General features: G+C 27.9%; 2 protein-coding genes across 5 annotated transcripts; one reads left to right on the plus strand and one right to left on the minus strand.

Annotated features, from left to right (window-relative positions):
* Positions 1 to 11,731: 11,731 nt before the first annotated feature.
* LOC123300147 (cyclin-dependent kinase-like 2) lies at positions 11,732 to 17,042 on the plus strand. Its single transcript, XM_044882644.1, has 6 exons — positions 11,732 to 11,943; positions 11,999 to 12,196; positions 12,272 to 12,563; positions 13,087 to 14,373; positions 14,950 to 15,020; positions 16,867 to 17,042. The coding sequence occupies exons 1-6, from the start codon at positions 11,776 to 11,778 to the stop codon at positions 16,957 to 16,959; spliced, it is 2,109 nt and encodes a 702-aa protein (XP_044738579.1). The 5' UTR covers positions 11,732 to 11,775; the 3' UTR covers positions 16,960 to 17,042.
* Positions 17,043 to 18,684: 1,642 nt separating this feature from the next.
* On the minus strand, positions 18,685 to 115,505 carry LOC123299857 (SH2 domain-containing protein 4A-like). Of its 4 annotated transcripts, XM_044882253.1 has the most exons (7): positions 115,383 to 115,505; positions 86,647 to 86,703; positions 25,866 to 26,701; positions 22,307 to 22,495; positions 22,157 to 22,255; positions 20,151 to 20,348; positions 18,685 to 18,967 (listed from the first exon to the last, which is right to left on the minus strand). In XM_044882253.1, the coding sequence occupies exons 3-7, from the start codon at positions 26,671 to 26,673 to the stop codon at positions 18,843 to 18,845; spliced, it is 1,419 nt and encodes a 472-aa protein (XP_044738188.1). In that variant the 5' UTR covers positions 26,674 to 26,701; positions 86,647 to 86,703; positions 115,383 to 115,505; the 3' UTR covers positions 18,685 to 18,842. The 4 variants fall into 4 exon arrangements, with proteins under 4 accessions (XP_044738188.1, XP_044738184.1, XP_044738185.1 ...); XM_044882249.1 differs by having other exon boundaries at positions 18,695 to 18,967; positions 22,157 to 22,495; XM_044882250.1 differs by lacking the exons at positions 86,647 to 86,703; positions 115,383 to 115,505 and adding an exon at positions 47,386 to 47,405 and having other exon boundaries at positions 18,695 to 18,967; positions 22,157 to 22,495.
* Between the last annotated feature and the right edge of the window lie 16,375 nt (positions 115,506 to 131,880).

Genomic DNA, 131,880 nt, shown 5'->3' on the forward strand with positions numbered 1-131,880 from the left:
CGAGTAATCAATTTTAAATATTTTTAGAAAAGCGATAGACAACACAGTGCTTACCTATTTGAAATTATTGACAAAAGTTAGTGATATCTGAAAGCGTAGTAATAAATGAATAAAGTAAAAAAATCTGCGTCGCAGAAATTTTCGTAATTGGCATCGCATTGTAAAAATTTTTTTGTACCCCAGTGATTGTCTAATATAAGTACAAAAAGGAATAGTAGTTTTGGCACTATCTGTGCGTCAAATACCTGTAGTTCCTGTTTAACATGCTTTCATAGTAGGAGGTAGGTTATTGTATAAATAGTTAATAAAAACTTTGTTTTTTTGTGCTGTTCCTAAAATTATGGATAATTTAATTTGTTAACGAGATTTCAAAAATCAAAATCCCTATTAGAAATTTTTATTGTAATTGTTCTAAATTTGTGGTCAATCGTACTCGAATACATTCAAAAACAAGTGAAAACAAACCATTGGTTGAGTTAATTGTTGAAATACCCTGAATAGAAAATGTTTAACGTGAGTGCTTCAATTATATTTTTATAAATTAGAAGATTTTAAAAACCCAACACAATTATATTTATTTGTTTTTCGATAGTTTTGAAAATATTTGAAATTATTTCCTTAAATTTTTTTCGTTTTTTCGAAAATCTTTCACAAGACCGCTGGTTGCAAGTTACCTGCAAATTTTCAACTGCCTATCTTTTAGAGTTTTGAAGAAAATGGACACAAAATGTTTGCCCTAATTTTAAGTTTATAAGTTAATATTATGAATTTGTTCGTCTGTTTATCTTTCTTTACTTACATGACGTAAAAAACCAACGATTGCGTAATCAACACTGTCTGTATATGGTATTTCAACAATTAACTCAGTCAATTGTTTGTTTTCACTTGTTTATATTTAGTTCTATCTCTAAAAGTTTACAAGATGGGTCTACGGACTCAAAATCTTGACAAAGTTGCGAACTCAACCTAACTTTTTCCCTCTAAACATTTCAGCTTGATATCTTTCTTCGTTTTTGAGTTATCGTGCTAACAGACAGACGGACTTGCGACCGGAAATGGACACTAATTAGGTGATTTTATGAACACTTATACCAAAATTTTGTTCATAGTATCAATATTTTTAAGCGTTACAAACTTGGGGCAAACTTAGTATATCTTGATATATATTTTACATATGTACAGCATACAATAATTTTAGGAAATGGCGTGAGATTGGATAGGTAAAATTTACCAATAATCTTTTGAAATGACCATAACGATTCCGAGATGATAATCGAATAATCACTTGCTTGATTCAGTTGGTATCAAGGGTGGCTGCTCATAAAAGTATTAATTAAATATTTTTTTAGTATAAAGATTTGGCTAAATACTATTTTGCATTTTACGATGTATAAGACACAAAATAATTGATTAATATGCATCGACATTAAAATATGAAAAAAAAGAAATATTTAGCTAATAAAAAATATGTCGCGTGGTAGGTATATCATAACAAAATAATCACGCAACAAGCGCATAATACAGAATATCTCCAAACAATACATTGAATAAAATGAATAAAGTATAATCGAAGCGCATAAAACTCTGATAAACAATATTCATCTATTTCTTTCATCTTCAACAAAACTTCAATATGTCGTACTTTTTCCAAAAATTTTACATTTATAATAATAAAAATGATATAGTTGATTCAATAGTGCCAAAAAAATTTGGTCTTATGAACTAATTTGCTCGCAAGTAAATATTTGATATGAAAACAGGTGTGCTAAAGACTTATTAGACAACTAATAGAATCAGCTCATAATATCCAAAAAGATCAGATCAAAAGCAGTAATGAAGTATGAGAATGTGCTGTTATAAAACCAGTTCCAATTTAGTTCCCAGGCATAAAAAAGAACCAAGGGAACTAGTCAGAGCTTTATAGAAGACTATGCGAGATTATATCAGTGATGCATACAAAAGCAAACATATTTTTAGGGACAAGCTTTTGTTGTACTAAAAAGTAGAAAATAACTTTTCTTATGAGTCATTTATACATGACTATTTGTAAAAGTTTTAGTTGCGTATGTTAAAATTGAGAGCGTCCAGCTTTTAAAAATAGTCATGTTTTGAATGACTCATTAGAAAAATTAATTTCTACTTTTTAGTACAATAAATTTTTTTAAAGGCTTTGTTTACGACTTGCTTTAACAACATATTCCAATGCAAGCAGTTCAGCTCTTGATTAAAATTTAGCTAGCCTGGGCTCCTGATATATGTTGATATTCCTGAATTAACTAAATTTAAATCCTTTTAAAAAATTATATATAAAATAGACTCATTTCATTTTATTAACGAATTTTTCCTCCATAAGCATGAAAAGAGCACACAAGCACTCCCCAGTACTAAATTATCATTTTCATGTTTCTCCTATTATTGTTGTTGTAACCCCTTAGTAGTCCTGTTTGTTTTTCCTGTCTATACTTATAGCTAATAAAAAATTATTAAGTATAATAGCTTCTAGAATTTCTTGTAATTTTGTCTTTTGATGTATTTGACATAAAAAATAACAAGTAATAAAAATTTATGGTTATTTATGAGAAAAAATAAGTTATTAAATAATCTCATGTCTATATGGCTTTATTTTGAAGGGACCTCGCGGTGATTATAAGCACTTACATGTGTGTTATAATGGGAATAACATTACATTATATTAAAATAACTTTACCGATCAGGTTCAGAATAATGGTAGGATGTTTTTTTTATTTTTAACTAACAAGTAACTGATTCTTATTTATCTTTTTCTAACCCTTTATTCGAAAAATTACAAAAAAAAAAAAAAAAAAAACGTTAGCCTAGCAGCTTATTAGACAATGAAAAATAACTTTAGGTTGTAAATTTTGCTTCCTGGAAGATTTTAATATAGAAAATACTCTTAAAAAAATTAAATTTCAACATTTTATCTCTCAAAAATTTAGTTTATTAATTGTGGTAGAAGCGCATATAAACTCTTAATACATAAAATAATTGATATGCTACGTAAGTTCACTGCACTTCCACCATTGCATGGTTTGCTGAACCTTTTAAGATGTTTAGGTATTTCGGTACCAAAACTTAAGTGTTACCAAAAAACTGAAATTATATGCGTCAATTAATGTCAATTAAACACCTTCTGTATAAGTTTCAAGTCGATTCTCTGTCCAGTTCACGATAAATTAATTATTATAAACAGCCCTTTTGTACATGGTGGTATATGAAAAAGTCGTAATAATTGTTGGTTTTTTAGTCAATGCTTTTAAAATGTTACCAGTTAGATAAAAAAACTTTTATCAATATTCCTCAAATTTTAAGCTTTAAAATCATACCAAAATTAAGAACTGTGCATAAAAAAGTAAAACTTTTTTGGAAAAACATTAAATTTGATAGTTAATTTCTAATAAACTGTACAGAGAAACTGGAGTGTTTTTAGCATTCATATTAAAAATATTATAACAATTTAATACGCAATATTTATCTTGAAAATTATGATATTTGAAACTGTAGTTCAACATCCTCCAAAAATTAAAAAATCTTCTATAAAGTTTTCCATTTTATCCTTTTTTTTTTGTTATAAAAACATTTAGAACAAATCCACTAAAAATATAAAATAACAAAATTTTATTTTATTCTTCATAATACTCAAGAAATCTTAACAATCAAATATTATATTGTCACGCAATCCTTCAACTTTAACCTATACAGCGGCTACGATCGAAGTACCGACGAAATTATTTGGTACAAATCGAGATATACTTTCAATAAAACATATAAAATAAAAATTTGAATCAAGCTCCATGCGCCTTAATAAAACAATTAAGATAGTGGAGGGATAGAGTTCAAATTCTAAACATATTCTAAACGATCCTAATTTTTATTTTTACTCAGAATTCTACAACCTTCTGGTAGGCTTACTATTCTGAATTAAACTACGTTTTCATGAAAATCGATGTTAAACTCTTGCCAGTAACATTTTCAATCTCCACACTCCGGCTACCTACCGGTCTTTGTACCTGAATTTTCTATACATTTAGTTTGTATAGTATGTGTTTATGCCAAAATACTGCTGAATTTATGAAATTGACTGAATAGCTAATACCTGGGTACTTACATCTGCTTTTATTTCCACAGGCAACATGCACAGTAAGTTTCAATTTCATTTCTAAAGAAATTGCGTTTCGTCCATTCTAACCACCATGTCCACAAATTTTGTCTCCTAACGCTCTTGCATCCCAAATCCAATTTTCGATTCCCTATTTCAAAAATTATCAATAATTAGGTAATGACTTTTTTTTCAAAATGAAGTAAATAGAATGTACTTATTATTTTATTGTTAAACAAACTAACCAATTTCATTATTAAATAATAGTCCCTTAAAAGAAACAATCGCTCTTATGTTGCCTTCCACTCTTAATCGTGCTCGATTTATAATTTTATTCCATCTGATTCTGCCATTTCTTGTTTATATAAAATGTTTTAGTATAAGAAGATTTGCTTATAACTAATCTATTTGATGTAAATATTGGAACAAAAGTTGCTACAATTTTTCATGTGAAAGAAATTTTCAAAAAAAATTTATTCACAACGTTTAGAATGCGTTGTAAACATACGCTATCTAAAATCCAAATATTTCGATGAAAATTGTCTTAAAAGTAAGTTATCACGACTTCACAACATCTTCTATTTTGTATGCATTATTGAATCCTAGTTCACATGAACTTTTTTTAAATACTGTCCGAGATTAGAATTACCATATTATTTTTTTTTAGAAATTTATGAACAATTTTTTATCCACAAAAAAAGAAATCCTACGCTGATTTTGGGAGAGCCATATTACGAAAACTGAGCAAAGCATTTCTTTGTAAACGAACTTGATGAATCTTTCAATTTTGTCCATGTCTTTGATTTACACCTTGTATAACTGACAGGAGTAACTCATTCATCAAAAATTCATATTACGCATTAATTTTAAGATACCTTGTATTTGCGTGTGACTTAAAAAAATTAAATCGTATAACCTTGTTAAAATATCAAAAAATTTTACTGCCTTGCAAATGGTTTTTTTTTTTTGTTAAGGCCAAGGATTTTTTTATTTTTACTATGACAAAAGTTTATAAAACTTTGTCGATTTGAACTTGAAAATATAATATGAGTTGTATTTGAGTTATTTGATTTTATTAAAATAAATGGAATGAAGTAATTTTGATTTCATGATAAATTCAAATGTTGAAAATAATCATAAATATTAAATGCTATTTATAAATTTTTATAGCTCTTCTTTTTTCAATATCGCAATTTTATTTAAAGGTATTAAAAATCAATGATATCATTGTTAAATATTTTTAAACTAAATCAGTATATGTATAATTAATTCATTGAGATTCAACCAAAAATGTTCTTACGAAAGTCTTGCCTGACACTCGATAAAAAGTGGCTCCTCTCGGGTGGGTTGAATGTCACTCCTGTACCAAACACAATCATAAAAAGACACTAAAAACCATACAAATTTTTCAATTCCGTAATAATTTTACAACATTTTTGGTTCTTTTATTAAAAATGTGTGTCCTTCGCCTGACACTGTCAAAGTCGAAACAAATGATTTTTCCATCTGTTACCTAATTATTTTCTCATTTGAATATTATCCGAAAAGGATATTTACTAATTTAAGGTTTGTGGCTCAATAGAGTCACTAAAATATCGTTTTGACCTAGACCAGTAATTTAAAAATCTGCCCCTTTTAGGATTTAACACAAAAAAGGATGCGTTTCGAAATCATTAAACAGATTTTTTTTAAAAATGCAAATGAAATTTGGTTTATGGTTTAAAAGGTTTAAAACGTTGGTTTATGGTTTATAACCCCAGTTTTTTAATTTAAGGGGTTGAAAATACGCGATTATTTTCCAAGATTGTTTAATTGAAATAGTTATTACCAATTTTAATCATGGTCTATTCAGATATTCAGATATTATCATCTGAGGCAGCACAAATAAACATTGAACATATTCATCCATCTAAACATATAAAAGGCATTGTCCTGAATGACTCCCTGACGGATCAACGCACAGCCAAAACAGCTGGTCTACATTACAGAGCCTGAAACTTGGTGTATGTGTTCTTTGTATGACGTAGGCAACCGATACGAAAGAATTTTCCGAAATTCTACCCCTAATGGGGTGAAAAACGGGGGCAATTTTTTATGGGACAACTTGATTCCTTGATTCAATCTACTTCAATTTTTGCATAAACCAATCGTCCAGCGAAGTGATCGGATAGCCTCTAATCTATGACAAAAGTTAATATGCCCGACGCTTCCACCATAAATGTGGTAGATTATTCAATCGTATATATTTAAACGAGTAATTCTTGTATATATATATATCAACAATCTCGGAAATGGCTCCAACGATTTCCATGAAATTGAGTATACAGGGGTTTTTTGGGGCAAAAAGTCGATCTAGTTGGATTTCATTTTTAAAAAACGTCGTTTTACTTGTGGTTTCAGGAAAAGCTGAAATGTAAACTGCAAAACATGACGCATCCTGACATCTATTGGTACATATCGTAGTTAATGAAATAAAGTATATTACCGGGACATTCAAATTGGTATTTGTGTGTAGACATTTTAAACGGTTCTTGTATTAGTGATAAAATTTGTATCATTTTAACTCAGCCATCCAGGTTCAAAGCCTAAAGCTTATAAAAATAATTGATTTTATGTATAACAATTTTTGTTGTCAACATCATTATTATAATATTTTTGTGTAACAATAAGTAAAAAAACATTACTGATTTGAAAATAATTAAATGTAACAATGGTATGTTAGCATGCAATAATGAAACGTATATGCAATAAAGTATTTGATTTTAAACGAATAATAGGTTTACCTTAATAATATTTAGCTTTTGATATGAAAATTATTATATTCTATATGAGATTGAAATCAATAAGCACATGATCATAGTAAATGCACTGTGGTAAATAGCTTGAATAAACAGGTAAATATAATGTGGCATACAAAAATTTGCTATATTTAAACCAAATTAAAGTTTATGCAACTCAGATTTATGGCTTAAGAGTAGAAGATGGAAATTGATTCTTGGTATCAATATAAGCCACAGTTATTCTTTATTAAGCCTATCGCAATGAATTAATGTTAAAAAATTGCTGCTATATGTTTTTTTAAGTGTTATTTAAAGGGAAATAATGTCAGGAATTTAAAAAAATATAGGTTTTTAGTCTGCCGCACCCTTTAAATTACCGGATCTAAACAGGCATATTTTGTATGTTGATTATTTACCATTCATTTTGGCCTGAGATATCACGCCATGATCATTAAGTTCATCTGTTGGTTAATCAAAATTGATATTTTTATTCATAGTGGAATACGTTCCAGCCAGTTTGCTATTAAAAATATAGCCAGACACATTTTTAATAACTGTTCACTTATTTTTCTCAATGAAGCAAATACCAATTTAGAGCTTATATTTTTCTAATATATAAAGAATTGTGGTTACCTATGTAAAAGGGGGCAGTAAATAGGGGTTCCCCGCTACAAAAGCAATACAAGGGCAGGACGGAATAATTTTTCCATACCGGTATCTATTAGGTACATCAAATTTATCAAAAATAAACTTGAAATAAATTTTACTAAAATTTATCTCCAATAACACCAGTTTTATACGTTATTTTGGATCTCATCCATCAAAAAATAAGCCCCCCGCCCTTCATTTATTTAAATCTAAATATCTAGCCAATCAATGAAGGAGATTTATTGATAAGAAGTTTTGTTGGGTGTATTTCAAACATACAAACATTTCTAGATTAATCTTCCATGATATTTCAATTATTAATATTATATTTGGTTCAAAAAATAGGTTTTTTGCAAACATATCTTAAAAAGTGTAACTCATAACAATAGATAACAAGCATTGGTAAACAAAATTTTTTATAAAGGATATTCGAATTTCAACTGACAATTTCTGAATGATAATTGCATCCTGATTTGAGGGAATTCGTTCTTGTAAATATTTGTTCGTATATTGTTGAACAAATTTCTTGCAATAATACATTAAATTCTACAAAACAATCATGGTATTTTTGCTTTTCCAAGTTTAAAAGGATATTCGTGAACTTTCATGTCTATTAAATTATTATTGATAATTAAATGAGGTATTTTCTAAACAGATATTTCTTCTCTAGGTATTTTTGAAACAGTCGCGAAATTTGTCAAGTACTTACGATTATATCTAATTTATACCAATGATAACTACAAGGTATCCGAAAAACTTACTTCTATTCTCATTTCTGCCTACACTTAAGGACCGAGTGATCTTCTTTAATCAAGCAAATATAAGTTTCATTCACATGTTATGGTGTTAAAACGTCCGGGAAGCTATTTGCACACTTTCACAATTTGTTTCCGTTTGGTAAGCCTAACTTCAATTAGGAAGCTTAGAAAAACATTGAAAATAGACAAGAGGAGAGGCGTCCTTCGGCGCTACAAAGAATTAAATTCTTTGTACTATCATAATATCATATGATATCATATGATGTACATATCATTTAGAGTATGAAGAGACCTTCATACTCTACTTCAATCTACTTTTTGAACGGGTGCTTTTTAATAAATAACAAATTTTCTTCCCTTTTTAATAAATATGAGCCAACTAATATCAAACTTTAAGTGAACAACTTCTAACATGACTATAACAAAACAAAATGTTGTCAAATATCTTTCGATTCTCATTTATCTTATTCATTATTAACCCTCTCTTTTAAAATATAAATTATTACTGACAAACACGTGCATGTCGTATATATATTTTTGGTAAGGTCTTGTCAATAAACAAAACTTTGACTACTAATCTTGTTCTGAATTCCCGAATTTAATTACAATGATTCATTCATTCGACGTTTTTTTGAAAACAGGTTTGTCTTTTTAAAAAAGCAATGTATGTACGTTAAATTTATTATATGCGAAAAATGTCCTGCGGTACAAATAATATCTAAACACGCATTTTCTATGTTTTAGGGGGGTGAATGGCAGATTGAATTGGGTGTAGAGTTGATATAAGAAACAAGGTAGATTGAGATAGAAATATAATTTGTTTAATGAACCTTCCATATTTCATTACTTGCTCAATAATATTTTAACAAAATAATTGTAAATAAAAACCGAGTTGTTTGTTGTAATAAATGTATTGGGTGCAGCCAAATTTGATCGATTCTGACTTTTAAGCTTTGCAATGATCTAAAGTTAATTTATACTTGACAAGACGTCAAAAATTTTAAGAATATTTTCAAAAAATATTCTCTACTGTTTAATAATCAGTAAAATTATTGTTTGTTTAATAACCAGTAAAATTATTGCAAAGACGAATCTCACACTGATTAATTTACATTTATACCAAAGTGATTTTCGATTCCTGTTCACCAATTTATTGAGGCGAACGACAATTCTTCAATGCCCAAAACCTAAGAAATTTGTACCTATACCTAATTGAACTTATTCTGATAAATCTGAAATCATTTATTTTCTCTTCTGCTAAATTCTGCTGAGTTATATCAGCTCTGCGATAAGTTTTTTTCGGCATATAATTTAAGGGCACTTAATTTTCTGGCATTGACACTAATTGAACCAAGAACCATCTCGTGCGTTTCCTATTACTAGATCAGATTAAATATAAATAGAAAATTTCAGAAGCTAAGTTGACACCGTTTCATGTATATTTATGGTGCCTGTTCCTGCGAATTGTTGAATGTTTATTCTATCCATATTCAGCGGAAAATATCAAAGAAAATGCTGGTTATTTCAAAAAATTGTTGTGTCGCTTGGCATAAAAGTAGAACAATGAACGATGAATACATGAATACTTGTTTCTGTGTTTTTTAAGTGTAGACTTATCTTTCGAAGAACTTTTGTATACTGTGGCAAGTTTGGTCTATTGAATTACATCTTTGTGTTTCCATGCGTTAAATAATTCTTAGTAAGCATTATAGTATCTCATGGAAACTCGCCTGACACATTCTGATCCCAAAGGAAACAATCTTTTGAGCGCGTTTTACACATTCTCACAGTATGTTGTTTCCAATTTTTTCCTATTCATGATATGTTGAAATCGTTTCCTGTAAGATTGATTTTTTTTTATACTGTATGTTTAACTAATAATGTCATATATACAGTGTAAGAAGGTTAAGTCACGATTTTGTGTTCGATCTTAATTGCGTCTGTAAGATTGTTTTCATTTTGAGCGTCTTACCTTGTAGAGTGTAGAAAAGAGTGTCCAGTATAAAATATTTGGAATTAAAAATGATCCGCTTTCTATGCCGATACATGTATTTATAGTAAAACGCAACCTATATATTATTTTAAAACAATATACATAATATTGAATACGTATTTATTTAATTGAACAAATAAGCATACCTCTATAATCATAATCATAATAAAATAAACGCAATCATGCATTTTAATAATATCATAAATCACATGCCATTATTTTATAAAATTTACTATATTTTATTTTTATAATGATTTAAAATATATAACATATAATATATTGTATGCATTCGATAAATAAAATGACACGGAAAACTTTAACGAATACAATAGGAAGCAACTAGCAACGAAATTTCTGACTAGTCACTATTCATTCGAATTTATTTTAATATTCGACAGAATAAAGTCAAATGTGAAAAAAAGACGATAAGTTATAAACCATTAACTAAAATTTTTCCATGTTTTTAGTTCAGGTCGGATATTCAAAAAATAAGTTTTCATAAAACTTCTTCACCCTTTGGTGTAGTCTGTTCTCTCGAACTACAGTTTGAAACAACAGGCACAATGTTTTATGAGCACGCGTTTTTAAGATAACAGCAAAAGCGAGATCTAAACCAAATATGACAATCTTTATCTTGCACACGCAACTCTCTTATGTATGCTTAAACTTTTGGTCTCAGGAACTCTTAAGAACTAGTTTTGATCTTCGTGGGAAAGGCTTAACTTACTCGCCCATTCTTACGAGTTTGGCACACTTGGAAGAATGCACACCTGACAATTTTTATTTTCTTTTTAAAGATTTATAAAACGTGCGAAAATTTTTTTAGGTTGGGTACGATTGAGTGGGATAATTTGAAAAAACTTTTGACTTTTGTGAAATTAATATGAGCCATAAATAAAGCATTATGAAACTGGTAGAGCCGTAAATCGGATAAATTAGAGATTAAAATTTCTCAGATCTCGCTCGGCATTATTATAACCAGACGTTCTTTAGCACAAAATAAACAAACAAAAAATGCATTTAAGATTTTGTATTTAAACATGTAAAAGGCCAACTTCGATCTTCCAATTTATGGCCGCTTGGCCACTTTGTTTTTTATTAAGTGTATGCCTTCTCCTACATCTTTATTGGCATGCAAGAAAAGCTTAAGAACCGGATCGTGAAATACCGTCGAAACCTATATCTTAGTAATAAATAAGTTTAACGATTAATAAATTGTTTATTTGAACTTTTCTGTTTATTTATTTTGTGCTACAAAACACATAATGCCGTGAAATTTTATAACATTGAAAGTTCTTTCGATTATATTTGCGGAAGCTGAAGATAATCCTCAGATAAATCGCTATATTAACAACGTAATTGAGCCATTATATTCTAACAATTTCCAGGTCTTTGCAACCACAAACTCATAAATTTTTCTTTATTTAGGTGTAAATTATATTTTACACTTTTAAAAACATCCACAGAAGTAACAAAACAATGGAAAAATATGAACAGATAATGGTTGTTGGTGAAGGATCATATGGCTGTGTAATGAAATGTCGACATCGAGAAACTGGACAAATTGTTGCAATAAAAAAGTTTTTAGATACTGAAGAGGAAGTAACAGCGCGTCGTATGGCAATGCGCGAAATTAGAATGCTAAAAGTAAGTAAGAAGAATTCTTAAACTCAACTTACCTAATTTTCGTTTTTTATTCTAGAAACTTCGCCATGAAAATTTAGTATGTTTAATAGAAGTATTTCGTGTACGAAAACGTTTTCATCTAGTATTTGAGTTTGTTGATCGAACCGTATTGGATGAGTTGGAAGAACATGATGGTAACGGATTAGATGAACAATTATGTCGGGAACGAATTGTACAAGTGATACGTGCAGTACGGTACTGCCATTTAAAGCATGTTTGTTTCCCATTTTACAAAAAATAAAATTTAGTTAATTTCAGTTATGTTCATATTGTTCTTGAAAATTTCTAGATTATTCATCGTGATGTTAAACCAGAAAATGTATTGGTATCGAGACAAGGTGTAGTAAAATTATGTGATTTTGGTTTTGCAAGACTTTTAGCAAATACTGGTGAACCATGTACAGAATATGTTGCCACTAGATGGTATCGTGCACCGGAATTATTGGTGGCGGATGTTCATTATGGACCTGCAGTTGATGTTTGGGCAATTGGCTGTTTATATTCAGAAATGATGACTGGAAAACCATTATTTCCCGGCGACTCAGATATTGATCAGCTATATAGGATATGTAATTTATTAGGTTAGTAAAACTGAAAAGTCCTTAGAATAAAAATTTGACACGTTTCATCCGTTCCACCGATACTTCTTTTAAGCAATCTTTAAGCCGATTTTTGCTTGTTTTGAAGTACTAAATTTATACTTTAAGATTTGCCATTTAATTCGGAAATACTCTGTATAATATACACAAATATATAACCTTTCTAATGCAGCTACCATTTTTCAATTCGTAATAGCTATGGTTCATTTATCAAGTATGTTCAATAGGCCTTTAAAATATCTATGTATGTCAAATTCACTCGCAAGCTCTTTTTACAATAAAGCGCATTTCCGTCTTTCTCTTTCATGCATAGACGATGACTATTTTCCATCTCCATTTATCTAGAGAACACTAGTCGCATGTTTCAATGCACCATTTTGAAAAAGCATGAACTGCATTCATTTAAAACTTACATCTGTCCTCAGATTAAATTTTCAATCCGGTATAATTAATTCTCGGATATTAGAAACGTAAGTTTATAGTAATAAATTTTTATTGATTACAGGTCAACCTTGTTATCGACATCAACAATTAATGCAACGTAATCCAAATTTCAAAGGTCTGCCGAAATGTTCAACCGATGAAACAAGTCGTGCATTATGTAAAATATTCCCTCGGTGGTCAGTAATGGCAATAGACTTTTTATCCGTCTCAATGAAAATGGATCCAGCGCTTCGTGCAACCACTGAAGAATTAATACGACATCCATACTTAAACCATGATCGATTCTATGAAAAATTCCTACCGAAATTACGACAGAAAGTCTTACAAGAATATCATGACAATCCATTAATACGTAAATATCAATCAGATATATTAGCTGCGTCTGATGATCGTCGTCAGGATATGTATCAAGAACGTTATGAAAAGAAAAAGGAACAACCTCGCTGGAAAATTAACTTACATGATCCTTACATTAAACGAAAAACAAGTTATGTATCATTTAGTTCATTTAAATCTAATGAATCTGCAACGAATGCTTCTAAAAGTACGTTATTACAGCAACCAGAATCTCAACGGGATAAAAAATCATTATTATCGTACTTAGAGCAACGGAAACGTGGCGTAGAACAAACAAAAATATTTAAAAATATTCCAACCGATTCCAAGGAAAATGAAACGTCAACCACAACGAATACTAATGACAGGCCTAGTAGCGATAAAAATATTGAATTACACTTAACAGCACCATCACCGCCTATGTTCCAATCATTACAACCTGAAACTCGCTTACATACACCGCCAAAAGATGTCACTCATCGTAGCAATGGCATCCAATATGGTGTATATCAAAATGTTTTACATCCAACAATAAACAATTTAAGTTTTACGACAAAGAACCACCATAGCGACATGAATATGACGACAAAACGTTTTAATAATCATGCTCAAACACAAACATCACATCATAATAACAAAAATTTAAAAGAGAGTTTAAGTAATAACGGGAACTCATTACGAACCCATTTACATCAAAATTTTAGTTCATCATTTGCAAAAAGTCCTGTACCATCATCGAATCAACCGACGTTATCCCGTAATAATGATTATATAAAAAAATTAAGTCGTGGGCTTGTCTTAGATGTCTCACAATTAAATAATTCGACCAGTTTAGAAAATAATAATACGACACCGCATCATATTAAAACACCACCCTGTTGGTTAAATACGGCTGGTTATACAATGTATAAAAAGAATCATCAGGTTGAACAAACGACATGGACGAAATTGGATCCAGGTGCTGGTGGTGAACGGTGTAATGAGAAAACTTCGTTTCCAAATATAAATGGAGGTTTGTTTACAAAAAGTTTTCCTTATTATTCATTTATTTTCACAAGAAATATATTTTGAATATGGCAATAATATTCAGAACTTGTGCGTATAAGTTCAAGTGAATATGTCTTAATTTCATTTGCGCCAACCTAGAACTGTTAATTCTCTCAATCTATTAAATTCGGTTTTATTATTATAAAAACATAATTATAGAGAGGATAAAATTCTTACAAGAAACTTCCTTTGCAGTATTTGAATCGCATGTGCCATTTCTGTAAGTTTGATATTTCCGAAGTGTCTATGTTCAATCATGAACCGTAACTTTCAGTCGCATGGAAAATAACTTCTGAGGCGATGTGGAGCATTTTCTCTCATAGGACTTATATATGGTAGAGCGCAAAATTGCATTTCCTCGCCTCCTCAAAGCTAATTATATTAATCAGTTAATTAGTTAACATAACCTCAATTTTTTCCAAATAATAAACTTGACTACATCGATAATACAATATTTCTTTTTTCTTTTTGCACAAATTTAAAAAAAAACACTTTTAGGTTTTTTAATTAAATGAATAAAACATTAAATTTTATATTTTAGGAAGTCCTTTTAAAAAGAAAAAGTTACCACAATTTATACCACTCTCGCATGATCCTGTTAATAACACACCTGTGAGTATATCAAAATTAAAACATAATATAAAATTTCCAAAAGTTACTAGATAAATTTTTTTTTATAAAATTGCGTTTCCAAAACTTATTAAATCAGTGCCAAAAGAAAAATAATAATTATTTTTAATAAAATCGCGCACTCTAAAATCAAATAAAACTTCCTTTTTTGCGTACACGTTTTCAATAAAAATGTACATACATAAAAATGCTGGAGCATAAAACTTGTTGAATTGTTTTTTGATTTTTGTTAAATTTAGAAAAAAAAATTTATATATAAAAAAATCATTTATATAATTGTTTATAAATGTTTATTGTGTGTTATGACGTAAAAAACAAATTATTTTATGTAATTTATTTTGTATATTAAGAAATACATTACGTAAGTTTTTTTATTCGAAAAATTCTTTTTTGTCGTTTTTTTTTTTTTCTGTTTTGTTTTTTTGGAATTAAACATGATTGGGTTTACAAAATTCGATGAATTGAAATCTTGTTAATAAGATAACATGAAACCCAATACGAATTTGTTATCCGATTAACGGATTTTTGAGAGAATATTACATTTTTTTAAATAAATTTTATCTTGAACCAAAGAAGAATTGATTTTTGTGAGATTTAAAAAAAAATATTTAGACCATATTATTTTTAAACAGAGACTTTTTTTGTCCTTAGGAATTCAAACTTTGAAGTTAAATTTAATTCCATTGAGTTTTCATCAAATCTTCTTTGTTTTCTTTTTCTTGAGTTCTTGGGTATCTATTGATAACATCGGCGTCAATTCGTTTACACTCGGTTCCATTCGTTACTAAACAGTTCATCTTGCAATTTTTTTGATAACAAATATATTTTGTTTTACTTCCAATCTTTTTCGTTCATAATTATGGGTGATTTTCATCAATTTTTGTTCCGAATATCGCCCTGGGGTGATGTGTACATCAACGCAGAGCACGACAAAAACATAGAAAGGCACTGAGACTTATACAGGTTTAAGAGAATAAGTAATAATTTTTAGGGGAGGGGGGTCGGATTATTAAAATTAATAAATGACTTCAAAAGTTGGCATATTTAACAATGGTCTAATAGGAAAACGGTGGATGGATGAAATGTTTTCATAGATTTCTTCAAAAGTAGTCGGTGGAAATTAAAAAAAAAATATTGAAATAAATTTAAAACCTTTATAAATTATTGAAGAAAAAAAAAACCCGCTGGGCCGGCCTAATTAAGGATGTATGAGCACGGTAATGGGGACACAAATTTAAAAAATTATATTTTTTCAATTTTGATGGTGAATTGTACTATAGGGAAGACGAAAAGTAAGAATACCATTTTTCGATATCTGGAGTAATTTTCAAAATATCGCACATTAAAATTTTTTTAAATTATTTAGCTTTCGATATTTTGAAAACCAAGGCTGATATCCAAAAATTTTATTCTTATTTTTTGTCTACATTCATGAAGTTATAACAAAATTCACCATCATAGTTGAAAATAGGATACAAATAATTTCATCCCTAAGTCTAAAATTGCCTTGGCGCTCGTACTACCCTAACGAGAATGCAATATTGAGTAAAGAGCATCGGACTACGCCGCAATTGCGGCATTAATGCTAAATATATTTCATTTGAGTTTGACTGTTTAAAACTAAATTTTTTTATCAATTGATTGTTATGTATTCATGTTTGTATAATGTATTCGAAAGGTTTTTTAAAATCTCATCAAAAATCAGTTCATCTGAAATGGAATAAGAGTAAGAGGTCTAAGCAATCAAGGAAAAATAATTTTAATGAATTTTGAAAGCTAATCATGTTCTTAAACAGTTTTAATGAATGTAGAAAATTTTAAATTTCAGAGGAATAACTCATCGAATTCACAGCATCCGCCTCAACCTAGGCAAAATAATAATTTTTCTACGACTAATAATAATAATTTACCATTTATGTAAAACAAAATTTAAACTCGGAAAGATATATTTGTAAATAAAAAAAAATTTCCTAAAAAATGAATTTAGATCTTTTTGTACGTTATGATGAGAGTTATTTTTTTAAAATTAAGAAAAATAAATTTAAAAATCTATGCGTTAATTTGTTTATTGATTAGGAATGTTTTTTTCCTACAGAATTGCGTTACTAATAACAATGGACGAAAACGAAAATTAGAGATGAGAAATGGTCAAAATATTAAATAAACACAAAATTTATATATTTTTAAAATGTTTTATTTATATTATTTGTAGATTTTCTTTTTATTTATGAAATATACACAAGATTTTCAAATTATTGTATGTGTGTGTCAGTGTTTTCAAATTTTTTTTTAATTACAAAATTCGGCATTAAAAAAAACTAACAGACTACTTGGACAAAAACTTTACAAAACATGTGTTTTTAAATAATTTTTTGTTTAATTTTTAAAGGATTGATTATGAAAAACATTTTCAGTATGTAAAACTCGACAACAGGGGATTTATTTTTTTTTTTTTAATTTAAAAATCAGAAATTCCAAAAATCAAAATTATAAAAAGAAAATTTTTTAAATTAATAAGGATATTGTTTTTAAATTCAGGATTAGAAAAATATTAGATTAGAAGAATTCAAATCTTGGCTGCCACAGTCAGACTGCCTAGTGAGACAAAAATCTATTCAAGATTCTGGAGCTCTTTTTCAAAGCATTTTTCAGAAAACTATACAAGTATCAGAAAACTAAAACGTTTTCATTTGTAATTCGATTTTTAATTCTCAGTTTGTACTTCTAAATTAAAAATTAAAATTTAGGAACTCAAAAATTTTGAAGTCTAGTTTTATAAATAATTTTTAACGTCTGAGTTTGGGAAAAAAAAATTCAATTCAAGTTACAAAGACTCTACGTTCTTACGTATATTTATTTTATCGTTATCTTCGAAAAATATTAAAAATTGATTTAATTATATCAATTTAATTTAAAAATCGATAAATAATTCGAATTTTCGATACTGAAAATGATATAAATAAATTCCTTAAAATTAATCGCCAATTTAATAAAAAAAAATCTTAATAAAAATTAAATCACAGTAAAAACCTCCTTTCAATTTTGTCATAAAAATTATATGAAACAAATTTAAATACCTAAAATCACAAATCTTATCGACCAAATGTATTATCTCCTATCTATGAGGTTTTACTGTACGAGAAAAAAATTTATTCGAGAAATATAATACATTAAAACGATCAATAAATTCCTAGGCGAACAAAAAAAAAACATTTGAGATCGTGAAAGTACAGAGATGAATTACAAAATCCTTTTTCGATTATAAAATTCAATCTGTAAGATTTGATTCTTTTCGAATTCAAAAACATGGCATAAAAAGAATTCTACATTCCATTTATCTATTCCACAATTTTTCTACTTATTTAAAAATATTTCTACTCCAATATAGTCCTACTTTTTAAAAATTATTTGGAAGTATATTTTATTTAGAGTATAATTTTTAAAAAGTAGGAATACATCGGAGTAGGAATAATTAGAAGCTGTTTTATTTAAGTAGAAAAGTTGTAAAGTAAAAATATTTTGAAGTAAAAAAATAAAATGTAGATCTTTTTATGCCAAAAATATATTGGCAGCCTAATTTTCACACATTGTTCGTTAATATTTAAACATATATAAAATAATAATAATAATAATAATAATAATTCTTAATAGTATGGCAAAATAAATTAGAAAAAAATAATAATACACTTAATAAAAAAAGACAAAACAAAGCGAGTAAATATGATTTACTTGATAAAATATAAAAGAGAGAGATTAATAGAGTACATTAACGACGCGTTTTGCTTTTTCTATATTCAAACTTATCTATCTACATGGTCCAATAATACCATTTAAAATTGCTGGCTCACTAGTTTTTGGACAGGAATGTAATAATCTTTCATTTCCTAACACTGTGATTGGATTCAATCCATGATAGTTAATTAAATCACCTGAAAATAAAATATTACAGAAATTAATTTTTTAAGAAAAATATTTGATTAAAAAGCTGGCATTAGGCACTGGCCTAAGATTTAATATTGGTAAGATTCATAGATCTAAAATTTGTGCGCTTTCATTATTCATATTTAGCAACAAAAACATGTCTTACACTCGGTGAGTAGCTCAAAGAACTTCATATAGAGATAGTTTATTGCAAGCATGGATCCAGGAAATTTTTTGGAGGAGACAATAAAAACTTATCATGAGCAATTAATAATTTTATACTTTTGCTTAAATAAAATAGCTTGTTCTGTTGTCTACCGACCTTTGGTTTATTTGAGCGACAAGTTTCTGAGATATTAACTAATTGTTCAGGGATATCGGCATTCGTATAGGATTGTAGGATAAACCCCAAAATGTACACATCCAATCGTCAAATAGTTCGTATTTTAAAATTTTTTTTGCCTTAAATACTCTACAAAGTGACTTTTATCCAAAACGGAGACAAAATACTTTTTGGCATATATTTATTGAAATTTTCTTTAGGGAACCCCTTTGAAAGAATCGGAAAATCACAAAGAAAAGAAAATTTGTAAATTGAAATTTGATAAAACTTGGCATATAGGTTAAAATTGAAAAAAAAAAATCGGATTCATTAAATGATTAAAAGGCAAAAGCATTTGTTTCGAAGAGTTTCGAGAGATACTTCGAAATTATAATCTAATCGGCAACTGAGCTGGATTTTTTTGTTTTTTATTGTTATCTTAAAAAATCTAGGTACATAAAAATCTGGTTCTTTCTGCGATTGATCGATTTCTCAGACTTTAACTGAAGAAATTGCTCCGAAATAATACTTGTCGTATGCGACTGTATTTGAAATTATCCTTCAAGTCGCCAAAGGGATCCGGTATTTGTATTATTTGGGACAAAATTTCTCAAAAAAATGGTTTAATAATCGTAATGAAAAAAGATTGCCGATATTTTGTTATTTCCTTAAGGCATACGCTTTTGTTAAATCGAGATAATCTGAATAATCTTTTTCAGATAATTTATTCTAGCTATGATCCTCGCACCGCCTATTTAAACTGTGCGTAATTTATAATTATAATTATAAATAATAATAAAAATAAGCAGTTAAACTTTGATTTATAAAAGTTTCATGATACTTTAAAAATGATATTAAAATATACAAACCTAATGTATCATGAGAAATTTGATTTGCTCCTAAAAATTGGTAATGTCCACTGGATGCGTCAACTAGATAATGTTTACATCTATCTGATGCTCGATAACTAATTGCATAACCCCAAATTCGTTCTGATACTCGTACTAGGAATGTACCTTCTGGTTGATCATGTAACAATGTTTCAGCTTCATGGCGATCAATTAAACCTAAAAATATAAAAAACGCACATTAAGAAATATAATGTTTTATAAAGTTTGAGAGTTTTGGCGAAAATATAGTGGTAAGTATGTAATAAGATATTTTATTGCGCTCAAATCTTACAATATTAAGTTAAATATAATAAGTTTAATTCCTATTTCAACTAAAAAGTGGACATCTTCAGTATGGATTGATATAACTCGGAGCAAATTTTAATGAATAAAATATTGTATAGGAGTGGTATCACACTAACACGTGAAAAATTTGATTTTCTAAATTGAAGAACAGCGAGATTTTCTAGAAGCTACATTCAAACGAACGATCACGTTTGTTTGATTCATTATTTTCAGTTTATTTTGGACATAAACATGTTTCCCATACTGTTTGCAAACTTTGATAACGCAGTCGAATGCATTACAATTTTTATTTCAGTAATTTTCGATTAAATAAACAAATCATAGCTTGCAATAAAATCCAAGTGTTACCTAATTTTTATTACCTTTTATTTCATGTAGGTGAATATTAAAGATTTATTGTATTTTGAAATAAATTTTTATGGTGCAGAAATGGTTGAATAATTCACTCCTTACGCTTTATTAGATTGCTTAATATTAATCAAAAGCCACAAACATATAAAGTTTAATTGTTTGAATTATTTAAGAAAATACTAAAAATCTCTTCTCAAATTCGTATCAAATTTTATTGTATTTTCTAGATAGGAACCATTTATTCTTTCGTTAAAACCGAATTTGTGCTGTAGATTTTTAACCTTCGCAAATATAAAGTAAGAAAACTTTTTGCTAGGTTTTTTTGGTTAAGATTATAAAATTTTAAAACGAATAAAACATGAAAATAATGTAAATGACCATCGTATTGAATTATTATTGAAAATATAATATTATATGGCGTTAACGATTAAATTCAATTTTGGCCATATAATTGGAAATGCAATCTGAAAGAAAATTTTCAGCCCCTATATTCCAAGTGGTTTATGAGCGGCTACTAGTGATTTCGTATATGTCACTACAGAAAATAATTCATAGAAGAATGGCTATTTTGACTGGAGGCAGAACGTAACAGAATATAGGTACTTAACATTGCCATTTTTATACAAATTTTGCCTTTCCTTCTCTATTCTTTCTTAGTTTTTCCTTTTTTAACTTGGCGCACTCTTGTGAGGGACCAGCCTCGTAAAAGTTTGTCTTTTCCTTGGACACTCCCTTGTAGCGCCCTGCAAGGGAGTGCCCTTTGTTCTTTTGTATTTTAACCTCTCCCCGGGGCAGTCACCTTATTCGCCTAATGTTTAATCTGCCACTGGCACTTGGTATTACATTTCCATTGCTAAATATTTCGCCAAGAGTATTCTCAAATAAAAATTACTCTACGTGTAATGTATTGTGCTTACAAAGGATTTTTAGGTGGTTATTTCGATTTCTACATAGGTAGAGCAAGACTAAGGATTATTCCTAACAAAATAACTAACGATTCTTATTCGAAACATTCATTTTCGAAAGTAAACTAAACTTTTTCGAAATATTCGTGCGGTAACATTTTGTATACTGAGAGACTAATTCTCGGTAAATGTAAATTTAAAAGGAAAAAGTGACTTAGCAATTTTTACCGCATTGTTTTTTTTATATAAATAATGATATTTATCCACAAAGTGTATAAAAATAAGTGAGATGTTGTGATATCATAATTCTAAATTTGGTAGTTGTGTAAGACAAGTAAGGTGTATAATTAGTTCCACTACAAATACTATCTTATTATGGTATATTATATTACTGTCTTGTTTAGTTAGCTATTACTTGCTTACCATGGAACCATGGTGAAGGTTGATCTTTGTCATCAATACCAGCACGGCGTGGTACTTCACTTGCTCGATACCATTCAACAACTGCTTGTTTACTTGGAGGTCGAGCACCAGGAAGTGGTATAACGTCACTATATGCTTCCGAATCACCATTGTTATTACTATTGTGCGTTGTTATTGTTGATGATGTTACTGTGGGTGATGCTGATGTAGTTAGTGTTGTTGAAGATGACGTTTGTGAATTTGTGGATAATAAATCTTGATTTGTTGTACGTCGATGTTCTTCACGTGCTCGTCGAGCTATTTCACGTATTTGTTGTTCGGCTTCTTTTGCTTTCCGTTCTATAAGAAAAAAATAAAAATTTATGTATAAACAGATTACCAGATATTTTTGATTTGAAAACTACGTTGTAAATAACAATAAACAGTTCACCATTAAATTTTTGTGTTGACCTAAGTCAACTTTTTAATGTTTTCCAGAAAGTAAAATGTGTTTACAGAACTAAAACAATGCTTGCGAATTGTGTAAATATATTCCTCAAATGGTAGTCTAGTTCTCAAAATTTACATGAATTTTTATGATATATAAAACTTCGTCTTCCAAGATCGTGTATTAGCATCCTTGGATCATTCTTTACTCATCTTTTACTATACTTCGAAAATTACTATACTCTACCTAATTATTAATGACTAGGAAGCAAGATACATGTTATTGCCAATAGGGCTTTTCATTTTAAAATCACGATTCACATTTGTTTCGTACTAAATGATTTATAGCCAATGTGATAAAATAAATAACAAATATCTTCTATCTTAGTCCTACTTATTGCTGTCAGTACGAAAAAATAAACTTTGCACTTGCGCTTATGACATGATGAAAAAGCCTATATATATACTCAGTTACTACAAAAGTAGTAGATATTAAACCACCAGATCGTCCGAAATCAAATAATAAAATTTTCCTTTAAATAAAACGAATACTAAGTCTATTATCACGATTATCAATTTTTAAGCTTTCAGCCGATGGTTTATCTCGACTTATATAGGCAAAATCCGAAATAGTTGAAAAATGAAGATTATTTTAAAAAGAGTGTAAGTTTTAGGATTGATAGTAAATCATCAATGGTGCTCATTACCGGTGCCACTCATTGTTTACTTCTATTTGTAGGATTATAAGCTTTATTTTGTATACCAAATTAGACATTTTGATACCAAATTAGAAACACTTTTTTATTTAGAAAAATTATTGGGTCGATATTTAAAAATAAATTTCAAGCTTTATTTAGCTATATTTACTATAAGGCTTATGACATGAATACAAAATCGGAAGTGACTGATCCTACCCCTTCAAATTAGGTATTGGTAAAAATAACCATGGCAAATAAATTAGTTCAATTCCCATTTCAATAAGTACGCTTTGCTATTTATCAAGTAAAGTTTTCTTAAATTAAAAGAAATGTAAAATGATAGTCTAAATTTAGAAATGGATTGTCTGTCATTACCAATGCAACGTGACAAAAACCAGATCAAGATAAGAAAAGTTTATATTTATTGCTAATAAAATTTCAAAAACATTCAATATTTAAATAAAAATATTATTGAACTGAAAAATTATATTGATTTTAAATAAACGAGATATGCACCAGCTGCACCAAAAACGTTTTTTTCGTATTTTATGTCCTCACTAGAGCTTAGTCACATTAGAGATTATAATAATCTAAGAGACGATATAAGGTCGACCTTCATTCATTTGATAATCGGGTGAGATATATTTTTTATGAAATTTTGTTGATTGATTAACACGCCTATGATAGCCTTGCCATATCGAAAAGTGTTCATGACTATTTTTAATTAAATTAGTTTTAAATAATTTTTTTTCAAGTCTATATAAGGTTATTTTGACCAAAATCAAAATTGGGCTTATATGACGATTTGATGAAGGATATTCTGAAATAGGTATTACTCAAAATTTGAAATGAAAAGTAAGTTTTTAATGAATCGATATCAGGTGATATATTCGAAACAATTTGTGTAAATTATTAAATGAATTATAATTAGTTTGATGAGCAAATTAAAGAAATCTCAAATAATTTCTAAATAATTTGTATAAAAAATTTTAATTTAAGCGTTACATTTGTAGATCTTATATGGCTCTGCCACAATTACCTTAAGTAATGTAGATCTAAAGATATGTACTAAAAACAATGAATAATTGAAAAAATAATGAAAAAATTATTTAAAAAATATGATGAAAATAAAGTATAATATACAAAGAAAAAGTGATAATTAATAAAAAAATAAATTAAAAGACAAAGAAATTAACGGTATTCATTCAAGGTTAAGAAATTAATATAATTGAAAATTGATGATGGATACTTTTATTAATAAATTCAATTTCGAAAAGTTCATATTAATTTTTTCAATTATAAAAATTAATTAAGAAGAAGTTTTTAATTCCAATTATTATCCATTATAGGTCTGGGGTCATATGTAGTAATTTATATTTATTTCAGAATAGCTGAAAATCTATTAAAAAGCATATTTTTTTATTTTAATTTCCAAGGATAAATCTAAATGCTTTAAAATTTAATCAATCATTTGCATATACCTATAATTAATTTTCTATACCATATTAATTTAAAAATCTTTCTTATTAATTAATAAATATTTCTTATTAATTTATAAATAATAAATTAATGATAAATTTACGGACTAATGGGTAATATTTTTTTTGCAAGAGATTCTGCTTATGCGACGACCTTTACGTGCAGAAAGTATTTCAATTTGCTTCAAATATTTTAATTTTTATCGTAAAGGTGGATAAATACTTTTATTATCAAAGTACATCGACCGTTTTAAATAAATTAATATCGCATCAGCTCAAAAATTAAATTAAAAGAAAGTGATATTCAGTTATAATTAAGACCACAATGAAGTTCAACGCATTTATAGGGAACAATAATAGGGGAACCTTATCTTCAAATTAGCAAAAATTCGAATACATTTAATTTTTCTATTTTAGTTCGTAGAGTTTCAGTCGATATCTCGAAAACTGCTCGTTAAATGATCAAATAGAGTAAATTTTGAGTTTTTTGAGTACATATGAAGAGAATAGATATGAATTTAAAAAAAAAAAAGTTTATAAGAATTTATTGGATCATTTTCATTTTTTCGGTATCGAGATACCTTAAGGAGGTATACTTTTTTTGCTTCAGAATTTGATGAAAATCAGTGTATAAGAATTTAAAAAAAATATATATTTATTATACTGTAATTCTAACAGATAATGTCATTTATACAGTAAGCTTAATAAATAAAGTAATTGCAAGTGTATAAGATTATTTTGACACAAAAATTCCATAAAATCCAAAGGTTCATATTATATTGATGAGACCAGTAGTTTTAAAGGTATTTATTAAAATTAATTTGAGACATCGAAATTAGTTTAGATATTGAAGAGTATCTCCGTAAATAATCTTCCAATTGATTAATTATTATCCAATATAACAGACTTTCTCCCAAAAAGGGACTATTTTAATACAATGGCAAAAGTTTAGAAGAAGATAAAAATTTAGCAGATCTGTGTACTCAATCAATTTAAAAAATAAAATCAATGACAGACGGTCAAAAAGATAAACAAACAATAAAAATACTTGATTGAATGAATCACAAAATAGAATTTAAAACAAAAAAAATAAAAATAAAAAGTTACCTTGTTCTTTCCATAATTGTTCCTGTATTCGTTCAAATTCTTCAGCTTCTTTTGCCGCTTCCAATTGTTTCTTTTGTATACGTTTAAATATCTCTGATGTACGTTCTTCCATTAAACGTTTCTCCCATAATGCAACTTTTTGTGCAACTTTAACCGGTTTATTTAATGATAATTCTTGTAAAGCATCACGTTTATCATTTGATGAGACGAAATTATTAATTGTATTATATTTCATAACATTATTACTCGTACGATTATTAATATTCGCATTATTGTTATTCATTGTATGAAATGTAAAATTATTTAAAGTATTCTTTAAAGGTTTATTATTACTGATTTTATTATTTTGAATTTTTTCACGTAATTCATCCACCGAACAATAAATATCCATTGAATCATCAATATATGTGGGAACATGATCAATTTTTGGTAATTCAATGAAATCAGTCAATTGTTTTTCAACAGTCTTTCGTAGTTCTTCAGCTTCTTTTTCAGCTTGTTGACGTGCCAGCTCACGTGCTTCTTCTTCTAATATTTCTTCAATTTTTTTATCATCTGGATGTTCACCCATTACCCATGTCCATGGTTCATTATCAATACCCATTAAAAAACTTACATTTTTCTTCGGTTTTTTATTATTTGGTTTTTGTATTAATAATTCTTGATTATTTAATTTTTCATCCCATACACGCCATCGACGTACTTGTTCTTCACGCATTTTACAAAATAATGTTTGCTTCTGTCCTTCATCTAATTCAGCTAATATTTCGGGATCAACCCACATTTCTTTTAAGATTTGTTGTAACATTTTATGGTAATTCTTTTTTCTGTATAATCTGAAACAAAATTGAGAATAATTTTTAATTGATTGTATTTATCGTTTGATTTATTTACATTGTTTGATTTATTTAGTAATTTGAAAATACATTAAATTCCATTTTAAATCAAATGTGCATTTTTTTAAATGAATTATTGAGTTTTATTATCGTAAATAAGCTTGAAGATAAATAAAACCATAATTAATTATTTTATAATGTACTAGCTTGATACCCGCCCGTTTCACTGGGCTTAAAAGTAAAAAACCACGCTTTATAGCCTCCATCTCTGTTGATGTGCACAGTTTTCAATTTTGGTAAATGTAAAATAGTCATAATTCATTGAGTATATCAGAAAAGTTGGCTATGAATGGTTTGACATTGACTCTTTTAAATTTTTACAGAATATTTTAATTTATGGTTCAAAATGATGATTGTAGATCTGCTCCATTTATAATCATCATTATGTCAGATTAAATTTTATTGTTTTTATTTTTTTAACATATCTTTATAAATTATAGCCCATGTGTCATTCTAAAGTATGAGCTATATCGCTGTACAGTTTTATTAAAAACTATTCGCTAGTTTTACCGTGAAAGCGTAACCAATAAAAAAAATGAAACAAACAAACATTCTTACTTTCGCATTAATATATAGAGATAGAGGTAGGTCATTCATTGAAAATTGATCTTATGTTAATTCAATTTAGTCAGCATTGTATTCGTGTTTTTTATTAAATAGCTTCATAGGAGAGGATACAAATATCAGAAAAAAAATCGGATGACCCAATTGCTGACAGAAATGATTCACAAACCATTCCTAGTAAGCATACAAAATTAGATGCTTATCTGACCCTAATTTGCTAAAATTTACTACTTTTTCACATTTTCTCCACTTAATTCGGTCTGCATGTCCTACTCGAAACTTAAATTTTGCTTTACTGCGGACCTAGACCTTGTATGTGGCTCTCAGATCACGCCTTTTATGAAATGGGCATGTTGACTAAATTTTTTTTATCACTTCAGGTGAAGAATTCTCACTGCACGGGCAGAAAAATGAATATGATTTTTGAAAATTTTTAGAAGTTGAGTTTCTATTGCATGCTATAATAATAAGTTTATGTAGCCTAAAATTTCTTTTACACTTATGTTAATGATAAAAAGGTGGGAAATTTACGCAAACAAACTTACATGTATAAGAAACTATTGAAACTATTTGAGCGTAGCCATACAGTATAGATTATTAAATTTATGTTATGCAGTACTAAGTATGGTCAATGAATAAACAAATTAATTGCGAAGTGTGTAAAACAAAAGTGTGAACATCAACACAACCTCTGTATATAAACAAGCGTAGAGGTACAGTGATCTTCTTAATGAATAGCATCTAAAAAATACCTTCAATATCGAATTTTTGATCAAAACATTTTTCAGTATAGAATTTGTTTATCAAAATTTTCATTTTGAAATAAATATGAGGTACAAGAGAAATATGTCAGTAGCTTCTTGTTTTTTTAGCTGATTTTCATAAAAACAAGGTTTGATTTATATAAAAATGCAGGTCTCGATAAAGTCAAATCGTTTTCAAGCAAAATTAGTACCAAAAAATCAACCGAATTATGTAATATTATGCATGGAGGTAAAAATTATAGTGCATATATTTATACTCTCTATATATGAATTAATATCAAGGTATACTAATTTTAGTCCCAAGTTTGTAACACTTAAAAATATTGATGATACAAAAAAATGTTGATATAGGTGCTCATAAAATCACTTAATTAGCCCATTTCCGTCTGTCTGTCTGTCCATCCGTGATCACGATCACGTAAAAAGTGAGTTACAGATAGAACAAAACTTAAAATGTAAAAAATATTCCTTACAATAAAAAGTAAACAACTTTTGTTTGAAACCTCTTTTCATAAACATTACTGGTTATTCGAGAGGGCACAAAATTTTGGTGTCCATTTTCTCCAAAACTATAAAAGATAAGCAGTTGAAAATTTGCAGACAGCTTCAAATGATCCTTCAAAGAAAGATTCTCGAAAAAGGAAAAAAATTATAGAAAAAATTTAACGAAATTTTCTAAAACCAAAACAAATAGCGGCCGAAAGGCCTATGATTGTGTAGTTTTTTTAAACTTTTCTAATTTATTAAAAATAATGCAAGCATACTGACATTCAATATTTTCTATACAGGGTATTTCAACAATTTACTTAGTTAATTGTTTGTTTTCACTTGTTTGATATAGGTACAGGATGTTCCAGCAAATATTTTAATCAAAAAAATTCTCAATGGCTCAATCAGTCACAATAGTGCAGTGGTTAATCTACCCATTGCACTAAGGCATTAAAAAAAGCGATCTTTTTTCAGGGTTTTCAAAATCGCACACTTTTTATTCCCATCCAGTTTACATCGTAAGACTGTATATTGAATTTTCGTAGAAAATAAGAGTGAAAAAATTAGAAGAAAATGCGTAAGATTTGAGTGCGATAACCTGTACGAATTTTTTTCCACTTTCCAATTTTCAAGTCACATAATAAGAGAATAGTTTATATTAAATAAGAAACACAACAATATATAAATTAAAATTAATATGCGTATACACATAATAACAATACCTATACATGTAATATTTATTTTAAAAAAAAAGATAAAATAATGATATTAAGGTATTTCCAGCATGGTATCTGCAGTTCCTATGCTAAAGCTATGGTTAAAATTTTTTTCGACATAATTTAACGAAAAATTAAATTTAAGAATTTAATAATGCTTACTATTAATTCCCAAAGTTTCAGAAATTTTGACCGTTTAAAATGGGAAATAATTATGCCAACGTCCCAATTTCGATCAATTTACGTCAAAATTAATATCTCGAAAGTGAAAATTAATTTCTAATTTTTTTTTTAGAATTTTATTGTATAAACATTTTTTTCTACTTTTTCTTCAATATATAATAAATATCATAAAAAATAGTTGGAGAGACCGGACATTTTACATGCTTTAAATGGGACATGACCCTCAAAATCGCGAACTTTGTCTTTAAATATCTCGCGATCTAAACGGTCAAAAATTATGAAATTTTAGGAATTCATAAATAAAGCTATTATAAACCCGAGAAAAAAAATTCGGCCAAATCTGTCGAAAAGTGATTTCATGCTGGAACTACCTTAAATAAGTGAAAACTTTATTTAAATGAAATTGTTTTTTATTATATTATGACAATATTAATTCATAATAATGTATAATGAAAATTATATTATTTATTATGTACAAGAATAATTATAATACTAAATATTATAAATATTACGACAATATTTATTTATATATTTATTTATTTAATTAAATTATTCATAATATTATTAGTCAGTGTGTAAAAATTAAATTGTGTATTCAAATTGTTTAATGAATATTAATTAATTTGTATATTAATCAACAAATATTTATGAATAGGACCTTATTACACTGTAATGAAGAAAAGTTTGAGCGGATATTTGTTATACCTTGTATATATGATACATATATCAAGGTATACTAAGGTTAGTCCCAAGTTTGTTACACCTAAAACTAATGATGCTATGAAAAATACTTTGGTATGGGTGTTTATAAAATCACCTAATTACTCCATTTCCAGTTGTCCGTCCGTCTATCCGTTTGGCTGTGGACACGATAACTCAAAAACGAAATGAGATATCAAGTTGAAAATTTTATAGAGCGCTCAGGACGAAAAAAGTGAGGCTAAGTTCGTAAATGAGCGACATAGGTCAATTAGGTCTTAGATTCGTAGAACCAATCTTGTAAACCGTTAGAAATAGAACAAAAGTTTAAATGTAAAAATTTTTTTATAAATAACTAGCTGACCCGGCGAACTTTGTTCCGCCTTAATGGCAATAAATAAGCAGTTTTTTTTTTTATTGGAAAAAATACAAAAAAAATTAAATACCTACATTAATCATTCATAATTATTTCTGTATTTTAGTACATAGGTTGCTCTTCATTTAAGTACCTTGTGATACACGACATTTTTTGTTTTATTATCAGGCGCAAAAACAAACAACGCAGATGGTCTTCCGACCCGTGAACATGCCACGTATAATTGACCATGGGAAAAACATGAATGTTCTTATTTATTGCCATTAAGGCGGAACAAAGTTCGCCGGGTCAGCTAGTAAATGCCAATTTTCAGCTAAATCGGTTCAGCCGTTCTTGAGTTATAAGTGGAGTAACTAACACGACTTTCTTTTATATATATATAGATTAAACAACCACTGATTTTAAACACTTTCGGTACAGGGTATTTCAACAATTAACTCAGCCAATTGTTTGTTTTTACTTGTTTTAATTAATACTAGTACTAGTATTACTCACTGCTTAGCTGAATAATTTATCGCGGAATTATGTTCGTTTAAACTAAATTCTTAGTGAATTCGTCCTGTAGTTCGTATTTTGCTAATCCCACAAGAACCTAACACATTTCCGGGACAACGAGTATGTGTGAATTCGGATAATAAATACCTTTGTTTCAAATTTCATCTAAATCCGTCCATCAGTTTTCTCAAGACTGAGTAACAAATATCCCAGCATCTGAATATGCAGACATACAAACTTTTATATTTATAATATTAGTATATAATTATATGATATTTTTATGTTTATCATGTGTTTGTATTTGCACAAAAAAAAATGAACGCCTACGTTCATTTCCCTAAATTTTAAGAGCTTGGAAACTATTTTAAAATTAAAACAAACTGGATCATTATTTTAATAATTTTTTACTATACAATAACCAACATTCATCACAATCGATTTATTGTATCTATGTGAAATTTTCGCAATAAATATTGCAAATTTTTTTTCTTAAAATCATTGTTTATATATTACCCATTTTTATAAAACAAAGCGATATTTTACGCATTGTCATATAAAAATTTTATTTATTAAGTATTTTGAAAATAATATTTTCTATTTTTGAAAAAAAAAAAAACAATTATTCACTTTAATTATAAATTTTTATGGTCAATAATATCATAAAATTTTTATTTTTAGAATCCATCTATATTTAAGACTAATCTGCAACAACTTAAGTATTTAAAAACGCACTCAGCCCACATTTTTATATGTCTCTAAAGTTTTGGTTATTAAAATCCTCCCAAGGTTTTAAAATCAAAAAAATTTGATAAGAAACTAAGGGTCGCGTTGATACTCTTCGATTTTGTACGATTATTCCCGTGTCATCTGAGTAGTGCAATTAAAATGCGCTTAGAAATATCTATCAAATGAACTCTCCTTTTCGCCTTTGTGTTGTCTCCAAATATACCTTAGATCGACAAACTCAGAAGATCGACTAAATGTTTTAGTTGTGATATATATTGAGCTTCGCTAAATATATATCACTATGTCGAGGTTGGCGCTCAAATAATTTCAGTAAACCTAAAAAAACACGTTTTTAAGGTCAGTCTTGAGATACAATCTTGAGGTGCAATCCGGCAAAATTCATTATGGTTTGTTGTCTCTGCTAGCTTTATGGATAAGTATTTTCAAACTTTTTTTATAGTAATTTTTATTTTCACTGATTACAATCATGTTTTTAAATGAGTAATTTATTAATCTATAAAATTCCAATCAATAAACTTAAAAAATTAAATAAATATGACCGATAAAATTGTTCTACACACTCACAATGATTGATGGCAATTAAATTTACGAAAAAATCTATCAAAAATGAATTGGATTTACGAAATTAGCGATCCGTATTAGAAGTTTATTATAACCAGTTGCTTTATTTACCTGTTTTTGTCAGGATATGAGGACATAAAAAACGTGTTTTCTCTCTTTGATAACTCAAAAGAAAATTCGAAATGGTACAGCAAAAGTCTCAATAGTCTGAATTTTTTTCCTAATGTCTTTTAGGATACAGATATATAGTGTTACAACTCGATTTTACGAATTAGAAGTAGAATTTTTAGTCTGCCAAATTTCACATTTTCATGGCAATAAACTTTATATTTGTAAACCGACTACAGCGAGAACAAATTTTACTAAGTTTAACCAAGAGTAAATATACTAAACTTGGAGTATTTTTCTATCCAACTAAAATTCGAATGCTCCTGAAAACGTTAATGATGCGATTTGTTTGCCTGTCTGTATGAATATGAATTAAAACTTTATTTAATTTATTAAAAATTGCTTAATATAGGTAAATAATATTCTAACAATGTCATTATTTTGGAACACCACGTTTTGACTGTGTGCAAGAATAATGCAGTGTAATTTATTCTTTCGACTTCTATATACAGATAGGTTATTTAGTAATAGTAAGTTTTAATAATAGTTAAGGGCTTCTTTTTATTTTTTCACATCTCCAGAAAAATTAGAACCCTTTTTTATATACAAGCCCTTTGGACGTAAACAAAAAATCATAAACGATTAATTTCTTTTCTAGATTCCTAATATGTTGGTACTTCCTAATAGAGGCTGAACTAGAGGGATCGAATATGATCAACCCTTCTATCTATTATAGTATCCTTTATGGAATTGCTTAGTATAAGTTTATGGAATTGGTGTTTCCTCTAAATATTTTGTTTGATATGTGTACAGAAGTAAAAATATGAATTTTAGACTTTACTATATTTTTAACCGATTTCAAACTATAAAGGAGGAGGTTATAAATTCGACTGTATTTTTTTTTTTATGTTTGTTACCTCAGAATTTTAGATGATTCTTTATCTATTTGAAAGCTGGTGCTTCCAGTGTGATTCCATTTCATTTTGGACCATTTCTGGTAACGGCATCCATGAGAAAACTACACAAGTCTTTTTGCATTAAGTATGCACGGCAAGAGGACCAATAACTCAATATCACACAAACCGATTTCGATTATTCTTTTTTAAGTGACAAATTAGTAAATGTACTTCAGATTCACTAAAAATCACAAAGTAAAAAAAGCTTTTAACAAAAAGAAAACCGACTTCAAAAAAAAACTTTTCCAAAACAAATTAATATGCACTAAAAAGTTAAAAAAAAAATAACGATAATATAATGCAGTTAAAATTATTGTTATTTTTGGAGACGGTGTCAGCCAAGCTAATGTAGCAAACTTTTCTGTCCGAGATGTTTCCTTGGCTGACACCGACTCCAAAATTAACAATAATTTTAACTACTTTATATTATCGTTATTTTTTTATTTTATTAGTGCATATTCATTTATTTTGGAAAAGATTTTCTTTTGAAGTCAATTTTATTTTTGTTAAAAGCTTTTTTTATGTTTAATATGTGTACAGAAGTTAAAATATGAATTTAAAACTTTATATATTTTATCTTTACAGTTTCAAATTACTATTGTTTTTAAACTATCTACTTATTTTACATTTTTAATTTATAATTAGATATCATACACACACAAAAATATTTAATGTTCTTCAAGCGTATGATATAATTTGCAAACATTTGCAGAAAAATTATGTGTGTATGTGTTTTATTATGAAGAGACAAAGAATATTAATTAAATAATATTCTAATTTTTTGCGTACTTATATTTCGAATTGTTAAAATTTATCACGTTTTATGATTAAAAATTTACATATTATAAATGTGGTGGTGCTGTAATGCATTAAAATTCTGCACAAAAAAGAGTGTGATTTCTTTGTTTTTTGACAAAGAATAATTTAATTAAATGAAAAATAAGTTTTCTTGAAATGGCTAGTCTATTCTGAATTAGGTATAATTTAATATCTAAACGTCAAGAACCGGAGGCAGAGGTGATAGTTTGTTTATGATTTAGTACAGGGGTGACCAACCTGGGGCTCACGAGCCAAATGCGGCTATTTGAAGGATTATTTGTGGCTCTCGATAAATGTATCCGAGTTCCCATAACATTTTTGTGTTTCTATATTTAAAAAAATTATTATCGTTCCGTATGTGTTTCAAAATGTCTTTTAAATTACCGACAACAAATATGAAAGATTAAGTGCAACGTTGTAAAAAATTTCATAACCATCCATATTAAGAATGATATGACTCATCAAAAACTTTGCGAACGAACATAAACAGTGGCTTAATTGTTCGTAATCGACCGAATCTAGATTGATTTTGAAGATGTTAATTTTCGTTGCAACGAAATTTAAATTCGTGAAATCTAGACACTGATCAGTATTAGCTAAACAGCATCTGAAAGAATTACTGAGAAGTGCTGTCACCATTCACCAAATTTTAATGAATTATCAAAAGAAGAAATGTATACAGTATATGAATTCGTTACATTTGATTCTGGAACATAGGTTAGGTTAGGTTATATTGGCTGTTCACGAAGGACACACATTGGCTATCGAGCCCATTTTGATTACCATATATGTGTTTTACCACCTTTCCGCTAATAATTTCATTTATCAGCTCCTCAATTTCAGAGGTTGAGTGCACCTCTTTCATGCATATACCATGCACTACATCAGCCCATCACAACTATTAATTATATTAATTTTATTGCGACGGCGGGAATCGAACCCGCTACCCTATGCATACCGCGGACGGAATTGGTAAGGCTTTAACCAACTGAGCTAAAAAAGGGATTGTCCTCTGAAGCTATCAGATAACACCTAGTGACTATCGTTTATCATTAATCTCTATAACTTATTCTTTAGTACTGGAATTTCTTAGTCTATTCCCCTTTTTATCCTCATAGCGCAAAGTTTAGAATTAAGAATTTGACTTGTCAGACATAATCTTTTCAGACGAATAACCGAAAAACCTCAATTTTTTGAACTAGCAAATTTACCATTCAAAATACTATTAAAGTCAGACAAAAAAAAAACATAGAATTGTTACTTCATTATGGGGAGTACTGCCCATCCTATACATCGGGTAATACTATGCTTGTGGGAGTGGTGGAATAACTGTAAAATGTTTGGAAATAAATTAAAACTAATTACTATTGTAGGTGTAAGAATTCTAACAGCTACTATAAAATAATTTTAATACTTTTGGGGTCAATAATATGAAACCAGTTTTCAAATTATAATATTATACCTAATCTCAATAATCAATTATTTTATATTTTTCTAATATGTACTGTACTTATGTACTGAAATATTTACTTTTTGTTTTGTAGAAATGAAGAGCTGTTTAATTGAGATTGTTGTTTTTGTTTAGTCAAAATTATAATATTTGAAAGTATAATTAAAAAATTTTTGAAAACTTCTTTTCTTTTAATTCCATATACCTAATAGTCCCGGTGCCTCATACACATACATTGTCGATGACAACTTCATTTCTAGAAATCGATGTGTGGCTTACTTACGCTTATTCTAACAACTTATACGAAAACTCTTCTAAGTTGGGTGTTCTCTTGGTTCGGAAACTTTTTGATCGATTGCACAAGCTTTACTTTGATGGAAATCAGTGTATGTGTGATTCTAATAGTAAAATTGAATAGTAAAAAAAGTAAAAAATTGTTTTGACCGATATTTAATTATGTGTTGACATCAAAGCACACTTGCTGTTCTTAAACAAATCCAAATGGTTCATGAAGTAGTGACTGGAGATGGGCTACCTCTTTTTCGGTATAACAACGGACCCTTTGATCTAAATGTGTCCCACCCCAGGATAGCCACTGTAAAATAACCTTACGTAAACACCTAAAGAGATTGGTCAGAGATGCAAAAAGTCACCAGGAAAAGCATAACCACTAAGCTCAACTAGAAAATAGTTTTTAACTGAAGTGTATTAATCAATGACCGTGTATGTTATTTGGCACCCGGACTATAACCTCAAAACACTATATAATATTATTATAACACTATTAGTAAATAAAAATAACTTGTTCTTTTTAAAAATTTACACTACGACATTTGACAAACTAATTTATGGAGAAATTTTTTAAATTTCTTGTTTTTAAACATCCTAAAATAATATATGCGACGTAATTTTGATGTGAATTTTATATGCAAATATCATTTTAAATGTCGTGGTCCAAACTGTCGAACCGGAAGAGAACAGTTTAATACAGGTTTCCTTCATTTTTGGCGTGCCTTGTATTGTTTGGGAATTATGGTAGAATATACAGCATAAAGAAAACAGGAAAAGAAATTTGATGTATTTCCATGTAGCTGCAATTCATTTATGAGGGAATCTTCTTGAAATGTAATACAAACATGAAATGTAATACAAACTTGGAGAAGATCCAGTGAGAAATATGCAGATTTCTAGTTTATTAAATAAAAACTAAAAGAATATTACAAATTAAAATACTTTTAATTGGAAAACGGTGTACCCATAACAAATTTTCAAACTCACTTTCATATAACTGTATAATAATTTTATTAGGGATGATTCAATTCTGTATGTTATATTGGAAAACGGGTCAAGAAAATGTCAAATTCTAATTTCAAATTAGGTAATACATATTAACGAATAAGGTACGATTTCATCAAATATTAGACACTTAGCGCGTCAGAATCAAGCATCTGATACTAATAAGTTAACAAGTTGTATTTATAAATGTTACCAATACTAGCAATATTTTCAATCTATACTGAATAGAAACTGACTGAATAAACTGGAATTTGGGGAATTCATCCCCTATGGAGTTAAAAAGGCGAAAAAATGACAACACATGCACACAATTGTACATGCTTATGACATTAAATCATTACAATTGTACATCTTGTTATTCTCCACTCTGTATAATATATCAAGTAAAACCTTGAATAGACTACAAAAAAAATTAATATTATTTAAAAACCATAATTATTATAAATCTCACTTACAATCTTTGAATTAAAAAAATTATTCACATTTACAACTTTTCTTCACCATATTATTTAAATTCTTTTAATATAATTTGTTTATACAACAAATAATGAATTAAACACATCACATCTACACAGACGCACACACAGGAAATATGAAATACTTTTATAGATATTTTTAATTTCCTTTGTACAATAAACTTTAATAATAGGACTTGGGCTAGGCGTAGTATTTACTACACTGAAAAAAATCACTATCTGCAAGAAAATATGTTCTTAGAATAATAGCAAGTAAATATTTGCTTTCTTGATTTTTAAGCAGTCAGATACATATTCTCTTGAATGAAGTATTGAGATCATTGACTGAAGAAATATTTCCTTGCTACAAGAACACGTACAGCCAAATAATCGCGATTACTTCAATCTATAACTTTTTAATTTTAACAACTTTTCCTCTTCGCAAATTTTTATTACCGAGGACTTCTCTTTTTTAAGGAAATTGATTTGCATTTTTCATTCAAATAACACTTATTTGAATATCGTCCACAATACAATATTAGTCTATTCAAAGAATGTCATGCAATTAAAAATTTTTTAGGGCTTCTTCGAAAGAAATTCTTTCTCAAAGGATCACATGCAACAAAATAGGTCTAAACCGATGAAAAAATGGTTCTGTCAGTTGGTCAATTTTAAAAAAATGGGTATTTTCATAAATTCTACTTAGGTATTGTATTTTTTCTACTTATGTTCTATTATTGTATTAAAATATGGTATTGATAGCCCGTTTATACTCGACTTGTAATTTTAAGTTGGCTTCATACGGAATATTACATTCTAACGCCAATTTATAGTATTTTTTTAACATTGTGCAGGGTCCATTGCAGATACTTTGTAACGAAAGCTACACTTGGCCCTACACCTATAAAGACAACAACAAAAAATAAATTTTAATAAATAATAAATTAAATATTCAAGTCTTGCATTTTTTTCCCAACACTCCTAACTTGATAAACATGTTTAAAATTTTAAATTCACATAAAACTTAAATATATCGTTTTGTTTATAAAAGTATAAAAACAATTTTTATAACTTTTTACTATTTAGAATATGTTTACAAAAGGCATACTTATATTAGAATGTAGGTATTATCGCAAATAAAAATGCGTCGATAATATCTACTTTATTAATTATTACTTGAAATTTTTACTTTGAATTACAATTTAGTTAATTATCAGTATTAATAAATGACAATATAGTTTCTGCCACTATCTAATAGAATAATTATTTTTACAATGTAATAAAAATAATGTAAAGGAAACCGGGGCAAAGTGAACCTCAGGTCTTCGAGTAAATCTTTTACACAGAAGGCACCGTATGTATTTACATAGTTCACTCATTGTTCCCAGTAAATAATAAATAATGACAGCATGTCTATGTTTTTCCCAGTAGTTGAGATGAAATGGAGTAGTAATAAGATTTACGTTCAAGGACAAACGAGGGGTGGGAATAATAGGTGTTTTTTCATAAAAAAGATGAAAAACAGTCATCGTTAAAAATATTCTTTTAAAAAATTTTAATAAAATAGAATTATAAATTAAGTAAATATTTGTCGTTATATTAACACCAGGTGATCTTATCTCCCCCAGCTTCAAATATGTGGGGTTGTTGAAAACCCACATTGACTGCGCATCTCGAATCCATATACACTCAACATCGTCTCTCAATTTAGGTTGAGAATAACTTACTGCTGCTGGGCGAAATGTTGGGTAAGAGAATTTTACGCAAACAATATTCAAGAAATTTATATATTAAATACTTATGTGATAAACTAATCCAGGTTAGTTATTTGTCTTATACAAATATTGTAATTGAAAGACACACCCATTTCAAGTTTGTTTTTTTGAAAGTAAAAATAAATAAATAAAACGAACTTCAAAAATTAAAAAATCGGGATCGAACGTTTAGAAATCTCCATAAAACTATTTAATTCTGAAGATGAAGACATTCTACAGAAGTTTTTAATTCGGAAATCAAACGATTATTTGCTATTGAAAAGTACTTGTAGACTAGAGTTGAGCCAATCGGAACTTTTAATCATGATGGTATGAAGATTGAAGTTTAGAAGTTATTGGCCAAGGTCGAATTTCATTAAATTTGTGCAGGGTAATTTGAAATTTAATTTTTATTAAGATTGCAAAATTTGAATTCTATGAAGTATGTACAGATAATTTTTTAAATATATACTGATATAACGTCATAAATTTTAAATATTATTAATGAACTTTCTGCTAATTATGCATAATAATAAATAATAATATAGAAACATTAATAATATAATCCATCCTCTTTAATTATTAAAAGTAATTCTATAATTTAAAAGTACAAGCTGAGCCATGAGAATACGGGAATATCCAACACGAATACTGTAGCAGATGTGCTTTACAACACATTTTAAACAAACAAAATTTAAGTCTTTATTTTAGTAATAAAATTATTCGCAAGAAGTAACCCCTTGAAAGAATTTTTCAAAAATATTAACTAGAATAAATTTCGATTTCAAAAAATCGTTAATATTAGACGCTAACTATAACTCGAACGTCATGGAAAATGTAAAAAATTTCGAGCAAATGAGTTTTCGACATAACAAGTACTTCGAAATACAGAGGATTCAATTGCTAAAATTTCAACTAAGAAAGATATGATTTTCAAGTCAGTAAAATTTAGTTGCAAAAACTTACGGAGTTTACTTTCTGAAATTCGAATTACAGAGTGTATACAAATGTAATACCAATACCTCGCAAAAAAATTAAATTTTGTTTTGAGTTACAAAGTCTAAATAATTCGAGATAGAGCGTATTTAGAGATTCAGCGGAAGGAAATGGCAATATTTTTCGACTTAACGACGAGGATTACGACTTAACGAGATTCGAGTTACCGAGGTATATGAAAAATTTTTATTATTTGTTGCTAATTTGTGTGGGTAGTATAACTCTTGCTATAAAGAGTTTCATGACTTAGTCTACGGTTAAAAAGTAAAAACGGGTTTTCAAGTCAGTAAAATATTCAGGGTAAGATTCTCGGGAAATTTCATTCTAAAAATATGTGCCCTACTTTATAGATTATACGGAGGACAAAAAAAATTAAAATCCGGCTAATCAACTCAAATTTTAATTAAAATGACTTGATTAACAGCCAATACAATAGTAAAACGTGATCATACTATTTGAGACACACCTTATAATAAATAAAATTTGCCATTTATTACATATTTGTTTATTTATGGATTTTCAATATCATTTTACACAATTTGATATGATGATTTTAATGGTCGGATTTGTTTAATTATTAAATATGGAATTCGTTGAAGTCAGGATGTTTTATTAAAACAAGTTGACATTCGAAGAATTCTTTGAAGCAATAATAAATAAAGGAATTAAATATTTCAAGTGAATAATAACGTTAGTCATAAAATTTAGAAAAAAGTTTCAATATAATATCTGTTAATGCATTTAATCTATTTTTATACACTTTTTCCGTTTATTGAGAAAACAGTCAAAAAACAGTTAAAGTACTAGCAAAAGGTCTTAACAAGTAGCAAGTAAATATTGTCTTGTATAAAGTAAATTTCTTGGCTTGGTTCTTTTAGCATTCAAACTAATATTCTTTAATTAATAATTAAAATCATTTACTCAAGAAATATTTACTTGCTATAACAACATCCAAGTTATCTTTTAACTAGGTATCTTTCAAATCTTCCAAAGGTATCTTTTAATTAGGATAAAACTTCAAATCACGAAAAAATTCTATGAGAAATTTGAAGGAATTATTTAGATTTAAATCCCGCTATTGAAAAAGAGATAGCTAGAATCGAATTTTTTTGTGAAGATTCATATACCCACATATTCATAGCAAAATTTTTCTTTACAACGTTTATAATTGATCAGTTTGCCAAAATATCTCCGTTACTTAGGATATTCAACATACAATCAAAAGTCAAATGTTTCAAATAACCGTTAAAAATTTCCAGCATAGTTTAATAGACTTGCTTAGAGACATATTTATTCACATATTAAAACAAAAAAGATATTTGTATAAATGCTGTTTATAATGATCATGCAAAACACTCATACGACCTCTATATATAAGATATGCAATGCATTACCTTTTTTTAATTCTTATGCAATATTAACATAAATAAAACAAAACAAATCCCATAAACCTTCTTGGATTAATGCTTGGAAAGTGATATGTTTCAACATGTATAAGTCGTGCCTCAATTTATCGCTGTAAAATGGAAAAAAAGAAAATGAGAACGTTATGATTCGTGGTTAAATGCCCTGGATTCTAACAAAATTGAAGGCAAAATAATATTGAAACACACCCGTTTCTGTATCTTATTTCATAGCAGAAAGTTTGTGGAATTTATTTCATATTGAAGGCTAACATTATTGAGCAACTGTTCATTTAAAAAAATTGAGTTATGATCATCAATAAACTGCTGAATTTATTGAGTATTCTGAAATATTTGACAGGAAATGTAATAATACGGGCAACAAGATTCTGAGCAATGTCACTCCTAAAATACTTTTGTTTCTTGTTCGTTAGCATATTTCATATTTTTAATATTAACAGAGACTTGAATGGAGATTTATAATATTAAAAAATCTTCATCATAAACCATCAAATCTTTAGTTATGTTTTAAATAATTATAATAAAGATAATACTGATTATCTTTTTACCATTGTATAATTGGAGCGCAAGGAAGAATCATATTGTTAGAGTTCGTATATCATATCAATGCATTTTATTTTATTCCTTGCACTTCCACCATAATCAACAAAAAATGCTCTATCAAACAATAAAAAGATTTGATGATATTGAAAAGGTCAGAAACAGAGACACATTATCGTCAAGCAATTAAATTTTCTTTTTTATACAACATCCAACTTCTATCGATTTTCTTAACATTTAAAAATAAATGTCTGAATTTGCCACTCTATTCTGAATATAGAGTTAAATGTTTTTTTCATTGAATAACAGATTTTTTTTGCATGACTTAAGCAATCAATACTAAATAATGTTATTATATTATATATCTTTTATTTATGCAATAAACGAAGTAGTATCGATCAATAATTAATCACGATTTTATTCATAACTAGGTATATTTAAACAATAAAGTTATTTACTTTCAAAAAATAATTTAAATTATATATTTGCGATCAAACAAGTTGAGGTTATCGGAATTTAAATGAAAATTAATGCTACAATAAACAATAGCGTTGGTATTGTCTTTTAAAACATAGAAGATTTTCCTGTATATTTTTTTTTCGACCATTTTCTAATAACTTTTTGGAAAATCACCCAAGGTTTTGTACAAATAGCTCACGTTCAGAGAATCGAATATAATACTGTGTCCAAAAAATAAGGTGACATTTGAATTTAAACTTCGCGCGTTTGTTGTGCATTATGAATTCCTTCCGCCCAAACAATCAACAAAGAATATGATTTTAATGTTATGCGTCATTTGCGTAGCGCTATCCGCCTAAAAAGGCCGGATTGTGGAATGACAATTCATGGTCTTTACACCACGATAATCACCATCCCATACTGCACTCATAATTCGTGATCATTTCGTCCATAACTCATATAGTTCCGCAACTACCGTATCCACCTGATCTTGCGACTTCTGGCTGTTCAGCTAGCTCAAAAGATCGCTCCGGAGGCACCGTTTTGATTCGATAGAAGAGATTCAATCCGCAGCGAAGACGGAACTGAAGGCAATCCCGGAAATTGACTACAACCAGTGTTTTGAAGATTGGAAAATCCGTTGGCATAAGTGAATTACATCGGGAGGGGATTACTTTGAAGGGGATGAAATTAATTTGAAAGAAAAAAAACATATTTTCGGAATAACTTATGTCAAATTTTTCTCTGTAATGTTATTTCTTTGTTCTACAAAACAAAAATACTTGTTTAACATCAAAATAGTTTATATAGCTTGAAAATTTTAAAATATTTAAAAAATATAAATGCAATCGATATTCTAATTGAATTGAATTTCATTTACTCAAAATATTATCATAGTCTCTTTTGATCATTTTCTTTTTCAAAACAGACATTTTTCAAAAATTTTACTGTAAACACCTTGAATAAAGTATTAACTTCAAAAGATATTGGTCTAGAATTGATATTCTTATCAATATGGATCACATTTATCTAAAATAATAATACGGTATTTTGTTTTTTGAAAATTGAAACCAATTTCATTGAATACAACTGTTCATAAAACGTTTTTAAATCGAAAATATTTATGAACAATACTATATTTATTTATGTTTTTGGAAAGTATAATAAATTTTTAATTTAACAAGCAATTATTATTAAAATATATTGTTCTATAAATAATTATTTTTATTATGAATTATTAATAATATTTATTTCTCTAAAAATAAAACTTATAGTACAATTAATTTGTAATATTTTATGGTTACAATCAAGATGTATAAAAAAAATACCCACGAAGTAGTTAGTTTAGATAAAATTTTAAATTGTGCTTTGATAATAACATTTTAAATTGTGATTTATTATTAATTTAAAAGTATTTATGTCAAGTTTCAAATCATTAAGATCCTAGTGCAGTGCCCACAAGTAGTCAAAGAAGACAATAGTTTTATATGAAAATTCGATGGTGATGACAAATTCAAAGACGAAAATACTATCAGTCTCGCGTTGATTGTAATTCAAAACAGAATGTGGACAAAATATTGAGAATTTATTAAAAAATTAAGTAATTACTTCGATTAACTCGAAAAATGATAAAAATATTATTCTTTCAAATATTTCAGTTTAGATTATTATAATAAATGAGTTACTTATTAGACAAAAATAATATAGTTGCAATCAATATCTTCAGTAGTTTTTATTTGAAGCCCCTAATATGTAGAAAGGAATGTATACGATTTCAGTGGAAAAAAAATTATTAGTTATAATATTTATTATAATATTTTATTTCATACCAAAAAATTTAATCGATTTTGTATAAATTATTAAATTTTCACTTATATAATTAATTATTCATTACTATATATATTATTATATCGATACTTATTTAAACTATCACATACTAACGGAATTAGTCAAAAATTTGACCAAACTTGTTATGTCAAATGTGAATTCTCCATATGCCATAAACTTGTACATTTTTAATCGGTATAAGCATCTTATTCTTATAGATTGGATTGTAAATTATTGTTTATCGCTATAATGCTATAAACAGGCAAACAAGATACATTATTTTCTGTATGTATAAAACAATGACTGACTGACTTCAATGGTATATCAAAGCACAGCCACAACTCCTAAAGTCGTGAAAATTACATGGAAAGAGCACTAAGGAAGGAAAGTATTTTTGGAATTTTAACTCTTGAGCTGGCAAAAAGGAAGGATGAAAGCTTGCTTGAAAATTAATAAACTTATAAATTTATTGTCGATATAAGCATCTATATGTCAAAATTATAAGTATTACTATTCCAAAATTTTATCGCCTTTTTGGATTACGAAGAGGTCATCTAAACGAATCTTACTCTCTAAAACAATAAACAACATTTCGCAAACTGTACTAGAAATATTTTCGAAAATTCGGGAAGCTTGTTCCTTTTTTTGCATTTTAAGAATTGATCTTTGGCCAAGATTTTACCTCTTTTCGTCACTATGTATCGTATCATATAGAAGTCATTTTTTGAATACAAGGGCACGCAAACAAATACAGTATTAGAAATAAATGCCGATTAATTTTTATGTATCTTGATTGCACATTAAGTTTTTTAATTCATATTTTGTTGGTTCCTCAAAGAAAGTTAAAAAAAAAATAATAATTTTTTTTCATTAATAATTTAATACGATTGCTTCATATCATAAACAACAACATTTTTACCTAATTTGTACAAAATTTGAAATGTCACAAAATGTTTATCATAAAATAAAAACAAAAATAATTAACTAGTTTTTTTTAATCTTAAATATTTTATAGAAGTGGAACCAAGTGCACGTGGTGCCTCAAGCTATATCAATTAGTATTCTGTAAGTAATAATTTTTATTTGAACAGAAGATAGGTTTTTTACACATTAAATCATGCAAACGCGTTGTTTCGTTTTGTTTTACTTTTCTTTGTTTTTTAATCCAAAACTTCAAAACAGGTAATTAGTATGATAGCATGGGGCAAGGGGAAAAAATTAAACAAATTTTCTAAAGAGAATTTCTCAAAATTTAAAAACCGAGAAATTCTTAAATTAAGTAAATAAAAAATTATTAATTAAACATACGCTTAAATCAAAAATGAAAAAAACGTACATTAATCGATAGCGTTTAGAATTGCAATGCTACAATCAGGCAAACACGATACATTATTTTGTGTTTATAAGTAGGTACTTATAAAAGAATAAATAAATAACAAACTGACTGACTGACATATCAACGCATTTTTGAATCCTTTATGGTTTAGTTTTGAATAGACGTGTTTAATAAAACAATATTGGATAATAAGGAAAAATTTAGTCGACTTTTATTTTAGAAAAAGAGTTAGAGCTTAAAAAGGGTTAGAGTTTGCTTTTTAAGTTTAAGGTGCAGGATACATTGAATTTTATAACAAATAGTTTTGTTCAATGCTCCGCATTATAGAAAAGTTTTCCAAATTACCAAAGCTAGTAAAGAAACATCCTGAAATCTGCGACGCCGTAGATAAAGTAGACAAAGACACATAAAATATTCCAAGATTAAACAAATTTTTTTTTTCAAAATACAATTTTGACAAATTGACATTTAAAAAATAATTAATTGATTTTGAAAAAAAAATAAATTCACTTATAAGACAAGATTATAATTCAAATAAGACAAGAGACGACGCCAATTTTATAACAGTTAAAAAATATTTGTTTCAATCATGAAAATTGATAAGTGCTTTGGCATGCATCATGCACAATAAATAATATGGGTGAATGTCCTGAAATATTTTTAAAAAAACTACAGCGATTACATTCATTTTAAAGTACTAAAATCATTTTAAGTGCATTGACATGTGCATTTGTTTTTTAGTATGAGAGTATTATCACATTTTAAGAAATTTTAAAAATGCAAAAAGATCAGCCATAAATCAGCCATAAATTTTATTAAAATTTGAAGGTACTAGCAAATTTTGTTTCATATTATAATTTTATATAAAAAAGAAATGAATTCGATTAGATTCTATCAAATTAGTATTTTTATAATGAGCCAAATCAGTTTCCTTTTTTACTTTCGAGGCCATCAACTCAATAACTTATGTAATTATCGCTGAAAATAGCGAAAAATTTTTTAATAAGGAATGGGCAAGGTTCCTTATTATATTGAATTGATATAAATACCTGTTTTTTAACCCCTCGAACTAAAAGTTTGTCCGCTAAGTGAGTATGTGTGTCTATCTGACTGTCTGTGACATGGTAGCGCCTAAACGGATGGAACGATTTTGATTTTTTTGTTTCGTTTGAAAGGTAATTTAATGGAAAGTGTTCTTAGCCGAAACAACTATAAAATAGGTCATGATTTTCAAATTCGGTTCACTTGGAAGAAGGCTTTACGGAAAAAGGTAATTTAATAGAGAGTGTTCTTAAATAGTTTTCAAGGGCGAGTTTAGAGTTCCGTACCCGAAAAATTGGTCGGGTGTTTTTTTTTTTTTAATTTTGTAAATTTCCCTTGCTATTACTAACTTTAAAAAAAATGTCTTAAAATGTCAAAAATCAAACAAACATTTTAAACTTAAAAATTATTTATTCAGCATTTTACAACCGTCATAATTAGGCGACACAAAAATTGTATTGATATGTTTGTTCGATACGCATTCAATCTAAAAATTTGAATAAATGCCATTTTGAGACAATTGTTTCAATTTAAAATCAAGAAATTAATTCATAAGGTTATAAACATACCTTTAAATCAAGTATTTATATTGAAATTACAAATAAATGGTCTTGAGAGCTCCGCCTGAAAAAAATAAAAAACAAAATTAGTTTCTTTTTGCTAAAACAATAATAATTAATAACTTCCTTATCAACTTGGGATCTTGAGATTTCAACGGTATAAATATAAAGAATTGGTTTTGGCAAGTTTCGGTGCAAGGTCTATAACAGGCTTAAAAATTGCGTAGCAAATACGTCTTCAAGGAAACAGTTTTATTTTTAGTGAAAATGGTTCATTACATACTTATGTGTACATTCTATTTTAAATTAATTACTCTGATAGTTCTTTTATACCCTTAATTTCTAATTTATTGTATTAGAAGCTTAATCAGAAATTCGAATATCAATTAAAAACTGGTAGATTTTAAGAAATTAAAATTTTTATACTATGTATATATGAAATATACATAGTATATTAAGTTTAGTCCCAAGTTTTTAACGCTTAAAAATATTGATGCTACGAAAAAAATTTTGGTATAGATGTTCATAGAATCACCTAATTAGTCCATCTGTGAACCCATACAGCGTACTCAGGACGTAAAAAGTAAGGCCGAGTTCGTAAATGAGCAATCTAGCTCCAATGGGTCTTGGGTCCGTAGACTCATCTTGTAAACCGTTAGAGATAGAACAAAAGTTTAAATGTAAGAAATATTCCTTATAAAAAAATAAACAAACATTTTTTGTTTGAAACATTTTTTCGTAAACATCACTGTTTGCCCGTGAGAGCGCAAATTATATAGTATGTATTATATGGGAATATCAGTTACATATGTGTGACATTTATGTATGTGTAATATGAAAGAGTAATCAACCCTGTCTATAGGTACATGGGATTCCAACAATTAACTCAGTCAATTGTTTTCACTTGTTATTTATAGAATTCTGGGTTATCGACATTTAACAAAAATTTTTTAATCATCGATCAAAAAAAAAAAAAAACACGTTACGAACATTGTTTGAGATTTTATTGTTAAAGAACCAGTAAGTAATAATAATTAAAAAACAATTAATAATAACAGTAATTTTTTTTTTGCGGATACAAAAAATAAACATTATAAAATGAATCAAACTAGGAAATATAATAATATAGGTACTTGATTCGAACACAAAGTCAATTGTTTAAGTAAAAATTTTATAATTAATATTATTTGTTTTAATCAATATATTATTTATTATTATATGATTAAAAAGTATTAAGGTCTTTGACATTTAATATATTATTATGAAATAGTGTAAGTGTAATTTGTGTTCAAGGTTTTATGGTTTTTTTTTTTTTTAAATTTCTGTTTCCTTCAGCAAAAAAAATTATTACTAGTAATAAATAATAACAATTCATGGAGGATATGATAATCAAAAGATGAATCTATAACTTTCTTATGTATATCATAAGTATTTTTAACCCCTGCGCCCTGGACAAAAAAAGGGGTGTTATAACTTTGACTGCTATGTGTGTGTCTGTCATCTGTGGCATCGTAGCGCCCAAACGGATGAACTCATTTCTATTTTTTTTGTTTCGTTTGAAAGGTAATTTAATGAAGAGTGCTCTTAGCGCATGTTTCACATGCGAGTTTAGGGATCCGTACCCGGAAAAACTAAAAGATTGGCGATGATCTTGAAAATTGGTTCAGTTTAGAAAAACCTTTAAGGAAAACGGTAATTTAATGAAGAGTTTTCATAGATATGCTTCAAGTACGTTTTTAGGGATCCGTGCCAGAAAAATTAGTAGGGTTTTTTTTAAAATTTTGTAAACTTCACTTGTCATTTTCAAAATAATAAGTTATAAAATGATTATTTAAATTTTTACAATTACCAATCCACAGATATGCAAACAGTATGGTGTGAGCAAAAATGAAGAAAAAAATAAATTTAACCTAAAATGAACAATGCACAGTAATGCAAACAGTATCGTGAGAGAGAAAAATAAACAAAAAGCATTTACGAGGAACTAATTACACTAAACCTGCAAGGTAGCGCACTACAAAAATAATATTGCAAGTACAGTTATTTGTATTTTCAAAAAATTTTTATCTTGTTGTATATTTTCATTTTTTCTTGTGGAATTGTGTTTTTTTTTATAGAAAATCGACTACTAGTCGCGCTGAATATTTAAAAAAATATAAACAGAAGAAAAAAAACACAAAATGATGTTACAAAATTGAATATGTGCATAATCAATCATTCAAAGCAGCAAAAAAATCAAAACAAATTTGAGTAACAAATGAAGCGCTACATTTATAATGTACGAAGATACGATATGAACATAGTTCCAACCAGGTATCCCACGACACCTCCCGTTCTTTTTTATCATTAAAGAATTATATCCAGAGTTTTATTTAAAAAAAGGTAAGGGAATTACTTTTAGTATGTATATCTCGAGATATCGACTTTTGATTGGAATTAATAAACTTTTTGATATTAGTGAACTTTTTTGTCGATCATTTTCACAATTTGACGTTGATGTTGGACTCAATTTTATTCAAATAGCTGAAAATTTTTGAAAACTATTACAGAATGTTCTAGAAAGTTTTGAAGATTACCTGGATGATACGGGATATCAGAAGCAATAATGGTACATCATTCTAGACTCTTTGAAAGTTGAAGCTTTTATAAAATTTTTTATTTCGATTTTCTGAATAAAGACCATAACTTGCTATTAAAAAATTAATTAATAATAACTGACCGCTTTTTATATTAAAATTAATTTCTATTGTATTTATTTTTGCTATAAGTCACCAAATCATTTTCAATGTACAAACAAAAAAAATTTTTGATGGTTGATTGAATTCTAAATAAGCTGCGCAAATATAAAATTCTTAACACGCTCTTTAAATAAATATGTTTAAATTTTATATATAATTAATTATCAATAACAGTTAATGAGGTATTTTTTTGAATTAAAGTTTAGTCATTTCTAACAATAGTCAATTATGTGTAATTTTTTTCCTAAATAATATTACTGTTTCATATTATTGGTTTAAAAGGAATTTTAAACAAAATTGTGCATTGTCTTAAGTTACTCAATTTGCGTAGTTTCCACCCGCTTTCACTTGATAATAACCTCTATTTTAACGTTTAATTTTAGATATCTTATTTGTTGTGTGCGTAATCATGGTAGGGACAATAAAAGCAATGCTAGCGCTTCCAGTGAAAAATTTTGGCAACAAAGGAGCGTGCTATGACTAATTTGCAATTCTTTACATGTTAATGTTATAGAAAATGTCAAATTAAAATGATTGAAAAACACCAATTAATTAAACTTAATGCATTGTGAAAATAAGAAATCAAATTGCACAGATATTATTTTTCAAATGTATATTAACATAATTATTTTCTTAAATTTGTGAGACAATAATATTAAATTCTCAATATAAGTCATAAATGCAATCCATACTATTATATATGCATCCATACAATTCTATAATTAAAGTAGTGTATCGTTACCATACAAACGCCTAAATAAAACTCCCACAAGGTGCGAATATGGTAAAGCAGTTAAAATACATTGCCTATATCTTGAATCGTGATAACTCGTTTTTCCAACTTATGCCATCAATTTTACCAAAAATATTAATAAAAATACGAATGAAATTAACAACTAACAGAGTTACTTATTTAAAAACTTTGCTCCTACTGACATTATCGCAAATCTATAATTTTTTGGAGCCCCAAAGATCCATGACCTTAGTTGAAGGAAAATATTATACGGTATATAATTTAAGTAAAAACAATTCAGGTGATTTTGTGAAAACTTGTAACAATATTTAGTTCCTCAGATCAATGCTAAAATTTGGTCTAACTTACTCCTGTTTAATATGTATAGGCACAGTATATACAGGTACGATCTTACTTATGATTGACAAACATCTTAGAAGACAGAAAGGTGAGTCAAATAGCCATACCAGCTAACAAAGTAAAACAGAATTTCAATTTTTGCAAGCCTATTTGACTTGTCTATGGATGGAATACGATGTTTGCATTATACAGAATGTTCGATTTACATCTAGGCATATGTACTCTGTCATACTCGTGATATTTATATGCCTAGATGAAAATTGAACTTTCTGTATATTTGTGCGACATATAAGAAAGGTAATGCAAATAGGTACAGGTACCCTATTTAAATAACATAAAAAATATTTAAATTGCTATAATTTTTTCATAGTCAAATTCTATTTAAAGTAGGTATCCTATTTATAATTTTCGGTACAAATAATAAGAAGCAAAATTAGAGAATTATTTCAATGATAACTCGAACATAATTACTCACTATTTATAGAAAAATATTTAATATAATATATTTCAAAGAAAAACGATTAATTATACATTTTAAAATGCTAGGAAATATTTATCGCGTATAAGGAGTGTATTATTAAAAAGTAAATATTCGTTTTATTATAGATTATTTCCCATTATATTAAAATACCTAAGTAATGAAATAATCAAACTAAATATTGAAAGAAAAAAAAATAAATGTTTGAAGTAGGTTTGTATCGGTAAAGAAATACAACTTTTGTAAATAAAACTGGATTAATTACATTTAAACAGGTAGAATATTATATCGTGGAAAAATCGTTTCAATCAAGAATAAGAAGGAAGCTTTCATTCGACATATCTAAAGAGAGACTGTGATATTTGTGTGCTTTTACATAAAAAACCTGATTGATTAAAACTCTTTTTGAATTTACAAAATAGCCTCGGTCTAATTATTTGTTATTCAGTACTGATTATTCAGTACACAGTTGTAAGAAGTAGGGTAAAAAGACCTAAAATTCGGCGTTTTCCTACCATATCTGGATATCTTGACTGGTGTTTAGAATAGTTTGAACGATATTTTAAAACATAAAAAGTTTTAAAAGCAAGCAAACTTCAAAATACAAAGATTCGAGTAAGTATAATCACCTTTCTTACCTGTAATTTCGAATAGGTATAAGTATAATAAATTTAAATACCAAAATAAGCTCCTTAATAATCCCTCAAACATTACATACTGCAGATAGCAGATATATTCCCCCTTCCCTTCTCGATTAATATCAATCAAAGTATGTGATCCTTTTTCTGGCGTTTGGACGGAGGGAGAAGGGGACTGCCAGCAATATGTTACGTTTGTGCGATGATTAGAGAGCATATTTGATAAGAGACAGATATTTTTATCAATTTTTACTAATTTTTATTTGCCCCTTAATTTCCCTTACCTAGAAAAAGTCTGATCTGCCATATATATGTCCTATGAGAGAATATGCTCTACATCGACTCAAAAGCTTATTTACCACGCAGCACACTTTTAGGGCTCAAGGATTTTTTTGCGTGCGATATCCTAGAATACATAGTTTATTATATTGATTTCTTATTTATATGAGTTTTTCCCCACACAAAAATCTATTGCCAGTTTACAAGTTCGCAATTATTGTAACACCATTTCCACCATATTTGAGGCACCAAATGGTAAAACAAAATAATTTAGAGATTCCAATCTTATTAAATCACTATTATTTCCATATTCAAAATCTATGAGATATAGCGATGGTCTGATATCTCTTTGAGATCTCATTAGTGCATTTTTAGGACAAACTAATACAAATTGAATGTATAAAATGTACAAAATTCATCCCAGAATTTTAATAAAAAACAGGTGTCACTCAAAGAAAACATCTAGATTGTTTTTGAGAAAAACTACCGATGTACAATTTGAAAAGGTGGGCTTGCTTTTTAATGTTGAAATATTTACTTGCGATATAAAAGGGGTCCAGATAAAATCACGAAAATCAGAGTGAACTTTCTGACTCATGAGATATTTGTTGTTCTTATCTCGATAACTATTATTTGTCCAAGCTAAAATGTACAATTAATTCTACAGAAATAAATATCTTATTGAATAATAAAAACATAATATGATGATATGTGATGGTGATGTATTTATAATTGATAAATTGTGCAATTATAAAATGTAATATTTTAATCATTCATTATAAAAGATATAACTTTAACATCAATTTATTATCAACGTTTTTTATTTTTATTATAAAAATAGTCTTCTTATTAATAAGATGATGCATGCTATACAACTACCAATGTAGATTAAATTACACTATTTTATGATTCCGTAGTAAAAGTTTTTTATTCTGAGAAAAAAGTCACGTTTCGAGGATTTTAGTGACCATCTGCTATCTACTAGATCAGTTTAAAGCAATTATTACTCCTTCATTTAGCTTTCCTGGAATATCTTTGATAATTTTTCCAATTAGAAATGAACTCTGTAAAACATCTGCCTTCTTATAAAACATCAATTCCGTATATAAACAGTACACAAACATGGAATCACTGTGATAAGTATTATGAATTACCAATTTTGTTGTGAGGTAATGTGTCAATTGTCGTCAAAATATTTCTGTAGTCAAAGTTTAACTATCGGTTTTTGAGCATACCGAAATGTTCATAATATAGTAACGTTATACCTCGCATAGGTTCGATAAAATAAAAACACTAGTAGATGAATTCTTTGGAAACTTTTCTATACTCGAATGCTTAATACAGAAGTATTACATTAAATAATCTAAACAAAATCAATTTACAATACAATAATTCAACAACGACTACTTTTTTTCCTATTTGAATGAAGATTATTATCATTATTACTTTTAGCATTACACTGTAATAGCATCCGTTCACAATGACTGTCCGTAGAGAATAGCTCACATAGACTGTTGATACTGAGTTCTCCATATCGACTTTACTTGATATCTTACAGTACCCATAACAACAATTTTACATATATGCTCTGGCGAAAAATTTAAAATTTTTGGGTCGTTTTCGCAAAGTTTTTCAAACATCCGAAAATTAGAATTAAAAACTACTTCCAATTGGATTTAAGAGCTCGTATGTAAATCAACTTATATACTGGGTGTTCCAAACCACCCGTCCAGGCTGATTATTCTGAATAGTTTTTAAAAAAAATTGAAACGAAAAAACACGTATCAAATATTTTTTGAAACTCTATCTAACCATACCAAAAACACCCTCCACCCTCAACCCCTGTTAGGGGTAGGGGGTGTAACTTGAAAAAATCAAATGGAAACCCCTATTTTTTTCTGCAGATTTGGATTCTTCAGAAGAAAAGACAAACATTTTGTCTAAGAAATTTTTCCCGATTTTCGGTAGATCGCGCTACAATCGACAAAAATCGTTCTTTTAGATTTGGCATAAGAATTGCGCCGTTCAATGACAAAAATCAAAACGAAAAAGTAAAAATCAAAATAAAAACACAAACACACAGAACCAAAACAAAAGCAACACAAAAGTTAGAAATTCAACGAAAATAAAAGAGAAGCGAAAATGTCGAATTGCGGTAATTGAGGTAAACCACTAGACAATTGGGAGGATGCTAAATAAAGCTCTTAGAAAGAATTAGATATGAATCATTTTAGATTTAATTTTTTTTCAGACTTTCCAAAATAAAAAAAAACATTTTTACAAAAATAATTTTTCTAAATCATAATAAAATATGAAAAACAAAAACAGAATAGTCTTTTCTTCAAAAAAACAAAAACAAAATTGAAAATAACTATTCTCGACTCAAAAAACTTTTCTCGCTTTCACTTGAACTGCAATTCTAATGCCAAATCTAAAAGAACGATTTTTGTCGATTGTAGCGTGATCTACCGAAAATCGGGAAAAATTTCTTAGACAAAATGTTTGTCTTTTCTTCTGAAGAATCCAAATCTGCAGAAAAAAATAGGGGTTTCCATTTGATTTTTTCAAGTTACACCCCCTACCCCTAACAGGGGTTGAGGGTGGAGGGTGTTTTTGGTATGGTTAGATAGAGTTTCAAAAAATATTTGATACGTGTTTTTTCGTTTCAATTTTTTTTGAAAACTATTCAGAATAATCAGCCTGGACGGGTGGTTTGGAACACCCCGTATAAGAAAATATCAAGCATTAATAGTTTTTGAATTTTTCATATATATGAAGTACAAGGTGCAACGGTGTCTCTGACGAAAGCCCTTTTCACGCTTTTCCTAATTTTATAACGAATTTTAACTTTACTTATTCCATGTAGGTAGATATACATCGGTTATCATATTCTGAAGATAATGACAATGTTTTAAGTTACATGTATATATTTTAAACCTACTCCTGCAATTATTTCACAATTAATTATTATCAGAGATGATGGAACAATTACATTTGATAAAATTATAAGCTATAATAATGATAATAATATGTAAAAGACAGTGGCGGAATTAGCGACCAGGTTCAAAATTCACAATAAGTAATACGTTGTAAAAAAATAATATTATTAAATTTACAGCTTCGGTTAAAATTGGTTATTATTGTGCGAACAATCACATTTCTAATACCATTTGATTTGTTAAAATTTGTTTAGATGTTTGATCTTCACAGTGTAACAACCGAGATGATGAAAATTTTTAGTTTTTAATGATTTTTAGCAGACGTCGGTACGGTAAAAGTATAAGAGCTTGTAGTGTAACGAGGTATAATAATTCTAATACTGTACTAAAGGAAGCTTACAAATTTCTTAGTGTGTGATCAGTTGTTCACAATACTCTTCTGTAGTTGCTTCTGTTACAACCACAATACTCTACTATACTTGTTTTGCTCACACAATTCTTTACGCTTGCCCTCCACTAAAAAATATTGCCTTAATGTGTGAATACTTTTCATAGAAACTATTTTCAATTATTTTAGACTTATTTTAAACATATAAATTCTAGTAGAAATCAGAAACGTACCTATCGTAAAAAATAGCATATCTGACAGGGGGTAGTCAGAGTAAAGGCTTCGTTAGGACGCATGAAGGGCTGCTTCTACAGTAGGTCTATTGACCCTCTCTTTTCAAATTGTTGGAGAAAAAGTTATTTAAAAAAAAATTTATTTCTCAATTTCTAATTTTGCAAAAACTCCACGTGGCAGCTATTTTGACATGTTATTTTATCTTCAACAAGTGCCTAATATTTTTAAGCTACAAGTCTCTTTTTTGTTATATTTCTTGAACAATTACTTTCTAACAATCATAATAAAGACAAAAAGGTGACATTAATATCACCCATTATGTAACAGCATTTATAAGAATAAACGATTACTCTTATTAATTTTGAAAATGTGAACACAATTGATTTATATGTTTATTATTTTATTGTAATGATTCAATAAATCATTAAAAAGGATTTCAATAATGCGAATCAAAAATATGTTTTATTCTTAAGCGAGAGTGTGTGGTTAAACATAAAAAAAAAATTTTATGGAATTATTAATTGAGCGAAATTAATGACCAATTGTTAAATAGCATAAATCAAAAATTACAAACAGTATAAAAAGTCAAACAGTATTAAATAGCATAAATCATAAAAGAATGAACGTAAAAAAGATTGTCCACCGTATGAAAGAAAGTTTTCATAGTTTTCTCCAAGACAATAAAAGATAGAAAGCTTCGAATTGTTCGTCTATATAGTGCTTAATTTCATGCCAACCCCATCTGATAATATTTGGAGGGTGACGTTAGGCAAAATAACTAGCAGGTTTATTTATCCCAATTTAATTCAAACACATTCGTGGGGTGGTAGGATATTTGGTTCAACCCCATTCATAGTTGGCGGAGGGTAAGCATGTGAAAAAGGGGAAGAGGATTTTTCCAGAAAAACCTTAAAGGAAAAAAACGTCAATTTTGGCATAAACAGTCAAAACCGGGTTTAACGACAAAATTGATGATGGTCCCAGTTAAATTCTCATACAAACGTTTATATAAATGCATCGGCTATAACAACATCGATTATAACGATATAATAGCTACAGTGAACAATATTCTTTGGAATTATTAGCGGATTATCGACTATTAGGACCAACGCATACAAACATTGTCCAATAAAATGAACTTTTAAACTACCAACCATTCAAATTGGAAGCCTGCATTTTTTGAATTAAGTTCGTTTTGACATAAAGAAGTATACATGGATTAAAAATGATTAAATTCTATCAAAGGGGTAGAAAAAAAGTTAAAACTCTCCCAAAATCACTTTTAAAATATTTAGAAAATATACGAAGATATGGAAAAAAGTTTTAAATAAAAAATGTAGATATCAAGATTTTCTACAAATCATTTCTGATAACTTTTAACGTATTTGCAATAGAAGCTGAGATATTTGCAATGAAAGGGAGTACCCCTTTGAGAATAAAGCGATAAATAATTTAAAAAAAAAATTATTTCTCTGAGATGACCTACTACATTTTTTATACATACTATTTTTTTAAAAATTTCATTTTTCGGTTTTTTTTCATATTTGCTAAAATTCTACTGTGAAAAAACCAATAAATTTTTTAAGGAACATTGTGTAAAATTTGATCCCAAAACATTTAGTTATTTAAAAACTGAGTTGCTCTGTATTTCTATCATTTAAAAAAAAATTGAGTCGCTTTGTATTTGTTTCACATTAGAAATAAAAAAACTTGGTACATGTGTTATTACAAATAACGGAATTACCACAGATGTTAATCAATGTTTTTGTTTAAAATATTTTAAAGCAATTACGCATTAATTTATGTCATGACTTAACAAAAGTTAACTGCAATTATAATTCATAATAAGCGGAACTGTATTATGACGATTTAAACCAGCAAAAGCTTCAAATTGATTGTAGTTATTGAGTTTATCAAAACAAACATTTTTTTTTAATCAAAGTTAGCTTAGTAGTATCATAATTTTTTTTATTACTTAGTACCTGAATCTACCCATTTTTTAATTTGATATTTTTCATGGAGTTATTACGTATACCTTTTAGTTACAGTTTTTCAGCTGTAACGGCATAACAGAACTGTTTTGAAAAACAACAATTCGCGATTAATTGTGAATTATTTTAGCAGCCGGAATATTTCAAAAACAAGTGAAAACAAACAATTGACTGAGTTAATTGTTGATATACCATGTATAGACAGTATTGATTACTCTATCACATTACACATATATACATGTGACACATATATAACTAATATTCCCATATAATACATACTATACAATTTGCGCATAATTTGCGCTCTCACGGGTAAACAGTGATGTTCACGAAAAAATTTTTAAACAAAAGTTGCTTATTTTTTTATAAGGAGCATTTTTTACACTTCAATTTTTGTTTTATCTCTAACGGTTTACAAGATGGGTCCTACGGATCTAAGACGCAATTGACATATGTTGCTCATTTACGAACTCGACCTCACTTTTAACGTCCTAAGCACGCTATAACAAGCTTAATATCTCTTTTCGTTTTTGCGTAATCGTGATGACAGACCGATAGACAGACAAACAGACAACCGGACATGGATTAATTAGGTGATTTTATGAACACCTATACCAAAATTTTGTTCATAGTATCAATATTTTTAAGCGTTACAAATTTGGCACTACACTTAGTATACCTTGGTATATTTCATATAAATGGTATAAAAATTTAGCACGAATTTATTTAAACAAAGGGATAAAATATAATATTTTTTATTCTTGGTAAAATTACAATGTAAACTTTTAGTAATACAAACTCATGAAAGTTTTGACCATAAAATGAATATTTTCCGAAATATTGATTTTTGAATATTTAAACGAGGTTTTTGGTCACTATCAGTAAATTAAATAATAAATAAATGTTTTTAAAAATTGATAGTAAATTCTTCCACATGGATTTGATTGGTAATTGTTTGGTGTGCATAGAGTATAAAATTTTCTACAAATTTTGTCTGAAACTATTTTTTGTACATTATACCGTTTTTGAAAGGGCACAGGAGATTTTTTAAAGGGCTCAGCCCACAGAAATTCATAATTAATTCAAAAAAATATATGCAATCTGCTTATTGAGCCTAGTAATTTTCCTCTTTGAGTCGACAACTCTTAGATATAAAATTTATTTCAAATAAATGAATAAATTCCATATTCAATTAAAATTTTTTTACAAAGTTATTATTTATGTCAAGCTAAATATGTTTATTTATTGTATATACAGTCTGACTGATATGATAAGAATAAAAATAGAAATAAGATTTAATAAAATATAATTATGAAAATAGAAATTTATTTTAATAAAGTTGTCAATCCAGTAAATATTAAAACTTTATCTAGCATAGTAGGACAATTTGATATTATTTACCCATATATCCCTATTTAAGAAATTTTCTCATGTTATGATTAAATTAAAATGCAAAATTCAATTTCTTTACACTATTTTATCGACAAAAAAATTTTTAAAAAGCATTGATGAATCAGTATTAAGTACTCGTAAAAACTAAATATTATCTGAACAATTTTGGAACAGTTAATTTTGAAAAATTTTTGCGGCATGTTGAGCACTTTTTCGGTGAACAAAAATCATGGAATTTGCACCCTCGCGAGTTTATAATTGAACTACTCCTAGGTAGATAAATCAATTTTGATGAAATTTTTTGTATGAGTTCAAGTAGAAGCGAGGATGGTTTAGATTCACAAGTCGATTAACTACAAAACGTTTATGAGGGTTCCGCACCAAATAATTAAAATCCATGAAATAATTGGTGGATCGCATATAAAAAATAAAATAACATTACATCTTACTATTCAAATGTATTTGTCACGCTCCCATGACATTCGAATTTTTCGATATTATTTCTTTTCGATCTTCTTTTGCCTGGCGTATAAGCTAAAAAGAAAGTAGCTGGCTACCCAAAGAATGAAAAAAAATTTAAGGACATTTGTAACCACCGGACGGTTTGCAAAAGAGTTGTAACTGTAAAAAATCTACAAGAAAAGCATAAATATATTAAAGTAGGCCTCTGCAATTTCGTGTGTTTTTTCGTGTAGACCACCATTAACAATAAGTGTCAATGCAATATTTCCACAAAATTTGGCAATTCCGGCTCTTGGTATTAAAATGTTTATAATTTGATCAGTTTAATCAATATTGTTGCGCTTGGTATAACAAATTTAGTTCAGTTTTTTGCTCAGGGTCCCCATAAATTAAAAAAATAAAATTATATGATGTGTGTTTATTCAGTAAAACTGATGTAATAATATTTTTTTATGCAAAAAATGACGTAATATAACTTCATGCTATAATTTTTTAATTGCACATTTTTACTAGCTAGCTACAATCAAAATAGTATAAACAGTTTTTTTTTTTTATTATGACTATTTCGTAATATTTGTTTGTGGGTATACGTATTGAATAAAAACAATAAATAATAAATTTTTATTTTCATAGGTTGGCATTTTGTGATTGTTATAATTTTTTATACAATTATGTTATTATTCTATTCAGTTATAATTGTAGCCTAAGCGCTGCAAGACAAAAATTTTTGGGCCGGAATTAGTAAGCACTTTTATAAAATGCCGAATACTTTTAATTTTTTGTAAGGTTAATGTAGCGTACCCCGCCAGAGAAGGTTAATATGCAAGTAAAACAATTGCCATTTCATGTATTGATAATCTCTTGAGTACATAGAATTATGATGACAGCGATATCAAGAATTGATGGTGGAAGAGTTGGGAAATTGAACTCTTTTCAATAAAAAAGGTAGACTTTTAATGAACTCAAAAGCTAACCAAAGGCCGTAAAATTTTACTATTTAAAATTTAAAAAATACAACAAATTTTGATCAAAGGCGAATAAGTTTGCAATAATTTGAGCTTTTCCCAAGATTTATCCACATAGATTCTGAGATACTACATCTCCAAAATTATGGTTCGTTTAAAAAAAAAAAGTTAATTAGATCAACACTCAAAACTGGGTGTATTTGAAACAATGGAGAGCGAATTTGAAATACTATATTTACAGAGCGATAATAATACTTCCATACTATACATGTTCAAAAGAACCTCTCTAGTGGCCTTTTGATAATTAATTAAAATAAATAATCTAAATTTTTGTTGATTGTGATTTGATAAAATTAATTTATTTTTATTATGGTTAATGATAAATACCTTCTAATACAAAAGCTGAACTTGTGTCGTATGCAAATTAATTATAAAACATTTATTGTTGTAAAGGTTAATTTGTTTTAATTATATCTGCTTTAATTATTTAATAGTAATGATTTTAACTGTCATGAATTTTTATTTTTATCAGCTAGTTTTTACCAGCTAGTATTTTTACCTATTAGATCGTGAACTCATAATGATGCAAAACTGTTTGATTGTATGTTTCTAAAAAAGTACCAAAACAAAGTACCAAATTTTGATTTTTTTCAAAATAAAAAAAAAATTCTTGTATTTTTTAATTATAATTTTAAACAAAAAAATACTCTTATGATTTTTTCTCTAGACACTTAGTTTTCGAAATAAAAATTCTTGGGAAACTAAAAATGCAATACTCGATTTAAAGAAAAATGTGTTATTTTCTCAATCTCTGAGGAAATTCGCTTAGCTAACGCATCTATGTTCAAAACTTTCTGATAGAATATCTTGACGATGAAAATGCAAACGAATTCAAAATTTATTTTCAAAATTAACATTCTATTATTACTGACTCAGTAACTATGCGTCACTCCCTCATATCAAAGAAAAAAAAAACAAAAAAAAACGTCTTAATTATTAAATTAGAAACAAGGTCAAATAAATTAAACGTCGAATTAGGGACGCAATCACTGGTTTTTATGGCTATTTATTATACTGATATGAAAACGGCACATGCATACTTATTGTAAACATGAGATCAAATTTTCTAAAAACAAACTTCAATATTATAATCATCATAATTGATAAAAATCGTATTTCTATAAAAATAACAGTAGAGAAAACAAAAGCTTTGTATTTTAACCCACTGATTCCAAATTTGAAATGTTACACTTTCAAAAGTATCAGCCTTTTCTCAAAATTATTTCTAACAATTTTTTATAAACAAATGCAATTTTTATAATTTCTGGTTTTCAAAACTTAGAATTTAAAGGTATTTCAATTTAAAGAAAAATTCGTTTTGTAGCTAACCATCTTTGTTTCTAGTCTTAGGCCAATGTGAATCCAATGTTCAGGAAATCCATAGAAGTATTTTCAATTATTCACAGAATGTTTGTTTGATGACAAGCACATTGAAAATGCTTTGCATTCCCTTTTTGAGTTTCATTCTATTTACGTGCTAATTTGAACGTGCTGTAGAACAATTATCTTCTCCTTTTGATTGAAAATTGCTTGAGGAAAAAAAAGCTCCATTAAAAAGAGATGATGAATAAAGTGTTTAATGTATAATTGTTCAACCAGACACCACACCTAGTTTCTTTGTAATGTTCAATTATTTATTTCAAGGGTAATAATTTAGCAAATAAATAAAAAAAATCATGTTATTGTAATTTTTTTTACTCTTGTTACACAATAAATTTTAATCATAGTGTTAAATCACAAGGAACGGAATTGTAATCCTTGATCTTTAAAACAAGGAAGAAGAGTTTATAACAATTATTGTTATATGATTTTTGTCTGTGTCTTTTTTGCTAGGTTTATTTAAATTAGATTTATGTTAAACTAAAAAAAAAATACATGTGGGTTCCTACATCCATGAATATGAAAGAGTTTATATGTACATACAATGCGTATAAGAAAGACATATTTGTATGCCTGACTAATGTCTGACTAATAGTATATCTTTCTCATACACTTTGTATGTACATATGAACTTTCTCATACTCATGGATGTAGGAATCCAAATGTATAATCAAGCAGCCTGATTATCAATAAAACCAAATACATAATATGTATATAAATGAAAGATTGTTAGAATGGGAGCTCAACTTACTATTTACTATTATTTACTAACGGAAATTTGAGCAGAACTACAGCAATTTTTACACAATCGTTTTTTATCAAATTTAATATCAGATAATTTAGCATAATGAATATTCATATCAAACGTGAGTCCTTTCCAAAATATATTACAAATCACGTGTAATTCAGACAATAGCAGAAGGAAATATTTTGAAAATTTGATATATTTTTATAGTTTTGGTTCAGTGAGAAAAAATCTAATAAGAAAATATGAAGTATCAGGCGAATAAATTTATTTTTTTAAATATTCACAAAATTTTGTTTAAATTTTTAATATTCTGTAAATTGAAAAGTTAATCACCTTCCTTAAACAAATTTTAGATTTTTTGTAATAAAGGAATCAAAAATATTTTGCCACTAGGCGTCCAAAGAGGAAATTGAACGCTGAGCTCTTAGTATCGGATGCCAGATTACCTCAAAACGTAAAGGAAAACACTACATATTTTACCAAGAGTTTAAGTTAAATTATTTTGAATAAATATTCACAAACGTGTATCTATTAAAAATGGAAGTAGATATTCTAGTTTTCACCCTTAACCTTACAAGGGAAACGAATACAAAGAAATCATTTTCTTTCAAATTTGAAAATACCTTCATTGTTTTATATAATTAGATTTTTTTATTCACAAAGTGAAGTTTTCTTCTTAACTTATGAAGAAAACAAAAAGAATTTCTCATCGTTTTCATTTTTTACATATTATTTGAAATATTATTGAAATTAAATATGCATAGACCTATTAAAAACAAGTAAAACAACTCTTACCGTTGTTGATTTACCTACTTGGCGAAATTCTCTAAATAGATTTATTATTATTAGAATAAGACATATGTTCTGTTCTATTCATTTTGGGCTGAATCGTTTATCACATGTTTACAAGTGATATTAAAATAATCAAGAGTAATGAAAGAGGCTTGGGTTGTTGAATAAAAAATAATAATCAATTTTTGATTATATTTTAATTCTTTGTCATAAATCATATTGAACTTCGCCAAGAAAACTATGTATAATTAAAAATATAAGTGGAATAAAACATACAAAATAATTCACAGATTAAAAACGTTATTTAGGCATAGTGTGCTATGTTCATGACGTTAAAAAGGTTAAAATACAAATGCCTATGTATAAATCCATTTCCATCGGATGTTTTCGTTTTTATCCGACTTCAAAAAAAGGAGAAGGTTCTCAATTCGACTGTAAATCTTTGTTAACTCAGAGCTTTCGACTAAGTGAACCAATTTTGGTGATTCTTTTTTATTTGAAAGTTGGTGCTTTCCGTGTTGTCCCATTTCAATTTAGTCCAGTTCTAACAATGACATCCATGATGAAATAAATAGACGAATAACTCAATATCACGCCAACGAATTTTGATGATTCTTTTTTAGTGTGTAAATAAAAATACTTTTTACAACAACAAAAAAACCAATTTCAAAAAAAACTATTCCAAAACAAATTAATTTGCACTAAAAATTAGAAAACATCGACAGAAAATCAAAATTTCAAAATTCTGTGGCTAATGGAAGAGACTAAATGGATATATTTCCATTAAATACCAACCAACGAATTTTCTGGGATTATAATATTTTCTTTGTCTTGTAGAAGGAAGTAAAAAAGTTACGGATGCCTCGATTTAAACATAATTTTGTAATATATAGAATAAATTACTTTTTTAATCATTACGAAACATCATTAACCTAATATTGGAAACACCTAATACTGGATAATAAAAATAAAAACATTAAAAATAAAAATAATCGACGTTAATAAATAAATATTTACTCATTAACAATAATAAAATTATTAAAATAAATATAAAAAAATAAATAAAAAAAGAAGAAAATCGTTAAAACAATGCAACAAGTAGTAAGTTAAAGTAAGTAATTAGTGAAAGTAATTAACTTTTTTTATTATAATTATTAACAAAATCCATGGAACGAGGAAAATAATATTTTTTTTAAATTATTACATATATTTTATATTATAGTCCGTGAGCCCATAATAAGTTAATAATTGAGACCCTAATAAGCTAATATGAAATCGAAAAAATCTTTTTTTTTAGACATTTTTTGTAGTCTATCGGTTACGTTTAAGAAATTTTTTGAAAATAAAATTCGTTAACGAAAAGGCAGGAAGTTTTTAATGTCCAAACGTTTGAAAAAAAGAGTGAAATTGTAAAAAAAAGCCCCTTTTATCAAGTCTTGGTATTTGAAAATTTTCCGTCATATTTTTACACGTTCTTTACTGTTAAAACTGAAAACGACAGATGAAAAACAATTGTAAAAACACTCGATCTCTATAAATTTGATACTCGAGCCAAGGTTAAAATTTCGTATTTCTTTATTCTCAAACTTACTTCAATCAATCCTTAAACAAGTGAAAACAAACAATTAACTGAGTTAATTGTTGAAATACCAAGTATAGACAGTGTTGATTACTCTGTCAAATTACACATACATACATGTCACACATATATAACTGATATACCGATATAATACTACAATTTGCGTATAGTATGCGCTCTCACGGGTAAACAGTGATGTTTACGAAAAAATGGTTTTAACAAAAGTTGTTTATTTTTTTATAAGGAACATTTTTTACAATTAAATTTTTGTTCTACCTCTAACGGTTTACAAGATGGATCCTACGGACGCAAGACCCAATTGACCTATGTTGCTCATTTACGAACTCGACCTCACTTTTTACGTCCTCAATACGCTCTAAAAATTTCAGTTTGATATCTCTTTTCGGTTTTGAGAAATCGTGATGACAGACAGACAGACGACAGACTAAATACAGACAGACAACCAGAAATGGACTAATTAAGTGATTTTATGAACACCTATACCAAAATTTTGTTCATAGTATCAATATTTCTAAGCGTTACAAACTTGGGACTAAACTTTGTATGGCTTGGCATATTTCATATACATGGTATAAAAAGCAGACAAAAAACGAGAATGAAAATGCCGATTTATTATTTGCTCACGGTCTATTATTTGATACATAAATAAATGAAAGTACAGAATAGGTAATAAACTCATTTCGCTAATTAAATTAATATATTTCTATTTCTATCTTATATTTTGTGATGTGTTCCGACAAAACATTAATAATTTTAGAATTTATTATAATTTTTATTAAAATTAGTGTGAACTAACTTCCTTTTAGGTATCATATAAATTGCATTCAAGGAAGATTAATGATCATAAAGAGGATAATGTATTGTTTGATGATGTTTAAAATAACATATAGTATGGAGCCGATGAAACGCTTTTTAATAATACATAATCTCGTATGTTTACTTCTAAAACAATATTTCAAACCAGGAAAACTTAACAGTAAATAAAACTCTTATAATATAATGATATTGGGTTCTTTTTAACCGACTTCAAACAAATACGAAGGAGGTTATCAATTCGACTGTATTTTTTTATTTTTTTTTAAATGTTTGTTACCTTAGAACTTTTGACTGGGTGAACCGATTTTGATGATTCTTTATCTGTTGGAAAGCTGGTTTTAATTTTGGTCTAGTTCTGACAACGGCATCCATGAGAAAACCATAAAAGTCTTAAATTTGCATTAAGTATGCACGACAAGAGGACGAATAACTCAATATACATTCGATGATTCTTTTTTAGTGAAAAATTTGTTAGTGTACTTCAGATTCACTAAAAATCACAAAATAAAAAATACTTTTAACAAAAAGAAAACCGACTTCAAAAGAAAAATTTTTCCAAAACAAATTAAAATGCACTAAAAAGTAAACAAATAATGATAATATAATGGAGTTAAAATTATTGTTATTTTTGGAATCGGTGGCAGCCAAGGAAACAACTCTGACAGAAAAGTTTGCTACATTAGCTTGGCTGACACCGACTCCAAAAATAACAATAATTTTAACTCCATTATATTATCATTATTTGTTTACTTTTTAGTGCATTTTAATTTGTTTTGGAAAAAATTTTCTTTTGAAGTCGGTTTTCTTTTTGTTAAAAGTATTTTTTATATTGAAAACGTATTTACACTCAAACGTATGACTATGTGATGGTTACTTATCGTCGATATGTTGATTTTTGAATTACAAATGAATTAAGGGAAAATTAGCCACGGAAAAAATAACGACAGAAAAAACAAACCTGAAAAAATCCGTGAAAACCACCTGCAAAAAAGTAACTGACAATAATGTATTCGATAGTAATGAGTGTTAAATATTAATAAAATCGTAAATTTTTATACCTTGTATGTAATATATATCAAGGTATACTAGGTTTAGTCCCAAGTTTAGTTAATAATTAATCCATGTACTTTTACTTTTACATCAAAATCAAAATTAAACAATTTTATTTGTAAGAAAATATCGGGTAGATATTGTTTACGATAATATCTTCGTTTTCTATAGTAGTGCCCCATTTTTGAACGCATGGGCTAAAAACATCAGCACCCAAGCAACTCCTCTATAGTCGACAAACTCAACCCAACCAACTTGTAATAACAACAACAAAGAGTAATCAAAAAATAATATCAGATGTGTTTGATATTTATATTTCCAGATCTATTTTTTCTGAATGTAGTTTTTACGGTCTATTTTTCCGTCGCTATTTTTCCCGGATCTATTTTTCCATTGCTCACACAAAATAAGCAAGCTAATATCTAGGTAGTCATTTAAAAGGTCCAAAACAATTCTGAAACACTCCGTATAAAATAATTGATCATATAGTCAATAGTTAAATTACTTTGTTTATTCAAGTATTAAAGTCGTAAGAAAATAAAATATTTTTTTCCTACAATAATAATTATTATTATTGTAAAATATTGTTATAAATAATACTGCGAATATTGTAAAAACAAGGTCATTGATTATACTACATTGTACATATTAGTAAAAACACCTTAACATTCTTTTACCTAGCTAGGCTTTCAGAGACATATAAAGTATGAACAATGTGTGTGAGTATTAATAATATATAAACATCGATATATGGTAATACCTAGGTTACAATAATGTTTATATGGTCTACCTTATATTGGTGCAGGAGTGCCGAACGATAAATAGTAAACAAATTTCCTTTGATTTTTTTGAGGCAGCGTGAAAACCTTTCGTTTTTATAAAAGATGTGGATCCAGTGAACTTTTTTCCATTCGATTTACTTAAAATTTCTAGTACTTGTTCTATTTTATCCAGTTTAAACTACCTCAGTGATGTCAGAGAATTCCAAGTAATCGAATCATAAAGGCCTAACACGAACGAATTAAGATAATGCCTTGTAGACAACATTGCAATTACGTTACGAACTTATACACTGAGTCCACAAAAGTATGCCAATTCCTACCCACTGAAAATCCATCCACAGAGCAAACATCCACGCTCTCATGTAGGTCTACCAACTTTCTAAAACCAGATAAAAATCTCATTTCTAACGACGGATTACAATTAACCCTTGCACACAGAAATATTCTTCACGTTAAGTAACGTTACTCTCAAATTAGGTAACTAGCTAACACCTAACGTGTGTTATCTAACTGCCTAACAGAATAAACGCGTGTTAGAACTGAGTTTTATTACAAGTCACGTAAGCTGGTAATGACAAATTGGCCATTAATGACTATTAATTAGAACTATGCTAACAGCAAAACTGACATCATTTTGTTCTCGTCCATTCAATGGTAATCAAATTGCCACCCAATGAATATTTTATTTAACAATTATAACTTCTATTTAGGCAATATAATTTCCGCAAATATAACTTCTCTTAATATACTACGACAAGAAAGAAGATTCAGTGAAAATGGTAGTCATAAGCAGGCTTAAAAACCTGCAATACTCTTTGGAGCATTAAAAAAGGGAACTATTTTTCAGTTCCTTCATACATTTGAACAATATTAAAGTAAATATCCTGGCCCGATTAAAAGGCACCTGTTGTCGTATGGCAAACTGATTTCCCCAAAAGCAAATCCTGTTTTAATATTTTGGAAATTGGAGCAAAATATACTCGAAGATACGGTAGAAAAATAAACTAACCCAATAAACTAAGACTAAGAATACTAAGAGTATTTTTCGACGTTCGTGCCCCGATATATTCTAGATTATTTGATTTCTTTTATTCTATATTTTTTATTCTATATTTAGACATTTTGTTCAACAACCAGAAAAATTAAAAGAAAGAAATTTGAGAGATTTATTTATTATTTTTACAAGGTTAAAAAATTAATTTTTATTGTATTGTGATAGAAAATAATCGCATTTTGAAAAGGAAAACAAAAATTAATTTTTATTGTATTGTGATAGAAAATGTTGCATTTTGAAAAGAAAAACAAATATTAGGTTGGTTATATTCACCTTTTCGTATTTATTATTGTGAATTATAAATTCATTATTATTCTCCCAAAGAAAAAATTTAATAGACTTTTTTTAATTTGGTAGATTATTGTTGTTTTCATCCCGAAAACCGAAATTTCTGTTTATCTGTAGACAGAGAGTTGTTCATTTAACCGATATCTTAAACCGTTTTGTTCTTATTCGAATTTAAAAATATATATTTTTTATTTGATCATTCTATATATTCATAATATTTTTCAAAATTTTCTGTTAGAAAATCAAAATTATTAGTTCTATAGAAAATAGTGATGTAGTGTATAAAAAAAATCGTGCACAAGCTAATATAAAAAACCTGAAATCTCCAAATCTATTTTTCTTTAAAGTTGGTTACACACGTGTAAAATCATCTTATCAAAAAATGTGATCATATCAAATTACCAGAAATAGAAAATAGGTATATCGCCGATTAAATTTGGTATCATATTATATTTTATTATCAATATTATATCATTTACGTAGTCGTAATATAATATCGGATAATAAATGATTACATAATTTTTTTGAAAAGAAAAGCATCAAACTATAAGCTGTAGCTTGACTGCAAGCACGTTGTTGTAGGTGCAAATGATCGGCATGCAATTAGAAAATGCATGTTTTTAGTACTGCTGTATTTTTATGAATAGAAATTGGATGATGAGATACAAAAATTTTAGTGTATTGAGGTACCCTAATTCCGAGAAAATTTGTTCGATGGGTAGATGAATATGGCTTCAAATTAACGAAATTATCTAAGCATTTCATTACCAAACAGATTGTTAAAAATATTATACACATGAGCTCATGATCAATGAGTTTTTTTTTCAGTGTGTTCGAATCTTCTCATAAATATAACGATTCTCATATAACGAATCAAACGAAATAATTTGTTTTCAATGAATATTCATTTAAAATTGACATGTAGTTTAAAAACTTTAGGCTTGAAAAAGAAGTTCGACATTTGCATCCCGAAATTCCAGCCTATCTTAACTGACTGTCGCGTGCTATGCCTGACTTTAGACATAAAATAATTTTTGGAAATTTTTACTACATTTTAAATTGTTAAAACTTACTTAAAAAATATATTTTTTCATAAAATTAAATAATTTATTAATGCGTTTTTTTTTTATACCATGTATATATGAAATATACATAGTATATTAAGTTTCGTCCCAAGTTTTTATACCATGTATATATGAAATATACATAGTATATTAAGTTTCGTCCCAAGTTTGTAACGCTTAAAAATATTGATGCTACGAAAAAAATTTTGGTATAGGTGTTCATAGAATCACCTAATTAATCCATTTCCGGTTGTCCGTCCGTCCGTCCGTCCGTCCGTCTGTGGACACGATAACTCAAAAACGAAAAAAGATATCGAGCTGAAATTTTTACAGCGTACTCAGGACGTAAAAAGTGAGGTCAAGTTCGTAAATGAGCATCATAGGTCAATTGGGTCTTGGGTCCGTAGGACCCATCTTGTAAACCGTTAGAGATAGAACAAAAGTTTAATCATGTGAAATCTGTAAAAAAAACTTTTCGTATAAGAGATTAATTACAACATAAATGTAGTAAAAAAACCGAGGAAAAACCTGATATTTGTAATAGAACATTTTATAATAGAAGCCAAAAATTCTTAATAAATAGGGTCTATGAATAGTTATTACTACACTGTATCCGAATGACTTAATGTGTTTCGGTTTAGAAGCATGTGTTTTCGGTTTATACTTATTCGGTTTTCTCACTCAAATCTCGGATAAGTATAAACTTTAATTTTTTTTTAAATGAATTTATTAAAATGATTTTTTGCAAATCAATTAAATTAATTTGAATACGCATTTATTTTGGAATAAGTTAAATTTATTTATTCATTAGGTTAATATAATTTTCTCACTGATATTGGTTGTGTAAATTGTATGTATATATATCGGGTCATATGGCGAAGTGGTGAGCGAGTCCGACTCGTGGTACTAAGATCGCGGGTTCGAAACCCATTAAGGTAAAAATTTTTTTTTTCCCTACGTTATTAATTTAAGTTTGTGTAACAATCCCACAGGTGTTTTAGTCACTCAAAGATTTTCATTAGGTTTGTACAGCTTTATCACCGATAATGTCTCTTGATATTGTCTCATCATATAAGAGGTGCCGCAGCTCAGTGTTAAGCGCATGCGACTCGTAGATCGAAGGTCTATGGTTCAAAGCTCGGGCAAATAAAAATTTTAAATTTTTTCTCTACATTTCATGTTCTGATTTATTCAAATTAATTTCATTAATTTAAATGCGTGTTAAATTTCCGCGCTTTTTTCGGGTGTGGTCAATCAAAATTATTCATTAGGTCAGTTGTGTTTCATCGTTCATAGTGGACAGTTGGTTACATTTGTGCTTTGTGTTTCACCTTCATTTGACTTCCAAACGTCAAATTTCATTTTCGAATTTGTTTCTGAGTAAGTTTTTGTTTTAATTTACATTTTTCTAATTCTTTTTTTGTACATTGTAAAATTCTATATTATATTTAATTTGTTTCACATTTTGTCCAAATACTTTTTTACAGTAAACTTTTAATATTAATTAAAAAAAATTATGTTTGAATCATTTGTTTATTTTTTCCAATTGAAATCACATTCTAGAATTAGTTGTTTTATTATTAGTGATTGACTACAAGTATTTTTATTTGATTTCAAAATTTTTCGAGCTTGCGTTTATTCCCAAGAGATTCAATCTCATTTATACAAAATTTATTTATAATAAATATAACAAAATGAATATGTACTATGGTTCGATAAAATTTTTTGACGTTAGTGTTATTTTAGATGTAGAGTTTACTAATAAACACACAGTTTTAATATTAATAATTATAATTTTTATTTAAAGACGTTCATTCATCAACCTGTTTTGCTATGTGCGTTTATATGGAAACAGTATTTTAATTTGAAATAATTTTGAAATTTTATTAAAATTTTTAATAATTACTAACTGATAAAAGTATAATTCATAATATTAATGAAATGTTTTAATATTATTGTTTTAATCAACAACTCCGTTACTAAATATCGAAAAAAATTCTATCAAAATAATAAATAAAACTAAATTTGTATTCAATTGATTTCAACACTCCGCTCAATTCAAACAAAACAGATTCCTATGGACTTAGCAAATTTGTGAAATTTTTGATTTGATAAACCTTTGGTACAAATATCAGCCAGTTCATTTTTTGTTGGTATATAATCAATTTTTTTTTAAATTCTGATCGAATGAAATGTAATTTAAGTTCACGTATACTCAATGTCACAAAAAATGCTCGTTTTAAAACATTCTAAGTGTTACTATTATAACATAACATATGATGCGTACGTTTAGAATGTTTTAACTGTGGCACTTTTTCTGACAGTGAGTGTACATGCGTGAACCTGTTTTGCTACGTGCGTTCATAGGAAACCAGTATGTAAATTTTAAAGAATTTTAAATTAATAGAAATTTTTTTGAAATCCTATTAAAAGTTTAAATACTTATTACCTGGTAAAAGCTTGTAAAAAAAAGTATTGGTATCGATATAATTTTAGAAAAATATCGTATTTATATTTTCCATTTAGTCCCATATTAAATCTTACTTTTAGTCAATTTTTTAAACTTAAAATTCAATGAAAATAATTCGATAACAGGTTTTTTTTCTTGTCTTAAATCATAGAAAATCATTTAAACTATCGCATTACCATATTGTTTTTTATTTCTCTACTATTATCGTTGACGCATGTACGCCCTTCAATTATTTGGAAATAATATATTTTGAAAATCTAAAAAACAGAATATTGTTGCATTAGCTAGCTGCGGTTTGTAAAATGAATGTTTTAATATTATAGTTAAACCAGTAATTTTTGAGGATAATCAATCAAGTATTCAATAAGTTAAGAATTGGGAAAGTAAAAGAAGTAAACATATTGGCATTAAATACCATTTCATTCGATCAGAATTAAAAAAAGATAATTTAAAAATTGAACATATACCTACAGAGAATCAATTGGCTGATATTTGTACATACACTAATAATAAAATTATTTTTAATTATTTTAATTATTTATCACTAAAATATATTTATTCATTAGGTTGGTCCAGTTTTACCACCGATTATGGCCGTTTAAATTGTAACAAGCATCAAGTCGTGTGGCAGAGAGTATAGCGAGTCCTACTCCTCTTACACAGGTATGGAGTTCAAAATCCAGGTAAGTAAAATTTTTATTTTTATTTTCTAAATCTCATGTGATAATTTATTCTTAGTAATATAATTAATTTGAGTGTGTGTTTTACTATTCACTATGAATAGCTTATTTATTTGACATTTATCTATTCCCTTCATTTGAATTCCAAATCTTAAATTTCATTTTCGGGTTTGTTTCTAAGTAAGTTTATGTTAATAAAGGTAAATTAAGATTAAATGAGCCATCTTTAACATAATTGTTTATGCATAAATATTATTGCAAATTAAGCAATTTTTAACTTTTATGCCCAGAGATATTTTTGGTTTTTTTCAATTTATTTTACTCTAAATATCAGTTCATTAATTTAAATTTGTAAAATCGGTCTGCCCTAAATTCTGAGAAGCGACGTTGACTAACTAAGGTTAGTATGATGTTTCTCAGGAAAAACTCGTTCGATTTGTTGCATGTGTTATAACACTATGAGAAATTGTGTAGTCAAAAATCAATTTTTTCTCGTTATGTCTGTCTATAAGTCAAGGGCCTCGATAGGGGATTGTATCAACTCATGATGACGGTGAGACGGAACATGCAAAAAAGCGCAGTCATCGCTTAAAGTGAGTTAGGTATATCTAGACAGATAATGTACGGAAAAAATGATCTTGATTACATGGATTTTTCGCCTGTGTTATAGCCTGTGATATTTTGGATTGGTTTCATTCTGGGGTAAGTCTACTTATAACTAGGTTGATATGGTTAATTCAAATGGACCTTCAGAAATATTTATGCATAAAGGTTATTGTAAATTAAGCAATTTTTATTTATTCCTTTTCTTTTTAAAATAATTGAATTTTTTTCCAGAGATATTTATGCTTTTTCATCTCCGACATTGTCATTTGTATAATTCTGTGTTTGTGACTTGTAAAATTCATATCCTATCCTAGAATTATCTTTTTTTATCATATCCTATCCTAGAACTTTCTTTAATTGTTTATGCATAAATATTATTGCAAATTTTAAGCAATTTTTAACTTTTATGCCCAGAGATATTTTTGGTTTTTTTCAATTTATTTTACTCTAAATATCAGTTCATTAATTTAAATTTGTAAAATCGGTCTGCCCTAAATTCTGAGAAGCGACGTTGACTAACTAAGGTTAGTATGATGTTTCTCAGGAAAAACTCGTTCGATTTGTTGCATGTGTTATAACACTATGAGAAATTGTGTAGTCAAAAATCAATTTTTTCTCGTTATGTCTGTCTATAAGCCAAGCGCCTCGATAGGGGATTGTATCAACTCATGATGACGGTGAGACGGAACATGCAAAAAAGCGCAGTCATCGCTTAAAGTGAGTTAGGTATATCTAGACAGATAATGTACGGAAAAAATGATCTTGATTACATGGATTTTTCGCCTGTGTTATAGCCTGTGATATTTTGGATTGGTTTCATTCTGGGGTAAGTCTACTTATAACTGGGTTGAAAAATTGCCTAATTTTTCTTTTTAAATTTTTTTTATTTTCTTTTTTAAATATATTATTTTAAATTTGTAAATTCGGTCTGCCCTAAATTCTGAGAAGCGACGTTGACTAACTAAGGTTAGTATGATGTTTCTCAGGAAGAACTCGTTCGATTTGTTGCATGTGTTATAATACTATGAGAAATTGTGTAGTCAAAAATCAATTTTTTCTCGTTATGTCTGTCTATAAGTCAAGCGCCTCGATAGGGGATTGTATCAACTCATGATGACGGTGAGACGGAACATGCAAAAAAGCGCAGTCATCGCTTAAAGTGAGTTAGGTATATCTAGACAGATAATGTACGGAAAAAATGATCTTGATTACATGGATTTTTCGCCTGTGTTATAGCCTGTGATATTTTGGATTGGTTTCATTCTGGGGTAAGTCTACTTATAACTAGGTTGATATGGTTAATTCAAATGGACCTTCAGAAATATTTATGCATAAAGGTTATTGTAAATTAAGCAATTTTTATTTATTCCTTTTCTTTTTAAAATAATTGAATTTTTTTCCAGAGATATTTATGCTTTTTCATCTCCGACATTGTCATTTGTATAATTCTGTGTTTGTGACTTGTAAAATTCATATCCTATCCTAGAATTATCTTTTTTTATCATATCCTATCCTAGAACTTTCTTTAATTGTCTATGCATAAATATTATTGCAAATTAAGCAATTTTTAACTTTTATGCCCAGAGATATTTTTGGTTTTTTTCAATTTATTTTACTCTAAATATCAGTTCATTAATTTAAATTTGTAAAATCGGTCTGCCCTATATCCTGAGAAGCGACGTTGACTAACTAAGGTTAGTATGATGTTTCTCAGGAAGAACTCGTTCGATTTGTTGCATGTGTTATAATACTATGAGAAATTGTGTAGTCAAAAATCAATTTTTTCTCGTTATGTCTGTCTATAAGCCAAGCGCCTCGATAGGGGATTGTATCAACTCATGATGACGGTGAGACGGAACATGCAAAAAAGCGCAGTCATCGCTTAAAGTGAGTTAGGTATATCTAGACAGATAATGTACGGAAAAAATGATCTTGATTACATGGATTTTTCGCCTGTGTTATAGCCTGTGATATTTTGGATTGGTTTCATTCTGGGGTAAGTCTACTTATAACTGGGTTGAAAAATTGCCTAATTTTTCTTTTTAAATTTTTTTTATTTTCTTTTTTAAATATATTATTTTAAATTTGTAAATTCGGTCTGCCCTAAATTCTGAGAAGCGACGTTGACTAACTAAGGTTAGTATGATGTTTCTCAGGAAGAACTCGTTCGATTTGTTGCATGTGTTATAATACTATGAGAAATTGTGTAGTCAAAAATCAATTTTTTCTCGTTATGTCTGTCTATAAGCCAAGCGCCTCGATAGGGGATTGTATCAACTCATGATGACGGTGAGACGGAACATGCAAAAAAGCGCAGTCATCGCTTAAAGTGAGTTAGGTATATCTAGACAGATAATGTACGGAAAAAATGATCTTGATTACATGGATTTTTCGCCTGTGTTATAGCCTGTGATATTTTGGATTGGTTTCATTCTGGGGTAAGTCTACTTATAACTAGGTTGATATGGTTAATTCAAATGGACCTTCAGAAATATTTATGCATAAAGGTTATTGTAAATTAAGCAATTTTTATTTATTCCTTTTCTTTTTAAAATAATTGAATTTTTTTCCAGAGATATTTATGCTTTTTCATCTCCGACATTGTCATTTGTATAATTCTGTGTTTGTGACTTGTAAAATTCATATCCTATCCTAGAATTATCTTTTTTTATCATATCCTATCCTAGAACTTTCTTTAATTGTCTATGCATAAATATTATTGCAAATTAAGCAATTTTTAACTTTTATGCCCAGAGATATTTTTGGTTTTTTTCAATTTATTTTACTCTAAATATCAGTTCATTAATTTAAATTTGTAAAATCGGTCTGCCCTATATCCTGAGAAGCGACGTTGACTAACTAAGGTTAGTATGATGTTTCTCAGGAAGAACTCGTTCGATTTGTTGCATGTGTTATAATACTATGAGAAATTGTGTAGTCAAAAATCAATTTTTTCTCGTTATGTCTGTCTATAAGCCAAGCGCCTCGATAGGGGATTGTATCAACTCATGATGACGGTGAGACGGAACATGCAAAAAAGCGCAGTCATCGCTTAAAGTGAGTTAGGTATATCTAGACAGATAATGTACGGAAAAAATGATCTTGATTACATGGATTTTTCGCCTGTGTTATAGCCTGTGATATTTTGGATTGGTTTCATTCTGGGGTAAGTCTACTTATAACTGGGTTGAAAAATTGCCTAATTTTTCTTTTTAAATTTTTTTTATTTTCTTTTTTAAATATATTATTTTAAATTTGTAAATTCGGTCTGCCCTAAATTCTGAGAAGCGACGTTGACTAACTAAGGTTATTATGATGTTTCTCAGGAAGAACTCGTTCGATTTGTTGCATGTGTTATAATACTATGAGAAATTGTGTAGTCAAAAATCAATTTTTTCTCGTTATGTCTGTCTATAAGCCAAGCGCCTCGATAGGGGATTGTATCAACTCATGATGACGGTGAGACGGAACATGCAAAAAAGCGCAGTCATCGCTTAAAGTGAGTTAGGTATATCTAGACAGATAATGTACGGAAAAAATGATCTTGATTACATGGATTTTTCGCCTGTGTTATAGCCTGTGATATTTTGGATTGGTTTCATTCTGGGGTAAGTCTACTTATAACTAGGTTGATATGGTTAATTCAAATGGCCCTTCAGAAATATTTATGCATAAAGGTTATTGTAAATTAAGCAATTTTTATTTATTCCTTTTCTTTTTAAAATAATTGAATTTTTTTCCAGGTTTATGTTTTTTTTAATCTCTTTCTTATATTTTAGGAATACCTGTCCTGTAATTATATTAAGTGATGTCAAATTTAGGCTGATAGTATTTGGGGATTGTGAATTTTTTTTTTTAGGAATTGCGATAATGTTATCCAATTTGTCATGTTCCGGTCACGACAAATTGGATGATTATTTATCTTTTTCTTCTGTTTAAATGTAACCGGATGCACTTAAATAGAAGGAAAAGATCGTGGATTAGGCCTATAGGGGATACCACGTAAAAAAAAACGCGCTGATGTATCCTACCTCAATGGTAGTGTGGAAACGGATACAAATTTCTTTTATAATGATTTTCTTTTACAGTGAGAATTTTGGGTTACAAATGACAATCTTGGCTAAAAATGCAACGATCTGCCAAAATTTCAAGTATATCCATCGAATATAAATAATATCAACAAACATTTAAACAAACAACAGACTTAACAGCACACGTGAGTATTTGTTTTATGTTTCTTGTAAATAAGTCATCCAAAACAACATTTATCCAACTCAACAAGATTCAATGGTTTTCGTGATTCAATATTTTGTTTCATATAAATTATATTTGAAGGTATCATAAAGTTTCAATGCCGGAAAATATAAAATTTGTAATAAAATTTGTGCTTTTTATTTCTTTATAAATTAATAATTTATTAATTGATCACTAGAAAATAAATATTGGCTTAGGATATCGATTCTAAGTGCTGTTAAATTAGTTGCAAATATTATTTTATTATTTTAACATTTGGACAACTTTTGGCTTAAGCATTTTTCTGTATCTTGCGTTTTTTTTTTCTTTCGATTCAATGCAACAATGATATATTTTTCGTATTTCGTTGTATTTCCTCCAAAATCTTACAATTTTCGAAAGAATATTTTCAACCAATTTCCTAATTTAATGTGTTATGCTATCTCTTACATTTTAGGATTAAAATTGATTAATAAAGCAACCCCAAAAACTAGATTCAATCTGAACGAACTATTTTAGCCATAATAGATTAAAATGTTCTACCCTGTATATCCAGAATTCATGTTCCCAGAACATTTTTCCCAACTAGATTAATCAGTCCCTATATGCGTAAAATAGTATAAAATGCGAAATAAAAAACCTTATTTGTATCTTCGATTGTCAAGAAAGAAACAAGCTTTAAACTTTTTATTATTTTTTTATTTAAAATTTGCACTGAATTCTTAAGATCGTGTTAAATCGATCTTTACCGATGTCATTCACAGGTAATTACAGTAAAATTGCGTTATAAAATACTTGATATTAAATAAAATGACTTGCAGAGTTGCAGTACATGTAATAAATTAAGGGCATTATTTAATACTTGAAACAAAATATGTAATTATGAATATCATGAATTTATAAATAGGAGCCGAGTCGAGCTGAGCCTGCATCAACCAAAATTATTTACTTTCACTCATAGCACGTCGATCGACCACCGTTGGCATTGTGCATGACTGTTCTACGGGGCAGAGGCATACTGGCGGTGTAATACGTATTGTTTTCAACAGTTAAACAATTTTTTAATTTTATTACAAGATAATTACTTTAATCTGATTACTAGACTCTTTTTTTTTTTATTTTTTTTCTTTCAAATTCAGTTTCTTTGTCGATATGTCCTAGATATCTTTCTTATTTATTCCAAATATTTTGATACTTTGATTTTTATCTTAATTAAATTTTTCTTGTGTAATTCAATGGCACGCCTCACATAGTTCAAGTATCTTACAAAAGTGATTCAAGACTCAAACAGACTTAATACTCTTTCTATTTTTTATCAGGGTAAGCTTTCATTTGGGAAAGTGGGATCTTAGATTAAAGCAATTCTGGGTAAAATGTAAACGCAATTGGCAACTGTCTATGCATGGTATTTCAACAATTAACTCAGTCAATTGTTTGTTTTCACTTGTTTTACTTTTATAATCCATAATTGGAACAATTTTATTACAATCTTATCTGTTGAAAGAATATTTATTGTAATTTTTATATTTTGGAGGTCAAAAATTTGTTGCATTTTAAATTTTTAATCGATGCACATATGAAAAATTTTCCATTTAAAAAAACACCACACAACAAATTTTTTGGAACTTCTATGATCTTGGTTTATATATGATACTTATTAATATATATTTTTATGGATTCTAAATTGCTTAGACTATTTTAATGCGAGTTTTTGTTTACAAATAGAAAAAAATATTATTTTTTACGTTTAGTTTTGTTCATGATAAAAATTGCTGATTTATTTCCATTGTGTTATCCATATGAAGTTTAATTTTTTTTATGGTCATGGTTAAAACAAAAATTGAACAAAAAATAACAGATATTATATTACCTACTAGAAATAATCCCGTGGAGAAATTGACATTTTCAGGCTGTTTTATTAAACGTCAAACAAAATAGTTTTTGAATTGCTATTTTTAACACGCTTTTATTACGTTTTATTATACGTATGTTAGTTTGCAGTGTGTAATGGAAACTTTGAACATGATTTTGACCCCCCTTCAAAACGTCGGGTTAGCTCGAAATTTGGCATACTTATCAAGGACGATGACAATACCATAATTTCATAAAAGTTTATTTAATTATCCTGGCCAGGATTTTCAGGATTAAAAATTTTCATATCTAAAACTATATACATTTATTTGCGCTCCCACCATATTTACACTGAATTTTTGATAAAGAAATAATCGTCTTAAAAAAACTAAAAAACACAATATAAATAATAGTTTTAATAAACTAAAAAATACGCTTTTGTACCTAGCTAAACTAAAAGGTAGAAAATAATTTCTTTTAATTCAACAAAAATCATTTTATCGTAAAAAGCGTGAGGAGATTTTTAAGATATTTTATAATGACTTTACTTTTACCAATATCTGTTTATAAAATATTTACAATAATTGAAATTTAGCATCCCAGCTTGTTACAAAAGCGCGTTTTATAGCATATATTCGTTTTTATTATTTTATAAATTTAATAGCAAACCCAAAAACTACAATGTTCGACATTCAATGCAACGCAACGGCCTGAAATTGTCAATTTTCTGCCCGGGCTGGCAAGCCCCATTCGGCTGCCAAGCCCAATTCTGCCCAATTAGGCTGACAAGCATCGGAATTATATACTGTTAAATAGTAATATTCAAATTACATTGAAATAAATACCTTAAAATGTAACAATAATTGCATTTGCAACGCAATAATAAATTACGTAGACTTATAATAAACAAATTGCAATATAATATTTTATTATTGTTCTTATTTAGGTTACATAAAATAATTTACACTTTTGGTTTAATTAAAATCAGCTGAGTTCATATTTATTATTATTAATGCTATTTAAATAAATATTGATATAAACATTTTGTATATTATTTTTAGGATTCAGTAGCCATAGTTATTATTCAGTACGGTACTAACTTTGGTAGAAAAGTGGTGAAAAAATTTTTTTTATTATTTAAAATTTTTATTTTGATTTAATTTTAAATTTGTGACATTTTTTCGTTCTAATTAATTTGATTAACGTATTTTTTCCTAAACGTTACATTTTTATTTCGTGAGTATATTTTTCGTGAAATCTAGACATAATAAGCTTGAAAGTGAAGGGTGAATCATGGAATTTGATAAAGGAATAAGGAAGATAAGGGTAAGACATAAAAAAAATTCTAGAGTAATATTAAAGAAGAACAGATTTTTTAATTTTTATTATTCGTTGTGTGCGTAGTCAAGGTAGGGTCAATAAAATCGATGCCAGCGCTTCCAGTGAAAAATTTTAGCGTTAAAGGAGGCTGTTATGACTAATTTTCAATTATTTACATGTAAATGTTATAGTGAATGTCAAACTAAAATGATTGAAAACACGAATTAATTAAACTTAATGCATAAAAAATTGTGAAAATAAGAAATCAAATTGAATAAATATTATTTTTCAAATGTAAATTATCATAATTATTTATTTAAATTTGTGAGACAATAATAATAAATTTTCAATGTAAATCATAAATGCAATCCATACTATAATTAAAGTAATGTATCGTTACCATAGAAAGTAAAAAAATTAAAATACACAATTTCAATATATCGATTAAGATTTTGAACTCATTTTTGACGTAGTATGAACAGATCCTTAGTGGTTCAGTACTTCGAATTCAGTACTTAGTGATTCAAACTTCGTTGTATAATAATATATTTATCATGTACATGAGAAGGTAAAATTTAACACTAGTATAATTGAAATTTTGATGTTGATTAAAAAATAATTTCAATAAATTTAGTAACCTTGAAATTAACTTATTTATTGTATATAGTTAAAGTTTTAGACGCACAATTTCTAATAGGTTTATGGTAGTTGAGCTTTTCAATTAAAACAGGAGTTCAACAACACACACATCTTAAAATTTTAGCCGTAAATTTTTAATTAAAATTTCGTTCCAAAACGATAACACTCTTTATAATATGGCGGTTATGCGTATAAAACAAGGAAAATATCATAAAAATGTAATTTTAAGGCTGTAAATGCTACAAATACTGTTAAGGTTATACCAATATTGGTTAGGCAGATGTGATTTTCTGCAATATTTAAAAAATTGAAAAGTGGTACTTTTACTATCCCGGGTAAAAGATATCTTTCCTACAAGCACAATGAAGCAATAGTATATACTTAAGCTACTTGGAGAATGATAAAATAACGTAAATATAAATGCTGGCAGTAAAACCACACTTATGTATAGCGTCAAAAAGAAGATATTCTGTTGGAAGAAGACAACTGGAAAATGTCGTAAACTACTTTTTTCAGGAAAATATATCATTATTTCTTAACATTCCTAAGGGAGCTTTTCTACTGCAAACACAGAACTTCTCTTTTTTTTTTGTCATTATTTGACAGACTAAAAAATCACAAACTTTTTATCCCGTTAAAATCTCTTTCCATAGAATGTTTTTATTAAAAAAAATTAACTAGAAAAAGGGTAATGTTTTTCGAGTGTATGTTATTTTCGAGTGTATTAATTTTAATTTCTTTAAAAAATACAAAATATCTTGTAAATATATTATTTTATTTACATTGGCTTAGAAGGTAAAAATTGTTACCTAACAAATTTTCAAAATATTGAGTTACCCACATAAAATATTATTTAGTTTTCTTATTAACATTCATAATGAATTAGAAAAGCCAAGGTTTTTATTGTTAATGATAATTAATTTGAATTAAGAAGTTTTGTATTTTGCTTTAAAAGCTTTTTGGAATTAGACAGTTCATTCTTATATTTGAACAATTATGTTGAAAATTACTCTAGGTTTTTAACATCATTCTAATATATTCTGTTATCGCAAACAAACTATGGTAACTAATACAAAATCCAAAATTAATCAAACTGATTTTCCCATACTATAAAGATACGCCACCAACAGAATTCCTGCAAAAGGGAGGAAAATTACTGATATAATGTCATATAGTTACTTTATGTTATCAAATATTTTAAATGTCATAAATGTATTATTTTATTATTCAAAATTTTTTTGAATAATTTAAATAGATTTGCATAAATTTTCATACACATAAAGAAAAATTAAAAATATCTTTGTTAAAATACTTAAAGTGGAATTTAATAATATTTTATTTTATTTTTCCTAATTAAAGGTCGGATTTTAAATGCGTTTGGATTCTTTGTCTGGTGCTATACATTTGCATTCTTTGTCGGGCATTGTATTCTTTACCTAGCGTTGAAATATAGATTTTCTAATGCCTTGGTATGCAGTTACAGAATATTTGACACAATCGAACCACGTATGTCCTTCAGGATTGTTATTTTTGAAAGAGGTAGATTAATGGTAGAGGAATATTAGAAAACGTTTTTTAAAAAAAATTTTTAATTTTTTTTTAAACTTTCTAATTTAAAGAGTTATTCTATCTCTTACCGTTTAGGCTCTGCATTGACTATTAAAGAAATCCGAAGAACTAGGGCGAATTTCATGTTAGAACATGGTGTCTTCCATCAAAATTTAAGTTATTTTTTTGATTAAGTAACTACAAAACAAGATATTTAGGTGCCTAGATTAAAATAGACTACCCTATATGTCAAATATAGTGAAAACGATAGGAAAAGTAGGTCATACATACAAAAAAAGAATTCAGCTGAATTGAAAACAGGGAAGTGGGTAAAATTTTACTTGCAAGATTTGATTACAAAAAATGGACTTGTGAATCTAAATAAAAGCTTGTAAAATAGGTAAACGCTTATTTTTAAATATTTTCGTAAATATCTCTACAGTAAATATTCAATAATAAATTATTATAACTTTTTCTTCAAAATCTTTAAATTATAAGAAATAACAACATTTTATTATTGATATGAAACTCACAAGAGGCCAAATTGAGACGCACTTTGTTGATGTGACATGAGTTTCTGTAGATGGAGGTCAGTATATGCTATAATACGACACTTTCAACTAATTACATATTAATCCGATCTCTATTCATTTAAATATAATCATTTTTTTCACATTCATTGTCATTGGAACTCAAGTCAAGAGTATAAGAGTGTATGAAGTCATATTATGCTGGTATTTAAATATTATTACATATATATATATGTGTATACCGCATATGCTAAGGAATTTAATATCTGTTTTGCATAAAATATAAATTTTTTTTATGCTTTGTTGATCATATAAAATAATGTTCATATTATGTATGCCTTTTATGTGATTTTTGTATAATAATATTGTACGGTATGGGAAAGTTGTCTAGGTATACTTGCTTTTTAGAATGGTTCACTGTAATTTATGAATTTTATCTATGTTCCTTATAGCACGTTATAGCTTGTTTGCTGGGTGGGAGGTAATCCCAAAAAAAGTCCACCAAATAATAACCACCCCAAAATCCGATCTAGGAAACTAAAACTTTTTTAATCGATTCAGATGGCCATGAATTTTGAGACTATGCAAAAATATTTTACAATCTTCCAATTTCTATTTATTGTCCAAAATTTATATTTTTTCATTCAAAATAATCAATTGTGAGTTATCAGAAGTTAAACATAATAGAGATAATTTAAAGAAATTCAAGGAAATTTTATGTTATGTGACATTATCCTAAACAAATTGTGACTAATGTACGCACATGTTGGGTTGATTACTAAATCAGAAGTATGTATTTCTTAAACTCATATTACAATTAATTCATAAAGTATAAAGATAAAATAGTTATAATATTTAATTCTTTAAACAATAAAACAAGTATTTGACTTCTTAACTTAATACATTAAATTTTCAGAATTACCAATGCACAGATATGCAAATAGTATTATGCAAGAAAAAACGAAAAAAAAAAAAACAAATTAAACCTCAAATTACCAACGCGCAGAAATGCAAAAAATATCGAGAGAGAGAAAAAAAAAATAAAAAAACTAGTAACACTAAACCTGCAAGGTAGCGTACCATAAAACTAATATTTACAATTAATTAATAATACAGTTATTTGTACGAAAGGGGTATAGTTTCCAGCGGGCGTCCCACGACGCCTTTCGTTCTTTTTAAGGTTTTGTGAAATTTGTTTCTCTATTGAATTTTCCAGATTGTGGTGTTTTTCCAAATTATTATTTTTTCTGATTATGTATTTTCGTGTCTTTAACATTAGGACAGATGGAGCTACACATGTTTAATCAAAATAAAAGCAGAACCTACCATGAACCACTTGGATACAATTTGTGGAGAAAGATACACGGTAATTAAAGGAATACGAAGTAAGGCTATTCTCGCAAATTATAACTCAAAATACACAGAAAAATTTAAAAAATTTGGCTTTTAATTTGATTTATTATCCACATTTCATTTCAGTTAATTCATTTTTCACATCATTTGCTAACAAATATATATCATAGATTTTATGCAACGGGAAAACGCAATTTTTTTTTTCTATCTAAATAATTCCCGATTTTTCTTTTCCTCCAAGCTGTTTCAACAATGACATCCCCGAAATTCTTTCTTAAGGGAAAATTATGGATATTTGACTCAATTCTGGCCAACATTGACGACTTACTCCTGCATATTATAAATGGTTCTTCTTGTATTTATTTTACAGTCAGTACATGTAAACTTATACCTTTTGAAAATGGAGTTTAAACATATATAATACAAATAACATACTTCAAAATATGACTCTGATTATTATGATGTATATAACGTATAGTGTCTCAAAGTAAATTAAGATTTATAATTTATATACTATCATATTTTATTTAATCAACTAAACAACATACAAATGATTCACAAATATGCAAACTAATTCAGGGTTAGTTGGTCAAAGTATGGATTTTTAATTGAATTTAGCATAAAGATTCATTAATTTTTGTTTTTATTTGAAAAATAATTTAATTTAGAAATTAATCTGTACTGATTAGCTACTTATGAAAGTAAAAATTTCTGTACATAAGTAATTACAGGGGCAAAAATTTACTTCTATTAGTTGACTTTTGAAGAATTTTGAACTAAAATAAAAATATAAAAAAAATTTAACCAACCTCGAATGTTTAATTTGAATACTGGTGCAATTTTTCACGTTTATGGATCGAACAATACTGGAAAAAAATCAATATTTTAATAAACCATATATTGAAATATGCTTATAAATTATAAAAATAATTGATTGGAAGCATTAAATTATCAATTTAAGTAAAAAAGTAAAAACGTGTAAACCTATTTTTTTTTAATTTGGTTTAAAACAAAATTTTTTTGGTAATTTGACCACTAGTTTGTATGGTACCTAAAAGATTGTAATGAAAATAAGACGGGAAGTGATATTACAGTTTTTATTATACAATTTTAAAAATGAAGGTTACAATCTTTATCTTTTCTATCGTTGATATGTAAAATTCCAACAAACAATGGCTGTAGCTATTTTTTCAACTATTCGAACCTGGGTGTAAAACTAAAACCTGAATAAAAGGGAAAACTTTATAATATATATGAACAGGTTCCATGATTTTAACCGTCCAGACGGTTCAATATGTGTTAAAAGGATCGTCTATACGAAAAAGTGGTTTTTCTTCTTTTCCTGCGTGAATCTGTGTAACAAACACAACTATTTTCGTACACCCCTATTCTTTAATTTTGTAACATTGTTCTTTTGTTTAAAACCTGTATAAGTAAGAAACTTGATTTAGAGAGAAAACTCCATAATCGAAAAAAAGGTACGGTCCCTTAAATTCAAGCTATTATCCACGTTCAACTTTAATTGAATAATTGAATAATTTTAGGTAAAATTTAAAAACACCGCTTGTAAAAATATTCAATCACTTACCTACATATCTCAAAAAAATGATTGAATAACCTTAACGAATTCCTTTTCTTAGTTAAGAATACAGTTAAAATAATAATATAAAATCATCATAAATTGTGTTTATAAGTATTAATTAATTTTGATTATATATATGAAAGTAATATCAATTACAATTATCAATTAATTAATTATTTTCATATAATTAACAATTTATTAAAATATAAAAAATATTCATCGATTTCAACATACACAGGGATACTATATAAGTATCATAGCCTTGTGGAAAAAAAATAATAAAATGTAATAATTGTTTAAGGTCAAAAACATTCAATCGCACTGAAGTGGCGATAGAACAAGATTTTGTATATATTTCATACTGGGTAAAAGTAATTTATGAAAAATTTTAGATTGCTGAAAGACAAAATTTCATGGCAGTCTGTAATTTAAACTATGTTTGGCTTCATCCATCGAAGGAGTCACATAAAAAATTGAACTATATTTGTCAATAGTCTTTATCGCATCAAACCTTATAAACGGATGGCCAATTTCAATGCTTTATTTTGAAATCGTATAAAGTAAATCGACTTTATTGAGCTGTTCAAAGATGATCAGTTCGTTCTTCTTATTGAATCTAAAAGCACGGAAAAAAGTTAGAAAATTTGGAATTTTTACATCAATCTCTTAGATAGAGTCACAGTCTTCCTTCCATCTTATATTTACACTGCACGCGTGTACAGTGCACACGTCCAAACCGATACAAGTTTCGGTAAAAATCCAGCACAGTAAACTAATTCTTATACAAGAATTGATATACCCACCTACGCGTTAAAATATTAAATTTTTTACTTTATTTTATTATTATGAAATATAAATAATCAACAAATATACGATTATTATTTAAATTTTATTCAGACATTTCATTTCAAAATAACAAAAATTATATTGGTAATAGTACAAAGACCTTGGGTTACCACAATATTATTTACTTACACACAAAAAAGTATATGATTTATGACTCAGCATCAACAACAAAAAATACACCATGCAATTTTATTAAATATTAAAACTTAAAGTAATTTTTCTCAGTATCGCATGTTTTCATTTTAATTTCTTGGAATATTATTATACTTTCGGTATTCTTAAGAAATTTGCATGGCGACAGTTATATTTTGAAAATTTAGTTAATCTTCCATGACATTTGGATCCGAAAAGAACTTTGTTTTTAAACGAGCACATCTATTATTGCGATATTGACTAACTGACAAAAAGTAACTGACTTGCCACAACCTCTCTCAGAGAAATTGAACTTTCTGAAATTTTGTCACCATATTTTTTATCTGAATACTGCAACTCTTGCCGTGAGAACAAGTTTTTAATAGTAACATACTTGGTTCCAACTTTTTGCCACTCTCTTTCATCGTACAAATTTTTGCGTAAACGCAAGCAAACTGCGAAAAACGCCAACAGTATTCTTGTTTGCCGGCGCCATATTGATAGTGTGTTGGTTCCAATGCCATGTGAATGATTTTGGAAGTAAATTTAAATGATTAAGCTAGGCAAATAGTTCATTGTTATCGATACAAATCATTTGTCTAGCCGTTTGATTGACTGGTTGAATATAAAATTCTAAGTAGGGAAACCCTTCGAAAATGTATGGTCCGGTGTACCAAAAACGAAATAAGCAAATTTCAAATATTCATAATTAATGTTGTCAATTTATTGACCTCTAACTTTTTAATTTGAGGGACTCATTTTTGAATGGATGAGTTACATTCGTTTACCTCAATTACTTTAATTTATTTATTACAATATTTTAATGTCAATTGATATAAATTAAAATAACGTCACACAGGAAATAATTAAAAAAATAAAAAATCACTATAAAAAAAACAAATAAAAACATTAATGTAGGTTATTATCTATAACAGCTTACAACAAGGTTATTCTGCTGTTTGTATATGGTACAAAGTGTAACAGAAAATAACAACCATATCGCAAGCGGTAATCTAACGAAAACTAAATTTTGTTACATAAAAAATCTAACTTTTAAGGAACAGATTGACAATCCTACTTTTATTTTCTTACAAAGTTCTAATATAGGACTAAAATCGTACAATTAGGAAAATTAATTAAGAAAAAAATTTGTAAATGAATAAAATAGATTAGCCCAGCATTGCTTGTACATCTTGTATATTATCTACAATGTATTTACATTAGCATCTATGTATATTTATTTAAAGTGTATTAGAGGGATACGGATATATTAATTAACGAAATTTTATGATAATAAATAAGGAAGTGTCATATGATTATCAGTACATGTATAATTATTACATGCACGGAAATGCATTAAAATGTATTTCAAGTAAATCATTTTTAATTTTTATCTATAGGGGTGTTTAACAAACAATTTATTTTACATAATATCTAAATATAGTAAATTTTTATGGTCAATTTCTTCAACACGCTTCGCCTTTGAACTTGGTTTAAAAATCTATCACAGGTCAAAATCAATCAAAAATATTCACAAGCTATGTGAATATAACAATAATGAACATAAGTCTAGATCTGGCAATATTTGCCTTATCTGAGATCTTCAAGATCAAGACCACATATCCAGAGCAAAACCAAAGCCAATACTCAATCACATGGTAAGAAATGTATGGCGTTTACTACAATGCTGGTATGCTATTGAGTCAGATACTATAGTATCTATATTAGCATAAGTAATATTACAGTAGTGGATAGGGCTATTCACCAGAAGTATTGTGCTATCGTCAAGAAATATGGTCCTAACATCCATATTGCATTGACTGACAGATATCCACAAAAACTTTCTTACCGTGAACTGAGACCAAGAGTATGCATACAACACTTGGCTAAGAAAAAAGGCAAAACAGTAAGATAGAGAAAATTTCCTTAGCCTACAGCTGAACCAACTGCTCTTTCGATGCTTCTTTTATATATACCAAAAAAATAGTAAATCTTGACCAATTGATCAAATAAAAATGATCAAAATGTTTATTTCGAAATCTCTGTGAACTGATAACAACAATCTTCGTGAAGTTGGCTCAATCTGATATGGACTAGACATGATAGATATGCGATCATAATAACCAAATACTCTGTTTAAAGCAAACGCAAAGAAATTTATTTTTAATTCATCGATTCGCTTTATTTACACGATTATATATTTCATCTAAGTAAAATTTTATTTTCCATCATTAAATTGCATGACTATAGACTATAATCAATCTCTTTCATAGAAGTAATGATTTTGTTTATTTAACTTCAGTGATTTTGTATCAATGAAATCATATTTTAAAATTCAATCCCATTCTATTGTAAATATAAATATTTAGCTGAACTTGTTCCAATCGATAAGCAATTTTTTGAAAGTATTTTTACTTTATTTCAATATGAAACGGCCAACTTCGGGATGACAACCTCATTATTTTAATTATTTTTTCAGTGTGTGTTTACATATTTTGATTCAACTGTTACTGATGTTTTTAGTAAGAGGTTACTCTGTCTAGGAAGAGTCAACTCTTACGAACAAACTTTTCTTGTAACATATATAATGAACAGTCACGTAATAATCAGAAGTGGAAAAAAATTCTCCGTACTTATAGATTATTGACATTCATTTTTATAATTATTTTTCAACAATCTTGCATACAAAAAAAAAACATTTCAAACATATACAAGCAGAGGTTTTGCTTCATGACCACATAAACGTTTTCAAAAACAACATTAAAATGCATTAAAATTTCATGCACGCGTTATTGTATGAGATTTATGTTGTTATTTCCTGCCATGTTTTACACAGCAATAAGTCCTAGTGTTATCATAATTGTATGAAATGCACGTGTTCACCATATAATTGAAAGTTACCAAATCAATGAATCATATTATAATTTTTGTATCAATAGTAAAATAATACGGATATAAAATCTATCAACTGTATCAATTCAAAATATTTACAATATAGTAATCATGCCATTAATCCATATGTAATAAAGTCAAAAATTTTATATACCATGAGCCAAATCTGTCAAATTTTGTTTGTAAGCTTTAGTTATGGATTAGTACATGAGTTTTTCTACAACTCAAAGAAGGAAATGAGTCGTATTTCATTTTTTGTATATTTTATTAGCGAAATTCAGTCTATTAATAAAAATACAACGTCTTTTAGTCTATGATAAAGTGGAACAATTAATTAAAGAGAATGTAATTAAAGAGAATTGAAAAAATACACTCATAATAGAAGTCGAAACCGGACCTCTTGGAATCATGCCAAGTGCCTTAGCCAATTCAGCCATACAAAAAATTGCATTCAAGAGTTTAGTCAGCAAAACGTAAATAGTAAATAAAAACAAGTGTAAACAAACAATTGACTGAGTTAATTGTTGAAATGCTATGTGTAGACAGTGTTTATTACGCAATCGTTTGTTTTGTGATGTCATATAAGTAAATAATGATAGCCACTCTTAGATGGCCACACACACATAGCTGATATTCCCATATATTTCATCCCATCAATTTAGAACATTCGAACAAAAATTAAGCAAAAATTCGCAATATCTTATCAGGATCTTGAGTACTCGATTGATTATGAATCAGCTTCCACCGCTTACTACGTGGGACTGGCTAAGCAACACGGTAGGTGAAAAAATATTCTTTATCTCTATCGTAGATGTACCTTTTTCATATGTACAATTCATTCAGCTTCATCCACGGAAGGGATTTTTTAATACTTATTTGGGAAAATAAGTTAATAATATTTCTCCCAAGCAAGAAAACATAAAAAACTTCAATATTTAGGTGTAATTTATGGCCTTAATGTCTATGTAATTTAATTTGTCGGAACTACGCAAACGTTAGGATGCAAAATTTTAAAAACACAATATTTTTATATAATTTTTCATGGTTTTCTCTAATTTGGTGGAACAAATTATATTCACCGTGTACAATACTTTGATAACGGTAAAATTAACATAAAAACTTAATGAAAAACCCAGGACAAAAACCTTTGCCAATGTATTGAAATATCCTATAATATAGGGGTTTCTTTTCCATATTACAGACACTACATCTAATATACAAAAAAGCAGCAGTTTTTGAATAAATTGGAGGGCGTTAGTGCCTTTATTTTAAGGAAAATTGTTTTGGTCTATATCTCCGTAATCATTTAGACCAAAAATAAATCATATAACACTTTTGACTAGATTCTATTCGAGTGATGCGGTCGGATCCAGAAAATTTGGAACCTAGAATGATAATTACTATTGGTTTAAATTATTTATGTTTTAGTGCTAAATTCTATGTGTGCAGAAAAACTTAGTTCCTAGGAGTCTTTCAGTTACATCAACGTGGGAAAGACTCCAACTAGTTAAACATAAATATAGAATGTTAAAACTGGAATTTCAGGCAAAAAGTTTTGTAATGAAACTGAAAAATGCTAGAAAATTTTTCAAGAATCTACTTAATTATAATCAGTTTAAGCATTAATTCTCAACATCAACACAGTAGAAACAGGGTATTTAAATTTCCAATAAAAGAACCAACTACTTTAAAATAAAACGTAAATTTTTATTAAATAATTATATGTAGGTATTAAAGTTCAAAGTATAAATCAATTTTATTTTTTAGTAAAATTAAAAATAATAGTCAATTGACCTTAATTAATTGATGACAGGGTTGTCATTCTTTCTAATTAAAGACAATTATTCGCAATTACAGATGACCATGACTAATGTAGTATATGTGGTTACATTGTATATTTAAAAAAGAATATTTCTAATAATAAATAATTCACCACAAAATTTATATAATTTATATTTGTTACAGAATTTTGTTAGGGTGATTAACCCATGAATTATAAATTTGTCATTCACCATTTTATTAGCATAATGAATTCAATTCATGTGTGCTATCTACAGTTGTTTCTATGATATTTCAACAATATTTCTATGATAAGCGATAACTATTTTATACAATAGTGTTGCGAAATGATTACCTATGTTTCTTGCATTTTATTTTATAAAAAACATTTGTCGGAACTACGCAAACATTGGGATGCACAATTTTAATCACATTAAATTTTTGCATAATTTTTCATGCTTTTCTCTAATTTGGTGGAACAAATTTAATTCAACATGTATGGAAAATTATGATAACGGTGAATTTAACGTAAAAGCAAAAAGTCAGGACAAAAACCTTTCCTCAATATATTGAAATGTCGCATTACTAATATAGGGTTTTACATCGAATATATATAAATGACTAGCTTGATAACCGCCCGCTTAGCTGGGATTAAAAGTAAATATTGGTAAAGACCTCCGCGTTATAGCCTTCACCTCCCTTGCTTTCACTTATCCCCCTTCCATAACATTCGAAATAATGACAGGGATTGTTTTATACAGGTAAAACATATGAAGAGTTTCAAAATTTTTTTTCAATAAAGTAGTCATAATTATTTATTGAGTATATCAGAAAAGATGGCCATATTTTACATTTATTATTTTTAAATGTCAGATTAAATTTAATTTTTTTTTAAATATATCTTTATAAATTATAGCTCAAGTGGTTATTCTGATGTATGAGCTATATTGTTGTACAGTTTCATTCAAATCCATTCGCTAGTTTTTGCATGAAAGCGTAACAAAGAAGCACACAAACAGATCTCCTTACTTTCGCATTTATAAAAAACACGCTTTTGTAACTAGCTGAACTAAAAGGTAGAAAATAATTTTTTCTAAAATTCGGCATAAATATGGTGGGAGCGCAAATAAATGTATATACTTTCAGATATGGAAATCGTTATCCCTTAACATCCTGGTCAGGATAATCAAGTTAATTTATTAAATTATTGTCATCGGTCCTTGATAATTGTGCCAGTTGTTTATTGGATAAATTTTACCCTTTTGTTACGGTCATTATTCTCATACCATTAATCGCGGATCAGGAAATGTTTGTAAGGGCCAAATTATCTTCTAATGAGCATTTTTAAATAATTAATCATGTAAATTTCATTATGTTACCTATTAGATTGTTTCGTTGCCTTTTAACACAGAACATTTTGTCATGTTCTTTGGGATATATACGATTTTAGGTAACAGCTCAAAAAAATTACATCCAAATCATCAAGTATATTCAATTTTTGTGTATTTTGGATTAAAATTATCTACTGTAGAAAAGATTTTTACCCATTTTAATGACAAAGATATTTGTAAAAGGTAGAAATTTCAATATTTTTTGATTACTGGATAAAGATATTATAAATAAAACGGATTAAAAGTACCTTTTTTTACTCGCCTTTTTATTCCCATTTTAATCTTTATAATATACTTTTCTATTTTACTAAATTTTTTATTAAAGTTTATGTTATCAAAACTTATTCAAGCAATATGTAAGTACATAATTTTTTACATTAGTTATTAATAAAGGCAGCCTTTAATATATGCAAATTATCCAAAGGCAGTTACATTGTTTTAACATAAAATTGTACAAAATTATTATTAACCTTACGTTTTATTTCAAAATTTGTAATATGAAAACTCGACTTAAATCATTATTCGCTCTACATAAAACTTTAAATACACTTTGTTTGTACTATTATATTATATTGTTTTAGTAATTGTATTATAAAAATGATTAGAGAAATTATCAAAATTGACATAATATTACACTATTAAAAATAATATGGAATGATTTTTAAATAAATTGTTATTTTTATAGTCTATTTAAATAAAAATAATAATAAACATACATATTTATTTATAGAATCATTTATCAATGTCGATTATTCAGATATAATGGTACACAAAATAAGTAAACAACAGAAAAATATTGTTACTTAAGAATAATGGAGAAAAATTAGAAAAAGTTTTTTTGTAAATTATTCACGTATTTAATATTCAAGTATTAATCGTAAACATATTTTCTTACTAGATATAATGGAAAACAAATTAGTTAATAACAAAAAAGCATAATCTTTATATTAATGGAGAAAAATATACCTACTAAAAAATAAAAAATTTGTTTTTATAAATTATTATTCACTAGCTGTGAACTACCCGCTTTGCTGGGCAACATCCCCACTTGCACCCCTCCCTCCACATTTCCTTGCGTGGGATAACAGTTTTCTAATATACACGTCATGCTCTTTTATTTGATACCCCACTTAGGTATATTTGTAAATATTCGATAATTCCTTCCCACTTTCTCGCTACACCTTTCTACCCTCCGAAGGTTAAAAGTAGATAAAAACAATAGATCTTTGAAGCTGGTTGTATATCGTGTCAATATTTGAGCTTAATCGATGCACAATTCTTTTTTAGTTTTTGAAGCATATCCCTTTCAACCCCTATTTCAACCCCTTACTCTACTATAATATGGATGTATTATACATAAAAACCTTCCTCTTGAATTACTCTATCTATTAAAAAAAACCGCATCAAAATCCGTTGCGTAGTTTCAAAGATTTAAGCGTACATAGGGACATAGGGACTTTGTTTTATAATATGTAGTGATTTATGAAAAACGGGCAAAATTTTATTTATAAATTATTCATTTACTGTAAACATATTTTTATTTTTAAGTGCTTTATTAATTTTTAATTTACTGCCGTTAAGATAAAAATTGGTGCTTTTAAGGTAGTACTATCGGTAATAGTTTTTGCATTCAGAATTTATTGAAACTTGGCATAGTTGTTCATTATTATATCATGATTAACCAGTTAAATTTTTAGGGGCCTTCAGAGAACTGAAAAAAAGATATTTTAAAGATATTTTAACATTGATCCTTATGGGAAATCACAGATTTTATTTTATTTCACAAAACTGGACATTCAGATTTACAGTTCTCGGAAGGCCCCTAAAAATTTAACTGGTTAATTATGATATAATACTGGACAACTATGCCAAGTTTCATTAAATTCTGAATACAAAGTCTATTACCGATAATACTACCTTAAAACAATATTTAATCCTGCTTATGAATATAAAGTGAGTGTTTCTGTGGAGTGTTTTATCGATGGTAGCTGGTAACGTCATTTTCGCCAGTTTCAAATAAGCATAATCCGATATTTTTGTGAAAGTTACAAAACAAATATACTTTCAAATTTTTAAAATTTTCTTAAGTGAAACCTATTGGAAAACACAAATTTGTGTTTTCAATTTTAATGATTATTACTGTCCCAGGTAACTTTGACCAAAAAAATAACGTAAATCTAATTTATTTGTTTCTTTCAAGATACTCGAAAATCATTAATTCGATTCGAGGCTAAATAAGGAATATCCATTATCCAAATTTAGACAATGCAGGATAAACAAATTTCCGCTTTATTGGCACAAGTTAGTGGCTTCTCTTTTGTAATTTTCTAATAAAACTCGTGAATATAATTAAGAATATTAATTAAATTAAAGTATAAATACAAAAATGGTATATACAGTTAGATTACGTTTATAGGCAAGGAAACACTCATGACAAAATCATAATTAAATTCAACCTGTAAAAATATTAATTAGTGCATAATGTTAACAAAATTGTATGATGTAGCAAGCTAATTATTAAACTTATTGTAAAAAATTATATTTTAATTAAGGGCCAATGAATTTTAAGTTCAGTTATAAAAGAGACATGATTTTATTTGTCATACTAACATAGCACATAAGGAAGATACTATGTTTGTTTTATTAATTAATGTACCGGGTTGTACAATAAAATTTTACCATGTAAATGGAAGACATTTTAACAAAAAAAGATGTTACCACTTAAAGTTACATATCATCATATTTAATTAATTATAAGAGTAAAACTTGATTATAATAATATTTTTAGTTAAATATTATTCTTATATTATGTTCTTAAAATAAAAACTCTCACTCAAATAAGTACTAACATCTTTTTGAACAAAATGTTTCCCATTTACGTGGTAACATCTTATTGAACAACCTTGTAAGTATATTTTAAAGTTGCTAATATTTTTATGTTCTATTGAATTGACTTAAGAGCATTCGAATTAAACCAGGCAATGTGAATGAATTTAATTTTATTATGCAAAATAGAATATATTTAGAAATCGTTAAAACCACTGTTTTAATATTTCTAACTCAAATTGCTATCTATATTTAAATTTAAATTAAGGACTTATTTTATTATAATACCAGCATAAAAATAATAATTTTCTTACGATATTTTCGGAAAACACATATTCGTTATAGTTAAAGAAATAACAAATATTTTTGTGTAAAGAAAATTATGGCAAGCAGAACTGATTTTTTCATCAGGGAGTTTTTTTTTTTCATTATTACAATTTTTATATTTTTTATCAAACAAAGGCAAGTTTTTAGCGAGATTATTCTCTCACAGCATTGATAAGGATGACATTTTTAATTAAATGAATTTTAAACAGTAATTTCCTTTAAATCTTTTTGATATTTCAAAAAAAAGATCTTACTTTTTGTCTAACTCCATCGTGTTTTAACAGAATTCATCCATAAAATTGAGAAAGGAACTTAATAATTCTCGTATTTTAGATAAACTTTCCTTAAATAAAAAGTAAAATTTAATTTAGCTAAATCTGACTAGAGTAATAAGACACGGCTTTTATTGTGCTTGTTTTCTTTGATGCAGATTCTTTGAACGCATGCTTAAAAATCGCCAGCTTTAAAACTAATAAGCGTAGACATAGAGACTTTATTTAGGAGGAAGCGCTGGTCAGTGCATAAAACATATCATTTTATCACAAAAATGAATAAGAAACAAGCACTCCCATCATGGATATTATAATTTCCAATACATGCTTTATTTTAACAGGTAAGTTGAACTAACGCTTCTCTTGCACATATACAAAGATAAATTTTCGGACGAACTATCCTATTTTTTTTTACCCAAAAAGTAAGAAGAAAGAATTTAAATTAAAGAAATTATAATTACATGTGGTTTTTTTATTTTATAAACTATTAAAACCAGCAATGTAAAAAAAAAATAATTATAATCAATACTAATTGTAATTACTCAAAAAAATTGTTACGTTTAATACGCATGGTTAGCCACAATCAATTATTTTATTATATTAAAGAAGGCTAAATATGTATTTAATCTTAAACATAAGAATATTTAAAATAATTGTTTAAGATCAGGATGTCAATTTTACCTTACTTAAGAATTTTATTATTGAACGTACATTCATAAAGAAACAAAAAATAATATATAAGTTGATCTATTAAAAATCTTAAGTTTCGATATAGAAGGGTCACATTTACGTTCCCAAAGTAAACGTTCCCAAAGTAAGTACAACATATTTGAGAGTATGTTTTCGAAAGTCAATTTTATGAAAAAAAAAGGTCATATGAGCATATATGTTTTCAAGACATAGGATGATAAAGTACAAAGAAAAAATCTATTTTAATCTGTAATATTACATAAAAATTTATGCGAAATTTGGTACGCACATTCATCCGGAGATATGAATCCATCTGGAGGAATTTTTTAATGTGCAACAACTTTATACATTTTGTAGTTTTTAATAATCAATAAGTATATTTTACAAAGAAAAGTTCCAATGAACTTTTTATCATAAAATTGACTCAAGCATAATGCACTTAGGAAACAACCTATATAAAGAAACTTTATATCAGTTAAATTCATTTAGCACGCGCACAATATTTTCTACCTGATATGTGGTTGGTGAAAAATCGATCCAACATTTCTACTTGAAAATCAGAATCTAGTTATATCTTGAAATTCGTAGTTCTAATGTCAATGTCATGCAAATGAAAACCATTTTGGTAAATATTTTATTGACAGATATTGGTAAATATCTTAAAAAGCACCCCACGCTTTTTTACGATAAAATGATTTTCTTCCTAATCACTTTTTTTTTAACTCATAGAAATAGAAATTATTTTCTACTTTTTAGTTCAGCTAACTACAAGAGCGTTTTTTTTTTTTTTTTTAGTTTTTTTAAACTATTATTTTTTTTCCAATTTTTAGTTCAGTTAGTTGCAAAAGCGTGTTTTTAGTTTTTAATTTTAGCTGAAAAAAATAGTTAATCCTGAAGATCCTGATCAGGATAATCGGACAAACTTAATAAATTATTGTACTGTTTAATTCAATTCGACGTTTTGAAGTAAGTGAAAATCACGTTCAAAAATTCCGTTACATGGATACATTCCAAGCAAATAAAAGCGTGTTAAAAAGTAAAACAGGTGATCAGGCGATAATTAGAGTAACGAACATATATATTTCTGCTGCCTGGCTTGAAAAGGACTTGTAAAAGATTTTGATTTTTTACTAAAAATTTGAGGTATACTTATTTTAAGGTCAAAATGTTTGGCATGCTGTTTTCGATACCAGTCAGTATACTTATAATTATTTAGTATAATACTGTTATTATTAAATGATCCAACAATAATTTTTTTTTCTTTATATTAACGGTACATAAAAATTCACTTATTGCACAAATTCAGTTATAAAAAGACTGTTACTTTACTTCTTGAATATAATACCTATAGGTGAGTTGTATTTGGTTATAATATGTACATGTTGTTACTGCATACCAATAATAAATTGCTTTTACCTAATAACAGTGTTATACAGAATATGGGAAAAGTCGTGGTGAATATGATCTATTGTGGTTATATCAATAGCTATGTAAATAAACCAGCATTTTATCCGAATAATTTTTATTCACTTTAACTTTAAATTGAGAAATTTAAACTGATCTCAGTTTATATTTATCAACAATAAAGAAAATGAAATTGATATTATTCTGTCTTCATAATTTAAAAGTTCCTAACTCCAACCAGTGTTGTTGAAGTTTATACTGGCCCTAGTTCAAATTTGAGATCGTTTTAGAATTTGTAAAATCAATTTTTTCTTAAAAAGATTAAAAATTAATTATTTTAACTCTAACACAAAGCTTTGGACATTGAAACAACTTTTGCATATCAAGAGTATTTGAAAAAAGTAGAATTTTTTTATGGGATCTGCATTGATTCCAACAGAAAGTATTCTAAAATCATCCTTATTTTTGTAAAAAAATGCAAATAACAAAAATTATTCATAAAGAAATCATGCAGTGCGGTGGCTAAAAACAGTGATAAATATCATCATTAATTTACCTTATTTTTATTTATAGACAATTTTATTACAGGTATGAATTACAAATTACATAATGAACAAAATTAAATGTTATTATTATTTCTCTATCCTGTATTTTCCTAAGTGGTACATCTTGAACCGTTAGTCTTTTTAATGTCAGTAGCCAGAATGATAAGCTTGAAAATGGGGGGTAAATCATGGCTTTTGAAATAATATATTAGATTGAAGAGGAAAGCATCGCCTTAGAATTGGAGGTCTATCATTATTTATAATTTAAAGAAAATAACGTGCTTTCGATCTATTGTTGTAAAATTGTCCAGGAGTATGACTGTCATGTCAGTAGATTTCGCAGACAAACGTGGCAGTGATAATAAAAAAGAATGTACCAATAATAGAATATTAAGTATCCCAGGTCCCTTTATGGAGTTCAAATTAGAGAATGTTGTGTAACTATTTAAATTAGCATTTCTCTTAGAAATGGAAATTTACGAACATAAAGAAAAACTTTATTAAAATTTAGGAAAAATAAGATTCTTAGGTAATATGAATCATCATTTCCACTCTAAAATAATACATTTTTCATAAAAGCTCTGCAATTGGGGTGTATCGTATCTCCCTCAAGAATGAAGTGTTCCCACTTTGTCCTAAATCAAAATATGGTGGAAGCGAGGTGAAAAAATTATCAATCTCGTTTTGACAATATATTTATTATGTATTAAAATGACAACAAATTATTTATTTCGATTTTCTGAGTAAAGTCAATAATTTTCTATCAGAAGAAGATTAATTATAATATACGTATAGTTTATTAAAACGTGATTGTATTAAAACGATATAGTCGTATTTAAAATATGCATTAAATGAATTACATTCTCTTTGTTTATTGCATGACATTCATTATACATTTATTGAATAAATTTAAGTTGCATTAATATGTTAAATGTTTTGTGATTTTTATCGAATATATTATACTGGGTGTCTCACTCAGACCACCTATACAGAATGAAATTTACCATTTCTAACTACACATATCTTCAAATTTGAGCTCCGATCGAAAGTATCTTATTTAACACGAGAAAAATAATATAACTTACAAATAGTTCCGTGCACTAATGATTAATTATTCATGAGAATGAATACATACCTGAAACAAACAAGAAAATAATTAAAAATATTCGAAAAATTAAAAATTGTAGGAAAATTTAACCCTCTGCATAACAAAAAATAAGAAAAAATATAGTTTTAATATAAATAATTTTAAAATATTAAGGGACTACCAGCTTCTGTTTGCAATTAAAAAAAGGGCTTTATTAACCATGAAGTCATTTTAAAAACTATTATTATCTGTTCGTAAACTTTTCAAATAGTTTGTATACTATTGATTTTCATTATTTTGAGCTGTTATGATTTTTCAAACAAATTTATTATTTCTTAATGCTAGATTTTGTAAAAAAAATAAGTTTTATGAAATTCGTTAGCAGCGTTACCACTTTGTTGATATTACAATTTGAATATTTTTTTCGCTATTTAATTTTGAAGTACATTTGCCTTTATTTGGCACCATTAACCGATAGTCGTTATGTATGCACATATGTGCTCATGTTAGTCATTATTGCTTGTTAATTCCATGGTTAATTGGTCGCTTTAACCAATATTTAAGTGAATAAAGTTCAGAATCAATTTATTAAGACTTAAAAAATAGTTAATAATAATAGGGTTTAACCTCCGTTTTCAGACATATATCTATCACACAGAGAGAAAGAGAGAATTAAACAATTAAATTTATGATGTGGGTAGAGTCGGTTACTTCGTTCTTATACAAGCAACGGCAGGCAGTGTAATCAATTTATCAATCCATTGATTATTATTGATCAGACTTCTGCTGCCTGGATTCGAACCCACCATCTCCCAGTCAGTAGTCAAACGATTAAAGATATGATTGCATTGTGATGTTGTTTTGTTTGAACAAAAAGGTATGTGCATGTAACGAATATGTATGTAACACATGTATGTACTTGCGTTGCTCGTTATAGCCGATATATCGGCTTCAAATTTTATGAATATTGGTCGCTATAGCCGATTTGTCGTTATTTCCGATGTTGTTGTAGTTCATATATTTGTTTATGTGGGGATGTGGTCCAGATTTAATAGTTTGATTAAAACTGATGTCTTTATAATCAATTTGACTGTACTTTACTGGTTGTTAAAATCATTTTGATTTTTTCCGTTTCAATTTTGAATGACCACACTGTTTTTAATATATAATCGAATAGACAAATAACACACAATCTATGACACAGTATGCAATCTAATAACTGTTTTTCATTTATTATAAAAACACACACATATAGTATGTTCTTTATATATTCAAAATAACAGTACAAAATTTATAAATTTCCGTTTTGTTTTGCTTTAATTTAAGGACAATATCATTTTACAAATACTTTTATAACATTTTAACAATAACAAATTTGTTTCATTTTAATTTTTTTTTTAAATAAATTTTTGACACGGTTTTATTTAAAATTATTTTATATACAGACCCATAGTTACTAGAACACGTGTGTATCAGAATATAAACATTTAGTTGTTACTCGTAACTTTGATGAACGATTCCAAGTTTGAAAGTCTTACGGCATTTCTCTTCACTTACTTCTAACCTGGAACTGAACCTATCTTATTTGCTGCTATAAATAAACAATGAGGGTGGTATTTTTAAAAATAAACATTTTTAAAACGATTCAAAATAAATAATCACAGTTCGAGAAAAGTTTAATATATTGAATATCTACTCAAATTATTGATGAGCAAGATTATGAAGAAATCTTAATCTTTCTAATCAAGTACTTACCACTTGGATCCAAGTTAGTTCCACCAATGGAGACTTATTTATTCACTATTATTATTAATCCACTATTATTAATAAAAAACTCTATGAACCCGTAAAGACTTTCCACAAAAAATGACGTTAAACTAAAAAAAAAAAAAAGAACAAATTACCCCAAAAAAGAGAGCACATAGGTAAGGTAAGAAAAACTATGAAGTATTTATGCCTCATTTATCTTAATTTCATGCTGATGCGACCCAATCTTAATGAAGAGAGAAAAAAGGATTCTAAAAATTCGCTTATTTACCCTCTCCAGTTTATGAATTATGTGCGAAAAAATAAATTCAAAAATTATTAGTTGATTACACAGAAACACGAATTAAAAAGAAAGAGAGACTTTTCTTGGGACAAGAAAAATGGTCAATGTTGCGCAAAGAAATTTTTCTTGTCACAAGTAACTTCTCACTCCAAGAAAATTATTTTCGTCTATTCAAATTCTTATTTCAAGAAAAAATATTCTTGGTTCAGGCAAATATGTGTACATAAACAAATTAATTAGTGTTGCCTAAATAATAAAAATTCTTTTCGTTTGGTATAAAAAATAAAAATTGCACATATGGCCCAATTGGTAAAGCCACTTGGCATGAATAAGAAGATCCGGGTTCGAGTCTTAATATACGTGTACTCGTTTTTAAATTCCCTTTACTTCAAAGTTTTGTAGCAAACATTTTCTCCAATTCGATCAAGTCTGTAAATTCTTCAAATGAACATAAACGTTATTCACCAGCAGTGACCAAAAAATTATAAATCTGTCGAAAAATGATTTGAAATAATCGAATGCCCTTAATTATAATAATTTTATGATTAGAACGTTATGAAATTATATTTTATCTTTTTCACTTTATTTATACTTTTATAACCTAATGACGGTAACAAAATTTATGCATTATAAATATAATACTATTTAAAGGTGTGGTGAAACCATACAAATTCTACAAGTCATACATTATAAAGAAGATTATATTTGTGACATATATAAAACGGATCATAGTTTGCTTCTCTAATAGTACTACTTTTAATAATATATAATTTAAATGTAATTTTTATGAAAAAACTTTTTATACCCTATATATGAAATATATGAGAAAATAGTTCCAAGTAAGTAACGCTTAAAAATATTAATGCTGCAAACAAAATTTTGGTATAGATATTCATAAAATCACCCATTTAGTCCATTTTCATTTGCCCGTCTACCAGTTATCACTCAAAATAACTCAAAAACTAAAAGAGATATCGAGCTTTTTTGCGATAAAAAGTTTTTTGATTTTTTAAGTTTAATTTTCTCAAAAACTAAAATGATAAAGAGTAGAGAACTTCTAGGTATAGCTTCAATTGGACCCATCCCATAATATAAAGGGATTCAAAGGGATCAATTTACGGGGGATCAATTTATTTTAATTAAAAACATTAGCTTTGTGTGTCCGTGTCTATAAATACGCGATACAATATTTTATCTGTATAAGTATCTTATCCTTATATGTTTATAACATGTTATTATTTTTAGTATAATAATAATTTTAAAACCTACAACAAATATAAAATAATTATTGTATTTATCATCAAAATATAACTCCATTGTCGACACCATTTTGTCTAGACATTTATACCATGTATTTCTTTTTTTCTGAATACACTTTTAATTATTATTCATGTTAAAATAAACACATAATCTTTGTATGTAAAAAAAAATAAGTCACTGTGTATTAAGTTTGTGTAAATTTTTTTTTTCTTTCCATGTTTTGAAGTCTAGTTTAGGTTATCGACCTAATAATAATATCATGTTGTTTATTTATATGTGTAAGTAAGTAAAATAGCAGAGCTAATAAAGTGAAGTTGCCTGTTACTACTGTTTGTAAAACTAATCAACAATTATTTATGTTACGGTAAAAATGAAAAAAAAATAGTTGTTTTTATTAACAATGATCACTGATCGTAGCGAATTAAAGAGGGCACATACTGGCGTAATTAATCAAAACATTAGCCAAAATATGTGTTCATCATATAGTCCACGGGTCAGCACCCTTTTTGTTAATCGATTAAGCCATACTTGAAACTTTGTGAGTGGCTTCCTTTTGGCGGGTCTAATAAATTTTTGAAGAGAAAACTTCTTTAGCGACGTTGCACACTTTTGGTAAGGGAAAATGCTATGGGTTCGCGTTACCGACATGCTGACGTAGCTGTATATCTGTAGCTAACAGCTGATGTATTGTGTAACATAGGTACTGCGTATATAACAAGTACATTGAAATTTATGTAAATACAAATACTCTCCACAAATCGTTTGATGTATATTAATTGTTATTTCAATTGAATTGTATTTATATTTTGTCATAATCTTGTGCAGCCCGTAATATATTTAAATAATAAAAAACAATATAAACATGCACATAACTGTTGCTTGGAGTGTCAATAGATGCGAAAACCAGATTGATGTTGATAATTCTAAAAGTTCTAAGTTTTCACTTCTATCGCAGTCCCTATGACTGCCAATTTTTTTTCTCTACGACTTTTTTAAAATGAGCATGACAACGCCATATTTGAGCTATCAGTCGAAAAAAACGCAGCAAGGAATTTGTCGGACACTATGGCAACTTTGTAACATTAATAATTTAGCATTAGCATGTAATTCTATGTTTTTCTAGTATAGTACTCGAATTTTAATTACTACATCGTTTCTATGAGTTTCTACATTGTTCTTCGGAATTATATAGAATTCGAAATTTCGAATGTCATAGAAAATATTTATCAAAAATTTAACATAATTTCAGTTACTTCTATGGTAGCCAGAGTTGATAAAAGTGGGAAAAATTTTCCATTTACTTTGATGATCCTAAAAACAGAAAGCCGAGTGCTAAAAACTATTTTGCATTAAAACTGATATTGCCATCAGCAAGAAACTGATATTGTGTTTTTCTCTTTTTAAGCGCTATTCAGTTTTGTCATACGAGCTTTGGTCAGCGAGTTAATAGTCAAAGCGAAATTGACGCGGCCATGGTCAACAAATTAATCCCCGGTTTAGTATATTTTCGTTGAGGACAATGTTCATACTATCATACTTAAAGAATGGTTAGGACAAGCCCTTCTTAATTACTGGGAATTTGCGCAGGGCATGCGGCAGGCCAGATTGTGTATAACCACAACTAGGTCAATCGTCTGAAACTTACTAAAGCGCAGTTGAGAAGGGTGGTGGAAATCTTGACAGGACACTTTCGATTGAAGTACTACCTTCAAAACATGGGGATCTCTAATGATTCCACTAGTAGAGCCTGTATAGAAATGACGGAACCTCCATTATCGATTTTAATAGCGCCTCTTACCTGAAGGCGTCTCTTCTTCACATGATAGCTCGTTCTCAAGGAAGGCACAGAGAACTCCTTTTCTAGGTGCTAGGGACCCACTTGCGGTACCCCTCTTTTTGTTATTAGTATGTTACCATACTTTATCATACAGATGTGAAATATTTCTAACCATTACAAATATACATATAATACGTTGATCGTTTATATCTCTGTCATGATTAACATCATCCAATAAAATTAATTAATCAATAATAAAACGGTAAAAGACGGATATAACTAATAAATGTTGATTAATAGTTTCTTGTCAAATTTAACTATAAATTACATACAATTTAATTATTTACAAGAGTTAATTGCACTGTGACCGGAGCAAAGATTCATAAAAACTATATATTACAGCAAATATATAATAAACTGGGAATTTTTTTTCCCTGTATAAAAATTTATAATTTAACATCTATACCCTTCGTGGCACAAGTAAATTAAAAAATTTTCTGAAATATTTTGTTTCGTACCACGCATTGACAAATTTTGGTCCGTTATTAGTGACTTTATTTTAAAATATTCTGAAACATTAAAAGTTTTTTTTTAAAAAACAATGTTTTAGAAATGATTTTTACCCCAGACTCTTATTTACTCGTAGAAAATTCACTTGGAACACATCAAACGAAAATAAATCGTAAAAATAAGTAGGTAACAGAGGTATATACATGCATTATTTTTTTTTTTGAAGTCGGTTATGTTTTTGTTAAAAGTTTTTTTTATTAAATGCTTTCTTCAAATGAAAAAAAACTGTTTTGCCTATAGAAATTATAACACTCGAACATTCTTTTGGTAAAAACCAAATATATTAAATTAGAATTTAAATACTCTTATACTACAAATCTTGTTAGTTATTTACACAAATCTGACTTTTCCTTCTTATAAATGTACAACTTACATTGTTGCGTGGGTGTGGATTTCTTTACGAATAAAGTAATGTTTTTCTATGGTGGGTATTAAGATGTGACTAATGTGCCTCTTATTACATAAAAAAGAAAAAAAGACCACCAAAGTAATGTCCTAAATTATAATCTTTTACATTATACAGCCGTATAATGGTATCCATTGTGTTATTTTAAAAACATTTCTTTATATTTCACTTTAGTATACAGATTGCAGTCAACAAGAGAGACTACAAAGTGTGTGGATTTGACAGTTTGTATATAAGTCACATGACTAATGGTATAATAAGTATTATTATCCAAAGCTAAAAAATATGCTAAGCAAACTTACACATTATGGTTGGTTATTAATAATATACTCACAAGAGTTGAAATAATACGGAGTATTTGAAAGTGATTAGTATTATGTAAGGCTAAATTATATTGAAAGTCAATGACGCAATTAGAAATACTTTTATATCAATTCATTTATTCTTTTGGCATCTTTGTCCCATTATAAAATAAATATTAAAGCTACAATCTTCTATCTAGATTTATTTTATAACTAGGTGTGGACTACCCGCTTTGCTAGGCAACATCTCCACTTTCACTCCCTTCCCTCCATACCCCCTTGCGAAGGGGTACGTCATGCTCTTTTATTTGATAGCCCACTTGGGTATATATTTGAAAATATTCTATTATTCATCCCCACTTTCTCGCTCCACCTTTCTACCCTCCAAAGGTTAAAAATAGATCAAAACAATTCTATACGCTAGTTGTAGTATTTGAGCAACTTTTTAGGTTTTTGAAGCACATCCCTTTCAACTCCTATTTCAACCTCTTACTCTACTACATTATGCATGTATTATACATAAAATACATGCATAATATAGTCCTTCATTCCTCTTGAATCACTCTATTAGAAAAAACCGCATCAAAACCCGTTGCATAGTTTTAAAGTTATAAGCACACATAGGGACATGATAGGCACAGGCAGCAGGAAGCGACTTGGTTTTATACTATGTATTGATAGTGTAAGTTTTTGAGGATGTATGGACGCATGGATGAATGGATGCTTGTTGTGCTTCACGTAAAAACCACTGGACTGATTTTGATGAAACTTTACAGTATTATAACTTATAAATCATAATAGACATAGGGTATATTGATCTTGCTACGATAAGGATGACCGAAAATAGATCAAAAGAGACGATAAAACAAAATTTTCTTACAATAATCAAGTGCAGCAACCTTCGTGGTCGAATATACAAACCAGACCAAAAGCCGTCTACTTGTCTTAAAATTGGTGTTTAAGAGAGGACTAAGTGATGGAGGGGGCAATAATATAAATATGGATATTTGTAGAAATATACAAATAATGCAGAATACTGCATATAACTATCGAAAAGTATCTTTATTTGTGAAATTAACCAGAATTTAAAAAGGATTATTTCTCTTTTGTATCTACCACGGGGGTCCTTTGATTATATAATATCAATAAATTAGAAATACTTCGTACAATTGCTTTTAATAATATGAATGTTTTCGTTGCATATTGCTTCTCTAATATATATGGTTTTAAAATACCATGCAAACACTGGACCAGATGTTTACTGAACCAGAAAAATACATTAATTTAGAAGAAGCTGATAAGTACTTGTATATTTATTCAGTTAAAAAATGCAGCGAGTTTATCATAATATTCAAAGAAAGTATTTATAATTTTTTATGACAAATTTTCAAACAATAGAAAAACTTTTTGTTTTCTGGTATCATAATATTATCAGTTCCTAAAAGAACAATAAATAGGTCTGCTGTAATAATAATAATAATAATTAAGCCTATTAACTATTGAGTCCACTGCAGGGCAAAAGCCTCCCCCAAATCCCTCCACTTGTTATGATCAGTGGCGAATCTTTTCCACATTTCTCCTGAGTAGCTCACAAGACTATCCCTCCATCGCTAAATCTGGCGTCCCATCCTTCTTTTGCAATTGTATGGCGTCCAGTTTGTGGTGCGCACTGTCCATCGATCGTCTACCGTCTTGCTATGTGCCGAGCCCATTTCCACTTTAGTTTGTTTACGCAAACCGTAACGTCTTTTAGTTTGGTTTTGTTGCGTATAGTTAAAGATCTTATTTTGTCCCTTAGTTTTATTTGGTACGTGTTCCTCTCCATGCTTCTCTGGCAGGTTCTAAGTTTTTTAAAGTCAGAGGTAATTTAGGACATTACTTAGGGTCTGAGCGCCGAATGTGAGGATTGAAAGAATGCAACTGTCAAATACTTTGCGTTTCAGGGCCAAAGGTAAATTGCTCTTGAAGATGTACTTTATGGACCAATACTTTTGTCACGCATTAGTTGTTCTTTGCTGAGCCTCGATAGATGTGCTATTCTTGAAAGATACGCTGAAAGATATAAGCTGTCTTAAGTATTTGTAGCTGGTTACATTTTCGATTATTTGACCAGTGGTCTGCTGTATAGATATCAATAGAAAACATAGTTTGGTAGAATAATTAAAAATTTAGTTTTAAGTCCGATTTTGACTTCAAGAGTCAACTAGAGAGTCAAATAGTATAGTTTTTAAAAGGATGTCCGTGTGTGCACATGTATGTATGTTTCGTCTCGCATATCTCGAGAACAAATGATGATATTGACATGAGACCAGTTTCATTTAACGTATAATTATGTAACTTAGACCTGATTAGGTTTTGAGCAAAATCGGTCAAGCCGTTTTTTGTGCAGTATGAAAAATTGTATAATTGTCACTATTATCACTTATCATTTATATAGTTTTAACGTCATGGGGAGTGCAGGGGGCGAAGCCTCCGCTGGGGCTCGAAGGGGCGAAGCCCCTGGGAGATTCAGGAAGCAAAGCCCTCGCTTGGGGGTCCACGGGAAGATGAAAAAAAATTATTTAAAAAAAAAAATTATAAATATTAAAACATATGATATTTTTTTATTCTTTCAACTGGGAAGTTAGTCGTGTGAACCTTTCAGGTCGCACCTAGACCGCTTTTTTATTCTAATATTTAATCGTTTTTCAGCATCTTCTAGAAAAAAACTAATGTTCAATTCTAAAATTAATAGTTTTATAATCTTTCTTTACACTTGTTTTGACATATTATATAACATTTATCTTCTTTTAGAATTGAAATAATTCAAATTTGGACCTCATCATAACTTTATAACTCATACAACTTACTTCTAAAGTGATTCAAAGTACCTAATAGCTAAATATTTGTAGAGACTTTCAAAAAGACTTAAACAAGGTTATTATAAAAAGTAAATGAGACTTTAAGGCACCTTTTTGTATTAGATCAAACCATTGAACACAAGGTATAGAGGTCAAAAAGAAAATAGGCATCTCGCCAGACTGGAAATACTTCATGCCAAAGGATTTGGTTTACAGGTTATTGGTTTTGTGGGGAATGGGATAAGAAGTTTTATTTAAAATCGAAAGTACCGCCTTGTTGACATTTAAATCATATTCGTAGGAAACAAAATATTTTTATTGATATTATAGATTTCCGCATATCCTTGAAATATTTATACAACAACTTTTTTTGTGATATAAATATTGCAAATATAAATTTTGTAATCAAATTTTACTATTCAAATTATAAAAACCTTTGTTTTTGGTATATAATTATTTGATTAGGCAATACACAAAAAAATAAAAATAATATGACATGACTTAAAATCATTGTTTTTTATTTATTTTTCGTAAATACAACATTAAATTATAATTTGATTATTCATTAAAGACCACGTAATCAAAAACGTTACATTAATCAATTATATGTAAATGGCATCAACTAACGTAAAACGTGTCTTTTTCATTTACATATGGAACGACCAGTCTTCAATGTTCTGTTTATGTGCATAAATATGATCAGCCTTGTCTGGCATTCAATTTTCTCATTTACAAACTTAGATTTTCAAATACAAAACTTCATTCAAATCGAGGTAAACGTGATTGCATGTCACTGAATGAAAGCATTCTTTAGAGTATACATCGCTAAAACTAGGAAATTGTAATTATTTATTATTTTGCAGTTTTCGATGAATCCAAAAGACACAGTGAATTAAGTGAGGCATCAAGGGACCTGCAAATTTGTATAAATCAATATCTGTCTCATTTACAGAGGGTTCCATTAATAGAGGTCAGAATACAGATTATTTCAGTTATAGATGTGCGATTATTAAATAAGATAACGTATTATCAATATCATTGCTGCAACAAAAATATGAATACTGAGCCTTCGCGCAAAATCTTGTGCCATCTCTTTAATCCATGTTAATTAACACTGTTCAAGTTCAGGATATTCTGATAAACGTTTGAGAACATTGTTTTTGAATTTTATCTTTATTCTGAATTATTCTACAAAGAGTAGATTTTGGCACATTAAGTTCGACACAGACTTCATCGCGTGTCTTCACACTTTTATAAACCGATATTAACTTCAGTTTTTCATCTACTGATAACGATTTCAGCCTTCGTTTTGGTATTTTTCAAATAAACATCCGTATGATAATAGAGCATAACTAAAACTGAAGGTCATTGAGGCTCATAATTAGTTAAGTGCGGAATTTGCGGGTAGAATAAGAATAAGTAAGTAATTAAACAAAACGATATTATCTCAGTTCTCAGTTACAGAGGTTAATCCATATAAAATTCACTCGCTGTATCAGTTATAGAAGTAACTATTACCATAAAATCGAAAGAACGAATCCTAGATATAGAGGTTTTCTTCGTCCCTCTAGCAGAGGTAATTTAGTGCAAAAGTGTTGAGACCTCAGCATGAGTTCCAGTTATAGAAGTTTTTTTACTTATACAGGTCCCACTTAACCAAGTTCCACTGTATAAGTATTTGATTAATTCAAGATTCAATCGGGAAAAAGCTTGAGCCGCGACATATAAACCAAAAGGCATTCGTTTTACTCAAAATGGCCAAATGGTGAGATAATAATGGTTATAGTCATCGTGATGCATTCCTATGATTTTATAGATAGAATGGAATGAATGCAATGTACGTTTTGTAGAAAAAAAATTAATTTCTTTTTAATTAATTGTTTAATTTCCAGACAATTCTTGACACATTTTGTTCATTTGTTCAATTTCTTGTTTCAATAGAAACAAAAGAAATAAACAAGAACAACAAAACTTACTAGTTATATGTAAAACTCTCACATTATATTATTTTACTTATGATTTTATTAAATTAAAAAATAAAATTGATTTTATCTCTATCCGGTTTTTCAATAACTAGGTATGTATGTAAGTATATAATAATAAAACACAATAATGATCTTTAATAATTGACATTGACTTTCTTCACTTGAAAAATATGACTAAACAAGAAAAATATTTAAATATTTTGCTTTATCAATAAAACAATTTTATTATTATTTTTAAATATCCAATAATTCAATGAAATGTTTCATCAAAAATATTAAGAATCTGTACATACATAAATAGATCAGTCATTCAATCTAAAAATACATTTATTACTGTTTTCTGAAATAAATAATTTTACAGTGATAAATGAACTGACCGGAAGTTTCATTATCGTCTTTTTGAGGCCATATTTAAAATCCTGAGATTAAGTCACCACAATAAGTTATTCTAAGAAAAAAATATCTCTACATGTAAATACCCCCATAAAATATATTTCAGTAACAAAGTAATAAATTACAATAATTTTACCCTGTGTAGCGGGGTTAAGGTAATCAAATGTGTGGAATAAAAAATTGAACTGTCTATACTCAAACAATTGTACGAATTTTATTGTAAAGCTTTTTACTACATACAAATATAATACAATTCACAACACTTTTATTTTAATGTTATGTATTATGATAGATGAGTTCTTCACTTCACTCGTTCTGTTGTTAACTTGAACAGTTTGTATTGTAATCTGATCCTTCCATTTGTAAAAGTGACCGTATCGCATACTGTGCCCAATTTATATAGTTACAATCAATAGTCTAGCAAATTCTAGAACTGTCACGTATGTTCTATTGCATATATATTATTTGTAATTGTTACCACACAGTCTAGCAAATTCTAGAACTATCACGTATGTTCTATTGCATATATTTTACTATAAAAGTAAAGTCTAGAGATTCTAGTTGTACTATATGTGTGTGTTAATTGTTAACACCACACCCGTAAGACATTCGAATTCAGTTTCGTTAATTGAAAGTGTATTTTCAATATATTTGGGCTTTAGTAGAATAAGAAGGCTTAGTAGAAGTAGAAGCAGGCTTTTTTAGTAGAATTAGTAGAATTTATGCAATTACTAGTTCAAAGTTAAGTTTAATTGTTCCAATTTTAGATTAATTAAGATGATTAAGCGCGGCTTACACTATTTAATTTGAATTATTATATTTAAAATAAGGTTGTTTGGATAATGGAATGTTTTTTGACATATCTCACTATCTTTCAGCCCATATTAATCAGGAAAGTTTTATACAGCCTTTACAAACACAAATTTTGTAAGAATTTTTAATTTTATAAAAGAAGACGAATCATGATTTTAAAATTTATTTAAAAATAAAATTTAGAACCATAAATTCAAAATCAAATATTTATTTGGTTCAAATATGATAGAAAGTGGATTGTTGATTTATAGACAATTTAAATTTTGTCTTACATTCTCAAAAAATAAAATAAAACTAATGTGAAAGTTCTGCGATTATAAATTAATATATAATATATTACTACCAGTCTATAGTTTTTGGTTTGGAACCCTTTAATTTAAATAATTTTTTTTGTAATAAATGACCCTGGCCCTAATTATTATTAGTAACAATATGATTTTATTGAAAACGATGATTTCATATTATTATCTAAAGCTGCGGTTTAAACTTTATTCTAGACACTGTATTTATGTCTACGTATAGATTAAATTATATTTATGTTTACATTCAATGCTGCAACGGGAAATTGAAAATGTGAAAATAAATTTAAACAAGTATTTACTTCATTTCAACTTTTCTTCCCTATGGCCCTCAAAAATAACCTAGTATCTAATTAGGTCTTAAATAAAGGCAGAAAATTGATTTAAGGTAAAAAAAGTTGTGTTTATTCATTTTCACCCGTTTAATTTCCCATTAAAACATTGGCATTTAATTCCACAACTTTAACGAACTTTCTAAACATTTTTTAAATGATAAATTTCTCATAAAACATTACGACTACAAATTGATGTTGTCTGCAAAGGCAAGGATATAACTATGTTTAATATCAATAAAAAAGGGCCAAGTATGTAACCTTGTGTCACACTACCGATATGGCTATGAACAAAATTCAAAGCAAAGTTGAACGTGGGCTAGTACGAAAGTTAGTTTAGTTGCCAACGTTCAGTTAGAAACCTCTATGCGAAGGTTAAGACGTTTTAATCTCCCTAACTGCAACGTCTCTCATCGGAGGTTTATATAAAGTTTGCCATCCTACAACTGAGACTTCTATTATTAAGAAAGCTGCCAGTCTGTTTTTTGTAAATAAATTTGAGTTCCTTTTATGTTTTCCCTTTGTGCGTGAGCGTAAAAGTTCTTTCATTTTTGGTAGGATTTTTTTCATAAAAAAGCTCAAATTCATGGTATAGAGATCACTTTGATAAACAAACCAACAAGTGTATAAATTTGAAATTTGCGATATCGGCAGCCAAAATTTTAGTACACAATAATTGCATTATTACTTATTTCCACTATATTTTCTCAAATAATTACCACCCACATAATAAAAGAACACTCACCACCAAAACCAAAAAAAAAACAAATCTCGTAAAACTTTTGAAAGGATGATTATTGTCACTGAACACAACTTTTTTCCAAAAAAAAAGAAACACACAAAACAAAAATTATTTTCAAACTATGTGTTTTAAAATTTTTCGGTACTAGTGATTTTATTTTTTAATTGAACATAAACAAAACTAGAATAAAAACACAGTAATTTTTCTTTTCTCTTTTGGAGTAAGCCAACGTGCGATGAGTAAAAGCAACGCGCTCCGTACTCAACAAGTCTCAAATGGAGACTGTGTATGGTTTAACTAAACCAAAGAACATATAATTCATAATATAAAAATGTTGTATATACTCTGAATATTGTTCGCGGCCACTTACTCGTTTATTATTGGTTTCAATATACTCTATTCTACTCTACTCACTGACAGAGTGACTGACTGACTGGCTAGGAGCGAGGCCGACATTCCACTACTCTTTTTGTATACACAATTTAACTTTATTTGTACAAAAAAAATTATATTATTATTTTATTTTTGTACTGATGAACGGATAGACAGACGACCAGATTATTTTTATATATGGGCAATAATATATGGATTCCTTTTTTTTAAAACTACCCTATAAAATTATTTGTTTAGAGAGCTGTAAGTTAAACTTCATCAAAGATTGTGTGCCACAAGACTCCATCCTTGGACCTAAAGTACATACATTATTTGTCTAGGGAACGCATGTGAATACTCTGCCTGAATTAGTATCCCACAAGCCTCTATCCTTGGACCTACCGTGTATATATTATGCATTTATAGAGCGTTTTTTTTTACTCTGTCTAATTTTGTGTGCCCCAAAATTCCATCCTTAGGACTCGATTTTTTTATATCTCATTATCTGTGCCCCATCTAATAGAATTGAGTCTTAATGATTTAAAATATTTTTCTTTCATGTTTCAACAAGATTCCACTCTTAAATATGAGAATTCCCGAGAAACTCAAATATATTCTCAAGTTCTCACAACGCAATAATGTCGTAAGAGGGCTATGCAGGATAATTTTATTAATATGGGCTCGTATGAAAAAAGCATAGAAACAAAATTTGCTGCAAACAAATGGAGCAAACAACATATTATTTATAGTTTACAATTAAAAGTGCATATTTATTTGCGCTCCCACCATATTTTGGACTAACTTATTGATGATAAGCAAAAAACCAATTTCCAAACGAAACTTACAGCAATTCAAACTTGTAATGGTTTCATAAAACTCATTTTACACTACTTCAAAGTAGGACAGTAATGGAATTGATTGATCGATAACTACTTCCAAAACCTCTTTATATCGTTATGACTATAGATATATTTGAGTATTTGAAGTCACACAATTACACATCGGTGGTTAATTCTGTCAGTTATCTTTGATGTGAGACCTAAATTTTTTATTATCGATATCGAAAATTGCAGAAAAACTTATAGTACCTCATCGTACACCACCTCAGTCGCTAACTCCCAAGTTGACATTTAGAAATCGGTCGATTTTCTCATTTTTTTAATTAATTTTATGCTGTAAGTTTACACCAAATTAAATGGGATCAATTTTTAGAACTATGTTCCTGATCGCGCAAAAAATATCTGAGAACAACTTGTCGACCCTTTTTTTTATAGCTCATTATCTTGAATTTTAGTGTTTTTCACATACGGAAGGTTTAAAAAATTTAAGAATACATAAATTATAGCGAAAATAATCCACGACACCTCTCGCTCTTTCTTTTAAATGTTTTTCGATGCAGGTCAATAATCATTTTAATATAAGACAAAATTTCAATAAGGAATGCGATTCTATTAATAACGATATTTTAATTGATTGTTTTGATTTATTGCCAATCTGCCAGTCAAGATATGATTTGTATAAAATTCTTTATAATTTTCACGTTTTTTAAGTTCAAAGTTTTTTATTAAATTTAATTAAAGATTATTTTGATAAATTAAGATTTTTTTAAGCCAGCCATTAAATAAATTTTCAAATTTATTATGCATGATTCGAATGAGTTTATATGCATTTATTATAGGCGTTTGAAAATAAATAAATTTTCCAATTAAAATATCAGAAAACAGCAAATCTGTAATTTATTTTTTAACTAATAAAGAAGCTACAGCGGATGAACTTGTCAAATTCAATTGAAATAATTCAATTCTGGGGCATAATTTCTTAATAATTCAATAATTTCTGCTTCTACCCATATAATAGAAGACCCATATAATAACTGGAAAAAAGTTGATAATGTATAAATGATCATATAAATCATCAGGAAAACAATGATTTCAAACTAATTACTAATTTTTTCTCAGAAAATGAAATAGATCGTAAAAAGGGAAATCTTTTGCTATTATCACAAACAAACTCAAGTTTTGCGACAATTTCACCAGCACTATATTGTTATTATACATTGTGTTATACATTGTATAAGAAATATACTAAAGTATACTAAGTTTAGTCCCAAGTTTATAACGCTTAAAAATATTGATGCCATGAACAAAAATTTGGTATAGGTATTCATAAAATCACTTAATTAGTCCATTTCCGTTTGTCTGTTTGTCTGTCTGTCGTCTGTCGTCTGTCTATAGTCTGTCCGTCTGTCATCACGAATATTCAAAAACGAAAAAAGATATCAAGCTGAAATTTTTATAGCGTACTAAGAACGTAAAAAGTGAGGTCGAGTTCGTAAATGAGCAACATAGTCAATTGTGTCTTGGGTCCATAAGACCCATCTTGTAAACCGTTAGAGATAGAACAAAAGTTTAAATGTAAAAAATGTTCCTAATAAATAAACAACATTTGTTTGAAACATTTGTTCGTAAACATCACCGTTTACCGTTGAGAGCGCAAATCATGCGCAAATTAGTTCAGTAATTCTAATTAAATCAGTTATATATGTGTAACATGTATGTATGTGTAATGTGGCAGAGGAATCAACACTGTCTGTACATGGTATTTCAACAAGGCATTGGTTTTAAAATTTAATTATTAATTATAACTAATTAATGGTGGTGAAACCTTACATTGGTAATAGAATCAGTGGCGTAGCTATCATAAGGCCAGTTGGTGCAGTGCACCAGGGCCCCGGAGCTCAGGGGGCCCTCAAACCTCAGCTTTGAAAAAAAATTCCATTAATTAATCTCATCTGTATAATAAATATTCTATATTGTCATGTGCGTCGTTGTTTATTTATTCCCTTTTTCTTCTATTAAACACATGGAGGTTCTAATAGAGACGACGTATGGATTTAGCCTACTAGGGATAAGTTCACTTACTGTTTTCTATTCTTATTCTTATCAATAATTTTGAAGGCAAATATAAGTTCAAACTACGCGGAAAGAGGGGAGGAGGAGGGCCCGATTCTTTCCCTATGCACCAGGGCCCTTGTCCCCCTAGCTACGCCACTGAATAGAATAAACCACAAATAATTTCAATCACATTTTTAATAATTATTAAAATATTATTACAAAAAAACATTGAATAGAAATAAATGAATGAATAAAAAATATCGCTCGTTCAATGACTTTTCATATTTATTTAATAAATCATACGACATTTATTTCAAACATTTTTCTAGATTATCTTTAAATGGATAAAAATTATTGCGCATAAATATTTAAACAAAAAAAAAAAAAAAAAAACGTAATAAAACCATCATTTTTGAAATTTTGAAATTCTATTAAATAATGTTGGTATTTATTTTTTAATGCAGCATTTTATAAATATTTAGACCGTGAGCCCATATTGAAACGAAATTTTTATTATCCTTTTTATCTTCCATTTGGAGGATTACACAATGAAAGTTTGGTAATAAAGAAAATTTAAAAGGGCAAAAGTACAAAATACTAAAGCGTCGAAGCGCAAAGTATAAAATTTTGAAGTTTTTCAAAATAAAAAATATTTTTGTATTTTTTGGTCAATTTTAAGCAAAAAAAGTACTTTTCTGAAGGCGCTAAGTTTTTGAATTAAAAATTCTTGAAAAATTAAAAATGCAATATTCGATTTTAAGAAAAATGTGTTATTTTTTCAATCTCTGAAGCAATTCGCTTAGCTAAAGTAGCTTGACGCTATGAATTTTTTATAAATCGATTTTCGTGGATAAAGTTAGAAGTTAACAAGTGAAAACAAACAATTGGCAAAGTTAATTGTTGAAATACCATGTAAAGATAGTGTTGAGGACTCAATCGTTTGTTTTTTTACGTCATGTAAATAAAGAAAGATGTCCACTCTTAGATAGCCACACACAGGTAACTTGTATTCCCATATAATACATACTAAAAAATATTCACCTAATTTGCACCCTCGCGGGTAAACAGTGGTGTTTACGAACAAATGTTTCAAACAAAAGTTGTTTATTTTTTGTTCTATCTCTAATAGTTCTATCTCCAAGATGGGCTACCTTCGTACCCGATCAACCTTAAGCTTATTTTTATGAATCTTCCAAACGGCAGACAAAAAGAATCATAAAAATTTCGCTTCATTATGAACTCACAGTCTAAATACCCAACCTATCTATGTATGATTATTATCACAAATTTTAAACGTGCTTAAAATTTTTTAATAAAAACATTAAAAGTTGTGTATGTGTATAACAATTGACCTTAGTCAATTATTTACATGTATACATATAACTTGGGTAATTTCTAATCTTATCATTATTGTTGCTTACAAATAAACAGAATCATGTAAATAAAATAAATAAACAGTAAAATTAAATCGCGACATAGATATTGCACTTTAATTTTTGCATTGCATTGTGTGTACAGAATGTGAGTGAACTGATATTCTAAATTTCACATCACGATGATTAAACCTCAAAAAAACCCAATGGTCCAATAAGTGTTAACAAATTCAAAACTCTTATTCATTTTTCTCGTAGGAATCAGACTTAAAAGTTTTGGGGCGGTCAAAAAAACATAAGCAGTTGAAAAACCTTCTTTTGAAAATAAAAATACTTCTACTTGGCATCTACTTAAATAGATCTGCGAAAATTTAGAGTCAAACTTTTTACAACGTTGTTTCTTTCTTAAGTGTTATTTTACAAAAATTTCAAAGATCAAAAGTTATTTCAACTTTACAATTGGAATAAAATAAGCCCTCCTAGCATATAACAGGAGTTACTTTTCCCAAATCAGATAAAAGCATTAGGTATCAGAATAGTAGTAAAGTAGTTTTTCGTATCAAAATGAAGTAAAAAGAAAGAGGCATCATTCATTTTTATTCGTTTAAATAACGTTTTACGTTTACGTTACGAACGTTTTTTTGCATTCATTCCTTTAACCTTTAGCAAATTATTTTAGCAAAATTTCGCAAACTATTTTCCTTACACCTTGAATAATATGAAGTTTATGTAGATAAACCAATGATCCATCAGCATCGTCATCTAACATTTAAAAATGCACAATTTTTGTATATCAAAACAATGAGTGAGTAAGTAATTATGATTACACGTAATGTATACTTTACTTATTTTAAATACAAAGATTTTTCACAATATTTAACTTTAAAAAATAAATGAATCATCATGTCATAGACATGAATTTAAATAAAAACTTTTTAGAAAATTTTACTTTAACTTTTTAAAAATACACTAAAAACCAATCTACTTTGAAATCTGTTCTTTTTACACCATGCATATATGAAATATATTAAGGTATACTAAGTTTAGTCCCAAGTTTGTAACGCTTAAAAATATTGATGCTACAAATAAAACTTTTTTATAGGTGTTCATGAAATCACCTATTTAGTCCATTTTCGGTTCCCCGTCTGTCTGTCTGTCAACACAATAACGAAAAAACGAAAAAAAATATCAAGCTGAAATTTGTATAGCGTAATCAGGACGTAAAAAGTGAGATCGAGTTCGTAAATTAGCAACATAGGTTAATTGGGTCTTGGGTAGGACGCATCTTGTAAATCGATAGAGAAAGAACAAAAGTTTAAAGCTAAACAATGTTCCTTATGAAATAATCAACTTTTGTTTGAAAGATTTTTTCGTAAATATCACCGTTTACCCGTGAGGTCGTAAATTATGTGTTATATGTATAATATGTATTATATGAGAATATCAGTTATGTGTAGGAAAATCAGTTATGTGTATGTATATGTGTTGATATATGGTATTTCAACAATTAACTCAATTGTTTGTTTTCACTTGTTTATATTAGGCATGTATTTATTTTCTTTTTTTTAGTTTAATAAGAATAAAAGCGAGACTGAATCGGTATAAGAACGTCATCACATTGGAATATTACTAAACTTGTACCAAATCAGATTGGATAGGTATAAAATTCGAATTGAAGAGGTGTGGCTTATAAAATCTTGAACGCTTTGAAAGGGGGAGCAAAACGCCATTCTCGCAAAACGCAAGTTTTTTCCCCTGGACCACCCAACCCAGTCCCTTTTTCTAAATTTAAAACGAAAATTTGGTTTCCCAAAACCTTCAACATTTTTGTCAGAATACACATAGAAAAGGAAATGAGTTTAACAATCTATGTTTTTATGTCTTCTGGATGTTAGATCATAGCAACGTAACTCAAAAAATCTTAATCTGATTTTGACAAATGGGGATTCGGTAAAATCGCCTTAATGTAGCAATGTAATGACCGAAGTAAAACAACGAAGCACGGGTGAAAGGTCAACCATCTTTGAACTCAAGAAGTCACCAACCTTTTGGGTTGTCAATCAATTCATCAATCAATTGGGTCATCAATTTTGTTATTAATGTATCCTGATTGATATCATCCACTACTACAATTAAGTAAAGCTTAATACAATTATTAAGCTAAATAAAAAGACAATAACAAAATTTTATTTACGAGAAAATATCGAATACAACTAAAAAAATAAAAATAAGCCAAAGAGACGGAAATCTTTACCTACTTATGAGTATTATAGCTAATACAAGAAGCAGTATACGAAATATAAATTGAGATATTTTTTGAAGTCCGTTAAATGTATGAATCACCATGAATTTAAAACACATCATTAAAATAGAAAAATTTTAATTATTATGTGTGATCAATTTTAGATTTTAGATGAGTCAAACATTTTTTGTTATATAGAATTATAAATGAGGGAAGCACTAGAATCAATAAGTTTATGGAAAATTCAATGTGGATGACACCCCTAACAAATTTTCCACCCTAAATATTTATAATAGTGAAAGGGAAATTGCAACGATAGTTATAAAACAGATTTGTATCAGTTACATTTGTAATAAAACATTATTCATACAGAGGGGAGAAAATTCACTATTTTCTAACACTTTGAAAATGGTTTCCATTACCATAAATTGTTTTGACTCATTCAAAGAATTTAGTAAATGTAAAAAAAAATAGCTACTATATTTGACCTGTTCTTTCAGATAAACATGCGAAAGAGACCAACCAAAATCCTAAGATTTCTTTATCTTTTGCCAAATTTTGAAAATGCTGCAAAACAAAAACCATCAGTTTTTCCACATGATTTTATAATCATCAAGAAACCCAATATAAAAATAAACAAAAAAATATTAATAATAAGAATAACAATGGGGTATAACCTCCGTTTTTAGATATCTATCTAAAACAGAGGCCACATATATCATTATTTTTTTATCTTTATTTATTATATTTTAAACTAAATACAATATAGTGGAGTTGGTTCTTTCGTTCTTATACAAGCGACGATAGTGTGATCAATTTTACTGCCCCATTAGTTATAAATGTTCTATATTCCGCTGCCTGGATTCGAACCCGCAACCTCCCTGTCAGTAGCCGAACGTTTTTAATACGATTTAATTCACACGACCACTGATTGGTTAATATTAGACTCGGAGGTTTCATCGACCATTATTGTGAGGGTTTCATCCACCATTGGGTAAAATAAAGGGCACAATTAAAGATTTTCCCGATTAACCCGACTAATTTGAACCCTAAGTTCATAAAATAACCCATTTAGTTCATTTCCGTTTGTCCGTCCGTCCGGGCACCCGTAAACACGATCACTCAATAACGAAAATAATGTTGTACTGACATTCAACACTTTCTCTATACAGAGTCTTTCAACAATTAACTCAGAAAATTATTTGTTTCTACATGTTTCAAAAAATTTTTAACCAATGTTTTTGAGATAGTAGGCGAAAATGCTATATAATGATCCATCAGTGTAAAATGATCCCTCGTTGTTTTAAGTGAACCATTAAAGCCTTCTCTAGTATATTTTTCGATAAATCGCTTCTACGTGATCAAATTAATCGTTTGACAAAGACTTATAGCGATGTATAAGCTATTTTGTGTTTCGTAGCAAAAATATTAATTTTACTGCTTATCTAAAGTAAGACAAATTTCTTTTTTTGTGTTAGTTTTTGCCTTGTGATTGTTTTACTCTTGGCTTCTGTTGGCTTTTAATAATATTAAAAAACATTTTGATAGTCGTATAATAAATGTTAAGGTCAGTTTTTATGATCATATTCAAATATGTCGTAACGGGAAAAATGATCCCCTTTATATACGTTAAAATGATCCCTATTTTATGTGTGAAATTTATATTAATCCCCCATCATGTATAGCGGATCTTGAATGTGTTGCTTTAGATGATTTTATCAGTGATTTTTGATTTCATTCTATACTAATCGTGGATGCAATGTAATATTTTATGTTTGGTAAAAAATACAATGGGATCATTTTACCCACCTATTCTTTCAAGGTCAATAAAACGATCCCTTTTGGAAAATATTGAATAGTTTTAAAAAATTGAACAAATCAAAACAAATAAACATGCCAATATTGTAACATATGGATAAAGAAACCAAAAATATTTCGACGTTATACATATCTCGAATAGTTTGATTATAAATTACATTTTTGTTCTTAAGGAGATCATTATAGGACACCTTCCCTAATAAGGTATCAGAATAATCCATTATTGGTGTGCATTCTGTAATTTTAAAAGAAAATTAATAATTTATTAAGATTTCCTAACAGATATTATAATAAATAAAACATATACAATAATTTTACTTTTATTCATGATTCGTGGGAGGCACGGTGTGTATTTTTATAAAGCACTTTTCATTCAAGTAGAAAATTGGCATGCGTTTAACAATGTAACCAGCATTCGTATGCAAATTATTTAATGGTTTAATTACCAATTTTGTATCTACATACAATCGTTCGTAGTTTATTATTTATATTAACAACATTCCAAAGCACTTTTTTTAAATTTTTTTAATTTGTTCAATATTCAACTGATGTCACTGTTCCGATTCTCCTTGCCGTGAACGAAAAGAATAACCCAGATCAGATATGTGTTGAATAGAACAGCAATTGACGAGACGTCAATAGGTACCTGTCTGATGTTGACGTTCTCATCATCAAAAACAATTCATTTTTTGTTTTTTAATATATCTTTGAAATGGCATAACAATAGGATTGTATCCTAAAGCTTTTGTATTGCCTCAATCTACGTTCGTTATCGAGTGAAAACATCGTGTGAAATCAATTTTTGGACAACATCGAAAACTACAAAAGTATGTTGAAACTATCAAGGATTTAATGTAGAAATAGAGAGAGAAGAAAATAGCACGTGGTGACGTCATAACTTGCTACTGCCAACTACATACCAAAAGTTTAGAAAAAGATAGAAAACATTATTTAATTGCTTATATCTTTCATTTTTATTAGTTGAAATATTAGCGACAAAAAAAAATAATGTTGACTTTTCAACAGAGTATTATGTTTGCAGTTTCTTCTATTTGAAATCTAGTACAAGTTTGGTATTTTTATCTGTGTTCTTCCCAGAGCTTCCACAATAAAAGTATATTGGAATACAACGAATATAAAAATTAAACTATATGGTTAAGACTTCATGGTACAACAGAAAAACAAATCGAATAATTAATATTAAGTTTAAACGAACAATTAAAATTAATAATTCTTAGATTATTTATACACTAAATATGTAATTAATAATTTAAAAAATGTATTTAATAAAGTAATTAAAAACAAAATGTGTTTGATAGTTGAGTGAATAATTTTAACAAATATTTGTAAATATTCTGATAAAATACATTGTTTTTGTAGTTTTAATAATGTACAGACACATAAATTTACTTTCTTAAATTCAATAAATTTTTTATAGTATTAACATTTAATTATTTATTAATAATTAAACTATAATACCTGTATATATATAAAAAAAAAATGTTTGTCTCTGATTTCAAAATTTTTATTTTTTGCTATCTCAAAGTGTACTCAATAAAGTTTGAATCGTTTTTATATAAATAGAGCGCACACCACCATAATCAATTGTGAAAAATTAGGTTTTGATAATATGTATAGATACCAAAGTAAACAGATTTTGTTGAAATAGTAATTTATCTACTGTTTTAAGAGCTGTTTCTTCAGAAAAGTAATATACAAATGAGAATTTCTATTGTTATTTATTAACAGACTTACTTTTTTGATGAATTATATGCAAAAAAGATTATTCATATGTAAAACACTTTGCATAAGTTTGAATAATAAATCATCTATTCGTATTATTTAATTTTAGTCATGATATGAATAACATTAGCTCACATGAAACAAGTTCGTACTAGTTTAATCAAAGAAAGACGTATTAAGACCTTTATAGGTACTTTGAAAAATAATTTATAAATGTCATAAAAACTTATCGATGTTTCTGCCAGGTTTATTGCTCGTAGTCTACAGTTGCTGAATATTTTAAGATAGCTCCGATTAGTTAAGAACCTTTGAGACTCAATGTAAAATCAGTCAGGGCGCACGACAAAAAATATTAAGCCCTGTTTATCAAATTTTGCTAACGACTCTTGTGGTCCTTACATGAGACTCGAGGTAGCCCCCATCTTGTTTCCGAGACAAAAGGGGATCAAAATTTCTTCAAATATTATAATTATCATCAGTTTTTCAGACATTACATCATCAAATTTTATATCAAATCCGAAAATTTTGAATTTCAGATTATAATAGGTTTAAGTTGGCTCTTACAAAACTAGCAATTATCAACCATTAAAAACGTTCGCTTCCAAAAAGGCTGGCGCTCTGGGTAACTATGTCCCTGCTTTTAAGTTCCATTAGTTCCACTGCTATTTCTCACTTGTAATTAAAACTTCAATTATTTTGCTTCTATGTAGGATAAACATAGATTCGTAATAATTTTTTCAAATAATGATTGAATAAAAATATTATGGAAATAAATTTTAAATATAAAAACATAAATGCAAATAAAAATGTCAATCAGAATTTTATTTTATGTTACATAATATCCTCATACAATATTTAATTTGAAAAATTAATTAAAATAAAAGCACCAAAAATTTGATGTGCCTATTGTAAAATGTGAAACCTGAAACGCTTATTGTTCTTTTGTTTATTTTGTTCGTTAAAATTTTTTAACAAACTTGAAAATTTTAATATTATTTTATTATTTTATATTTATATAATAGGTAGAAGGTCTATAAAAAAAGGAAAACGAACCCCAAAATGGAGATATAGTTGACTTTGTAGGCTATAGTTTTCTTAACGGGGCAATTTTTTGGAAATAGAAAAAAAATACTCGCATAAACATTTAATTCTTATACGACATTCTCTGGCATATCTTCTTTTTTGAGTTCGTATTTTATTAATAGAAATTTTAAAATTTTGTTTAAGTTCAATTCAGTTTAGTTATTTCATCCCCAGCTCTATTGCAAGCATATCTCAGACTGGAAACATGGAACATAATTCATTAGATTTTAAATATAAATTTCGCTAACTTTTTAGGGTAGGTATCTCTTTTTTTAACTTTTAATTTTAAACAGTGTTTCAACATAGTTAATGCTAGACATTTTTTTCTGCTGCGTTTTATTGATTCGCTTGCAAAGAGAAACAATTTACACTTTGTTCTGAGAAATCAACGGACTCATGTTAAATGAGAATCCTGACGGAGAATTTCATTTTACACGCCCTTAAAGAAAACATAATTTGCCTAAATTTTAAATTTACCAGCGATCGTTCTATACTGAACCCTAATAATTTTGAAACATAAATATTACCTAATCTCTTGTTTTATAAATATTTACGTATTTGTTAAGGAAGTTAATTCATATTGTTTTTTTCAAAATTCATTATTTATTATATTGTTAAATAACAATCAAAAGTTAAATTATGTTTTGGAATTTATTTGGGTGGAAGGAGGATTAGATGTTTACGTTTCCGCATCCGTTTCTGAAATGAAACTTCTGTTACGAGATTTTTCACTTTTGATATTTACAAGCATTGGATACATTTTTCAAATCCGTGAATTTGATCAATTAGAAATAAAACTTATCTTTAATTTTACAACTATACCTTCGAATTATATTTGGCTAAATTCGCCTAAAGCACCAAAAAATAATAGGTATTAATATGCATTGCTTCCCATCGCTTCCACCATATTTTGATATTATCAAGCCATATAATAAAATCAATTTCCTTTATATTAAAAATTTTAAAAAGGAACCGTTTTCAAAACGTGGTTTACCAAAAAAATATTTTTTATTTAAATTCTTTTACTTTAATTCTTTGTTCATGTACCTACTCTGAAATCTATAAATATAATAGTTCAATAGATAAAACAAAGAATTTAGACCAAGGTAAGGAAATGATAACCAAATGCAATTTTGTTAATTTAAGAATGTAATAAACAGCAAAACTGACATTAATAATGTTTTACTGACATAATAATGTCCGATTTACACTGAACTTTTATCATCTTATAAATTCTAAATCATTTTTGCATCTCGTAATTTCTAAATTTAGTCTCCTCTGAAATTTTCCTTATTCTAAGCCTTTCACCCCTCTTTTTTTTTCGAGAGGTCATCTCAACCCTTGTTTTTTACACGTTTTTATAAGCATTTGGTATGTATCTATGTAACGGAATCTATGAACGTGATTTTCATCGACTTTAAAACGTCGAATTGAATTGAAACTTCGCACACTTATCAAGAACCAATTGCCATACAATAATTTAAAAATTTTGTCCGATCATCTTGATCATAATCTTCAGGATTAACGATTATTTCCAATTTTTTAAAAACACGCTCTTGTTGCTATATTGAGTAATTAGTTTTCGTCGGCACATGGATCAAGGGAAAGATTACCAAAAGGAACGCACAAAAATCCAGTTTTCCCGGAATTAAAACTTAAATGTGTGTAAGTTTTTAGTATACTTAGATTGAGAAATGGCCAAAAATGTTTCTCCACATTTACTAGCATAATTGGCGAGTAGTTTTGAGAGCTATCGCGCACTTTTGATATTAATATCTAGATCTTATACTCGAAAATTTCGTTTCTAATTTTACTCCAATATATTTGAAGTTCTAATAAGGGCTTGTCGGCTTGTCCTTATTCCTGAAGATGCTAAAATACGAAATAAAAAGCAAAGATCTCTATTTGAAAATGTATTCCGCAATTAATGAAGAAGGTACAAACAACAGGAGTTGTTTAGGTAATATTGCCTACGAAGTAAAGTTGCATCTATCGAATGTACATACATTCGATAGAAACGCAATTACAATGTCGTTACTAAGTCTAATTGATTTTGGTGCTGCTTTTATATATATTTGATTTAGAAGAATCACAGATTTTGTATTAATTGGCCTTTAGAATATACACAATCAGCTGAAAAAGTTGAATAAAAGGCCTACAAGTGAGAAAATAGTTGAAAAGATTGAAAAACTTTTGTATCCTTTTTGTCCGAAGTTTCCAATCCTTGACCCTTGGTCATTTTTAGATCTTATATTCTCATCAGTTTCCGCTATTTGCAAGTATTCTATAAATCAATTAGTAGGTAGAAAAGAAGGTGCCAAAAAAAAACCCTAAAACGTCCTCATTTTGGTGTAAAATTAGAAACGAAATATTCGATATAGACGCCGATATTTTTCGCAAATAATACTAGTTTTTACTAATAATTCAATATTTTCGGAGGCATTGACAAGGCAATATTGAATGAAATCTATCACCATCTTCAAATCTAACTGGATAATCAGGAAGTAAATTAAATTTGTAAAAATTTCAAAAACAATTTTATAATGAGTGTGACATATGTTTTTTTTTTTTAAATAAATATTATACAAATACATATAACGTTATAAATATTATTAACGGTATATGATTATGAAAGAACTAAAATTTATAATAAAAATCTATATTGATTTTTGTGTTGTATTTTTTTAACATAATTAAGTGAATCTAGTGAATAAATATATTATAAAATAAAATAAAAACACAAAAATTACAAACCATTACAAATAATTCAATATATTAGCAAAAAAAAAACACTGCATACACGAGGAGTATAGCATAGTGTTGTAGTGAAAGTACTTTTTTTTTTCTATTTCATACACGCAAAATGATTCAAAGGAAGACTTTGTGGTAAAAATATTCATTAACTACTTCTATAATAAAAATCAGTCTATCGAAAAAATTTGTCGAATTCCTACCTTCAGTCATTTTGATATTCGAAATAAATTTATGTCAGCATTTATTTCCTATACCTAACGCTATGACCAGGCACGAAAAAGAACATCAAATAACAACGGAAATAGACAAGTATCGAATGGATATCTAAAACTTCGCAAAGTGAATACAATCAATTCATTATTCAATGTTTAGTTTTCGACCTTCGACTAAAATAATAACCTTCGGTGAAACATTTGGCTTTAAATTATACAGTCAATATAAACTTTCAATATTAAAATTTTAAAATCATTTATATTATTAATTGTAACTTGTAGCCAATCTTAAACAAAATTTTTGTAAGCCTTCGACTGCGGCTTGACTTCGACCAAAGATTGTGATGATCGTCGATTAATTGACTTCAGCTTCGGCTTTAAAAATTTACCTTCGGTCGGACACTATCGATGTTACATACTCATTTAAAACTTAATACACAGTTCTTTGAAGGACTAAAGAAGGAGATATATTTTCTTCTATTATTTGAAACCAGCAGCTTTTTTAACAACAGTTGTTAAACTTAGCAAAATCCACCATGATAGCAAACTACTTCAAAATCAAGCTGTTTGATTATTTATTAAGCAGGTATAAACAACAATTCAATAGCGGCTAAATAGATGGGAAAAGTTCATTATATAATCGTTTAAATTGTGTTCAGAAATAGCTCTAATGATGTGTTTGAGTCATCAGATTGCTTAGAAACAAAACAGCTTAAATCATTGAAAAATAAATCGAAAGTATCCTTGTCTTTTATTGTCTTTTAATTTTTTAGAAGGACGTGAAAATAAGGAAAAACGAATTTTCAGATTTCTTATATACTCAAAAATTCGCTCATCATTTTTATTTTTCATAAAAACTCCTTTGATATTTCCTCTTTACACCTATATTTTAGTGAATATAAATCCACAAGTTTTCTTGTAATTTATTAAAATTTTCAAGTCGAAATTCTCTGTTCAAATAGTTCACTCAATGTGTATTTTTGAACCTTCAACTTTTTATTTATAAATCTTTAGTTTTGTTTCTTTAAGAGTTGGCAATTTAGAAAAAAATTGGCCTACAAGCATCTTGCATTCAAATCTCGCTAAAAGATTTCGAAAATTAAAATAAATACGTACAAAATCTGTGGTCAGTTAGTGCAGCGATATTCATAATGGTGGGAGCGCAAGTCATTACATTGAACATATCTATATTTACTACTGTCCCTGATTAATTTTTTTTTTGCTTTAACGTAGTGGTTTTTTAATTTTATTGAATAGTGGAAGTTATTCTGGATGTAATATACTAAAAACTATCAGATTTTTATCATTATGTATTAGTGCTAAGCATCTCCTATTGTTAACAATATTGTACTTTCATTTCATAATACAAATTAAAATTTATGATTATTTTCATTATTATAATAAATTAATGAGTATAACTAATCTAATATAATAAGTAATTAATAATTAACTTAACAAAATGAAGATAGATAAAAGTACCTACTTATTATTACTCTTTACTAAACTATAAATGCAGGTAAAAGTGTTGTACCTTGATGAAAATGAACCTACCTTTAAAATTCATGAAAGATATTGCTTAAGATTATTTAGTGCAGATAGAAAATTTTTGTTTTCTGGCTTTTCCAAATTATTTTAAGAAAATTACATTTTTAATTAAATTAAAAATCTTTTTTTAACCAATTTTAGTAAATTGTGTTTTTAATAACTTAAACTGTTAAGGTACTACGAGCACCAAGGCAAGTTTAGACTTGTGGTTCAAATTATTATTACCTTATTTTCAACTTTGATTATGAATGTAGACGAAAAATAAAAATAAAAATTTTCGATATCTGCCTTGGTTTTAGAAATATCGGACGCTAAATAATTAGACAAATTTTTCAATTTGCGATACTTTGATAATTACTCCAGATATCGAAAAATTTTATTCTTACTTTTCGTCTTTATTGTCAAGTTATAACATAACTCACAATCAAAATTGAAAATATATTTTTTTTTTAATTTGTGGCCCTA

Source organism: Chrysoperla carnea, chromosome 5 (assembly GCF_905475395.1).
Source record: "Chrysoperla carnea chromosome 5, inChrCarn1.1, whole genome shotgun sequence".
NCBI classification, from domain to species: Eukaryota; Metazoa; Arthropoda; class Insecta; order Neuroptera; family Chrysopidae; genus Chrysoperla; species Chrysoperla carnea.

Excerpts from the sequence above, each read along its gene's own strand:
- LOC123300147 (XM_044882644.1), top strand. The coding sequence starts at position 11,776 with ATGGAAAAATATGAACAGATAATGGTTGTTGGTGAAGGATCATATGGC. Across the intron at positions 11,944-11,998 it reads GCGAAATTAGAATGCTAAAA|AAACTTCGCCATGAAAATTT; the intron begins GTAAGTAAGAAG and ends TTTTTATTCTAG. Across the intron at positions 12,197-12,271 it reads GGTACTGCCATTTAAAGCAT|ATTATTCATCGTGATGTTAA; the intron begins GTTTGTTTCCCA and ends GAAAATTTCTAG.
- LOC123299857 (XM_044882249.1), bottom strand. The coding sequence starts at position 26,673 with ATGTTACAACAAATCTTAAAAGAAATGTGGGTTGATCCCGAAATATTA. Across the intron at positions 22,496-25,865 it reads ACAATTATGGAAAGAACAAG|AACGGAAAGCAAAAGAAGCC; the intron begins GTAACTTTTTAT and ends TTTTTCTTATAG. Across the intron at positions 20,349-22,156 it reads ACCTTCACCATGGTTCCATG|GTTTAATTGATCGCCATGAA; the intron begins GTAAGCAAGTAA and ends TTATATTTTTAG.